Here is a 122,314-nt window from a genome sequence, read left to right as displayed (position 1 = left end):
AAGGATATTTACTGCAGCATTATTTTAATAATAAATGGCTGTAATGAACTTGTTATTCATCCATTGGCATCTGGTTAAAAAAACATAAGGGCATCAACTACATAAATGCAACCGTTAAAGATCATAGAGAAGAAGTTCTTCATGTGCTGGTGGGACAGTCTGTGTTGTAAACTGAGTGAAAAAAGCCAGGGACAGAAATGTGTGGAGTATGGCACTGAGTATAAAGGGAAAAGGCTATGGGTGCCTATACTTACATGTTTGCATAAGCATTAAGTGTATGTGTGTGTGTGTTTAAAATCTGGAAAATAGTAAAAAATTCAGTCGCAGTCAACTCTTTGGGACCCCATGGACTGTAGCCCCCCAGTCCCATGGACAGGGCCCCTGTCCGTGGGATTTCCCGGCAAGAATCCTGGAGTGGGTTGCCATTTTTTCCTCCAGGGGATCTTCCTGACTCAGGAATCCAACCTGGCTCTCCAGCCTCTCCTGCACTGGCAGGCGGATTCTTTACCACTGAGCAACTGGGGAAGTCAAAAAGCTAATGACAGAGGTTGCCTTTTTTTCAGAAAATTATTCAAGGGCTGGGTGACTTGTAAACAATTTTTTAAAATTCGTTGTGAACGTTGTACTTAAAAAGCTCACTTCTATAATGCATGAATCCATTTTTGCTAACTTTTACCCCGTGTGGCGCTGACAGGCTAAAAATATGCCCTAACCTCTGCTTTGAAGGCAAGGGGTGGGGGTGGGAAGGAGGACCTTTTATTTCCTCGGGCAGTGAAGCCAATAAAACGTGTGAATAGATCCAGCCCAACCTCGTGCTCTGTGACTCGGGGGCGGGCTCCTCCCTCTCCCAGCCCCATCCCCAGCTGCGCCCTCGGATTCTGCCATCTGGCGGCTGGAGTCCCGGCTTCCTCCTTAGAGGGCAGCAGCGGAGCGTCTCGGGGACGCATGCGCCCCAATTTGCGCCCGGGGAATTAAAGAGCGAGAAGAAAAGCCCCAACGAAACCCGCGCCCCAAACAAAACCCAAGTGGAGGAAAGCGCGCGGCTCCGCAGCTCCGGGGCAGCGGAGGCGCCTCCCGCCTCGCTCGCGTCCCCGGCCGCGGCGGGATGCGCACGGACCGACCCGCGACGCCCCGGCCGCCACTGTGCCCGCACCTGGACGCCGGTCGGGTGGCCGCGCCCCAGTCGCGCTCGCTCGCCGCCGCGGCTCCCCCAGAGTGGCCCGGCGCCGGCGGGGCACCTCGCTCTCCATGGGGCTGAGGGACTGGCTGAGGACCGCGTGCTGCTGCTGCCCTTGCAAGTGCCTGGAGGAGCCCGCCGTGCCGGAGAAGGAGCCTCTGGTCAGGTGGGTGCCGCGCACGTCCCGGCCGTAATCTGGGGCTCCCTGGCCGCCGCCGGGCATCACGGACTCGGGGTTCCCGTGTGCTCCTCTGAGCTGGGGAGGTGCGCTTGTTTTAAGCTCACACGGAGGCACAGACTAAGCCCCTTGGTTCCTTAAAGAAGATCCTGGTCCTTGGGGGTTGTTCCTTGGGTAAAGTTTTTGCCAGAATGCACAAATTCTTGGAGGCGCCTGGGACCCAAGAAGATGTGTGTGGGAAACGGCAAGAGCTCGGGTGCAGTTCCCCGGGCAGAGAACTACCGGAGAGAAGTTTGCACAGGGGTCCTATTAAATACAACTGTGATTGTCTGTTTCATAGGCATATTTCAGTGAAATGGGCGACTGTGAATTTCTTTCACCCAGGAAAAAAGTTACTCAATTTTATTAGGAAGAGAAGACATTTACAGTGACGGAGAGCAAGGAAATATTTTTTACATTAAAAAAAGTACATATTTTTCTCAGGGGACACTGGAACGTTGATTCATGACAGATTAAGCTATTAAGTGTGAGGAAATTAATGCAAGTTAGCAATGCGCTAAGGGCCTTTGTGAAGGGACCATACAACACGGCTTTGTTCAGGGCTGTGATTGTAAGCAATTATTTTATATCTTGACTGCTGAAATCAAGGTTTCATTTCGGCATGACTTGGGGGTAGGTAGGTTAGAAACAAAATATTTGAAATGAAATTAGGAAATAGTAGGTGAGGCAAAATTCCAGGGTTTCGTAGGCAAAAACATGGAAGCCAGTGTTTCTTATGAAATATGCAACTAATATGATAAAGCTTTCACAACTTTTTAAAAACACGATTTACCTTTTCTTACTCTGTCAAGTCCAAACACTCCCCATGACTTTTGAGATCTTACATAACCCCTTCCCTCCTGTCCACTCCTGTTTTCCGGTATATTACACGCTGTGCACTCTTTGATTTAATCAGACAGGCATCCTTACTGCTCTAGGAACAATCTAAGCTTCTTATTCCCTCCAAGCTTGTTCAAAGTGGTGACCTTTATTTTTCCTGCCTGTTCTTAAATGCTAGTTTTCAAGTCCCCCTCAGTCAGTCGGTCTTTGATTTTTTCGTCCTTATTCATCTTTCTCGCCTATGACTTAGGGTTTAGAACTTGCTATCTGCTCCTCATGGTTTAGTGAGCACATATATACATAAACATGTATGTCCTGTTTGCTTTCTGTGTATAATATACACACCATACACAATGTTTTTGTTTGCTCCTGCAATGGTGTTCCCACTTCGATTATTAGATTGTTGTGGGTAGGGAGAAACCCAGTAATCTACCCCTAGTCTTAAAATAGTGGATCAGTTCAGTTCCGTCGCTCAGTCGTGTCCGACTCTTTGCGACCCCATGAATCGCAGCACGCCAGGCCTCCCTGTCCATCACCAACTCCCGGAGTTCACTCAGACTCGCAGTCTGGAATTTCAGGCTTGGATTATACCCTCAATTTGTCAATATTCATAATAACTTGAAATAACAGCCTTCAGCTTGGTCTCATTCTCAGAGCCTTGGGTCTTTCCAATATTCTGTTGGGAATTGCTATTTAAGATAATAGTTTTGGTTGTCTTAAAAAATCTCAACCCTCTCCTGCCTTGGTTTACATTGTAAGTCAGAGAATTTTCAAGTGATTTTAAGGCTTTAGAGTCAGTTGAGGCAGAATAGCATGGTTCTCATGAGCCAGATTGCCTGGGGTTAAATTCCAGCCTGGGTGACCTGGCACAAGTTATGAAACTTTTTGTGCTTTAATTTCCTCATATGTAAAACGGGAATGATAATAGTATGTACCTCAGAAGGATGCAGTGTATAGATACCTGCATGTTCTTTCCTGCCCAAATCATTAGAAGGTCTAGATTGAAATCTTTTTTAAATGTGAAATTCAGTGCTTTTTAGTACATTCACAAAGCTGTGCAGTCATCAACACTCTTAACTCCGGACATTTTTCATCACTCCAAAAAGAAGCACTATACTCATTGGCAGTCACTTGCTGCCCTCCCCTCCCTGCCCACTCCCTGCCATCCCCCAGGCCCACAGTCAACCACGAATCTACTTTTTGTCTTTAGAGATTTACTTCTTCTGGACATTTTGTGTAAACGGAATCCTTCAATGTGTGGCCTTTTGCATCTGACTTCTTTCACTTAGCATAATGTTTTCAAGTTTCATCTGTGTTGTAGGTTTATCAGCACTTAACTCTTTTTATTGTTGGATAATATTCCAGTGCATAGATGTTTTACATTTTATTTATCAATTGATAGATATTTGGGTGATTCCCACTTTTTGGCTTTTAAAATAATGCTTCTGTGAACATTAGTGTACACATTTTTGTGTGGACGTATGTTTTTGATTCTCTTGGGTATACACCTAGAAGTGGAATTGCTAGGTCACATAGTAAATTTTACATTTTAACTTTCTGAGCTGCTGCCAGGCTGTTTTCCAAAGTGACTGGTTTGAAATCTTGACGTGGTGAAGTCATATGGCCAGATGGTCTTAATTTTTATTTTATTAAGAACTTCATTCTTCATGTCATTTTTTTTTCATTTATAAAAAAAAGATTTTGTACAGACATTGCCTGCCCTCAGCTGAATCCTTTATTCCATCATAAAACAGTGGTTATCAGGCTTTATGTCATACCCCAAGGCAATAGTGCTGGAAGAGGTATGGTCGAAAGGAAGACATTCGTCACTTGTGTGCGTGGTCACCTGCAGTCCTTTCCCAAAACGGACCAGGGAACCTCATTAGTTCAGCAAAACTAGTTTTTAATCTCAGCTCCTATGCCAATCTGACATTGCCGCTTGTGGTTTTTAAGAAATATTTATTGATTTATTTGGCTGCGTTGAGTCTTAGTTGGGGCACACAGACTTGGAAGTTGTGGCAATGCATGGGTTTTGCTGCCCCGCAGCATGTGGGATTCCAGTTCCCTGACCAGGAACCCAACTGGTGTCCCCCACATTACAAGGCAAATTTTTAACCACTGGACCACCAGGAAAGTCCCTGTGTTTTTGATCTTGCTTTGTTTGCGTTTTCTGGAATTTTGGACCTAAAGGGAATGGCTGTCAGTTGTCTGGCTTGCATCTATATTTTTCTCTGTCCCATGAGTTCTTTCTTTGCCCTTTCTCTTGAAGTATGCTGGGGCCTCCCCTGACTATAAATTCATCCCCATGTTGCTGTTTTCTTTAGCTGGCATCCTCTGCTTTCCCTTGTGTTGGGCGCAGATGTCTTTAAAGTGCAGTCAATTGTACCCCCACCTCCTCCTTCACCTCCCACTCATCATGAGATCTGGTTCCTTCCCCTGCATGACTACATGAGAACTCTTCTCTTGAAAGTTACAAGAGAAAGAAATCTGCTGTTCTTTTCTCGGTGTACATGGAGTGCCCCTGTGCTGACCATCCAGGCCTGATTTCCTATTTCCTCCTTCTCTGGCCTCTGATTTCTCATTCTCTCGTCTCTGTGCCTGTGATCCATCTAATCCTGCTGGTTTCCCTTCTGGTGTTGCTGTCAATGGCATAATTGTTAGCTAGACATCTTTTTGTTTGCTCTACTGTGGAACATTCTGCTTGGTTTTTAAGGTCCATTTCAGTTGCCGCCTATATGATGAAGTCTTAGAAAGTCTCCCCAGACAGTTATGGTGTCTCTTTTTTTTCTGTTTACCCCTCAAGTCCCTTACTGCACTCTCCCTGGTATTATTTCACTTGTAAGGTGGGGGCTGTGACCCCTGTCAGACTGTAGATTTTAATCTAGATTGGGGGGGATGAATCTTACTACTTTAGCATCCCCTGTTGTGTCCAGCACAGTCCTCCACGTGGAGTCAGAACTGAATAAATACTTTTTGATTAATAAAAATTATAATAGCTGTTAATTTATGAATTTCTTCCTATGTGTAATTTTAAAAAATATATTTGGAACAAAATGTTATAAAGGATAACAGAACAGATACCCACATACCAGCACCCACCTTAAAAAAAAATTAACAGTAGAGTGGAACCCCCCTGTGTATCCATCCATGACTGCATTGTCCTTGTCCTGCATAAGTAACCTCTACACCAAATCTGTATTTAGCATTCTTAAGCTTATATAAATGGCGCATACTATACTGTGCTATTGTATAAGGTTTTTTACATGCATTCTGTCATTTGTTGCTATGGGAAAGATTACAAGCCATGCATTCTATCCTCTGTCACTGTGGGAAAGATTGAAGGCAGAAGGAGAAGGGGGTGGCAGAAGATGAGATGGTTAGATAGCATCACTGACTCAGTGGACGTTAATTTGAGCAAACTCCAGTTTTTTTCAGTAGTCATCTGTGGATGTGAGAGTTGGACCACAAAGAAAGCTGAACACTGAAGAATTGATGCTTTTGAACTATGGTGCTAGAGAAGACTCTTGAGAGTCCATTGAATAGCAAAGGAGATCAAACCAGGATCTAAAAATTGAAATCAACCCTGAATATTCATTGGAAGTCCTGATGCTGAAGCGGAAGCTCCAATACTTTGGCCACCTGATGTGGAGAGCTGACTCATTGGAAAAGACCCTGATGCTGAAAGATTGAGGGCAGGAGGAGAAGGGGGCGACAGAGGGTGGGATGGTTGGATGGCATCATCGACTCAACGGACATGAGTTTGAGCAACCTCTGGGAGATAGTGGACAGGGAAGCCTGGCGTGCTGCAGTTAATTAGTTAAATGAGGTCCCAAAGAGTCAGACACGACTTAGCCACTGAACAGCAATAGTGACCAGATAAAATAGGTGTTATTTATTCCTCATTTTATAGGGAAGGAACTCAGGGCTTAGAGTGTTTAAATAATTAGTTCACAGTCACAACTGGTAAGTTGGAGAGTCAGAATTTGAATCCATGTCTGTTTGACTTCAGAGTTTATTCCTTGCATTGCAGAAAATTTAGAAAGCTACCAAACAGTTTCCAAATTGAACTGATGGTGTTTATATCCTAGACACTGGTAGATGTCACTAGCTTTAGCTCCTGCCCATGGTGACTCTTTGCTCCTTTTCCTTTCTTCTTTGTCCTTCCTTAGTTTAATTCTTCTGCCTGGATGCAGGGGCAACCTCACCTTGAGAGCCAAGCCCAGGGGGAGTTAAGAAACCTGAGTCCTTGTCCCAACTATTAGTTGTCTGTGGGACTTTGGGGAAGTCTTGTAACTTCCTTGAATCTTAGTTTCTTCTTCTGTCCAGGGAAGGCATCTGACTTTAAGGTGCAGCCTTGAAGCGCTGTTCCAGGCTTGATGCAGACTGTCTTCTTTCTGTGGCCTTATGTCAGCTGAAATTCTGTTTGACATGGAATACAGGGGCATCAAGGTTGTGTGTAGTCCTGGGAAGGAGCCTGAAGGCCTACAATGTGTGAATCATGACTGTGATCCAGCTGCCAAGGTCGGCTTCACCAGCAAATATGTGAGTAGGCATTTCTAACACAGGAAGCTTAGAACAAGTCTAGGCTTGGAGAAATGATCCATGGCCGGATGTGGGCTTGACACCAGGCTTCTGTGATAAAAAAGCCAAAGGTTTTATTCAGTCTCACTATTTCCTCACCTTCATCCCAGGTTTAGGAATGAATCATGGAATGTTCATCTTGTCCATCATCTATGTAAATTTTGAAGTTCTGAAAGCCATTCTTCTCCGCACTGTTTTTCTCAAGTAGAGTAAGTAATGATCACAGTGACAACAAAATATCCATATGTGCTGAGGACAGGACGATGATGCAAATGGATCATTTTGGAATGGCTGGATCATTATTTATTTGTCTGTAAAATAGCGAATGACGTTTTGACCCAAGATTTCATGTTGCTAATTAAAAGAAACAGTGGGGTACCTGTTATTAGGTTCCAGGACTGCTGTGACAAGTTGCCACAAACTTGATAGCTGTATATTAAGGCATATATGTAGAATCTAGAAAAATGGAACAGATGAATCTATTTGCAGAGTAGGAATAGAGACGTATACGTAGTAAGGAGATGTGTGGACACAGTGGGAAAAGGGGAGGGTGGCATCGTTTGGGAGATTGGGGATGACATATATACACTGCCATGTGTAAAGTAGACAGCTAGTGGGAACTGTTGTATAGCACAGGGAGCTCAGCTTGTTGCTCTGTGATGACCTAGGGGGTGGGATAGGGAGAGTGTGGGAGAGCGGTCCAAGAGGGAGGGGTTTTATGTATACTTATAGCTGATGGCAGATGGTGACTGCAGCCATGAAATTAAAAGACGTTTGCTCCTTGGAAGCTATGACCAACCTAGACAGCATATTAAAAAGCAGAGACATTACTTTGCCGACAAAGATCTGTCTAGTCAAAGCTATGGTTTTTCCAGTAGTCATGTGTGGACGTGAGAGTTGGACTATAAAGAAAGCCGAGCACCGAAGAATCAATGCTTTTTAACTGTGGTGTTAGAGAAGACTATTGAGAGTTCCTTGGACTGCAAGATCAAACCAGTCAATCCTAAAGGAAATCAATCCTGAATAGTCATTGGAAGGACTGATGCTGAAGCTGAAACTCCAGTACTTTGGCCACCTGATGCGAAGAACTGACTCATTGGAAAAGACCCTCATGCTGAGAAGGATTGAAGGCAGGAGGAGAACGGGTTGACAGAGGATGAGATGGTTGGATGGCATCACTCACTGGTTGACCATGAGTTTGAGCAAGCTCCGGGAGATAGTGAAGGACAGAGAAGTCTGGCATGCTGCAGTCTGTGGGGTTGTGAAGAGTCGGACACAACTGAGCGACTGAACAACAACAGTACATATTTGTTTTACAACCAGTAATAGGCCCTGCACTCTGTTCTTTGGTGTCTTTTTTTTTGGAAAATAATTTTGGTGAGACTGTATATATCTAAAGAACCCCTGTACTGCCTGGAAAGGAGTTAAGAGTTTGCTGTATTGCCTCTCATTATTTTTTTCTTAACTTTTAAAATCTTGTGTTTGTATATCAAAGACTGAAAATATACAAGCACATATACAGTGTAAAACACAACTAGAGGGATTTCCATGGTGGTCCAGTGGTTAAGACTGCCTTCCAATGCGCGGGGTACAGGTTCAGGCCCTAGTTGGGGAGCCAAGATCCCACATGCCTGGTGGCCAAAAACCAAACACATAAAAAAGAAGCAATATTGAAACAAATTCAATAACAACTTTAAAAAATGGTCCACATTAAAACACACACACACACACACACACACACACACACACACACAAACTTTAAAAAAAAAAAAACTACGAGATGGATACTCCTATAATCACCACCCAAGGCAAGAGATAGCTGTGGGCAACCCCACCCCCCACCCCTGATTATATCTAGACTTTTGTGATAGTCATTTCCTTGCTTTTCTTGATAGCTTTTCCGCCTATGTATGCACCTTAAAAATGGACTTTAGTTTGCCTGCTTTTAAACTTTACATACGTAGAGTCAAACTGTGTGTGTGCTTGACTTTGTGAGCTCGGCCCCAGCTGGGGCATGCAGTGGTTCTCACTGCTTGATGGTGTATTCCCACTGATTGGCCCATTCTTCTGTTAGTGGATTTTATAGTGTATTCCCTTTGGTTCACCCATTCTTCTGTTGGTGGACTTTTGGGTGGTTTCCAGTTTGGGGCTATTATACACGGTATAGATTTTAAAGTCAGCACAAGGGGGCAAATTGTTCATTCTTCAGTCACATTGGCCTCCTCCTGGGTCCTCAGATACACTCTTAGCGCCCTCCCTGCCTAGCGTGTTCTTTCTTCACTTACTTGGGAAACTCCCTTCCTCAATTCAGGTCTCTATTTAAAGTTCTTTTATCAGAAAGATCTTCCCTGACCACACTCTTTCAAACAGTACTTTTCACCCTCACTCTGGCCCTTATTCCTTCAGAGGCTGATCACCACCAGACATGAATATATATGCTTACTGTCTCCTTCGTCTGGAAGACTCTGAGCCCCACCTTCATGAATTTAAACAGCTCAAAGATGTTAAGAGCTTGTCTGTGAGTCTGGAGAGTGGGATTCCAGCCTCGTTTCTGCCATTCAGAGTCCTCTGATGTTGGGAAGTCAACATTCATTCATTCAGCAAATTGAGCATCCATTAAGTGTCAGGTCCTGTTCTAAGCACTCCACATACATCATTGAGCAAAAGAGATACAGATTGTATCCTCAGGGGGCTTTTATTATGGTTTTAGGGGAGCACAACAAACAGTAAACATAGTATTGATAAATAAATCAGAAGGTAAACAAATACAGTCATCCCTAAGTATCTGCAGGGAGTTGATTCCAAAAACCACCATCTGCTCTGCACCTCCCCCAACCCAGGGATGTAGACCCCGTAAATCGAGTCGGGGCAGGAGAGCATGCATGCAGTTTTAAATAGATTGGTCAGAGTAAGCCTCATTGAAGAAGGGATATTTAAACAGTGATATGAAGGAGGGGAGGGAGCGAGGCATGTGGATATAGGGGTGGGGGTGGGGAGGGAGCACGATCATAGGTAGAAGGATCAGCCAGTGCAAGGGCCTGGAAATGGCCGCGTGACTGGTGGGTTCAGGGAACAGCAGAGAGACCAGAGTGGCTGGCATGTCATGTGGGGATTATAGACCACGGTGTGACCTGGGCTTATATTCTATGTCAGATGGAAGCCCCTGGAGGGTTGTGAGGGAGGGGTGACAGGAATCGATTGACATATTGAAAAGATCACTTTAATTGTGTTAAGAAGAGAATTGGTAGAGACAGTGGTTGAAAAAGGTGAAAGTGAAAGAAAGCGTTAGACGATCAGTCGTGTCCGACCAACTCTTCGCAAGCCCACGGACTGTAGCCCTCCAGACTTCTCTTGTCCATGGGATTTCCCAGGCAAGAATACTGGAGTGGGTAGCCATTCCCTTCTCCATGGGATCTTCCAAACCTGGAAAAAGGTAGATCAGTGGAAAAAAAAAATTGCAGGAATTCTTCTTTGACCTGAGGAGTGGTACTGCTAGAGATGGGCATTTGTTTAATGTACGGTCAGTAGGATTTTCTGTTGGATTAGATGTTGGGAGTGAGAGAGCCAAGGATGACTTGAAGGGTTTGGCCTGAGGAAGGATAGGTTTCCCATCTTCTAGGTGGGGAGACTGTTGGTGGGGAGGTTTGGAGGGAAGGTCAGCGGCTTGGTGCACCATGTTGAACTTGAGCTGTGAACCAGGCATCCTCATGGAGAAGGGAAGAAGGCAGGCCGTGCAGGAGTCTGGGACTTGAGAACGTGGTCTGAGCTGGGGATTCAGTTACAGGTTTGAGAATCTTCCTCAAGAAGATGGCATTTAAAGCCGTGAGACGAGGAGTTAGTTAGTGTAAACAAGGCAGAGACCAAGGGCTGAGTCTAATCTTCCCGAGCCCCAGTGTTTCCTCATCTGGCAGAAAAATCAGGCTTCCCCTGCCTTCTTCACAGACTTCTTGTCAGAACCATCTTCAGGCTTTTAAAGCAGTGAATGAAACCCGTGATGATGTGAGACTCTGTTTCAGCCTTGGGATGGGAAGGCATGAAGGGTGAGAGCATGTCAGGGAGCAAGAGGGGCCCAGAAAAGCACCCGGAGTTTTCTTCTTACATATTGAGAAGGTAGATACCTCTGCTGTTGAAGGATGTCATGAGACCAAGTGTTTAAACACTGAGAAAAGCGCCAGAATCCTTGGGACGATGTTTAGACTTGGGGTTCAATCATGTTCAAACATTGGATTAATACTGATGTTTCTAAGCCTGGAGTCTCCCTTAGCCCTATTGGTACTGGAAGAAAAGAATCCCGAGAGGATTGGCCTCACACCCTCGGTGGGGTTGGGGATGGAAGCTGAAACTTTGCTCATCTTACCTTCTGGGAGAAAAAACAGCCTTTGCTTCGCTTCGTGTGTAACTTCAGAGTCACCTCTCAGATGCCCTAAGTTCATAAAATATTTATCATCAGCAGATGGCGGCCAGGGGCAAAACGGGCTCTCTCACTTTCTTCAGAACCTTTAGAGATCATTTCACAGGGGAGGGAGGGAGGGAGAATGAAGCTCCGATCCAGTGCCCTCTTCTCCCTGCCGTCTGTCGTCCTGGGCTCTCTCCCAGACCCCAGGGCCTTCGCACGGAGTTCTCTTTACACAAAGATCCCACAGTGCTTTGCAGGCTTGCGTGCACAGAGGTTTCCCGAGCTGCTGCTTTAGTTCGCTTTAGGTTTTTCTTCACTCTGGACTCTCCACACTAAGGGTTCAAAGTTTTAAAACAAAGCAGATACTGCCTTGCCTGGGTGATGGAGCAGGATGAAAGGAATGGGGAGCAGGGATCTTGGGAACCAGGCTGGTCTGACAGGTCCTTCTCTATGAGTTCAAGCCCTCGTTCACTTTTACCTTGATTGGTGTTTTCGTGAAATTATTAACTTAATGATTTATTTAGTGGTGTGCTCCCACCTCTCTAGGCCTTCAAAGAAACCAGGTTTGTAACTTGAATAGATAAGAAGAAGGTGGTGGGAGTGAGGTCCAAGTGAGGAGGCAGCCAAGTGGAGTAGGGGGCTGCTCTGCAGAGGAGAACAACTGCCCAGATCCCGAGCTTGAGAGCATCACTCGGATGAGAGTCATTGCTCACCCTGGGGCAGAAGCCCTTGGTTCTCTCCCTTGTTTTATATTGTCCCCTGGGGAGAGGATCAGTGACTAGGCAGGCAGAGTCTGAGACTCTGGGGTTGTCAGGGGAGCACTGCTCCTAATTAGGGGTTGCTGGAGAGGCACTGCCTGTCTGGAGACATCCAAGCAGGCCAGTGTTGACCTTCCTACACAGCTGCCTTCGGGATTTTAGGTTAAGGATGGGTGGTACTGTTAGATGTTGGCTGGAGTCGTATGTGTGTGTCTGTGTGTATGTGTATGTGCTTGTGGGGTGGGGAGAAGAGAGAGAAGACAGAGAAATATTGATTAACTGATGGTGAGAGGGTAGGACTGACTGGCCAAGGGGCTTCCCTGGTGGCTCGGTGGTAAAGAATCCACCTGCCAATACAGGAGATGCGGATTTGATCCCTGAGTTGGGAAGATTCCCTGGAGAATAAAATGGCAGCCTGCTCCAGTATTCTTGTCTGGGAAATCCCATGGACAGAGGAGCCTGGCAGGCTATAGTCCATGGGGTTGCAAAGAGAAGAGCATGACTTAGCTACTAAACAACAATGAGAGACTGGCCAAGAAGGCACTTGTCATAATCTTCTCAAAACAAGCCAGGAAATTGTGGCTTACGAAGCCAAAAGTGGCCAGATTATTCAAGGTCAGATGCTGTTTATCACCTTCCCAGGTGGCATAGTGGTAAAGAATCTGCCTGCCAGAGCAGACACAAGAGACTCAAGTTCGATCCCTGGATCAGGAAGATCCCCTGGAGAAGGGATGGCAACCCCCTCCAGTATTCTTATCTGGAAATTTCCATTTGACAAAGGAGCCCTGTGGGCTAGAGTCCATGGGGTCGCAGAGAGTCTGATACAATTGAGCGATTAAGCACACACTCATTCAAGTGGATTCTGGCTAATGTCTAAACCTCCTGCATTAGGGAACTTGTAATGAGTTATGTCTGGGATTTCCTTTAGTACACTGAGGTAACAGCTCTGTAACTTTTAAAAGTACTTGTAAAGCAGCTTCTCTGTGCCCGCCCTCACCAGGTGATGTGGGTTGTGAAGAAATACTGAGTACATCCCGGTGACTCAGATGGTGAAGAATCTGCCTGCAATGTAGGAGACCCAGGTTTGATCTCTGGGTTGGGAAGATCCCCTGGAGAAGGAAATGGCAACCTGCTCCAGTATTCTTGCCTGGGAAATCCCATGGACAGATAGCCTGGCGGGCTACAGTCCATAGTTCGCAAAGAGTTGGACACGACCCAGCAACAAACACTTTCACTTTTCATCCCTACCTTAGAGGAGTGGAACCTATCAACTTGTTGAGACAAGCAAATGAAACAGATTTGGGGAAAAATGAAAGACTGAGTTTCTGGAATGTAACTCAGGTTTCAGGATCTGAGAGGGATGTGTACTGCCCTGGTGAAAACTGTGCCCCCGGGGTTTGGATGCCTTGAGGAGAAGTCCCAGGGGAATTTGCTTCCCAGGGAAGTCGGGAACCACTTCATACCTGGAGTCAGTATCTGAGCCCCTATGTTTGAGGACCCATCCCATCACAGCACTTGGACGCACTCTATGAACTCTATGACTGTGGGTGCTTAGAGATGTCCCATCAAGGACTTTGTGCTGGAGGGTGGGGACCATCCTGTCCCGGGAGAAGTCAAACAACTGTGGAGTCTCGTCCGCATCTGCCAAGTGGGATAGCGTCACTGTCACCTGCCCCCCTGAGACCTCAGATGGTTGTACAGAGGGAGGGATAGAGTGTGGAGGGCCTGGGGTAAAGCGCTGTGTGGTTTTACTGGCCACAAAATTGTTTGGGCATAAAGATGTTGGAGTTCATGCTCTTCACGCTCTGACACTGTCCGGTGCCGCCTGCTCTGGAGAATTCCTCTTTGTCCAGCGTTCTCGCTCCCTGGGCTCTCCTGCTCTCTGTAGTCTCCTTTTCCATTCCTCTGAGGTCCTTCTTCATTCCCTCCCTTTCCTTCCTCCTTGTTCCCAGATGCTTCCTCTGCTCCCCTGGCTTCTGCGGTGATGGAAATGCATGAGTGTTTATCCCACATCTAGGTTTCCTGCCCTGTCCTTGGTCCTAAGCCCAGATCCTGAGTGCTCTTTGCGTGTCCTGCAGGTATGCAGGTCAGCTGTGGCTCCTCCCATCATCCGTAAAGGCATCACCCTCATGTGGTCAGCACTGACTCCCCTCCTCCCACCTCCGTGTCACCCATCTGGGGTCAATAGGGCAGCCATGACTGAGTCTCTGATGCTGCAGGAACCCATGCTTGCTGTTCCTTCCTCTTGTTCCTCAAGCCCGCGCCCTCCTTCACTAGTGCCCCAACCAGTATCTCAAAATGTTTCGAATTAAACGTGGACTGATTTAGCAATAGAATACCACCTTTCCTATGCCCCAAAGGAATCTTCTCTGTAACTCTCACGAATTACAGATTGAACCAGCTGTTGTGGTTGTGCTTGGTTTATGAGCATCTTCCTCTCTCTGCCGAGCAGCCCTGCTCATCTCCTGCCCCACCGCTCCCCCACAGTGGCCCCGAGGCCCCCGACACTAGGAACTCGAAGACCACGGCAGGAAAGCCACACCTACCCTCTTGTGACCGTTGATTGTGACAGCCTCCTAAGCCCTGTTCCTTCTTTATCGAGAGTTGTTGCTGTAAAACTCAGACCTGACAAGGCTCAAAATCGCTTCGATAACTTGTCACCGTTCCCAGAACAAAAGTTGAACTCCAGCAGACCCCAAATGTCCTTTTCTTTCTGTCTGTCCATTTCCCTCCTTGGGAGCCTGTGTGGTCAGCCCTGCGTGAACACTTGGGAGTTCCCCCACCCTGCGGACACTTTGAGTTTCCATACGCTGTAGGTGGTGTTCCCTCTGTCAGGAACACCATTCCCTTTGCTTCTCTTCCTGGAGAAAGGCTGTACTCCTCAGGTCTGGGTTAGTATTTACTCCATGTAACCTGTCTTCAACTTCCTTCTCATCACACATAATGTGTCTCTCTTTCTTTGTTCCTACAACTTTCTGTTTGCACTTAAAATTCACTTGCCTCCTTGCATTATAGTCACACCAGCAACAGGGGCAATGCCCTGTTTATTTGTGAGTTTCTAGAGCATCCAGCCCAGTAGCAGTTTACGGTTGTTAAATAAATGAATGAATGAATGAGATAGACATGCTTGGTAAAGCTCACATGGGCACCAAGGCATCATTTGCCTCCCTATTTGTTGGCTCATCATTCTTAAAAGGAGTGAGTAGTGGGTCTCTCTGTTCAGCTTTTGCAGTGTCAGGCAGCTAAGGGAAAACAGGGCATTTCTGACAATCTTGTGGCTGATGTGTGTCTGACTCCCTGAAAGTCGCTCCTTCTCCATAGTTCTGATCACTCTATCCAGTCTCAGCCCCTGCACTTCTGAACTGGAGAGACTTCAAGAGCACTTTTCAATATCCGTTCAGGTAGCTGGCCTCCTGTAGACCTTGGCTCCAAGCTCCCATCCCCTCTCTGTCCCAGTTTTCATGAGCCGGCCGTGGTTGGCTCTCCCAAGCCTGACCCAGACCTCATCACTCAAGTGCTGGAGTCCGTCCCTAGCTGGGAGAGTTCCTGTGCTGAACACCAGTTTGGAGACCCAAACTTTGCTTCCTGTTGCAACATCTCCTTAGTGCCAACTTCTGAATATTTCATGTTGGTTTAAGCCTTAACATTACCTTCAGCCCAGTTGTCGGTTACTCTTATCCTTCCTTCCCAGATGCTGTCTGCTTATCAGGCGCCCACTGTCTGTCCTCCTTTGCCATTTCCTCCCATCACACCTGCAGATGTGCTGGCCACCCTGTGGCTGTGGGGCACTGTAGCTCTGCCTCAGACGAGGGCATCACTCACCGTGCAGGTGAAAAGCCAGAGAGCTTTTAACCTCTCCTGCTCCTGGATTATGTGGGTAATACCTATCCTGTCTCACCTGAGTTGCTTCAGTTCCATCTTAATGAATCCCACAGGTCCACTCTTCACCCCTCTGAAGCATTCTCCACACTGTAGCCAGAAAGATCTTTTTTTTTTTTTTTAATTGTGGTAAAAGTCACATAATATAAAGCATACTATGTTAACCATGGTCTTCCCTGATAGCTCAGTTAAAGAATCTGCCTGCAATGCATGAGACCCCGGTTCGATTCCTGGGTCAGAAAGATCTGCTGGAGAAGGGATAGGCTACCCACTCCAGTATTCTTGGGCTTCCCTTGTGGCTCAGCTGGTAAAGAATCTGCCTGCAATGCGGGAGACCTGGGTTTGATCCCTGGGTTGGAAAGATCCCCTGGAGAAGAGACAGGCTACCCACTCCAGTATTCTTGCCTGGAGAATTCCATGGGCTGTACAGTCCATGGGGTTGCAATGAGTTGGACACGACCAAACGACTTTCACTTTCATGTTAAAGTGAAGTCGCTCAGTCGTGTCCAACTCTTTGCGACCCCATGGACTGTAGCCTATCAGGCTCCTCTGTCCATGGGATTTTCCAGGCAAGAGTGCTGGAGTGGATTGCCATTTCCTTCTTCACGGGATCTTCCCGACCCAGGAATCGAACCCGGGTCTCCCACATTGCAGGCAGACGCTTTACCATCTGAGCCATCAGGGAAGCCGTGTTAACTATATCTAACTGTACAGTTCAGTGGCTCTAAGCACATTCACATTGTTGTACAACTCTCACCATCATCCACCTCTCGGATTTTTCACCTTCCTAAACTGAAACTCTATCCCTATTAAACACTAAGACTCCCTTCCCGCTCCCCACCTCCTCCCACTCCTGGCTCTTCTCATCTACCAATGACTTTCTTTTATTAAAAAAAAATAATTATTATTTGGCTGCGCTGGGTCTCAGTTGCAGCATCTGAGATCTAGTTCCCTGACCAGGGATAGAACCTGAATCCCCTGAATTGAGAGTTGGGATCCTTAGCCAGTGGACCACCAGGGAAGTCCCCAGTGTACTTTCTGACTCGATGAACTTGAGTATTCTTTGTTGTTGTCATTGTTCAGTCGCTGAGTTGTGTCCGACTGTTTTCAACCCCATCGACTGCAGCATGCCAGGCTTCTCTGACCTCCACTGTCTCCCAGAGTTTGCTCAAATTCATGTCCTTTGAGTTGGTGATGCTGTCTAACCATCTCATCGTCTGCCACCTCCTTTTCCTTTTGCCTTTAGTCTTTCCCAGCATCAGGGTCTTTTCCAATGAGTCAGCTCTCCACATAAGGTGGTTAAAGTACTGGAGCTTTAGCTTCAGCATCAGTCCTTCCAGTGAATATTCAGGATTGGTTTCCTTTAGGATTGACTGGTTTGATCTCCTTGCAGTCCAAGGGACTCGGAAGAGTCTTTTCCAACACCACAGTTCAAAAGCATCAATTCTTTGGTGCTCAGCTCTTTTTATGGTCCAACTCTCACATCCGTACATGACTACTGGAAAGACCATAGCTTTAACTATACTGACCTTTGTTGGCAAAGTAATATCTCTGCTTTTTAATATATTGTCTAGGTTTGTCATAGCTTTTCTTCCAAGGAGCAAGTGTCTTTTAATTTCATGGCTGCAGTTACCGTCCGCAGTGATGGAGCCCAAGAAAAGAAAATCTGTCACTGTTTCCACTTTTTCCCCTGTATTTGCCATGGAGTGATGGGATCAGATGCCATGTTCTTAGTTTTTTTGTGTGTAAGTTAGAAAAATCTTTAAAGGTGTAATGTTGTTCATGTCACATTGCAGTCCTGCTTTAAAGCCCTTCTGCATCTTACCTACCTCCTAGGAATAAAGACCACATTTCTAAAGAATGTTAGAAAACACGGCCTACAGAGCCAAGAGTATCTGGCCCCAGCTGTCTCCTCAGCTTCTCTTTCAATCACGAGCCAACAGCCCCCTTTTACTACCTTGGCCCTGCTTCAGTCTACCCCAGGGCCTTTGAACATGCCATTTCCTTTGTTTGGAACTCTGTTTCTTGTCTTTCAGCTTAAAACCCATTTAAATCCCTTTTTCACAACGCCTACCTAATGCCTACCCCCACTGCCTCTAACAGCTCCCTGAATTCCCCCTTTATAGCAGTTACCACTGTTTTTAATTATACTGTCATGTGATCATTCATTACTCTCTGTCCCTCCCTAGACTCCAAGGTCCAAGGATAGGGACCACGTCTGTGTTGTTCACAATTTTATAAGCCCTGTGAGTAACGTGGAGTCAGGGACTTGTACATATTATTAGCATCAGATTAAGGGGATGACCCCAGCATGACCTGACCTGACCAGTCCCACAGAAGTTAACCAGGTCTTTGTACAAGCATGTCCTAGGTATGACACTCTGCCACTCAGCTCCTCGTAAACATAGATACGGCCTCATCAAGGGTAAATCATGACACAGGTGTCAGCATGTGGCTCCTAAAATCCTTACTCAACATCCAGTACTGCTTATTGAAAGTATTCAGATGTGCATGTTTATTCCTTAATTTTCTTGTTGTAAGGAATTTGATAGATAATATTAATACATACCATTGTACTTTGAATTCACTCTTATTTCCTTGAATTCAGAACCAGTAAAAATTTCATCTCTTTGTATGAATTGTTTGCTCCTTTTAATCACATGAGAATTGTATTCCTCATTGGAATTCCTTTTTTTTTTTTTTTTGTCTTATCTGCCAGGGTATTCATGATAAATTTCATGTTTAACATGGTAAAATTACCTCTGCCAGGTATCCTATTTTAGTTGTCCTCTGTTGTTTTAAAAGTGACTTTTAATTGTTCTGTTGTGTTATGCTTCATTATTAAAATCAGTGCAGATTCTTTTGCTTGGAATATATGTTTATATGTTGTGTGTGCATGCTAACTTGCTTTAGTCGTGTCTGACTCTTTGCGACCCTGTGGACTGCAGCCCACCAGGCTCCTCTGTCCATGGGATTTTCCAGGCAAGAATACTGGAGTGGGTTGCCGTGCCCTCCTCCAGGGGATCTTCCTGATCCAGGGATCAAACCCCTATCTCTTAGCCTCCTGCATTGGCTGGCAAGTTCTTTATCATTAGCGCCATTGTGCTCTAGAGCCTGTGCTCCACAACAGGTGAACCCTGCCACCACAACTATTACATGTTACTGAGAGAGTTCAGTTCAGTTCAGTTCAGTCACTCAGTCGTGTCCGACTCTTTGCCATCCCATGGACTGCAGCACACCAGGCTTCCCTGTCCATCACCAACTCCCGGAGCTTGCTCAGACTCATGTCCATTGAGTCGGTGATGCCATCCAACCACCTCATCCTCTCTCGTCCCTTTCTCCTCCAGCCTTCAATTTTTCCCTGCATCAGGGTCCTTTCCAATGAGTCAGTTCTCCACATCAGGCAGCCAAAGTATTGGAGCTTCAGCTTCAGCATCAATCCTTCCATTGAATATTCAGGACTGATTTCCTTTAGGATTGACTGGTTTGAGAGTCTAAGGGACTCTCAAGAGTCTTCTCCAACACCACAGTTCAAAAGCATCAATTCTTCAGCGCTCAGCTTTCTTACTGGTCCAACTCTCGCATCCATACATGACTACTGGAAAAACCATAGCTTTGATTAGACAGACCTTTGTTGGCAAAGTAGTGTCTCTGCTTTTTAATATGCTGTCTAGGTTGGTTATACCTTTTCTTCCAAGGAGCAAGCATTAAGGAGAGTTAACAGGCAGGTTGATAAGAAGTCCAAGCCTAAGGCCCCTTTAAGGAAGAGATAAACGTTTTTTCTTTTTCACATTCTTTTGCCTTAGACAAGTAGGCCTCATAGGCAGCAGTATCTCTTGTTCAAGGACCTGCCTTTTTTTGAGCTTTGGATGTATGTTATGGGAGAAAATCTGGGTAAAAACTTTCACAGCCTTGAGCTCTGAGTTAACCTGTTTCTTCTGGCTAATCTCATGCTGATGTCATCCTAGGACGTATGTAATGTGAAACAGTCTGGACAAAATTCTCACAGCCTTCAGGTATTTTTTTTCTGTTCTCAGCAGCTGGCAGAAAAGTATATAATGCCCTGCTAAACTAGTGAGGTGGGTACTCTTTCTACCCACTTCTGATGTCTATGTCAGAAGCTTTCTTTGTCCTGTCACTTTAAATAAAATTGTGCATACAAAGCTCTGAGTGACTGAGACCTGTCTTTGGTCCCAGGGTTAAATCTTCTCCTTTGGAGACCACGAATCCAGTGGCACTGTTCACCGTAAACTATCATTACATTATGTAATACGTAATGTATTTTAATCTATGTGTTACTTACATGTGGCATATATATATATTTAGTTGATTATTTTGGGTCTTTGTTGCTGCACAGCTTTTCTCTAGTTGTGGAAGTCAGGGGCTGCTCTCCAGTTGCGGTGTGCGGCTCCTCTTGTTGCAGAGCATAGGCTCCATAGTTGTGGCTCTTGGGCTTAGTTGCTTTGTGACATGTGTATCCTCCCAGACCAGAGACTGAACTCATGTCTCCTGCATTGACAGGTGGATTCTTTACACTGAGCCACCAGGGAAGCCTGATGTATGTATTACATGTAATATGTATTACAAAGCCCTTATTCCCCCTTTTCTTATCCCGTAGTGGTAGCAATCCATATTCTTCGTTCGGAGCCACGCTGGCCAGGGATGATGAAAAGAATTTGTGGAGCATGCCTCACGATGTGTCCCACACAGAGGCAGACGACGACAGGATCCTGTACAACCTGATTGTCGTTCGTAATCAGCAGGCCAAAGATTCAGAGGTAAGCAGCTTTTGAGATCTTGCTATGTGCAGATGGTAATGCACAGCAAAAGAGAGCAATGACAGAGAAGAACAGCTTGAAGTAGAGAAAAGAATGAAGCATGATATGTGTGAAACGAAGGACAGGTCTTTTAGCATCTAGTCACGAATTATAGCTGGTCTTGGTATACGTGCTTAATACACAGATAAGACTGATTTCTAATTGTTGCTTTAATGATATAAATTACAACTGTATGGAAAAAGCAAGGCAGTGCTGTTCAGATCATGAAGATACTTTATGGTCTTAAATAGCTTAACCAGTCCATGTCTAATCTTTGGCCAGCCGCAGTTCAACATTCAAATTGAAGGTTGGAGGGTACTTTGCATTATCCCCAGTTTTGAATTAATGGAGCCTGAATTTTTTTTTTTTTCTGTTTTATCTTCTTGAATTGTGCTTATTGATCAAATAGTATATCTGGTGTATTTGAGATGATTTGTGTAATAAGGCTTGAAATCACTCTTAATGGACTTTTAATCAAAGTTATTGATACAGGAACACTATTGATACAGGAACACTAGACTATTGAAAAGGAGATGACTTCATAAATTAAGAGAAAACAGCAAAAGGGATCATATTTTATTTTCTCTTTTTTTTCAAAAGTAGTATTATGTACTATAACAATACAGTATAATGTTATATTATAGGTGTTTTTTTTCATATAATACAGCCTGAGTTTTCTAACCTCTGTGTTCAACTGTTAGTTCTGAGTAGATACCTATATTAGATATGACTTTGTGTGTTCCTTTGTATTTTATAGTAATTGAGAAGAATAGGGAGATTTAAAACGTCAGGCTCTTGTTTTGAAGTAAAGTACCAGAGCGTGTGTGTATGGGGCAGTTATGGCAAGGGAGGTCTGTTTCTTATGTAGGTTTCTTTATATTTTTGATTATTGTTTTTTCTCCAAAACATGCTGTAGCAGGATATGATAACTTTTTTTTTTTTGGCCACATGGCTTGTAGGATCTCAGCTCCCCAGCCCAGAGATCAGTCTCCTACCCCCTGCAGTGGAAGTGAGGAGTTGTAACCACTGGACTGCCAGGGAAGTCCCAGTAACTTTTAGAAGAGCCACGTGTCCCAGTCCTTTTATTCTGGCGTGACCTGGAGTACCTTACGGGGATGGAGGTAGACATAGAAGTGAGGAATTACAATTGCCTCTGGTTCTTAAGACCTTGGGGAAGGGCCGGCTGAAGAGTCCCCCAGTGGCTTTGATGAACATCCTTTATTGGCTGTGGGGTCTTGCTGAGGACCACTTCTACAAAATATTGGTCACAGGGCTTAAGTCAAAGACTAGGGGAAGGAAATGGCAACCCAGTCTGGTATTCTTGCCTGGAAAATCCCATAGACAGAGGAACAGGCGGGCTACAGACCATGGAGTCACAAAAGAGTTGGACATGTCTTAGCAACTAAACCACCACCACCAGCATCCTACTAGTGGCCGTGCACCTGCTACCCCGGCTTCCCTTATCCCCACTGCAATCCCCTCCTCCACTGGTAACGTTCGAAAGACATCGTACAGGCTGCTTAGGCCAGGAACAGCCATCCTGGCTGCCGCTCCTGAGCATATGGACGGGAATGCATGCATGACCTAGTTTTTCCTTTAATGGGAAGAGATAGTCCTTACCCTACTGTATTGGGCTGACCAGCTAGGGTTTCTGCTGGTGAGAATGGAACCAGTTCTTTTTTCCCTTTTCTTTCCACACTCTTCAAAGCTGTGACTGTAATAGGGAAATGAAACATATAGTACTCCTCTCTCTCTCCCCCACAGGGTCTCATGCCAACTAGGAGAGGGGCTTGAAGGGTGTTTGCACTGGGCCTGGCAGCTCTCAGAGGAGCTCCAGCTTCTCTGCCCTGTTTACCTTTGCTATTGAATCAGTGGAGGAGGCAATGTGAGCTGCAAATCGCTCTGAAGAAGCACAGCTTCCAAAGAGGCCGTTGTGTCATTCTTTGCTGCTCTTGGGCCGTGTGAAGGGCCTTCCAGAAGGCTTGCCTAAGAAGTAAAGTCAAGTTTAACTCTAGAGAAAGAAACCCTGCAACCAGGACAGGCCATCAGGTCAACAACATGAAGATGTGATGATGATGATGAAATGGTGTGAAATGTCTATTCATAGTGCTTCCTTCTTTTTAGGTGTAAAATATGTATACAAATATATTCCCTGGTGGCTCAGATGGTAAAGAGTTTGCCGGGAGTGCAGGAGACATGGGTTCAATCCCTTCATCAGGAAAATCCCCTGGAGAAGGGAATGGCTATACACTCCAGTATTCTTGCCTGGAGAATTCCATGGACAGAGGAACCTGGCAGGCTATAGCTCATGGGATTACAAATAGTCAAACATGACTGAAGTGACTAACACACTATATCTATGTGTACACATAAATATATACACATATATACACATAAAGTGAAAGTCGCTCAGTCGTGGCCGACTCTTTGTGACCCCATGGACTATAGAGTCCATGGAATTCTCCAAGCCAGAATACTGGAGTGGGTAGCCTTTCCCTTCTCCAGGGGATCTTCCCAATCTAGGGATCAAACCCAGGTCTCCTGCATTGCAGGTGGATTCTTTATCAGCTGAGTCACCAGGGAAGCCCTACACATATAAAGGTGTTTATAAAGTATGTATTTTAAGGTATATGGGCTTCCCTGGTGGCTCAGTGGTAAAGAATTTGCCTGAAATGCAGGAGACCTGGGTTCGATCCCTGCGTCGGGAAGATCCCCGGGAGGAGGGCATGGCAACCCACTCTAGTACTGTCATCTAGAGAATCCCATGGACAGAGGAGCCTGGAAGGCTGCAGTCCATAGGGTCGCATGGAGTCGGACACAACTGAAGTGACTAAGCGGCAGCAGGATCTGTACATACATACATAATATATGAAAAAGAAAGTGGAAGTGGTAGTTGTCCTGTCGTGTCCAACTCTTTGCGACCCGTGGACTGTAGCCCGCCAGGTTCTTCTGTCCATGAAATTCTCCAGGCAAGAATATATATACATGTGGTTAAAAAAAGTTTATTTTCTACCAAAAGTATGATATGCATATAAAAGGATTGTTGTTCAGTTGCTAAGTCGTGTCTGACTCTTTGCAACCCTGTGAACTGCAGCACGCCAGGCTTTCCTGTCCTTCACTATCTCCCTGAATTTGCTCAAACTCACGTCCACTGAGTCAGTGATGCCATCCAACCATCTCATCCTCTGTTGCCCCCTTCTCTTCTTACCCTCAATCTTTCCCAGCATCATTCTCCACACAGATTGGATCATATATTACATATCATTCTGTACTTTGTTTTTTTTCCCATTTAATAATATATTTTGGACATATTTCCATTTCACCATGTGTAGATTTCCCTTATTGTTTTGAGGGGCTCTCTGTTCTCTCATTGATTTCCCATCATTTATTCAGACAGTCCCTGTTGTTGTTTAGGTTGATTCAGGTTTTTTGTTGTTAGCAACAGAAGCAATGCCTCAGTGGGTATCCATATATACTTGTATGATCTTTAGTTGCTTTTTCAGGTATAGAATTACTGGATCAGAGAGTACACGTGTATTTAAATTGTAGGAATTGTCTTAGTGCTTCCTTTGTGGAAGAACCTAGGAAAAACACTTTAAGGTGCAGAACTGACTAGCACTGGAAATTCACACAGTGTTTAAGAGGAGCAGCTGCTGATCTCTAGATAGCTGTTTGCCTTGCTGAGACTGTGGATCTGGAAGTGCCAGAACTCTGGATTTTTAAGAGAAACTAAAACCCTAAATTTACATATAAAATGTACAGATTATTAAATGATAGCTCAGATTAAACATGTGTCAGCTAAACAAAATATGTTTATGGGCTATGTACTTAATGTTTACGATACAGACTGCTGCTGCCGAGTCGCTTCAGTCATATGACTCTGTGCAACCCCATAGACAGCCCACCAGGCTCCTCTATCCCTGGGATTGTCCAGGCAAGAACACTGGATTGGGTTGCCATTTCCTTCTCCAATGCATGCATACATGCATGCTAAGTCGCTTCAGTCGTGTCCGACTCTGTGTGACCCCATGGACAGCAGCCCACCAGGCTCCTCTGTCCACGGGATTCTCCAGACAAGAATATAGACTACTGCTATTCAATATTATTGTTACTTTGTTCAATAGGATTGAAAAATGAACTAACTGTGAATTTAGAAGGCAGAAGTAGAAAGCTGGTGGTAGGTGTACCTGTTGCTTATTTTCTTTTTCATGCAGGATATAATTGGCACAAATTTTAATAAAATAGAGCATTTTAGTTTTTTGAGAGAAAAACAAATTCCACCTACTAAGGAATAAGGAACCCTAGATATTTTTGCATGAGGACGATTTAGAAACTCAAGCAAGGCATTAAGGAAAATTGAACATTATGTTTTTCCTTGAGCAGCAATAGCGTGAAAAACCTAGGAACGTCTGTACTTGGAATTCTCTGAAAATTGAAGAGTAATTTCAAAACAGTGTATGTATCACCGACATTCCCTTACTGAATCTGGAGCTGGTGGGAGAAGGTCTTATGAGTATAGTTAAGGCTAAATTTGCAGTGTTGTCCCAAAGTGGAAAAAAAATCAGAGAAGATGATATATAGGAGGGCAAATAATGAAACATGGCCTGAATTTAAAGTTACTTGCAGTGTCAGAAAATAAAATAGTAACATTAGTTAATTCTAACACAATCCACTTTCATTTACGCAAACCTTCAAAAGCTTGAATACAGCAGAAGAACTGACACATTTATAGACCGCCAAGTAGTGGAAAAATTTTGCTCTTGTCTTTAATTTTGGAAAATATTTTATGCTTAACTAAGAAACAATAGGGACTTCCCTGGCGGTCCAGTGTGCTTTGAATGGAAGGGGCATGTGTTCAATCCCTGGTTGGGGAACTAACTAACACCCCACATTCCAAACCACCAAAAAATTTTTTTAAATAGTAAACAACCACAAAATCATGTCAATAAATCATTGTCCTTATGTTCATTCTCATTAACCTAGCTGTATACTTCATATAACACTCTGTATTCTAGGGGGCCTAATAATGGTTAATGAAATATCACTGCACCTTATTTATTTGTTTTCTATAAATAATTCTAATCATACTGACCCACCCTGCCCTCTAAGATAATAATGAAAACCGTGCCAAGCACTGTTGAGCTGCTTGACATACATTAAGTCCTCTACACAACAGCTGTGAGGTGGATGCCATTGTTACTTCTTTTTGAATCACCTTGTTCAAGGCCACACCGTTGAAATGTGGAGCCAGGATCTGAATCTGGACTTTGTGAATCTAGAGATGCAAAATGTAATGAGCACCATGATTGAAGTTGTAAGAGAGGACTAGATATTGTCTGTGATTCCAGGAAGATTTCAGAATGCGCGGGCGGAATCTATCCAGAGTCTATTTCTGTGACTTTTTGAAACCAGTGATGTGAAAAGCAGTCTCACATCAGTGGGATGAGAACTGTGTGTGGTTTGGGGATTGTGACCGAAGTTCATAAAGTGGTCCCTGTCAAAATCCACCTTTCCCACATTATGGATCTACACGCTGGTTAAGACTGGTTAAGTACAGCTGGTTAAGACTCCAACCAAGTGTTTCGGTTTTATTAGTTCCAAGATTCTTCATCTTGTTTAGTGTTCTCTTGTTATTTGGTGCCTCTTTCGATGGTTCAGTAATAGATCTTTTAGGAGTCTGTGCATGGCTTTAAGATTTTTACTCTGTTCAAAAATACTTACATTTTTTATTAAGAATGTGAGTGCTGAAAATCAAACCGTTGTCATAAACAACGATTAAGGACTATTTTGGTTCAAAATAGGTAATGTTTATTTGGCACAATCGGTGATAGAAGTGCTAGGCTTGTTTTTAAATCTATCAAATAATTACGCACTCGGAAACACACCTCGTTCTGATGATGAGCTTCTATCACTGAGTGAAGTAGTGTTTATGCGCTGGCAGGAGCCACGTGAACACCAGATGCTATGTGGCTCAAGGAATCCCGTGAAAACTTGAAAATCTCCCTCTGCTGAGCCCCAGGGAATGGGCTGTATGTTACTGTTTTTCAGAACTTTACAGGCAAAAACATAAAATGTTCCTGTTTACAATTTGTTTGTTCTTCCTGTGTGTCAGGACTCCCTGCTGGCAGAGTGTTGCCAGGCATTGTAAACAGTTCCTATAAAATGTTTAAAAGAGCGACAGATGTTCCCAGGGGTTTGTGTGCAACGTCTGGATTATACGCTCAGCCTGTCATATCCCTGGTACTGAAAGAAAGGACAAAAGAGAGTTAAGTGGAATATCTGGTCAGAGGATGTGAGGAGGTGGAGAGAGGGTTGAGTTGATTGGGTACCAGCCACATCACTTGGAAGCGCTTGGAGCGGGGATGTTCTGGTTGGGCTCTGCATGACTCCCTCCAAGTCTTCACGTGCTGGGTGGGGCTTGCTCTGGTCGGGCCCTCTGACTTCTCTGCACGTGGGTGAACACTGGCTACAGTTGGCGATAGGACTGTAAGTTTTAAGTCAAGCAGTCAAGGAGCAAAATAACAGTGGAAAATGGAAGCGATTCTCTAGATAATTCTGGGCTTCTCAAAAGGCCTCTTTGTTTAGGATGCAGATGATCCAGATGGTTTAATGTAACCATTCTTTTTTTTTTTAACTTTTTATTTTGTATTAGGGTACAGCCGATTAATGAACAATGCTGGTAGTTTCAGGTGAACACTGAAGGGACTCAGCCACACATATGCATATCCATTCTCCCCCAAACGCCCCTCCCATCCAGGCATGCAAGCATTCTTTATTTGACTTTGCTAGTGACTGTTTGGGTTAGAGGGGGAGAGAATAAAAACACTCATTAGGATCTGAGAATCAAGCCATCTTACCCTCTGTGTTCTACGTAATAATATTTATGGGGGTTCATGCTGGGTGCTGAGCAGAAGCGCCCTTCTTAATGTGTGTGCTCCAGACAAAAACTCAAGCCTCACAGTAACCCTATGAAGAAGGGGTTTTGACACATAAGATCAGAGACTTTGACCATCTGTCCAAGGCATTGAGAGTGGGACAATTGGGATGGTAGTTCAGTCTGTGTGTATGACCTGGAAATCTCTATGAACAGAAACACTTGCTGCCATCTCTCTCTTGAGCTTAGAAAGAGCTTCAGTGGAATCTTTTTGGTCAAAGACAAAGTGAATGGGTGTTAATCAAATGGGTGTTGAAGTGAAGGGAAGTGAAGTCGCTCAGTTGTGTCCGACTCTTTGCGACCCCACGGACTGTAGCCTACCAGGCTCCTCCGTCCATGGGATTTTCCAGGCAAGAGTACTGGAGTGGGCTGCCATTTCCTTCTCCAGGGCATCTTCCCAACCCAGGGATCAAACCCAGGTCTCCTGCATTGCAGACAGATGCTTTACCATCTGAGCCAGTAGGGAAGCCAAATGGGTGTTGACTTCCTGCCAAAGTAGCTGCCCTGGGCTGTGTATTTGTCAGCTGTTTTTCACCCTGCACCAGCTGAATCACAGAGTGGATGATGTTGGTATTTGTTTAGTATCAGCCTCTCTGGTGGCTCAGGCAGTAAACAATTTGCCTGTGGTGTATCAGACCTGGGTTTGATCCCTAGGTCAGGAAGATCTCCTGGAGAAGGGAATGGCAACCCACTCCAGTATTCTTGCCTGGAGAATCCCATGGACAGAGGAGCCTCGTGGACTACAGTCTGTGGGGTCACAAAGAGTTGGCCACGACTGAGAGACTAACAAAACAGCAAACCTCTGTTGTGCAGTGCACGCGACAGCCTCCAGGTGCTGCCGCCTGGGAACTTTTAACACCTCGGGCACCATTCTGGGTACAAAAGATCTGTTGGGCTCCACCAAAGACATTGTCTGTCTGTCTGTAATGTTCTTTTCTATTCTTTGCCCACCCCTGACTTAAAAAATCTAAGCGTTTTGGATATTAGCATTAAGGTCTTACGTGTTTCTTAGCAAGTAGGTAGCACATCAAAACTCTATGTAAGCCAACAAAGTTGAGACAGAAAATTAAGCAGGCAAAGGGAAAATCATTAGATATTCAGTAGGATGTGAGGTGGTGAAAAGCATGCGTTTTGGAATTAGACAGTTGGGGATGAGAGGCATACCTCTGCCATGTCCTGAGATGACACTGAATAGTCAGTTATTTGACCTCAGGGAGTTCTTACTGTTTATTGTCCAATTTGGGACACGATCGCAAGGTCTTAAACTAAGAGGACAGGGGGAGGATTTCTCTGGTGGTCCAGTGGTTAAGACTCTGCTTCCAGTGTAGGAACGGAGGGTCGATCCCAGGTCGGGAAACTTAAGATCCAGCATGCTGCATGCTGTGGCCAAAAAATTTTTAAAAAGAAGAAGAAGAAAGAAGTTTCCTAATATTGAATATGTATAGGCATGTGTGCTCAGTCATGTCTGACTCTTTGTGACCCCACAGAATATAGCCCACCAGGCTCCTCAGTTCAGTTCAGTTCAGTCCAGTCGCTCAGTCGTGTCCAACTCTTTGCAGCCCCATGAATCGCAGCACGCCAGGCCTCCCTGTCCATTACCAACTCCCGGAGTTCACCCAGACTCACGTCCATCGAGTCAGTGATGCCATCCAGCCATCTCATCCTCTGTCGTCCCCTTCTCCTCTTGCCCCCAATCCCTCCCAGAGTCTTTTCCAATGAGTCAACTCTTTGCATGAGGTGGCCAAAGTACTGGAGTTTCAGCTTTAGCATCATTCCTTCCAAAGAAATCCCAGGGCTGATCTCCTTCAGAATGGACTGGTTGGATCTCCTTGCAGTCCAAGGGACTCTCTCAAGAGTCTTCTCCAACACCACAGTTCAAAAGCATCAATTCTTTGGCGCTCAGCTTTCCTCACAGTCCAACTCTCACATCCATACATGACCACAGGAAAAACCATAGCCTTTACTAGACGAACCTTTGTTGGTAAAGTAATGTCTCTGCTTTTGAATATGCTATCTAGGTTGGTCATAACTTTCCTTCCAAGGAGTAAGTGTCTTTTAATTTCATGGCTGCAGTCACCATCTGCAGTGATTTTGGAGCCCCAAAGATAAAGTCTGACACTGTTTCCACTGTTTCCCCATCTGTTTCCCATGAAGTGATGGGACCGGATGCCATGATCTTCGTTTTCTGAATGTTGAGCTTTAAGCCAGCCTTTTCACTCTCCACTTTCACTTTCATCAAGAGGCTTTTGAGTTCCTCTTCACTTTCTGCCATAAGGGTGGTGTCATCTGCATATCTGAGGTTATTGATATTTCTCCCGGCAATCTTGATTCCAGCTTGTGCTTCTTCCAGTCCAGCATTTCTCATGATGTACTCTGCATATAAGTTAAATAAACAGGGTGACAATATACAGCCTTGACGTACTCCTTTTCCTATTTGGAACCAGTCTGTTGTTCCATGTCCAGTTCTAACTGTTGCTTCCTGACCTGCATACAGATTTCTCAAGAGGCAGGTCAGGTGGTCTGGTATTCCCATTTCTTTCAGAATTTTCCACAGTTTATTGTGATACAATTTTCCAGGCAAGAATACTGAAGTGGGTTGCCATTTCCTACTCCAGGGGATCTTCCCAACCCAGGGATCGAACCCGTGTCTCTTGAGTCTCCTACATTAGCAGGTGGATTCTTTACCACTGAGCCAAGTATGCCAGGCCAAAGATAGAAATTGAAACTGCTCTAGATAAACTGGGATGTATGATCACTTTTTAGAAAAATTGTGGTAAAATATAAATAACATAAAATTTGCCATTTTAACCATATTTAAATGTCAGTTCAGTGGCAACTAAGTACGTTCACATTTTTGGGCAGCCATCATCACCATCCACCCCCAGGACTTTTCATCTTCCCAAAGTAGAACTGTATAACCCTTACACGATAACTCCCTCCTACCCTTTCACAGCCCCTGAAACCCACCTTTTTACTTTCTGTCTCTATGAATGAGACTATACTAGGTACCTCGTATTAAGGGAATCATACAATATTTGTCTTTTGTGACTGGCTGACTTCACTTCGCCTAAGATCCTCAAAGTTCATCCATGTTGTAGCATGTGTTAGAATTTCCTTCCTTTTTAAAACTGAATAACATTCTATTGTGTGTATAGAATACACATGGACTGTAGCCTACCACACCCCTCCATCCATGGGATTTTCCAGGCAAGAGTACTGGAGTGGGTTGCCATTTCCTTCTCCAGAGGATCTTCCTGACCCAGGGATCGAACCCAGGTCTCCTGCATTGTAGGCAGACGCTTTACCATCTGAGCCACCGCGGAAGTCCTATTGTATGTATAAACCACATTTTGTTTATGCATTCTTCTGTCAGCAGGCATTTGGGTTGCTTCCAACTCTTGGCCAATGTGAGTAATGCTGCTATGAATGTGGGTATACAAATATTTGTTTGAGTCCCTGATTTAAATTCTTTTGGGTGCAAACCCAGAAGTGGAGTAATTGGATCATACCATAATTCTGTGTTTAATTTTTGAGGAATCACCATACTCTTTCACAGCGTCTGTACCATTTTATTTTCTCAATAGCAAAGCATGAGAGTTCTAATTTATCCACAGCCTCACCAACACTTGTTAGTAAGACCACCTTTCTTAACCTCCATACTGGTCAGTGAAACAGCTGATGACTTCAGATTGATCAGTTTTCACATCCAGATAGAGACAGTTGCAGCTGTGGACCATTCGCCACCACTGAATATTAGCATTAGGGTTATAAACCCAGAAGAAACTGATGTCTTAGCAGAGCCTCCTTCTGAGCCACTTGTCCACGGAAGATAAATAGAGGATGAGAAGACTGGGAGAGCTCTTTGTATGTGAATTTAGTTCTGGTTTTTTCCTAAGCATCCACATGCTAACGTGTAATGGCCAGGCCCTCTTTCTATTCCTGTTCCTTAGATTGTCCTTACTGGCCTCCTTTCCTTGGAGCTCCAGAAAGGTAGTAGATAATACACCTTGGGAGTACTGACAGGTCAGTGACAGAGAAGATGGACAATGCCTTGGGGACCTCCAGGAAGATGCAGTGCCTGGAGGAGAAGGGCAGGGAGCTGTCCATCTCTTTCCATTACTAGAACTTCACTGTCGCAGTAACTACTGGCTGCATTTTTGGATTTCCTAAGTTACCGTGCTTGTGCTGGTGAATTTCCAGAAGGCAGACCACATGTTTATTGGTGCTCATGTGCAGGATCATTTGATGATAAGAGCTGTATCTCTCCATTAGTTTTTCTACAACTTGCATAAAGCAATTAGGCCTGAGAAGAAACAGAAACCATAAAGCTGCCTCAGTTCGCTTCAGTTCAGTTCAGTCGCTCAGTTGTGTCCAACTCTTTGTGACCGCATGGACCGCAGCACTCCAGGCTTCCCTTTCCATCACCATTTCCCAGAGCTTACTCAAACTTACGTTCATCGAGTCAGTGATGCCATCCAACCATCTCATCCTCTGTCATCCCCTTCTCTTCCCTTCTTCAATCTTTTCCAGCATCAGGGTCTTTTCCCGTGAGTCAGTTCTTCGCATCAGGTGGCCAAAGTATTGGAGTTTCAGCTTCAGCATCAGTCCTTCCAATGAATATTCAGGACTGATTTCCTTTAGGATGGACTGGTTGGATCTCCTTGCAGTCCAAGGGACTCTCAAGAGTCTTCTCCAACACCACAGTTTAAAAGCATCAGTTCTTTGGCACTCAGCTTTCTTTATGGTCCAACTCTCACATCCATACGTGACTCCTAGAAAAACCATAGCTTTGACTAGACATACCTTTGTTGGCAAAATAATGTCTCTGCTTTTTAATATGCTGTCTAGGTTGATCATAGCTTTTCTTCCAAGGGGGAAGCATCTTTTAATTTCATAGCTGCAGTCACCATCTGCAGTGATTTTGGAGTCCAAGAAAATAGTCTCTCACTGTTTCCATTGTTTCCCCATCTATTTGCATGAAGTGATGGGACCAGATGCCAAGATCTTAGTTTTCCGAATGTTGAGCTTTAAGCCAACTTTTTCACTCTCCTCTTTCACTTTCATCAAGAGGCTCTTTAGTTCTTCTTCACTTTCTGCCATAAGGGTGGTGTCATCTGCATATCTGAGGTTATTGATATTTCTCCCGGCAATCTTGATTCCAGCTTGTGCTTCACCCAGCCTGGCATTTCGCATGATGTACTCTGCATATAAGTTAAATGAGCAGGGTGACAATATACAGCCTTGACGTACTCCTTTCCCGATTTGGAACCAGTCTGTTGTTCCATGTCCAGTTCTAGCTGTTGCTTCTTGACCTGCATACAGATTTTTCAGGAGGCAGGTGAGGTAGTCTGGTATTCCTGTCTCTTGAAGAATTTTCCACAGTTTGTTGTGATCCAAGTGCCTCAAGTTGTATTTTTTTAAGTTATAGTTAACTAGTTATAAATTTGAAACATGAGGGATTATCAGCAAATTAAGCCTTCAGTGAACTACTTCTGTGATGACTTTGGTTTTTCCTTGAACAAGTGAGATCATCAGAAATACCTGCCTGTGTAGAGTCAGGGAGACTCCTCCACAGAATACCTGGATTTTCACAGCAGTTTTTTGATATAAATGAGTTATTTAAAAAAAGTGAGAGAGGCTTCCCTGGTGGTTCAGTGGTTAAGACTCTGAGCTCCCAGTGCATGGGGCCCCGGGTTCAGTCCCTGGTCAGGGAACTAGATCCCACATGTTACAACTAAAGATCCTGCATGCCACAACTAAGACCCTGTTCAGCCAAAAAAAAAAAAAAAAGAATGTGAGAGAGAGACCCTAAGAGGTTTTCTCTTCCTGATAGCATCCAGAAATGGGCTTGTGACTCAGGGTTCGACGCCCTTCCCTCTGGGGAGGAGAAGCAGAGCTACAGGATCTGAGGATTTAGGGCAGATAGCTATATGATTGTCTCTGTTCTATATTTTAAATGGGAGCAAAAATAATCATGTGGTAAAATAAGTCTATGGCCCTAGAACTTTATACAGAAGATTGTAAAACACTTTCCAGCTTATTTCCCTCTTCAAAAAATACCAGTGTGTCTAATTTTTCAAGGTATCTGCTATTTAGGGTTTGTTTGAACAAAATTCTGCCTAATGTGTCTAACCTATTTATTAGTTAATTTTATTAAAAACAATGTGTCTAATGTTCAGTTAGGCAAGCTTGATTTCAAATGAGTACTTTCAGTTCTTCATATCCCCGAGAATCAAGTATTTTCTAGTCTTGATGTTTATTTAGTGTTAACAATGCAGAAAACTCCTTTATGCTCTTCCTGCATCTCCTTCCTCTCAACTCAGTATAAGGACAAACTGATTTCTATTTGCCATGCAGTTAGAATTTCTGCTTTCATCAAAGTAAGGACCCACTTTCAATTTCACAACTGTTCTTAGGTCAACATGTTGGGCATGTATGCCAGGGGACCTGGTTGTTTGCTCATGCAAATCTCACAGGCTTATGATACCCTGGGTGTGTCACTTCCGCCCCAGATCTAGTAATCAGCTTTGCAGGTCTTGCACTTGATTTTCTCAGGGCACACAGAGCTGTTTCAACTTAGGGGGCATATTATTCAGAGAAACAGAAGCAGGAGGATGTGTGTGTGTGTATCTATATCTCTATATCTGTATATTTACCCCTATATCTATCTCTCTCTACTTTTCTATCTTATCTGTCTCTATCATTCTATTATATTTGCCTATCTATTTACATTTTTTTGTTTAAAGGAAATGGTTCACACAATTGTGGAGACTTGGTGAGTCAGCATCTGATGGGGGAGGCTGGAGATTTAGGGGTAGTTGAAATTCAAGTTCAAAGGCAGAATTCCTTCCTGCAGAGAGGAGGGTAATCTTTGTTTTAATCACTACCTTCAAGTGATTAGGTAGGGCCCACCCACATTGAGCTTCCTTCCTTAGCTGATAAAGAATGCGGCTGCAATGTGGGAGGCCTGGGTTCGATCCCTGGGTTGGGAAGATCCCCTGGAGAAGGGAAAGGCTACCCACTCCAGTAGATTCTGGCCTGGAGAATTCCATGAACTGTATAGTCCATGTGGTTGCAAAGAGTCAGACATGACTGAGTGACTTTGACTTCACCCACATTATAGAGAGTAATCTGCTTTACTCCCAGTGTGATAATTTAAATATTAATCTCTTACACAAAATACCTTCAGAGAAACATCCAGAATATTTGACCAAATATCTGGGCACTGTGACTCAGCCAACTTGACACATAGATGAACCATCATAGAGGATTTTACTAACACTAACCAAATTTGCAAGAGACTGCCATGTAAACCCGAATGTATGTAACCATTTGATGGGCCATAAAGTTGACTAATCTGTCCAGCCTCTCCCATATAATGAAATATGTAAAGGAAACTAGTGACCATACTGGAAGGTGCCTGGGGAAGAGGGATCAGAGATCAGCGGCACTGACATCAGTGGAGTACTTGCTGTGCACCCAGTGCTGCTCTCAGTACATGACATTGTGCTTGAGCTCGGTCGCTAAGTCATGTCTGACTCTTCAACTCTGTGGACTGCAGCCTGACAGGCTCCTCCGTCCATAGGATTTCCCAGGCAAGAATACTGGAGTGCGTTGCCATTTTCTTCTCCAGGCCAAGCCAAGTTGCTCAGTCGTGCCCAACTGTTTGCGATCCCATGGACTGTAGCCTACCAGGCTCCTCCGTCCATGGAATTTTCCAGGCAAGAGTACTGGAGTGGGTTGCCATTTCCTTCTTCAGGGGTACTTCCTGGACCTGGGATTGAACCTCCTGTGTCTCTTTACAACTGAGTCTCCAGGGAAGCCATCCATATACCGTGTTGACAGCTGTTGTCCTCCAGATGTGATAACCTAGAACTTTCACCCCCGGTATAAAGTTATTCCTCTGATTTGGTTAGGACACCTGGCCCCTTGATGGTGGTGGATAGAGGTTTCTGAACATCACCTCCAGGTGACTTGTAGCTTCAGGAACTGGACATAAGCAGGGATTTGGGAGGGCAGGCAATAGGATATGGAATCAAGGGAGATCCAGAATAATGTAATATTAGATGAATCTAGGCTGCCATCTATGGGGTCACACAGAGTTGGACATGACTGAAGTGACTTAGCAGCAGCAGCAGACTGAGAGCAGGGGCTGTTTGTTTAGTCACTAAGTCGTGTCCGAGTCTTTGCGACCTGACAGATTGTAGCCCTCTAGGCTTCTCTGTCCATGGGATTCTCCAGGCAGGAATACTGGAGTGGATTGCCATTTCCTTCTCCAGAGAGCAAGGGAGATATTTCAGATATTTTAAACTGAAGAGGCTAGGCAGATACCCAACAGAGCCAGCAGATTAGTAATGGAAGGTAAGATCTATAGACATTTCAGTTCCAGGGAAATAATCTATGTAGATTTATTGCAGATATGATTTAATGCATTGCCAAGGCTCGGCAAGTCCTCCCTATCCCATTTTCTCCCATGGAACCCCTTGACTCTTTTCTCAGTCCAATAGTGATGTCATGCGTGTTGCCTATGGACAGCTACACTTCTAAAATTGAAGACACATTCATTTTCTTAATTTGTTATTTAATATATAAAGCTGGACTGAGAGCATAGAAATTGAGGAGGCTGTTGAGCTTTGAGGAATCTCTGCCTAAATAGACTGTGGCAGCCTTCAGCAAAGTATGTTTTCCTCTTGGCAGAAAGGAGAGAGCCCAGGGGAAGTGGTGGCCTCTGAGTGGTATCCCTTGTGATCAAAATAGCTCCTTGCTTCCTCATCAGTCCTTTTGGCCCCATTCATTGGCTTGAAATTCTTTTAAGGTGGAGTAGCCTAAGTATCAAATCCAAGTTACATCAACTCACGGGGCAGTTCTGCTGTTGGCAGTCCATCCTATACATATTCTTTTACCGTTAAACAAAGATACGTGTTCTTTGCAGTAGTATTTTGAAAAGTAAACATCTGAAATAAAAATCTTTGATGGTTAAAAAATAATGAGGTTTAAAAAAAAAAAGAAAGCAGTGCTTGTGATGAGCCAGTCTGAAGCCTGAGGCAAAAAGAAAGGTCAGTTATACTGTTTGTATTGAAAAATGTTATTATTTGTTCACTGTGTATTTTTTATGTTATTTTAAAAAAATATTGCATTAAAATATTTGTCTTGAGAAAAATAATGAGGTAGGATTTACAGATCCTGGCTTGGAAAGATAGTTATGATCTATTGCTAAGTGGGTATGTATAATGTGTAGAAAAATGTCCCATTTGTATAAAAGTGTATGTATGCTAATATATAACTAACAATTTCTTTGTAGGAAGGTCACCTATGAACTTTTTTTAAGCCTTGGTGACCTCTGGGGAGTAGAAGTGGGTGGAAAAAAGGATACATTCTCTTTGAATTCCGCGATCTTCTGTACTGTCTGACAGCAGTGCATACGTTTGTGTTGCTTCTGTATACTGCTGCTGCTGCTGCTGCTGCTAAGTCTCTTCAGTCGTGTCCGACTCTGTGCGACCCCATAGACGGCAGCCCACCGACTCCCCCATCCCTGGGATTCTCCAGGCAAGAACACTGGAGTGGGTTGCCATTTCCTTCTCCATCTGTATACGTCTACTTGGTATAAAATAATTATTTCACAGCACATTTTGTGGAGGCTATTTCCCTGGGTCTTTCTAATCTGTCTTGTTTTGGTGTGGGTATGTTTGAAGAAAGGGGAAGAAGTGGGAAGAAGGAGAGAGACAGGAAGGGAGAGACAAGAGATTAGAAGAGAAAATGAGAGAGACCTTAGGAGGAACTGGAGCACGCTTTGAGGAATCCTGCCAAAATGGACTGAAGGGCAGAATGTGCATGAAGCAGTCAGTTGGTATTTATCTTTTTAACATTCTAAGATTCATCTGATAAAGCAGGCTCTTTCTCTGGAGCTTACCTCCCCTCCAACCGCCTGTGAATTCACATGGTAATTAACAGAGCTGTGGTTGTCTGCTGCCTCCCCACCCCCACCTTCTCCACTACCCCTCCCCCACCACTTCTTTTGATTGGTCTTGGTGTCTTAGAGTAACAGAAAACGGCTCTTAATTGCACAGAGCCTGCCAGAGCCCTGGATACTGGTGCGCTGGGACTGCAGGGTGTGAATGTGCTCAGCTGGGGAATCTCGGAAGGCTTACGGGGAGTCCTCTGTAAGAACAGCTTTCTGGTTTTGAGTGGATGCAGGGAGTGGGAGCTGGCAGGGAGGCGGGGTGGATGGCAGCACCCGCCCGGTTCTGTTGGGGGCCCAGATCTGTCGTTTCTCCGCCCTAAAATCCCCAGAGTGTTCTGAAAGGAGATCATATTTTTCTTGAAATGAAACCAACCTTCCATTTAGGTATTCAGTCCCTGGGTAGCTGTTTTTACATCATAATTAGACCATGTGATCATGCTGTCCCCGAAACCCTGGAGGGAGCTGTGCCCTTTGATGGGTTTGCAATACAAGAGGCAGGTCAGGTGGCTTATGAATGAATACAAACTGGGTCTGCCCTCTTGAAATAATCCTTCTGTTTAATTAGAAATGAGGTGAGGTAAAGTCACTCCCAAGCTTGTTTACCACATTGCTGTTGTCATTATTAAATAACTTGGAGCCTAGACCTAGAGATTATCATACTAAGTGAAGGAAGACATACAGAGAAAGACAAATACCATATGATACTACTCATATGTGGAATCTAATTTTTAAAAAAGATACAAATGAACTCATTTACAAAACAGAAGCAGATTTATAAATGTTGAAAAAAAACTTAACGGGTACCAAAGAGGAAATGTTGAGGGAAGTGTGGATAAATCAGGAGTTTGGGATGCACACACCAGTACTGCTATATATAAGGTAGATGACCAAAGGGCCCTACTGAATAGCACAGGGAACTCTCCCCAGTATTATCTGATAACCTATGTGAGAAAAGAATCTAAAAAGTGATGACTATTTGCATAAGTGTAACTGAATCACTTTACAGTACACCTGAAACTAACAAAACATTGTAAATCAGTTATACTCCAACAACATTAAAATCTTTTTTGAAAATTAAATGTGTGTGTGTGTGTTAGTTGCTCAGTCGTGTCTGACTCTGTGTGACCCCATGGACTGTGGCCCACAAGGCTCTTCTGTCCATGGGATTCTCCAGGCAAGAGTACTGGAGTGGATCAGTCAGTTCAGTTGCTCAGTCGTGTCCAACTCTTTGTGACCCCATGGACTGCAGCATGACAGGCCTCCGTGTCCATCACCAACTCCCAGAGTTTAATCAAACTCATGTCCATTGAGTCCGTGATGCCATCCAGCCATCTCATCCTCTGTCGTCCCCTTCTCCTTCTGCTCCCAATCCCTCCCAGCATCAGGGTCTTTTCCAATGAGTCAGCTCTTCGCATGAGGTGGCCAAAGTACTGGAGTTTCAGCTTCAGATCAGTCCTTCCAAAGAACACCCAGGACTGATCTTTAGGATGGAGTGGTTGTATCTCCTTGCAGTCCAAGGCACTCTCAAGAGTCTTCTCCAACACTGTAGTTCAAAAGCATCAATTCTTCAGTGCTCAGCTTTCTTTAGAGTCCACCTCTCACATCCATGCATGACTACTGGAAAAACCATAGCCTTGACTAGATGGACCTTTGTTGGCAAAGTAATGTCCCTGCTTTTTAATATGCTATTTCTCACTTCCACTGTATAATCATTAGGGATTTGATTTAAGGCATAACTGGAGTGGGTAGGTAAGCATAAACAAAGATTTAAAAAGAAAAATCCACTGAAACTTGCTCCGAGTTATTATTATTATTATTATTATTAAGTAAACATAGACAAAACCTTAAAAAAGTAAATAACTTGTAACTAGTTTCAGTGGACCTGAGTCAAGTTTACCTGGTTCCTTCTCCGATGGATGTGGTTTGCGGTAGGAGGCCACACGGCAATGAGCAGTGTGTGTTTGGGCCCCACGTCATCTGTCCTGGCTGTGGATCCAAGAACCAGAAGATCCTGTGCTCCTGCCGCTTCCCCAGGCCCTGATGCTGGGCAGTCATCAGGGAGGGGCCAGGCAGGAGGAAGGGCTCACAGACCCACCAGGATACTTTTTGTTTCATTGTGCAGTTGAATGCACCTCAGTCTCTCGGAGTTTAGTTTTTACTCTTACTTGTTTTTGCCAGCCTTGGCGAGTTTACCAGGAAGTTTTGAAACCATGTACAAGTGGTCGAAATAAAATGTCCCTGTGGTTGAGTTTGTTGTTAAACACAGGACATGCTTCAGGGACACGAGCTTTTATCTGTTGACTCTTTGCCAGCAGTCACTTAAAGCTTGGTGGACTCCGAGGAGAGCTATGGATGGGAGTGTCCACAGCTTGTAAGAAGAGAGAGACCCTCAGACCAGGGACTGGTCAGGGTGTCTGCTCTTCCAGCCCAGCCTTGGCAATGTGCGAAAATAAGTTTTAAAATGCCCTCTTGTCATCTTACACTGCATAGACTATCATCTGTCTAAAGTCAGTGTGGTTTCTGTATTTTTTCCTTCTGGGAAATGACTGTAGGCCATGCTCTTCAGCCATCATCCATTTGCCTCTAGGCAGAAGCCTGGAGGGAAGGGTGATGGGGTGTGAGGAAAAAGGTGATGTGCAAACAGGAGACTGCTTGAAGTAAGACTGAGCTACCCAGGGATGTATTTGTCACTCCCAAGATGGGCAACCTTCGAGTGCAGAACTATTCTCCCTGCCTTTCTGGGACCCCATTGACTTCTCGACCCCCTGCCCCCTGCCCCCGCCAGGATTCTTCTCATGGTGCCCTCTGGCCATGCCCCTTTTGTTGGCTCCTCACCACGCCTGGGCCCCCTACCCCCAGTTATCCCATCACTAACATTTTTTTCCTCCCATCTTTCCACCCAATTCAACATCCTTTTACTCTCTGTAGGCTCAGCTCAACTGGAAATTTAAAAAGAAACAAGTATTAGGTCAAAGCTAGAGGAATTCAGTGAAGAGTATGAATGACTTGAAGGAGGAAATGTGTGACCCTGAACTCATCATCACTGGTGAAATGTGAGAAAGAGCGGAGGTTTTCTGAGCAGAGAGGTCCCTCAGTGTGGTGGTTTCTTGCTGGGCGTCCAGATGTATTCATGCCTGTTGTCCCTGTGGTTTTTGGTCCTGATGGGGTTGGAGCAACCTCATCACCTTGGAAACACTGCCAGACGCATGCCATGTGAGATTCCTGGGGTAGGGACAGAATCTTGTCTGAGGTCCCTGAGGATGGAGGTCAGGGCACTGGATGAGCCAGTCTGCCTCTTATCCCAAAGGATTTTGTGGGGCCTAAGGGCTGAATTGTTGAAAGGAGTGGACTTTGGCATAGACTGGCAGTCAGCATCAAGCACAGCAAGCACCAGCCTTGAGCTGCATAAGAATGTGGACAGTGAGCTGGGGGTGCCTGGGTATGCTAGCCATCTGACTGAGGTCAGGTAAGGCAGGGACATTTGAACACCATCTCCCTTCGAGCTGGCAGATCTTCTGCTGATGTGGAAACACTGGCTGCCGTTCACACCACTCACTCTGCCTGTTCTTCTGCCCTAGTTTGGAAAGGTCTTTCCCTCCTCTCTGGTTTCTCCTGCTCCTGGCTCTTCTTCCAGCCATGGAAAGCAGAGGGCAGGGCTTTGTAATGTGTCCCAGCAGGGAAACAAGCAGAACCTGATTTTTTTTGTCCATCCTTCTCTGCATTTTGCTTGCTCATATTTTCACCCTTGTCTAGGCTTGCATTTAAAGTGAACGTCTCGGCCGATGCGGGCTTAGATTTAGTCACTGAGAGGAACTGGCTCAAGCCCACATGTATCTAGGTTTTTCATTGCTGAGTGTTTTTGAACTCTCAGCATTTTCATTGATGCTTCAGTTCTCACCTTCGTATTTTGATCCATGACATGCTGTTTATCTTTTACCTGCTTTAAAGTGACATTTAGGGGATAGAAAGCATCTTCAAACATATTTGGGCTTCCCTGGTGGCTCAGACAGGAAAGAGTCTGCCTGTAATGCAAGAGACCCAGGTTGGATCCCTGGGTGGGGAAGATTCCCTGAAGAAGGGAATGGCAACCCACTCCAGTATTCTTGCCTGGAGAATTCCACGGACAGAGAAGCCTGGCAGACTACAGTCCACGGGGTCGCTGTGAGTCAGACACGACTGAATGACTAACACTTTGAACATAAGCACTAGAAGTGTTTCAGAGGGACCATTCTCTGTTGGGTGGAGAGTAGTTACTATTGCTGCTTCTCTTTTTTCACTGCAGTGACTTATTTTCTTCCTTTCTTCCTTTCTTTTTTAAAAGTGTTTATTTATTTGACTGCACCTGGTCTTTGTTGCCTCATGCATGACCTTTGATCTCTGTTGAGGCACATGACATCTTTAACTGTGGGGTGTGAGCTCTCAGCTGTGGTATGTGGGACTAGTCCCCTGACCAGGGATTGAACTCAGGCCTCTGGAACTGGGCGTGTGGAGTCTTAGCCACTGGATCACCAGGGACGTCTGGCTCTGTCTGTCACCTTTTCAACCTATCGTGGCCGTGTACAGTGTGCTTCTGGCACATGTCACCTTCCTTGCAAGCTCATCAGTCATGTTGGATTAGGGCTCACTTTAATGACTTCATTTTAACTTGATCACTTTTGTAGAGACACTGTTTCCCAATAAAGTCACACTCTGAGGCACTGGGGGTTAGGACTTGGCATACAAATTTTGTGGGGACCAGAAATAGTTACTTTGTTTGGTCATCAGATGTAGACCCTGTGGTTATAGCAGGGTTTAAAGAGCCTGCCCTCAGGGAGCTTACATTCTATTAAAAGGACACTGACAACAAATAATGCAGGTTTTGCTTGTTCCTTAGAAGGAAAGCTATGACAGACCTAGATAGTGTATTAAAAAGCAGAGACATCACTTTGGCTGCAGAGGCCCGTATAGTCAAAGCTATGGTCTTTCCATTAGTCATGTATGGATGTGAGAGTTGGACCATAAAGAAAGCTGAACACCAAATAGTCGATGCTTTTGAATTGTGGTGTTGGAGAAGATTCTTGAGAGTCTCTTGGAAAGCAAGGAGATCAAACCAGTCAATCCTAAAGATTAAAATTAACCCTGAATATTCATTGGAAGGACTGATGCTAAAGCTGAAACTCCAATATTTTGGCCACCTGATGCAAAGAGCTGACTTATTGGAAAAGACCCTGATGCAGGGAAAGATTGAAGGCAGGAGGAGAAGGGAGCAACAGAGAATGAAGACGGTTGGATGGCATCACTGACTTATTAGACATGAGTTTGAGCAAACTCCAGGAGATAGTGAAGGACAGGGAAGCTGGCGTGCTGCAGTCCATGGGGTCACAAAGAGTTGGACAGAACTTAGTGACTGAGCAACAACACAAGGTTATGTAGCGGTGGAAAAATTTTCCTTTCTTCCCTTCTTTGGCTGGACTGATAATTAAATTGATATAAGACAGATTAACAGGAGAAAAATAAATTTAATTATGTATATATGAGATTCCCATAAAGATACGAAGACTCAAAGGGCAACCACATAATTGAAGTTTATGTAACATCCTGAATGAAGAAAAGGGGTGTAGAAGTCTGGGGGTTCAAAGTTGGAGGAAAGCCATTCATGGGAAGGCAGAGGAGATGTTTGAAAAACAAGTTTCCCTGTTATGCAGATACGTTTCCTAGATAAAAAATAATTATGGGTACAGGCCACCTTTCCAATATAAATTTAGGTGGTTGACTTTTCTTAAATCTGATGGGTTTTGATTGCCTTTACCCTCAAATATTGGGTTGGCCAAAAAGTTCATTCAAATTTTCCTGGAACATCTTATGGAAAAACCTGAATGAACTTGTTGGCCAACCCAGTAATCCTTATGCCAAAGAGATATGTTTTAGGGTAACAAAACCTTCTCCCCTTTCAGTTGTGATAAGCATTTGGAAGAAAAATAAGATAATATGAGGGAACAGAAAGTGACTTTGGGCTCAGTGCAGAGACCTGATTGGGCTGGGAACTGAGACTTGTAAAGGGCATTCCAGGCAGAGGGACAGCACGTGCAGAGGCTCAGGGCAGCAATGAGCACGGTGTGCCGGGACAGCAAGGAGGCCAGCGTGGCTGCAGCAGAGGGAGCCAGGGGAGGGTCTGTGCTGCATGACCCTGAGCAGACTGGCAAGGACCAGACCCCTCAGGCCTGATAGGCACTGTGAGGGTTTAGAATTCTAAGAGGGGTAGGGAGTGCTTTTGAATTAATCAAATAGGAAATGCTACTTTGTTCCTTTGCAAGATCTGTTCTTCTCTGGCCCCAGTTACTTCTACTCTGGGCAACTTGCACTCCCTGGGAGTCCCGAGCAGGCCTGGCCTTGCACTGTGCCTCTCCTCCGCATTGCGAGATACATCTCCACGGGAATCCTGATCTCTGCACACACCCTGAGCAGAGACACTGTCTGCCCTTTGTCTGGACTGTCTTGTCAGGGTGTTTTACAGTGAACAGCCTTGGGAGGTAGAGCCAGGTCTCCTTCTGGAGCAAAGGGCGGGTGGGTCTTTCCCATTATAAAAGGTCAGGTTCCCTGAGTTTAGGGTTCCTTTCCTGTAATGTAGCCTACTGCACGTGTAGGCATCATTTAGCTCTCTTCTCATTACTGGGTGGGATTTGGCCTGAAGAATGCTGATCTGCTCCTGCTGGAGTCTTTGTTTCTGACCCTGGAGTCTTGTGTCTTTTTCCAACACTCATGAAACTGTGGCAGAAGACCATGTTAGTTTCTAAGCTTGTGAGTCAAATCTCAGATGCTTGACAATTCTCAACACCCTTAAAATAGTTCTCATGTTGGCATCTTGACTGAAAGTTTGACCATGGGTCAATGCTTTGGTGTATATGTGTGGTTTTTAAACTTTTTTTCTGTTATTTTTGGAACTCTTCACACTTCCCTCTTCCATGAAACCTACCAGAAAACAGATCTAATTGAAACTGCCCTGGTCTGAGGAAAGGCAAGAACTTAGAGGGCGAGGTGAGGACATGGTCTCAGAAGTTTCTCTGCTTAATTGCCTGTGAACCATGGAGCACTGACGCGGCTTTTAACGTAAGAAATGTTAAGTGCTGTCATCCTGGGTACCTGCATTTTAAGGATTCAGGCCTCCTTTGAGTGAGATGTGTGCACTGTGGAAATGGGGGTGGGAGTGTTTCTGAGAGTAAGTCAGGTGGACTGGATTCCTCCATGCCACGTGTCTCTCTCCACAGTCTAGGCAAGCTGTGGTCCACGGGCCAAATTCCAGTTTTATTGGAACACAGACACTCCCACTTGTTTATATGTGTTTTCTGGATGCTTTGGTGCTTCAGTGACAAAGATGAGTAATTGTGATGGAGACCTTGTGTTCTGTCAGTTCAGTTCAGTTCAGTCGCTCAGTTGTGTCCGACTTTTCCAATGAGTCAGCTCTTCGCGTCTGGTGGCCAGAGTATTGGCGTTTCAGCTTCAGCATCAGTCCTTCCAATGAATATTCAGGACTGATTTCCTTTAGGACTGACTGCTTTGATCTCCTTGCAGTCCAAGGGACTCTCAAAAGCCTTTTCCAACACCCCAGTTCAGAAGCATCAGTTCTTTGGCACTCGGCTGTCTCTGTGGTCCAACTCTGACATCCATACATGACTACTCGAAAAACCATTAAATACGTCTTGTAAACATATGAAATATGTTTTGTCAAATATGTGTGTGAAATATGAAAAGCCATTAAATGTGTCTTGTAAACCCTAAAATATTTAGTATCTGGCTTGATGCCATCCAAGCTTTGCTTGTGGTTTGGTGCTCAGCAGAAGCTCCGATACTTTGGCCACCTGATCCAAAGAGCCAACTCATTGGAAAAGACCCTGATGCTGGGAAAGATTGAAGGCCAAAGGAGAAGAGGGAAGAAGAGGATGAGATGGTTAGATAGCATCACTGACTCAATGAACATGAATTTGAGCCAACTCTGGGAAATAGTGAAGGAGAGGGAAGCCTGGCATGCTGCAGTCATGGTGTCCCAGAGTAGGAAACGACTTAGCAACCAAACAACAGCAACATACTTGGCTCAAATGCTTGTGTGGCAGATATAGTTTTTCAAACAACAAGGACACATAATCAACCCCCCTTGAGGAGGGCTCCCCACATCCACTGCTTGATGATACTTTGGAAGAAGACATCCTCTCTGGAACCTGAGAGACCCTTTGAGCCTTTTCATTTATGGGTGCAAAACAGCTGTCAATTCCTGATGCTTTTTTCTTTTGAAAAATGCCTAGAAATTATGTATCATGTTAGATTAGTCAACATTTTAAAAAACAACCTAGCATTTCTAAACATGTTAATTTTACCATGGATGAGTGCCACTGTTTTAACAATCTGAGAATTTTAAATGCAGAGGGATTGTTTTAGGGGCTTTGTTTGAATTAATTAAAGCCCGCCATGTTAATAAGGAAACAGGCAGGTGACTGACAAGGCAGAGGTCTGGAAAACTGGAAATGGTTGCCGAATTTAGGATTCATGAAGGCAGCTTCCTAATTGGCTTGACAAAGGGTCATCCATGTGTTTATGACAGCCAGTGAAGACTGAAGTAATTATAAACCATGTGTTAACCAGTGTGTTTCTGGGCAATTACAGGACTGCTTCCACTTAAACCATTATTTTGCCTTGAGGCGGAGGCATTACATCACGCTAGGGGCTTTGTCAGAGTCACCTCCAAACACTTGAATGGGGGAGCGTCATCTTTGGGTTCTGCTGAAGATGGTAGAGGAGTAAAACATGGACAGCAGGCGAGATACTGGAGTTGTAAGGAAAAATATTTTACAAGGCTTGACTCTAAATAATAACTTCCGATTGTTATAGGAACCCTGTCGTCATTGACAGCTTGACAGAGCAAGCATTTTGTGCCTCTTTTGAAAGGGTCTCTGTGACTCCGCGGTGTGCCTGTGTTGGAGATGTTCTTCGAGTGATTGGGCAGTGGTTCAGTTTACAGGTCCGTGTCTTCAAAAAGACATACATAGATCACTTAGAGCAGGTCTGGAGTAGACAATGAAAATACAGAAAAATTAGAAAGTAGGAGTCAAGTGAGGGAGAGGTGGGGTGAACGCAGATTGTTAAATCAGATTCACACGGATCATAGATTTTATCCAGCGTCAAACTTCCCCTGAGAACTCAGTTGGTAAAGAATCTGCCTGTGACGCATGAGACCTAGGTTCAATCTCTGGGTCAGGAAGATCCCCTGGAGAAAGGAATGGCTACCCACTCTAGTATTCTTGCCTGGGAAATCCTATAGACAGAGGAGCCTGGCAGGCTACAGTTCATGGGGTCGCAAAGAGTCGGACACGACTGAGCGACTAAACCACCACCTCTTCCAGGCTTTACTAGCACTTTCAGTGACACAGACAATTGAGAGGCTTGGGAGAAGAAGAGAGAAGTCTGGCACACTGAGAATGTCTCCCAGGGCCCCCTGCACCCCACAGGACATGTACCCCTGACTCAGAATACTAGATGAGGTTCATGGGGTTACCTCACACAGTGCAAAGCATTTAAATTATGAAAGAGCTCTGGTGTATGCCCCCTCATTATTCTGTAGAATATGTGACACTCTCCAGGGACTATACCCCAAAGATATTTGATGTCTTGAGTCCAAGTCATCCTATGGCCAGAGACATCCTATGGCCAGAATACCTAAGGGTATTCTATAGTCAAACCTTCTTCCTAGCAAATACTGTTAGTCTAGTTACCTGGAGGTTCACTTGATAAGAAAATCAGATAGATTTACCTGGCTTCTTGGGCTTCCCAGGTGGTGTTCATGGTAAAGAATCCACCTTCCAATGCAGCGAGTTCAGTCCCTGGGTTGGGAAGATCCCCTGGAGGAGGGCATGGCAACCCACTCCAGTCTTCTTGCCTGGAGAATCCCCATGGACAGAGGAGCCTGGCATGCTACAGTCCATGATATCAATTCAGTAGTGTCCGACTCTTTGTGACCCCATGGACTGTAGCCCGTCAGGCTCCTCTGTCCATGGGATTCTCCAGGTAAGAATGTTGGAGTGGGTAGCCATTCCCTTCTCCAGGGGATCTTCCTGACCCTGGGTTCGAACCCGTGTCTTCTGTGGCTTGTGAACTGCAGGCAGAATCTTTACTCCTGAGCACCTGGGGAAGCCCATAGGGTTACGTAGAGTCGGAAATGACTGAAGCAACATAGCATGAATGCACACACCTGCCTTCTTTCCTTTTTTGGGGAGGCTTACCCACGCCTACCCTCAACACACACACATACACACATAGCCAGTAAATGGACCACAGGCCAGCTATTTAACTCCTGAAGGTATAAAAAAGTGGAATTATTCAGGGTTAGGCAGAAATAAAAGCAATTTGGCAGCTTTCAAATAAAGGAAGGACAATTATAATTTGGGTTCCTGGTAATAAAGTATGGAAAAAGAGTAATTACAGAAAGGGTTATCACTATAAACAATTATTTTCGTTAAAAAAAGTAGAAAATGGTCAGATTTGGGGGGTTGTTAGTTTTTCAAAGCAAATGACAGCTTCCTCCTTTCTCTCCTTCCTCCTCTCTGCTATCTGTCTGCCTGGCTCTGCTGAGTTTTGCATGTACCGGCCACCCCCTTCCGGGTTATCATATTGTCCTTGCTCCTTCCCCTTTTTCTTCCTTCTCTTTGAAGCTGGCAGAGATCCTGAATTCAGAGTAAATGCCCACAGAAGCAACAGTGTTTTCAGCTAAATATTGTAACATGCACAGGAACTTGCAGACTTATTGACAGGCTTTTCACTTCAGCATCAGGTGACCTAAGGTCTGTGCATTGAATCCAGAACACGGTAAATACTTTTAAAAATAAATTCGACTTACAGTAATACCCATAGCTAGATTTTTCTATTTTTGAAGCAGTTAGATACTTGGTTAGGTTAATAAAGGAAATCATTAAAAATAACAAAAATCAATAAAAATAATTCTTGGGGATATTAAAGTTTTAAAGTTTCTATTCTGAATATAAAAGAAGTACATGATCATTATGGAAAATTTGGAACATATAGGGAAAAAAATCATCTACACATAATCTTATCCTTAGATTAAACACTATTATACTACTTTATTGCATTTTTCTTTTGCTTTTTTTGAGACAAAATATACATATATATAGATATGCACAGACATGTATGTAGTTATTTCCTCTGTCCATGGAATTCTCCAGGCAAGAATATTTTCCATTCCTTTCTCCAGAAGGGAGAATATATATATGTATTATGTATATACACTATACATAATATTACATATATACATAATATTATATATAGTGTATATATTATGTATATAGACTATACATACATATATATATGTATGTATTATATATAATGCATATATACTTGTATATTATGTGTGTGTATATATGTATATAATGTATATATACTAATGTGAATATATATACTTGTTTCAAAAATATGTTATGGTAAATATATATAGTCTGCTTTAACTAACACTGGTCACTAATGTATCATTTAAGTCTTTTTTCATCCATCATCTTTTAATTAGTGCTTTAAAGCACATTATTTGCATTGACCTTTTTTGCATTTGAGATTATTTCCTTAGGCTAGATTCTTCAAACTGTAATTCATAGATTAAAGATTTTATCCATTTTTATATACTCTGATATATACTGCCAAATAGTTTTCACTATCTGTGAAAAAAATAAAGTAACACCAGTTTCATAACTCTCAATACAAAAGAGCGCCTTTCACCACATCCTTCCCAGCACTGGATGTTCTCATTTTCTTTTATTTTTAATAGATAATTTGGCTAATTGTAAGGGTTCATAAGGGTTGCTTAGTTGATCAGTTGTGTCCGACTCTTTGCAATCCCATGGACTTTAGCCCACCAGGCTCCTCTGTCCATGGGATTCTCCAGGCAAGAATACTGGAATGGGTTGCCATTCCCTTCTCCAGGGAATCTTCCCAACCCAGAGCTTGAACCTGGGTCTCTTGCATTGCAGGCAGATTCTTTACCATCTGAGCCACTAGGGAAGCCCTTATACAATTTGGCTAGACAACAACAAGACAAAATTTATTGTTTCATTGAGAATTCTTGAAGGGTAGATAATTATTTCCTAATTGATCCTTTCATGAATTATCTATCCATGGCTTCTGCCCATGGGGTCACAAAGAGTCAGACACAACCGAGTGACTAAACAACCATACTTGTATCAAATGCTTTTTCCACTATGTTACTTGTCTTTTTAATATTATTTTTTCTCCGTGACTAAGTTTCAGGTTTTTATGTAGTCAAATTATATATTTTTCTGTTGCCTTGGAGGTCTTTCAAAGTAGTATGACATTTGCCCAGGTATAGGAATCAGTTCAATGAGATTATGGTACAAAAGCATTTTTAGACAGTGAAAGACACGCTACCAATGATAGGGGCAGTGACTTCTCCCCCGACTGTCACCTGGAAAGAACCTGCAGTTCTTACGGACCCACATAGAAATGTTTTCTGATAAGGTCTGGATAAAGAGGTGTCCTTTTGCAAACTGCCACTCTTCAGCATGTATTTACATTTATGGCATCTTTCCATTTGGGTGAGCCTCACTGGAGGTGCTGACTCGCCAGGCATGGTCAGCAGCTGCCATATTGCACAGCCCAGGGCTAGAGGCTGAGGTTGGGTGGCTGACCTTTGCGATGCCCTCTAGACTCTGCACGAAGACAATCCATGGTTACATCCAGACTTGCTAGGTAATTTGAAGATGCTGCCTTCCTTGAAGGTACACAGTTAAGGTAATTGGCTGTTTCTGTCTTGCCAGAAATTCAAGCCCCTCTTTCCACTCCATGCACAGGAATTGACTTATTATCCTATGCCTTTAGTGACAACAACTAATTGTCTCTTTCTTGCTGTGGCCTGAGCAGCAGATCCGAGAATGGGTTCCAGTGAGTTATAGTGTCACAGGAAAACACCGAGGCCCAGTTCTTTGCACTGGCTGTGTTGGCCACATTGCCTCCTGAGTGGGGCCCTTCTACCATTGCTAAAATTGTGTGTAGGCTGGAACCACGCAAATTCGACAGGACTGACTTGAAATCTCTTTGCTTAACGGCCCCATCCGTGGCTTTGCTGGCATCCATCCACAGCCGAAGCTGCAAGTTATCCCTCGGCTTAATCTGGTTAAAACCAGAAAAAGAATTAGGTCAGTGGCCACTGGCTGCAAGGCAGTCTGTTTCCAGAACTCCGGCCGAACTGCGGAATATAAATCAGCAGGGAGAGTTGGCAAAGCATTACTTGGTACTTGCATTTGACTTGTTCTGGGTCCGACTTCTAGCCCTGGTTCTAGGTCTTAACACAAGAGCTCGCAGAGGGCAGTGGATCTACATTAGCAACCAGGGGTAGTGGTGGTTCAGTAGCTCAGTTGTGTCTGACTCTTGGCGACCACACAGACTGCGGTACACCAGGCTCTCCTGTCTTTCACCGTCTCCTGGAGTTTGCTCAGACTCATGTCCATTGAGTCGGTGATGCCACCCAACCATCTCAGGATGTACTTTTCCATGGTGCCTCAGGCAGGAACTGCAGAATGCTGTTTGGGGTTTGAGGCTCTGCCTGGTAGGTCGGGTCAAACTGCCCAATCTGCCAGACCTTGGGCAAGTTTCACTTTATTGTCTTTTAAGTATTAGAGCAGAGGTCCCCAACCTTTTTGGCACCAGGGACCGATTTCGTGGGAGACAGTTTTTCCAAAGACCAGGGATCGGGGGATGGTTTGGGGACGATTCAAGTGCATTACATTTATTGTGCACTTATTTCTAATCTAATGCCACCTCTGATCTGACAGGAGGTACTACTTTGCAGCCTGGAGCCTGGGGACTCCTGTTAACTAGAGCATCTGGGGTGGGGGTCTCAGAGCCTAGCAGTTTGTGCAGCAAGCTTACCCAACTAAGGCCCAGCTTTCTCTGGGATTCAGAGAGAAGGCAAGTAGATGGCTCTGGAAGGTCAGGAGGAAGGAGTTGTTCAGTCGCTCAGTCATGTCTGACTCTTTGCGACCCCATGGACTGCAGCACGCTAAGCTCCCCTGTCCTCCTTCACTATCTCCCAGAGTTTGCTCAGAGATGGAAACCTGTAAGTCAGAAGCTTGTTCCCCTTTTTTTTTTAATGTGAGCTTTATTTTTTTTAAAGATTATTTTGATGCGGACCATTTTAAAAGTTTAAATTTTATTGAATTTGTTAAAGTATTGCTTCTGTTCAACTTTTGTTTGTTTGTTTGTTTTGGCCACAAGGCATGTGGGAGTCTTAGCTCCCTGACCAGGGATGGAACCTGCACACCCTGCCTTGGAAAGTGAGGTCTTAACTATTGAAATGACAGGGAAGTCCCCAGAGGCTTGTTCTTATCTCCCTGGATTGGTGGGTCTGAGGAGATTAGGGGAGAGAGAACCTCATCAGAGTTTGACCTTCCAAACTGAAAAGGCTCGTTTCCATAGGCCTTAGTTACCGACCCATAGGTCTTGTGTGGAGCGGACGTTCCAGAGTAGCGAGATGTCTGGGCTGAAGCAGTAATGAAACTACACACTTCAGACTGGGACCCGATCCCAGGCTCACCTCACCTGGGACTTGAGCCCAAGTCTTCTAACTTCTCTCCTTTGGAAGGGGCTGGAATTCAGCCGCACGTGAGATGGACTTGAACCCACAATCTCTGGCTTAGAAGGGGACTCGAACCCACAGTCTCCCAGTTGAAACAGTCTGGGACTTCCCTGGTGGTCCAGGGTTAAGACTCCATGCTCCCAATGCAGGGGATCTGGGTTTGATCCCTGGTCAGGGAACTAGATTCGGCAACTAAGAGTTGGCTAAAGATCCTGCAGGCTGGAAACTAAGACCCGATGCAGCCAAATAAATATTAAAAAAAGAAAGAAAGGAAACCCCACGTCTTAGCACAGAAGGAATTCAGCAAGAGGCCAAGTGATAAGCAAGAAGTAGATTTATTATTAATGATATAGAATGCTTGTGAAAGACACAAATGGGCAGGCAGGAGGGCTCTGCCCTGAGAGCTAAGTGGGAAAGCAGGTTCATTCAAGGAGGGATATGCTCCACAGACAGAGTGTGGGCTGTTTCAGAAGTTAAGAGGCCACGAGGTGTGAGGTTGGTTATTCTTTATGGGCTGGGTAATTTCATAGGCTAATGAGTGGGGGGATTATCCCAATTATTTTAGGTCAGGGGCAGAGATTTCCAGGAATCGGGCCAGTGCCCACTTTGATGGTTGGCTTTGGAACTGTCATGGTGCTGGTGGGTGTGTCATTTAGCATATGCTAATGTATTATAATAAGCATATGATGAGGCTCAAGGTCTACTGGAAGTTAAATCTTTTGCCATCTTGGGCCTGTTAGGTTCTAACCAGTTCATGTTGCATCCTGAACAACTATGTCATTCTTTTTTTAAAAAATAATTTTATTTATTTATTTTGGCTGTTGTGGGTCTTCGTCACCGCAAGGGCTTTTCTCTAGTTGTGGTGAGGGGAGAGCTAGCCATTCTTCATTGAGGTGGGCGGGCTTCTCATTGCAGTGGCTTCTCTTGTGGTGGGGCACGGGCTCTAGGGCATGCCAGCTTCAATAGTTGCGACACACGGACTCCATAGCTGCAGTTCCCGGGCTCTAGAGCGCAGGCTCAATAGATGTGGCACACAGCTTAGTTGTTTTGAGGAATGTGGGATCTTCCCAGAACAGGAATCAAACCTGTGTCTCCTGCATTGGCAGGAGGATTCTTTATCACTGAGCCACCAGGGAAGCCCCACTACGTCATTCATTTAAAGTTTGTGTCCTATCCCCTTTTCTCCTGCCTCGATCAGGCCAAGCCTTGTTGGGAGCTGTTGGAGGGCCCTCCAAATTCTGGAGCCTCCAAGGACTGAGCACCAGGGCCCCAGGCACTGGCTCCTCCTTGGCCTCTGCTCCCTACTGCCACCTCCTGCAGTGTTCATCTGGTCTGCGGTTTCTCCTCTATCACACCGACTTTCTCATCTGATCTTGGGCTGAGGTGGAAGCAGAAGCTGATGAGTGGAGCGGCAATCTAGGAACAGTGAAATACAGTCTTGTCTTTGCTGCTCACACACCGTGGGGTGGAGGGTGGAGAGAATGGGCTTTTATAGTCCCCACAGAGGGTGCCTCTCTTGGGTGGGTGGCCTTGACTCTGTCCAGACCAAGCTCTGAGCTTCTTCTGCATAATCTCCTCTTTCCTCCTCTCCCCACCGGGACCCGGTTGCTGGGCAGTGAGGGGGGTGTGGTCCAGGGTGTGGAGAGCAGGGCAGGGCCTGTCTGTCCTCTGGATCCTAGTGGCCCTGCCAGAGCCGCTTCAGCAGTGAAAGTCCCTGCATTATGTTCCCTTTCTTTCTCTGTGTCCCAGTTTCCACATTGGTGACAGGGAAGGGCCATGGAGTGAGCTAAATTTGGGCCTAATTGGTGCAGCTTAGGATACTGGGAGAAGCCTGGGTTAAGGAGTCAAAGAGACTTGGGTTGAAATTTTAGGTTCCCTACTTAACAGCTGTGAGGTCGCAGCTGAGTTGTTTAACCTCCCAGGGTCTCACTTAACACACTTCTAGAAAAGGATCCACAAACCCAGCTCATCAGATTTTCTAATGAAAACAAGGACACATGTGGAGTGCTCAGGACAGGGCCTGCCTCACCGTCTAGCCTCAATATCTATTGTTATTTAAAGAGACTTATGTGAAAAGTACTTTTCAAATGTCAGCTGCTTGATCAGCACACAGCAGGAGAGGTGAATGGGTTATTTTGTTTTATTTCATCTGTCTTGAATTTATTCTGCTTCCCCAAAATATGGGGATCAAAATACCTTGATTATATAAAACTCCCTTGTTGAGAATCCACATGGAGTAGAACTCATGTGGCTTTTTCTGATAAAATTTAGTGCTGCTTTCCAGATTCAAAGCAGGCACTCAGTCATCAGCAGAAGGTGGCCTTTCTGTGAATTGTCATTTTCATTTGGGTTCAGCCAGCCCACTGGGCGCCTGCTGTGTACAGAGGACTGTGTACGGCATGGATGAATTCAGACTCTTGTAACCTCAAAGCCCACAGTCTAGAAGTGAAAGAGATGTTACAAGTGCTTGGATGACAACGTGTGTGCTCAGTTGCATCAAACTCTTGGTGACCCCATGGACTGTAGCCCACCAGACTCCTCTGTCCATGGAATTCTCTGGGCAACGATACTAGAGTGGATTACCATTTCCTTGTCTAGGAGATCTTCCTGATTCAGGGATTGAACTCATGTCTCTTGTGTCTCCTGCATTGACAGGCAGATTCTTTACTGCTGACCCACCTGGGAAACCCCTATATGACAATATCTTGACAGTAAATAACTCTACAGCAGTTCCCATAAAGGGGCTGAGGAATTTCAAAAGAAGCAGCAGTTCCTTTGAGCTGTAAGAAAAGCAAAGCCTTCTCAAGGTGGCGGCATTTGGCTGTGCCTGGAAGTTCAGTTCAGTTCAGTTGCTCAGTTGTGTCTGACTCTTTGCGACCCCATGAACCTCAGCACGCCAGGCCTCCCTATCCATCACCATCTCCCGGAGTCCACCCAAACCCATGTCCATTGAGTTGGTGATGCCATCCAACCATCTCATCCTCTGTCGTTGCCTTTTCCTCCTGCCCTCAATCTTTCCCAGCATCAGGGACTTTTCCAGTGAGTCAGCTCTTCGCATCAGGTGGCCAAAGTATTGGAGTTTCAGCTTCAACATCACTCCTTCCAATGAACATCCAGGACTGATCTCCTTTAGGATGAACTGGTTAGATCTCCTTGCAGTCCAAGGGACTCTCAAGAGTCTTCTCCAACACCACAGTTCAAAAGCATCAATTCTTTGGTGCTCAGCTTTCTTAATACTCCCAACTCTCACATCCACACACAACCAATGGAAAAACCATAGCCTTGACTAGACGGACCTTTGTTGACAAAGTAATGTCTCTGCTTTTTAATATGCTGTCTATGTTGGTCATAACTTTCCTTCCAAGGAGTAAGCGTCTTTTAATTTCACGGCTGCAGTCACCATCTGCAGTGATTTTGGAGCCCAGAAAAATAACATCAGCCACTGTTTACACTGTTTCCCCATCTATTTGCCATGAAGTGATGGGACCGGATGCCATGATCTTCATTTTCTGAATGTTGAGCTTTAAGCCAACTTTTTCACTCTCCTCTTTCACTTTCATCAAGAGGCTTTTTAGTTCCTCTTCACTTTCTGCCATAAGGGTGGTGTCATATGCATATCTGAGGTTATTGATATTTCTCCCGGCAGTCTTGATTCCAGCTTGTGCTTCCTGCAGCCCAGCATTTCTCGTGATGTACTCTGCATATAAGTTAAATAAGCAGGGTGACAATATACAGCCTTGATATACTCCTTTTCCTATTTGGAACCAGTCTGTTGTTCCATCTCCAGTTCTAACTGTTACTTCCTGACCTGTATACAGGTTTCTCAAGAGGCAGGTCAGGTGGTCTGGTATTCCCATCTCTTTCAGAATTTTCCACAGTTTATTGTGATCCACACAGTCAAAGGCTTTGGCATAGTCAAGAAAGCAGAAATAGATGTTTTTCTGGAACTCTCTTGCTTTTTCAATGATCCAGTGGATGTTGGCAATTTGATCTCTGGTTCCTCTGCCTTTTCTAAAACCAGCTTGAACATCTGGAAGTTCACGGTTTACGTATTGCCGAAGCCTGGCTTGGAGAATTTTGAGTGTCACTTTACTAGCGTGTGAGATGAGTGCAATTGTGAGGTAGTTTGAGCATTCTTTGGCATTGCCTTTCTTTGGGATTGGAATGAAAACTGACCTTTTCCATTCCTTTGACTACTGCTGAGTTTTTCCAAATTTGCTGGCATATTGAGTGCAGCACTTTCACAGCATCATCCTGGAAGACAGGGTAGGATTTAGATGACAGTAGAATGTGGTCAGAGGCAGACAGGGTCAAGATGGAGAGCCTGTCTGGGACTGACACTGCTTTTTCAGTAAGTGGTACCCACTGGAGTTCTCTGTGAGAGAAATGACCCAGTCTGACCTTTAGGAAGATAGCTGGTTGGGAGGAGACTGGAGTAGTTAGCTTCTGGAAGCAGAGGGACCTTTACTGGAGCTGTTTAGGCCAATGAAGGCTGAGACAGTGGTGATAGATATGAGAGGAATCTTGTGACAGAGGCAGAAGGACCAGGACTGGGTGACTGATTTGGATGCATTGAGAAGGTGGGCTGGAAGGGAAGTGAGCGGTAGATGGCCACGTTGGGAGTGTCAGAGGGCCTGTGCTGGCTTGGTGGAGGCCGGTGGGGAGTCAGACTGGGCTCTGTCCAGTGGCCGGGTCAGCCACCCGTCCATGTGGAGGCATCTGACAGAAAGGGGACAATAGAAACCTGGACCTGGGGCTTGGGTTCAGGGCCCCAGAAGGAGGCCTGGGAGTCACCGGCCGAGAAGTAGTGACAGCAGAGGTGGGGCGTTACAGGAAATCATCCAGGTAGGTGGAAGGGGAAAGACCCGACACAGAGCCTTGGGAGAGGACCACACAAGAAGAGGCAGAGGAGGAAGAAGACCTGCAGAGGGAGGGAGGAGAGTGAGGAAGTGGAGCCGGAGGAGGCACTTTAGAGGCAGGGAGTCTGAACCTCTGACCTCCTGCTGGCTGACTCCAGGCAAGAACCAGACCTTTCTACTGCCGTATGGGGGTCTAATGTCCACCCTACCCCACCAGGTGTCCTGAAGGGCACTTAGTAGATGCTTATTGCTTCTTTCCCGTAGAGACCTGGGGAGGCATGGGAAGAAGTAGGGTGGGGGGCACATCAGCATCCTATGCTTTAGGAAAGGACACTCCTGTTGGGTTACTCCTGAGCTGAGGAGGTGGGGGACGGACCTTGGTACTTGCCGTGGGTAGCAGGTCTGAAAAGCTGATAGCCAGGCGCTGATGAGTAAGGGGATGAGGAGGAAGAGAGAAGGTTCTGGAAGCTCCCTTTGAAACCACGTAGCCGAGAAGGGAGGGTGGAGAACCACGTGGCATTAGAGGAAGCAGGGTAAAGGGAAGGGCGTCTTGGTAGTGCGTCACTGAAACCCTCTGACCTCTCAGGAAGAGGGAGCTAGTTCCTGGCAGAAATCCATTTCTTGGATTTGGCATCTGGGGTTGAAGCGTTCGGGTGTTTGTTCAGAGATGCCATCCCATGCACTCTGGAAGGAAGAAGTCTGTCACGTGAGCCAGGGAAACTGTGGTTGGTCTTGTGAGCCCATTGGGGCCCCGGCCGGGTTTCTGAATTAGATGTCCTGTGACCCAGTCATCTTGAAAGCCTGGGAGGAGAGGGCTGCTGGCTTTCCAGGGACTTTTCCAAGGGAAGGGAGACAGTGTGACCTGTCTCCTTCTGAAATGAGTGATGGGGCTTCAAGGGAAGAGCAAAGGAAGTATCCAGTAGGTAGATGAGTCTAAGAACCTTGGGGCCTTTCTCAGTTTCGAAGCCTAGTTTCAGGAAAGTGTGGGCAGTTTCTCAGCTGTCTCTGCCTTGCAGACAAGCACAGCCCGATCCCAGACATTGACCTTTTCTCCTCTGTCCTCGGAATCTCAGACCTTGGCTTCTGCCACCCCTCACTGCCCACCCCATCTGCATCTTGAAGGGAGTGGTTTTGCCTTTGTCTCACTCCTCAGAGGTGACAGTAGCCAGGTGGACAGGAGGGTGTGGGAGAGGGGTAGTTGAGGGGGTTGAGGTCCCTCCACCTGCTCTGAGGAGGGGAGACGGAACGGAAGTCCCCAAAGGAAGGACTCCCAGGGAGTCAGCCCTTGAGAAGGATGTTCTTGCGTGGCTGCATTCTTGCCTAAAGCCTGGTGATACTTTGCTTTTAGAAAAGTTCTTTTTTCTTCCATGATTTTAATTGTGTTTCCTCTGTTCCTCCTTCAGGTTGACCTCTGTTCTAATCATCTGCTCTTTTGTCTTTAACTGCCTTCTTACCTTGCTCATGCACCAACTCCTCCCCACACCCCCCACCTCCCAGCACTTTCCTGTTTGAAGAGACAGGGTGGACAGTGGCTATGCATGTTGGCCCTACAACCAGACTGCCTGGGTCAGAAATCTCAGCTCCTTATCTACTAGTGTGTACACCTGGGCAAGTACTTCATCTCCCTGAGCCTCAGTTTCCTCATTTTTCAAATGTTATAATAATATCCATCTCATTGAGACTTCCCTGGTAGCCCAGTAGCTAAAGCCTTGCGTTCCCAATGCAGGGGGCCAGGGTTTCGATCCCTGGTCCAGGAACTAAATCCCAGACACTGCAACTAAGAGTTTGCGTGCCACAGCTAAAGATCCTGCTGCAAATAAGATCCAAATAAATAAATAAAAATATTTTAGAAAATCCATCTCATACATGTCATATTATGAGAATTAACTAAATAAATACATATAAAGAGCTTAGAGTAGTACCTGAGAAGTTATAGGTACTCTGTCAATATTATCTATCTATATCTGTCTACTGTCTGTCTGACTCCCCTTTTTTTGTAAATGCCTTCAAATCCTTTTCTAATTTTTCCAGGTGACACAGAAGGAATATATTATGTTGAAAGTGCCTACAGAAGTTATATTTCTAGAAATGATAAATTATATAGTGTATTTTCACCGTGCTGTGTGCTTAGTCGTTCAGTCGTGTCTGACTCTTGGCGACCCCGTGGATTGTAGCCCACCAGGCTCCTCTGTCCATGGGGATCCTCGAGGCAAGAATACTGGAGTGGGTTGCCGTGCTTGCCTCTAGGGATCTCCCAAACCCAGGGATTGAACCCAGGTCTCTTGCATTGTAGGTGGATTCTTTACTGTCTGAGCCACCAGGGAAGCCCCTAAAGTACAGCAGCTATCACATGGAGCTCCAGTGATGGAGAGCCCATTCTCTTAGAAAACCTTCATCCTGGGTGGAAAGTCCCATCTAATATCGATCTTTCTGTGGCTTCCACTAACACGAACAAGTCTTACTGGAACAAGGAATAAATAAAGTTATTAGTTCTTGTTATTAGGAGCAAATAAAAATGCACCCAACTCTTAGGTTGAAAAAAGTCAACATAGCCAAAGGACCAGATGCAGGGACGTGTCTTTTGCATGAACTGCTGCTAATAAATTTCAACTTGTAGATTTTATATTATAGGCCTTATTTGTTACAGGTTTCAAGCCTTGATTCTTACATTCCCTGTGTTAGTCATCTCTGCTACTTTTGTGAACTTTGACCCCATACAGTACCTGATGAAAATGATGGCTAAGCTCAGAAACCAAGCCCTTTCCTGTGTCACTAAAAACCTTCCTCCAAGCTGACATCAACAGCTTTGAATGCTCTTCAGTAGCTTGAAGACTACCTTAGTCTGTGTTACCCACTTCACATTTCTCTGTGAAAAGCAAGCATGAGAGAATCCGTTAGAGGCTTGTTAAAATGCAGATATTCCTCCACCCCCATATATCACATGTCTTTCTTACTTATCTACCTGCAGAATGAAAGAAAATGAAATGGGAGAAGCAGTCAATATATATATTTTTTAAATATCTTTTGGAAACTCCATTTTGAATAGAAAGTAGCATAAGATGATACGAATTGGTGAAAATTGAAAGGAAAGAGATAGCAGTGACAATATTCAAAGAATTCATTTTATCAAAAAGCTATCACTTTCAAGTAAAAGTATTTGACTACTCTGCACCTTGTAGTTCCTTGAGTTAGATGTTTAATATTAGCAATATAATGTTGTTATAGCTACAGTCGTATGGAGTCTCCTTTTAATGTGGATGTTGAGTTGAAGTGGGAATTCCCATAGGGATATACACAGTGTATGATACATGTTGGTACTTGGGGCAATATAGCTCTTCCATCTTTCTCTGTCTCTCATTGCAAGGGAGGAGGACAAGTGGGGACACAGAGTCTCACTAGCATTTGCACAGATCACGATCTGTTCCCTGGGGCTGGCACATTGCAGCCCCCAGTGAAATCTGGGTTCCAGTAGCAAAAAAGAAAGACATAATACAGACCCTGGGGTAACTGATCTGTCTGCCACAAGCAGATGCTTGATGTTCGCTTCTCCAAGACCTGTTTTCCTCTTTGCTCATCAATCTATCAAGTTTGTCCCAAATTTCCTTTGGAGAGAACAGTTACATTCTCAGTTCTAAGAGTGGACACTGATTCAGTTCAGTTCAGTCATTCAGTCGTGTCCGACTCTTTGTGACCCCATGGACTGCAGCATGCCAGGCTTCCCTGTTCTTCACCAGTTCCCAGAGCTTGCTCAAACTCAGTCCACTGAGTCGGTGATGCCATCCAACCATCTCATCCTCTGTCATTCCCTTCTCCTCCCACCTTCAATCTTTCCCAGCATCAGGGTCCTTTCCAATGGGTCAGTTCTTTGCATCAGGAGGCCAAACTATTGCAGTTTCAGCTTCAGCATCAGTCCTTCCAATGAATATTCAGTACTGATTTTGACGGGTTTGGTCTCCTTGCTGTCCAAGGGACTCTCAAGAGTCTCTAGCACCACAGCTCAAACAGGACACTGATTGGTTTAAGCTAATAAACTCAACCCTGGCTGGATATTAGAACCAATAAGGGACTATTTTAAAATATCTGTGTGGGACCTATCTGTCAGAGCAACAAAATCAGAATCCTTTGAAGGGGTGCTTGGCTTGAAATCCAATAAATAAGCCAATCAGCATATCCCCCTGGCTCAAGGATGGGCACGTAACCCAACTCAAGCCAAGCAGATGCAGCAAGTTTTCATTTTATGCCCTCTGTTCTCTTTGAATTTTTATTTCTTTGTGATTATATTAATTATATATTAGTTATATTTGTATAGTTAAAAGTAAATTAATCTCTTTTGAAGTTGCTCCTAAAAGTATAAGATGATTTTAAAGTATATGTCATCTATTGTTAGAGTACATTTCTTCAAATGTACAAATCTCCATTTTAGGAAGAAGTAAGAAGTATATTTTAACTGTGCCATGTATCTACAACCTCACAGTAACACAGAATAGGTGTGAATAAAATGTTTAATTTTATGTCTGAGAAAATGACCCCTGGAGCTTAAATCAGAGCTCAAGGTCAAGACCAGCTCATGGGATGGAGAAGCCGCAGGAGAGCTGGCTCCTGACTGTGGAAGCCGATTGCTCTTTGTTCTGCTGTTCATGTTTGACCTCAGCCTTCTTATCTAGCAGCTCTAATCTGATCTGGCCAACAACTAGAGAGGAGAAAATCCTCAAGGATTCAGCTAAGTATCTTCAGTTGCTCTTTTTCAATCAGATGTTTTTCGGTTTGACTTGGTTCCCAGATACCTTATGAAATTAAATTTGCATGATTTCTTTGATTACACCTCTGCTAATGTACTCATTGTTCAACTTGGAGGCCACAGTGACACAATGACCACCTTGCATTACTTCAGAAATTATGAGTAAACAAAGATTGTTTTAGAAGATAAGAGTGTTAACTTTTGATGTCTAGTAGATTTGAGTGTCAAGTCATTTGTGAAGAATATTTGACTTGTTATTTTCAAGTTATTTGTCTGAAGAAAATTGCTGCAATTTTTAAAATGTAGAAGGACATCATAAAACTTGTTTTTCTCTAATACTAAGGAATAAATGAGTTAGTTTCTTTAGTTGTGGGTAAGATTTTGTTCATCATCGTTTCTTATTTGCTACATTTAGATTCTGTTCTTTGGGATCATATGCTAAGAAAAAATTCAAATCCTCTCTTATCATCATTTATTTTTTCAAAAGCCAATTCTTTGTTAAAACTCTGCCCAAGCTACTTCTGGTTTTAGAGCTTTACATTTTGCACAAAGCTTTCAGGATGCTTTCATATATGGTTATCCATGACTATTGTGTCAAAAGAAGAAATGTGGATTTATGAAATGCTGAGTTTCATTCTGTTAATCTTAATAGGCACTTATCACATGCATCCATACTCGGCAGATTTTAAAACGTTGCATCGTTGCTTCTCCTTTGACAGTTTATCAGAGGAACGGACAGTAAAATGCAATGAGATTGTGTAGCATTGTTAGTGTTTAGGAATAGCAAAATAACCAACATATGGACAGCAAGAAAAGATTTAAAAAACCTGAAGCCTAGATTACCCAATGATGAATGGGTGTCTGAAAAAGATTTGGCTACACTTAGTTCAGGACAGAAGTTCTGACCATCAGCCCAAGGAGCTAAAGGAAAATTAGCAGACTTTTCATCGCAAGGTAGTGAAGCCACCTAGTGGTTTGTTAGATAATTTAAGGTTATGTGAATGTATAAAGTGTCTTGCGAATTGATTGAGCGGGTCTCTATCAAGCATGAATAGGACTTTGATCATTTATCATTTAGTCCGGCAAGGAGGGTCAGTTTCATTGAGAAGAAGCACAGCGGTGCTCTGTGTAATCTTTTATATATTTATAATCTTTTTTAAAATCAGAAAGGAGTTAAGTTAACTTATATGAAACTACTGTGAGAGAGCACAAACTAGAAGAGGGAAAAAAAAAAAAGATGTAAAAAGTAGTAAAAACTTCTGTTAATTCAAAAATGTTTTCGAGATTCTGTACATTTTCCATGATAGGACTCTACGTTTTCAGGAAAGCATGGAAACCGATCAGTTATAAAAATTCAGTGTTCAGAACAGTGAAATAATTTTTGGGAAAAGCAAAATCCTACCTGATGTGAAGAACAGAGAAATGTTTCTTCTGAAGGTCCTCACCGATGAGATCCTGCCTCATGCCATGTATAATGTCCTCAGTCCTTGTAATAGAAATCAATCCTGAGTCTTGGAATATTGTTTCGTAGCTGTGGCTGCACTGCTTTGGAGGAGAATGTGCACCAAGCTCTATTTTCAGGGCTTGCCTGAAAGCATTTGATCCTCATAATAAGCCCGAGAGGAAGCCAATATTATTATCCCATACTGCAGATTAGGCCAGTGACATGCTGTCACTTTATGAACCTGCCCAAAGTTAAGCTCTTAATGAGTAATGGAACTGGAATTCAACCCCTTTGTGCCCTTTTCCAAGATGCTGTGTATACTGAATGGCACATCCAGTAAAAATGGCAGTGCTCTACTGAATACTTAGACAGTCTGTAGGGCATTGGATAGGAGTGCTTTAACATGGTGCTGAGGACATGGTGAGGATTGCGCATTTCTGAGATGACCCAGTTTACGTTGCCCTCCAGGGTCACAGGCTTTACCCTGACTCCAGTCACTGCACACTCATGCATGTGCATGTGCATACACACCTTTGGTCAGAAACAGAGGACCAGGCAAAAGTACTCAGATTCACCACTTCCTGACTGATAAACAACAGCTGAAATGCATGAACTTTTAAAAACAGTTCTATTTTATTGGAGTACAGTTGATGTACAATGTTGTGTTAATTTCTGGTGTACAGCAAAGCAGTTCATTCATTTTATATATATATATATATACACACACACATTCTTTTTCACATTCGTTTCTATTATGGTTTATCACAAAATATTGAATATAGTTCCCTGTGCTATACAGTGAGACCTTGTTCATCCATTCTGTATATACCAGTTTGCATCTGCTAACCCCAAACTCCTGATCCACCCCTTCCCACCCCCTCCCCTTGGCAACCACCAGTCTCCTCTCTATGTCCACAGTTTGGTTTCTGTTTCATAGATAGGTTCATCTGTGCCATACTTTAGGTTCCACATGTAAGTGATACGAAAGAGTGTTTGTCTGTCTTTCTGACTTACTTCACTTCATGTGATAATACTTAGGTCCATCCATGTTGCTGCAGATGGCATTATTTCATTCTCTTTTGTGGCTGAGTAGTATTCTGTTGAGAAGGAAATGGCAGCCCACTCCAGTGTTCTTGCCTGGAGAATCCCAGGGACGGGGGAGCCTGGTGGGCTGCCGTCTCTGGGGTCGCACAGAGTCGGACACGACTGCAGCGACTTAGCAGCAGCAGCAGTATTCTGTTGTGTATATGTACCACATCATCTTTATCCCTTCCTCTGTCCATGGCCATTTAGTTTGCTTCCATGTTTTGGCTATTGAGAATAGTGCTGCTCTGTATATAGGGGTGCGTGTATCTTTTTGAATTATAGTTTTGTGAAACCCATGACCTTCTGATAGCTTTGTACCTTCAGATACAAGATTTAAAATGCAATCATAACCAAATATGCTCTATTTTACTAGTTTTTCCTTCTTAGAGTGGTATCTATAAATGTTTGGGAATGGCAGCTAAATTGATTTCTCTTAACCAGTCATGAAAGTTGATTAGGGATGAGCAAGGCAAGCCTGGCATCACTGAAACATTTTCAGTTAGAGGAGTCAAAATACCATATAATCTGAGTCTCAAATTGAGCGTTTAGAATGATGCTCTTTTAAGCTGTACTTCAGCACAGAAAAGGTATACTCTATAAAACGATTTTTTCATGTAGATAAGGCTCCTTGAAAACATATTTCCATGGTGTTTAAAAGAAATCCGTAGCTCAGTAAAGATTCTGCTGCTGCTGCTGCTAAGTCACTTCAGTTGTGTCCGACTCTGTGCAACCCCATAGACGGTAGCCCACCAGGCTCTCCCATCCCTGGGATTCTCAAGGCAAGAACACTGGAGTGGGTTGCCATTTCCTTCTCTGCAGTAAAGATTCTTACGTTCCTGGAAGATTTAAGTTCTGTTTGAGGAGCTGAAGCTCAATACTTTGGCCACCTGATGTGCAGAGCTGGTTCATTAGAAAAGACCCTGATGCTGGGAAAGATTGATGGCAGCAGAAGGGGATGACAGAGGATGAGATGGTTGGTTGGCACCACCGACTCAATGGACATGAGTTTGAGCAAGCTCGGGAGATGGTGAAGGACAGGGATGCCTGGCATCCATGGGGTTGCAAAGAGTCAGACATGACTGAGTGACTGAACAACAACAAAGATGACCTACTACCCATAAGGTTGAAGTATTCAAAAAGATAACCTTTTAATAGTTCTGCTGAGTGCCTGAAAATTTATCCTGTCTTGGGAATACAAATGAAAGAGAGCAATGCTGAAATACGGTAAAGGAAACATTGGCTGGAAATCAAGAAACTTGGGATTCCCAACTCCACTGTATTCTGATAACAAAGGAAGATACAAATTCTTTGGGTCTCATTTTTTCTCAGAAACTTCTGAGTCAGACCTGGATTCAAATACCAAGTCCAGTACCTATTAGCTGGATGATACTGTATTAGCTAGGTAAACTTTCTGGGCGTCAGTTTATTTATCTATAAAAAGTCTTTAGTAATACTGTGTGCAGGTATTTTATATATAAAAGTTTTTTTATACCTTTAATCTTTATAACATCCTTAAATGGAATATTCACTGTTGTTATCCCCACTTTATAGGTGCTATCACTGTAGTTGGGAAATTAGATAATGTGAAGAGGTTAATTAGGATAGTTTCTGAGATATGTTACATCACCTGGTACATAGCTGATATCCCAGACATGGAGGTGATGTATTCCTGCTGACTTCATCTCACCCAGCTCCTTCTCTTCTTTTAGGATATGCCTTGAAGATTAGTGAAGAGGAGAACTGCATGCATTAACAACTTAACTTTGGGAATTAGATAGAGATTTAGACCAAAGTGTAAAAATAAAACTGAAGTTTAATTTTTCCTACAGGAGTGGCAAAAACTCAATTATGATATCTACACCCTGCGACAGATTCGAAGGGAAGTGAGAAGTAGATGGAAACATATTTTAGAAGATTTAGGTGAGTCTAAAAGTGATTATAAAATGGCAAAAATAACTAGTTGTGGTTATTCCTCTCTACCTTCTCCAGCCTGGTTTTTATAAAAGGAATGTCAGTAACTGATGATTAAGGCTACTGTGTACTAATTGTTTTCCCAATACCATCCTCTCTGTATCCTCCAGCATAAACATCTGATGTTTCTCTTATCATCAGCCGTTGTCTTGAGGACATATTTTGCCATGTGTTACCCCATCTGTCTTCAGTATCAAGTAGGACAGGGCAGTGAAATCATAACGGGATATTCGTTCAATCAAGATCACTGAATTTGGGGGCATTGTACATTGATTGATTTAAATGGAATGATTGGCCAATTACTCATAGCTTTATAAGATAGAGCAGATTAGGAGAAATGTTATTTGTAAGAGAGACCGCAAATACCTGTGGTATTAGAGTAGCTATTTGGTATTGATTTTTCTTAATTCTGCCAGGCTTGTAATTCAGTAAATATGGCCCTCACATTATAAAGAAGCTTGTTTTCATGTTCAGAAAAAATGGATTTATCAATTTTGAAGTCCTCAGTCCTTCTCCTTTGAAACAGAACATTACACCTTGGCATTATAACTTTGCAAATGTGGGTACCAAGTTGCTATCCCCTGTTGCTTATATTATGCTTGTATTAAATCTATGAGTCTTTTAGACCTTTGTATAAGTAATTTAGCCAGCCAACGATATTGCCCTGGGGGAGGGAACCTGGGCTTGGAGGAGTCTGGACCTGAAGATGACCATTTTGCAGGTTGAGGGGACAAGTAGGAATTCTGGGGACAGGGGAGGGGGTGAAGAGTAGGAAATGGGAGGAGGGTTTCCAAACTGATAAAGTGGGTGGCAGGCAGTCAGTGGGTGAGTAGCAGAGGCTTAACTTGGAGGGAAAAGTTGACAAAGAAAATTTGATACGAAGAAACCGCAAAAGCATTTTAATTAAAGACCCGACCAACCTCACTGAGCTGCAGGGCAGCAAAGGGAGCGGTGCTTTGGGCTTCAGCTTTCTCGTATTTGCTCCACAGCTGTCGCCGGTCCCCTCATCCCTTGCAGGCTGTTGTCTCCTTGTGACTGCTTCACGTGAGGGTTTAATTTCTTTACACAGGTTTTCAAAGAGAAGCAGACTCTTTGTTGTCAGTGACAAAACTGAGCACCATCAGTGATTCTAAAAACACAAGGAAAGCTCGGGAAATACTGTTGAGACTGGCTGAAGAGACCAGTATTTTCCCTACCAGTTGGGAGCTCTCGGAGAGGTATCTCTTTGTTATGGTAAGTGTCCATCTGCTTATTTTTTAGTAATTTTTTAAAATTAATTTTTATTAGAGTATAGATGCTTTTGTCCTTTTGGAGGGTGTCTCAGATGGTAAAGAATCCGCCTGCAATCCAGAAGATTTCAGAGACCAGATTCTATCCTTGGGTTGGGAAGATCCCCTGGAGAAGGGAATGGCAACCCACTCCAGTATTCTTGCCTGGAGAATCCCATGGGCAGAGGAGCTTGTCAGGCTATAGTCCATAGGGTTGCACAGAGTCAGACACGACTGAAGCAACTTATCTCACATAGCTGCTTTAAAATGTTGTGTTGGTAGAACACTGAGTAGAGTTTCCGGCGCTATACAGTAGGTTCCTATTAGTTAGTCTATTTTATGAATAGTGTCACTAGTGTGTGTACGTCAATCTCAGCCTGCCAGTTCATCCCACTCACTCCCCTCTCCCTCTCACTGGTGCCCATACACTTGCTTTCTATATCTTTGTCTCTATTTCTGTTTCTCAAATAAGACCATCTGTACCATTTTTATAGATTCCACATATATGCATTCATATGTAATATTTGTTTCTCTCTTTCTGACTTACTTCCCTCTGAGTGACAGTTTCTAGGTCCATCCACATCTCTGCAAATGATCCAATTTTGTTCTTTTTTATGGCTGAGTAATATTCCGTTGTATAGATGTACTGCATCTTCTTTATCCATTCCTCTATTGATGGACATTTGGGTTCCCAATTTTGCTTTAAATTTTTGCTTCTCTGTTAGTCCATGTACTTATTCATCATTCTGACCCCATGAACTTCACCGTGGTATGAGGTGTGGGAGATGGTGCTGGCATCTTATGCCTTGGTGTTCAGTAGCCAGCACATCATCATCACTTGGAGGGCTTTAAAAATTCAGGTTTTTGGAATACACTTAGACCAGTTGAGACTTGGGTTGTAGTTCAAGAATCTGTGTTTTTCAGCCAATTTTGTTGGGTAGTCAGTTTTTTTAGCCATTTTTAGGTCAAAGAGATGTGAGAAATTGGGTATACAGCCTAAGATTGAAAAATGATTTGAAAGGACTCAAAGAGCAGGGGAATGTTTTCTGGAGAATGTAAGTCATTAAGGAGTGTCTCTAAATTTGTTGAGAAAAATTTAATAAATGTTCTACTCACTCATCGTTATTTCTAGATGGATGTGATTTTTAGATGAATTTTTGCCACAGACATGGCTTTGTTTCCATTTTGACAACAGTTTTGTTTTTAATTTTTTGGCAGGACCGTCTCATTGCACTTGATGCTGCGGAAGAGTTCTTTAAAATTGCCAGTCGAACTTACCCCAAGAAGGCTGGGGTCCCATGCCTGGCAGATGGCCAGAAAGAACTGCACTACTTTCCTTTGCCAAGTCCCTAAAGGAGAAGCTACGAGGCAGAATGGGAATTCTTCCGCTGGACCTCAACAGCCAACCAAAGTTGGGCAAATGAGTGCAAACGAGAATGAGCAAGGAGAGAGCTAGCTAAGAGAAAAAGGATTTTGAATCCTACTAAAACCTAAGAGTTTGGATAGCTGGTCATCATGAAACTCTATGAAATGTTGAAGTTGCATTGAAACATCGTGGTGATCTTGCATCAGAGAGTTGGTCAGTGGGCTGTTTTATCATGGCTGATTAGATTCTGTTGCCCCCATTTTGGTTTTGGTTGTATAATGAGCTCTGACCACTGATCCTATTGGGAGAATGGGATATTCCAGTTAATAAGATTCCTGGAGCCATCATTGAGCCTAAATATGGATTACCAATTTTTAAATAACTGTTATATAATATAGGCTAACACCAAAACACTACCAGGCATGATGTGACCTTCCTTGATTTTGGAGCACCTACAGAACCTTGGAGGTGTTTAGAGCATCAATTGGAGAATATCCAGAAGTTTAGGTGTACCAAATAATAGAAATATCTAGGAGTGCTGCTCAGGAGGGAGTCCTAAGTAGAATGATCCCAAGCAGAACTCCATGTAAAAAGCTCTGTCTTCAGTTGTGGTACAGGCATCTCAAATTCTTAACGTTATTGAGATCTGGTTATGTCATTTTTGCATAGTGTCCAGCTCTGGGCCACAAGCCCCTGCCTGATATTTTATCAGGCATATTTTACCTTCACTGTCTTCTCTTCTCTTTAGCCTGTTTCCAGCTTATTGACTGAAAGTTACACCTGCCCAGAGTCCTCTCGTGCATATTTGCAACTCTGTAGGCCGTGCTGCATTGAAGAAAGTCATTGCTGGACTTTCTTCCATCCTGAAGATGATTTTCAGAATGGAGCATTTCTGTCAATACAGTTTGCCACAGGTTGAGTAGCTCAGCTTCAAAAGTTATAGCCCCTTAAGCAAGGAGCTTGTCATGAAATCAGGGTTCATTGTATTGAAAAGAGCTTTTCAGGTTTATCAGTAGACTGCTGAAAATAATTGCAGTATTCTTACTTTTACAGATTTTGCTTTTCTGACTTCAGGTTTAAAAGTAACTTGTATGTAGTCTGTGCAGGGGATTGTGACTTGAAGATTTCCCTACCCCAACTAACTCTTTTGGTAGTGAATACTTTGTTTAAAATATTTGTCAGAGGAGATCCATGTTATCCATTTATGAGTACATTGCAGACCAATTAACTGACATGTTTCAGGAAAATTTTTTGTAGTTGAATAAGTAAACAAAAAGTTTTATTTTTTAAAATAAATAATACATTTTTATTTTGTTTTGTTTAGTTCTTAATACCTCTCTCATGTTGTTTAAAATTAGCCTGCAGATATTTTCTCTCACTTCTGTAGGCTCTTGCAAGATAAACATACAGTGAGACAGACAAACAAAACCAAAAAGAAACAGTAAATTAACAAAATACATTTGAAGATCATACTGTTTTCATCCTTGTCCATGGAATTTGTGTTTTGTCTTTGCCTTTTTTGATGTCAAAATAGAGGACATTGTTTGCATCTATAGAGAATAAGTTGTAACGATAGTCTTTATTTTTGGTAATGAATAAGTAAGGTTAAAACTGTCTCTATGATTATAAAAACTCATGGAATTATCCAGGAAACTTTCATTGCAAAGAATTAAAAAGTTTCTATATTTACTTTTCAGTTGAATGTGTGTTATATTTCCGAGAATAAAGAGGAAACAGATATTCTTTCCTTAATCCCTTTAAATTAAAGGTAAAGAGGCTGAGAGAGATGGGCTTAAGGACCTCTGGTTGTTCTAAAGCCAGTCAAGGGGCCAGTCTGAGCTCAAGTCCATTGAGAAGTATGTGAGAGGGGCTTGAGGGTGACGGGAGTGATCACTTCAGAAGTCACAGGGTGCTCAGCAGGAACAGGATCCAGGGGTTCGTGTGTATATGCAGGGCAGTTTCAGGTGACGGATGGAAAATTTTATATTAATAGTTATTTATTTTATCATGTACCAAGGAAGCAAGGGGGTGGGGACTTCCTGGGGGCTCAGTGATAAAGAATCTGCCTTCAATGCAGGAGACCTGGGTTCGATCCCTGGGTTGGGAAGATCCCCTGGAGGAGGGCATGGCAACCCACTCTAGTACTCTTGCCTGGAGAATCCCATGGACAGAAGAGCCTGACAGGCTGCACCCCATACGGTTGCAGAGTTGGGCATGCCTGAACTGACTAAGCAGCAGCAGCAGCAAGGGGGTGGTGGGCTGTAATTTAGCAGATAGAACACGAGATTTCCTATTCCATGAATATAATTACAACCAACAATAAAAAGTATTTGTGTTTCCTTAAAGGGGTCCCCAGGAAGGCAGAGTGGACACACTGACCAAAGTGATAAAGAATGCTTTGGTGAGGAGTCACTAACATCACTGAAAGTTTGGTGTATCCCTGTAGGGCAGGGGCTGTTCCAGAAATGCACTCACTGGTAGCAATGGGGATGGAAGAAGAGGTGCTCAGTGGCAAGGCTTCACCGTCAGAAGCCAAGTGGCACAATTATAATGAGTGACCAGATCTGAAGAGTACCTGTAGAGAGATTTGGAGATGGTTGATGAAACATGGCCTCTCTAGGGGCAAAATAGATGGGCAGCCAATAAGAATACTCCTCACACTTTACCATCAAAAGATCTCAAGGACAAGGCTTCCCTGGTGATCAAGTGGTTAAGAATCCAGCTTGCAGTGCAAAGGACACCAGTTTGATCCCCAGTCCCGGAAGATCCCCACATGCCATGGGACAGTTGAGCCTGAGAGCCATAACTACTGAAGGTCATGCACCCTGGAGCCCGAGCTCCACAACAAGAGAAGCCACTGCAGTGAGAATCCTCATGCTACCAGCTAGGGAGTAGCCTCTGCTCACCGCGACTAGATAAAGCCCTTGCATAGCAACGAAGACCCAGCACAGCCAAAAATGTATGAATATTAAGAAAAAGATTTTTAAAAAAATCTCAAGGATGGATGATCAAGAGATAAGTAGGGCACAGACACAGCCAGTTTAATAAAAACTTATGATCTCTTGCTAGCTTTCCAGACTTTGATATTTTCCAGACCCAGAAACTACAGACTGAAGGAAAGACTGGATCCCTAAGAAGGAAAACTTTGAAACACCACTGCAAGGGGTCATGGCGATGCTTCCTCTATTCCTCCCTCAAAAGGAGGTTATTTACTGGGATAACTACACTAGAGAAAGGAGTCTACACAGACACACTCCAGACAGAGGACACTAGGTCCAAGTGGACATAGATACCCAGGGACAAGAGTATCATTACGGTGTGCTGTTTAGAGTGGGGCACATGGAATGCAGATAATAAATGGAGTCCTACCCCACATCTAACTCACAGTCAGTTAGGTGAGTTCATGGGTCTACCCAGTGGTCATCTCCCCAGTTCCACATTAAATTCCGGGATGGAACATACTCTGGACTTGGCAGAACCAAGATTTGTTTTTTGGCTGATGGGTTAAAAACCAACCTACTGAGAAAGCTAAGTAGAAGACTCTGAAACTGCTTCACTCCTTGGCCAAGATAGTAAACCCAAATTAACATTGGATTCCAGAAAGACAACAGAGATTAGCACCCTTAAAGACCTAAAGGATGCAGGAGTGTCGGTCCTAATTATAATTCTGTTCAATTCACCACTCTGACCCTGAAACTAGATGGATATTGGAGAATGAAAGTGAATTATTGAAAATTCAACTAATTAGAAGCCTTAATTGCAGCTGCTGAGCTAGATGTGGGATCTTGGTGAGAGTAAATTAACAAGTCTCAGCTACAATGTGGGTATTGATCTGACAAATGCATTCTCTCCATACCCATCAGAAAGGAAGGTCAGAAACTGCATTCACTTGAGACGGACAACAGTACACGTTTTGGTATTGCTCCAGAGCTAAGACTCTCCTACCCTTTGTTATTATAAAAAGGATCTGGACCCTCTGGATTCTGCAGAGTATCACTTCAATTAATATATGGTAACATTAGATAAATGGTAAAATTAGATAAATTGGCAACATTAGATGTGATAAATGCAAAGAGGAAAATGCACCAGAGGCCTTGAAGAAAGACAGTTCAGAGGATGAGAGAGAAATTCTACAAAGTCTCAGGAGCCTGTCAATTCATTGCAGTTCTTAGGGGTCCAGTGGTCTGCGGTGAGCTGAAACATCCCCTCAAAAGGAAGGTTGAGTTACTTCATTGTACACCTCTAAGGTGCCACCAGAATGCTAGATGGCCATCTCTATGTTGCCACCTGGAACTACCACTCATCCCATTTAACTGGATGATGTGAAAAGCTGCCAGCTCTGAATGAGGTCCAGGGCAGGAAAGGGCTCCCAAGCAGGTCCAAGGCTGTGGCCAAGTGGCCTGACACTTGTAGCTTAGGACCCTACAGACCCGTTGGTATTGAAAGTTGGTGATAAAAAACGATGCCATGTGGAATTTATGGACAGTTCAATAGGAAAATGACAATACAGACTCTAAGAGTCCTGGAGTAAGGCTATGCCATTTTCAAGGGATGATTACACATTACTTGAAAAACTGCTCATCATGAATTGGGTTTTTGTCAGACCCATGAAAGTGTAAGGTCAAATCTAACAGCAATCTATTTTTTCTGTTTTTCAATATAAGCTATTCAATTTTAGAATAGTTTTAGATTTACAGAAAAGTTGCAAAGGTAGTACAGAGCATCCCCATATGCTTCATGTCAAGTTTTTATTATTAACATAGTATAGTACCTGGGGCTTCTGTGGTGACAGACAGTAAAGAATCCACCTGCAATGCAGAAAACACAGAAGACGCAGGTTTGATCCCTGGGTCAGGAAGATCTGAAGTAGGGAATGGCAGCCCACTCCAATATTCTTGTCTGGAGAATCCAATGGACAGAGGAGCCTGGCAAGCTACAGTCCATGGGGTCTCAAAGAGTCAGGCATGAATAACCAACTAACAATAACAATAGTACCTAAGAATGGTACATTTGTTATATCTAATGAACCATTATCAGTGCATCATTAACTAAAGTCCAAGTTTACTCAGATACCTTAGTTTTTACCTAATGTCTCTTTCTCTTTCAGGATCCCATCCAGGACGTGGTATTGCATTTGAAAGGAAGTGAAAGTGTTAGTCGCTCAGTCGTGTGCAACTCTTTGAGATCCCATGGACTTAGCAAGCCAGTTTCCTCTGTCCATGGGATTTCCTAGGCAAGAATATTGGAGTGGATAGCCATTTCCTTCTCCAGGGAATCTTCCCAAACCAGGGATCGAACCTTGGTCTGCTGCACGGCAGGCAGATTCTTCACCGTCTGAGCCACCAGGGAAGCCTGGGATAGTTTCTCAGACCTTCCTTGCTTTTGGTGATCTTGATGGTTTTGAGAAGTGCTGTTCATGCGTTGGAGAAGGAAATGGCAACCCACTCCAGTGTTCTTGCCTGGAGAATCCCAGGGACGGGGGAGCCTGTTGGGCTGCCGTCTATGGGGTCGCACAGAGTCGGACACGACTGAAGTGACTTAGCAGCAGTAGCAACAGTTCAGGAATCTAGGAGAGGAGAGATGATAAGTATTGGTGTGGTTTTGAGACCAACTGTGGCAATGGGGCTGTAAGTCATCCAATTAGCCTTTCTTCAGGAAAAGAAATACACCAGATTCCAGGAGGAGCCTCTCCCAGGACGTGCCATGAAAAGCAAGCACTTCAGGCAGCATGAAGATGCTGTAATCTGCCCGCTTTGGGACAGAAATATCCATCCCCTCTGCTGCTGGCAGTGTCTGAGATCTGGTGTCTGAGATCTCAGCCAGGTTTCTCTGTAGGAATTGCCATCAACCAGTGAGAGCTGCCTTGTCCAAGGTTGTCCCCCCATTCGGGCCATCCTGCCTCTACGGATGAGTTAGCTGGTGCAGGGGTGGGAAGGGTTATCCTAGCTCTGGAGCTCCCCAATAGATTGACGGAGACTTTTGTTGCGACAACATCTCAGTAGCAGTTTTGCCAACCCTGCTGTACGTGTTTGCTTGCAAACTTCTTGCAGGCCAATCTCCATTTCAGAATCTTTTTCTCAGGAAACCACATCCTGACAGTATCTGAGTCAACAATACAATATGCAAGTCTGCAATTGTAGCTAACACATTCATAGTGATTCTATGTTAATTTTAGTGGAATTATACTGGAGCATTTATCTATTGAAACACATACTACTTCATTATGAGTCATTAAAAGTCTATGTTAATTTTAGTGGAATTATACTGGAGCATTTATCTATTGAAACACATACTACTTCATTATGAGTCATTAAAATGTATTAAACAGGTATCTATCCTTGGTATTAAGGCATTGTTTTTTAAAAGGTTAATTAGGTAGTTATTAGTAAATTCACTTAACATAAATGGTTAAATTATTTATTTATTTGGGCTGTGCTGAGTCTTCGTTGCTGCGCCTGGGATTTTCTCTAGTTGCACTGTGGGGGCTTCTCATTGCAGTGGTTCTCTTGTGGAGCACCGGCTCTAGGCGCATGGACTCAGTAGTTGCCGCTCTCAGGCTTAGAGCAGGGGCTCAGTAGTGTTGCATGGGCTTAGCTGCATGTGGGATCTTCCCAGACTAGGGATGTAACCAGTGTGTCCTGCATTGCAAGGTGGATGGATTCTTAACCACTGGACCACCAGGGAAGCCCAGTTGAATCATTTTTAAAGATCATCATAAAAGTTAACTTTTCTTTACCTAAGACATTAAAGTCAGTAACTTCTGGAAAAGGACTGCATTGACAGCCTCAGAAACTAGTTTATGTGATTTCTTACACAGAAAATCTGTTTAAATTGCATTGAAAGGAGCATACTCATAATTTCTAAATCATTACTGTGTATAGAGTGAAAATGGCCAGCCACTTTGAACTTTCTTTTACAATGTTTCAAAGACTGTTATTATTAGCTTGCAGAGTATTATTCTATATTTTTCTTTTGACAGGAAACAACTGGACATATGGGATTTCAATTTTCAATTTCCTTATCAGATGTGTTTAGAACCCTGTATGGTTTTCTTGTAGTTTTAACCTGATTTTCATCGTTTAATCATTTAGTAAGTAAATAAGGTTTATCTAATTTTGCTACTTATCTCTATTCTAAGTATTTAGTGATGTTAAATTAGAAAGAGCAGTCTTTTGTACATATGTATTTGTACATATTAATATATTTCTGTGTTATATATTACAAAAAACAAAAATAAAATTGTGAGATTTATAAGAGCTAAATAAAGCACAGACATATAGTACTATATGTACATATAGATCAGTACTCTTTCAAAAACCAACAGCAGTAGTTTTTAGGTAGCAATTTACTTTAAAAAATTCTTCCACGTTAATAGTGTGAAATGTGTAAGTAAACTTTTTATCATATATCCTAGAGATATGTATTAAGCATTTGAAGTATCCTAATCAGGAAACTACTTTCCAATAGGGTTGTTTACTCATTTCAATCATCTTTATCAAAATTTACACCAGAAAGTTCATCAAGTTGCATAAAGAGTGTTAGGTATGATTTTTCCATTTAAAAACTGATTTTCCACTTATGAATTATGAAACCACTCAAGTGGTTAGCTAGAAAGACTGACTGACCTCTATCCTCTTAGCAGGATGAAGACATAGATACACATACACACTGCTGACAGTGTGTATAAAGTAGACAGCTGATGAGAGCAGACTGTGCAGCACAGGGAACTCTACCTAATGTGGTGTCCTGTTAAATGGGAGGGAAGTCCAAAAGGGGGGGGACGTATGTGTACACATGGCTGATTCATTTTGTTGTGTGGTAGCAGCTATCATGACATTGTAAAGCAACTATACTGCAATTAAAATTAATTAATAATAGTGAAAAAAGAATCCATTATAACCAACAGTGCTGAGGAGTAGAGCACCTTTTTGTCCTTTGTCTGTCTACTTCAAAATCTTCACACCAAGTTGTTCCACTTTGTTACTGGAATATTGTTGTGTCTGCCTAAGAACAAAACTTTCACTCAAGTGTCTTTCAAATGTTTATTTCAGTATTGCGGGTGTTAAGAAAAAAGGGAGACTTCTTTGGGATTACAGGAAGCTGATCATAATTCCTGGTTAATGAGTGTTGTATCTTTAGAAGAGTTTGGGCTAAGATCTGCTTTCACTCAGTTGACCTACAGCCTTAATTTTCTTGTAATTGCTGGAGATTATTGATATTTACTCAAAGACTGGACATCTGCTGAAAGGTTACAGTGATTTAACTCAACTTCTACTGTCTTTTAAAAATATAAAAGTAATAGTACAATACTTTTTATATAAAAAATATAAAGGTAAATAGTAAAAAACAAAACCATGATACTCAAAATTCTAATATGACTATTCAAACCATTTTGGGAGGGTTCACGTAAAAAAAAAAAAGATTTATTTATTTTATTTTTTGACTGTGGTGGGTCTCTGCTGCAAGCTGGGGTTACTCTTCACTGTGGTGTGCAGGCGTCTCATCGTGGTGGCTTCTCTTGCTCGGAGCAGTCTCAGGTTCTTGGGTTTCAATGTACATGGGCTCAGTAGTTGTGGGGCTAGGGCTTAGTTGCTCTGAGACGTGTGGGATTTTCCTGGACTAGGGATCAAACCAGTGTCCCTTGCATTGCAAGGCAGATCCCCAACCATTGGACCGCCAGGGAAGCCCTGGTTCCTTTTTTATGGGCATATTTGAAATTTGTATATACTTATTTTCTGTCCTGATTATTAAATTTAGGTCAAGGGTAATGAGCGCAAATGCTTCCAAGGGTAACTGTGTAGGAACTGTGGGTCAAGGAGAGTTATGTGTTCCTAACCCTAAAGCAGCGCTTCCCTGGTGGCTCAGACACTGAAGAATCTGCCTGCAATGCAGGAGACCTGGGTTCAATCCCTGGGTCAGGGAGTGGCAATCCACTCCAGTATTCTTGCCTGAAGAATTCCATGAACAGAGGAGCCTGGTGGGCTACAGTCCATGGGGTCACAAAGAGTCACACACAACTAAGTGATTTTCACTTTTCACTTTACTCTAAAGAAAATACTTACAGTCTCTAGTCTCCTAAGACAGCCCACATACACTCTGTAGAGTGTTTCTCTCTAAAAAAATTCACTTCTTACCTAAAAATAAAAAGGAACAGCTACTACTTAGCTTCAAATGATTGTTGTCATTGAATAAGGGCTCAGTTCTGTTTGTAATTCTGATTTTTTGGCAAGATCCAAATAAGCATGATTTTAATGTAAATTTTATCCATCTTAAAATATGGTTACTAAGTTTAAAATTTAAAAACATCATGTAAGCCAAAGATATATATGTGTGTGTGTGTGTGTGTGTGTATACACACACACACACACACATATATATATATATATGAATGGACAGCTTACCACATTTCACAGATCATAAATATTTTCCATTACTAAGTACCTTCTGAAAGCATCATTTTTATAAAGCTGCATATTGAGTAGATGTAAGCAATTTTACTGTTCATGGGGTTCTCAAGGCAAGAATACTGAAGTGGTTTACCATTCCCTTCTTCAGTGGACCACATTCTGTCAGACCTCTCCACCATGACCCGTCCATCTTGGGTGGCCCCACATGGCATGGCTTAGTTTCATTGAGTTAGACAAGGCTGTGGTCCATGTGATCAGATTGGCTAGTTGTCTGTGATTGTGGTTTCAGTCTGTCTGCCCTCTGATGCCCGCTCTCAGCGCCTACCATCTTACTTGGGTTTCTCTTACCTTGGACGTGGGGTATCTCTTCATGGCTGCTCCAGCAAAGCACAGCTGCTCCTCCTGATTCTCCAAGCCAGGCTTCAGGAATACATGAACCATGAACTTCCAGATGTTCAAGCTGGTTTTAGAAAAGGCAGAGGAACCAGAGATCAAGTTGCCAACATAAAAGCAAGAGAGTTCCAGAAAAACACCTTTTCTGCTTTATTGACTATGCCAAAGCTTTTGACTGTGTGGATCACAATAAACTGTGGACAATGCTGAAAGAGATGGGAATACCAGACCACCTGACCTGCTTCTTGAGAAACCTGTATGCAGGTCAGGAAGCAACAGTTAGAACTGGACATGGAACAACAGACTGGTTCCAAATAGGAAAAGGAGTATGTCAAGGCTGTATATTGTCACCCTGTTTATTTAACTTCTATGCAGAGTACATCATGAGAAACGCTGGGCTGGAAGAAGCACAAGCTGGAATCAAGATTGCCGGGAGAAATATCAATAACCTCAGATATGCATATGACACCACCCTTATGGCAGAAAGTGAAGAACTAAACAGCCTCTTGATGAAAGTGAAAGAGGAGAGTGAAAAAGTTGGCTTAAAGCTCAACATTCAGAAAACGAAGATCATGGCATCTGGTCCCATCTTTTCACGACAAATAGATGGGGAAACAGTGGAAACAGTTGCTGACTTTATTTTTTTGGGCTCCCAAATCACTGCAGATGGTGACTGCAGCCATGAAATTAAAAGACTTGCTCATTGGAAGGAAAGTTATGACCAACCTAGACAGCATATTAAAAAACACAGACATTGCTTTGTCAACAAAGGTCCGTCTAGTCAAGGCTGTGGTTTTTCCAGTGGTTGTGTGTGGATGTGAGAGTTGGACTGTGAAGAAAGCTGAGCGCCGAAGAATTGATGCTTTTGAACTGTGGTGTTGGAGAAGACTCTTGAGAGTCCCTTGGACTGCAAGGAGATCCAACCAGTTCATTCTAAATGAGATCAATCCTGGGTGTTCATTGGAAGGAGTGATGTTGAAGCTGAAACTTCAATTCTTTGGCTACCTCTTGTGAAGAGCTGACTCTTTGGAAAAGACCCTGATGCTGGGAAAGATTGAGGGCGGGAGGAGAAGGGGATGACAGAGGATGAAATGGTTGGATGGCATCACTGACTCAATGAACATGAGTTTGGGTGAACTCCGGGAGTTGGTGATGGATAGAGAGGCCTGGCATGCTGTGGTTCATGGGGTTGCAGAGTCAGACACTGACTAAAGCAATTTTACAATCTTTCATCTATTTTTGGATATGTAGTGGTTTTTTGCAATTTTTCTCTACAATAAATGTCTTCATATGCATTGCTTTCTCCTGTGTTCTTAGTGGAATTACAGAATTAGAACAGGAATCCCTAAATTCTATTTTATATACATCATTAAATATTTTCCAAAAAGTTTGTACCAATTTATGCTTTTTCCAGCAATGATGTATGAAAATATAGTTTCAGCATATCATCATCATTCAGGAATGTACCAAGAAAAAAATGGCAAAGAAAAATAACGGTACCTCCTTGTTGATTTAATTTGCATGTCTGTTTGTTAGAGTGAGCATTATTCCATATGCTTCTTTACCACTTTTATTTCTTTTGTGATTGGTCTATTTGCTTCTGTTGCCCTTTGTCTACAGGGTGAACTCCTATTTTGAAATTGTAACAATGTCAAGCTATAAAGCAAGGTATAAATAAACATCAACACCTGGCTCATGTTTAAAACATCTGTTTTATGGGGCTTTTCTTTTCTCTCCTTGTTGTCAGCTTTCATTCTGGGCGTTTTCACTGTCTCACATGGCAGCATCCGTAACAGTGGCAAAATGAATTGAAAGGCATCTTTAAATCGGCTTTGATATTGGCTGTGTCTCTTTCTTGTGTGGGATATAAATCTCAAGGATTAAGATGGCTGAAGTTTGACACCTATATTTTGTGATTGGTTTCTGAATTATCAGTTATGAATAGTTTTGAGTTTATAAATGCAGGTTTTAATACTGTGTTATTAGGCATTAGACTAACTCTTGGTTTTGAGAGTCCATACTCAAAATTTCAGAGTTCAGAAGGGTCTTAAAAGTTGTCCATTCCAAACTGCTCATTTTGTTGATGTGAAATTGAGTCCAGATCGCTTCTCCAAAACCACACAACTGGCCAGAACAGCACCACCGTCTACTACTTAGGCCTCTGACCCCTGGTTTAATTTCCTTTCCATTTCACCACGCCGCCTTCCTCTTCTATTGTTGTTGGTGTTGCTACAGTTTGCAATATAATTTGATCCTGATATATCTGAATTCAACTAATGAATGACTGCATTTCTGTATGCTCACGTCAGCAATCCATTACAGAAAGTAATTATTTCGCTCTTTCAAGCCTGTTGAAAAATTTTCACAGAGTCATGGAAAACCTTTATAAATATTGGTTTTATTACTCTTTTATTCCAAGAGATTATGCAGGTAAGAGTAGGAGTCAAGAAGTAAGAAAAATTAAATCTCCAAATGCTTGCTTTACTAATCACAGAAGCACTAAACTGCCGCCTAGATATTTTATTAGAGGTAACTCTATTGGCATCATTATGGCAGAGATTCAAATTCAATCTGGGGGCAAAACACTGAACTCGTAATTTCTATCCAAAGGCATTTGATGCTAATAAAATACACACAAAAAAGGAATTGCCAGCATTGTTCTAGAAGCTGAACGTTTACTTTGGGTATTGAGAATATCCCTGTGTGTGGAAGAGTCTGCAACTTTCTTTGTGGCAGCCAAGGAGGTGGCCTATAGGGTCTTGCCTCTCAAATGTAGCAGGGATCTCAGATTAGGCCTAAACTAGTACTTTCCAAACTTGGGGGTCTTGTTAAGTACAAAGGTGGTTGAATTCCACTCATGATAGTGTGATTCTGTAGGATTAGCTTGGAGACTGGGAATATTATTTAATATACTTTTAACTTTAGAATAGTTTTATTTATTTATTTTTAATATTTATTTTTGACTGTGTTGGGTGTTCACTGCCATAAGGGCTTTTCTCTAGTTGCACCGAGTGGGGGCCACTCTCCAGTTGCAGTATGCGGGTTTCTCATTGCAGTGGCTTCGGCTCTAGGCCATGTGGGTTTCAGCAGTTGTGGCACACAGGCTCTAGCAGGCTCAGTAGATGTGGTGGACGGGCTTAGGTGCTTCGTAGCTTGTGGGATCTTCATGGATCGGGGATCGAACCTGTGTCTCCTACATTGGCAGGCAGATTCTTTACCACTGAGCCACCAGGGAAGCCCTAGAATAATTTTAGATTTATTGGAAAATTGTAAAGATAGTACAGAAAGTTTTCATGTACCCAACTCCCATTTTTGCTATTTTATTAACATCTGACACATGGTACATTTATCACATCCAGTGAACTAATACTGATACATTATTATCTACTAAAGTCCATACTTTATTCATATTTCCCCCCTTTTTTTAATCCAATTCCCCAACTGTGAGTTACAGAGACCCCTACACAGAAAGTCTTATTTGTATTATGCAACAAAAAAGTCTGGGGTGGGGCGGTCCATGGATCAACTGAGTCGTCTATAGCTTACTTCCAGCTCTTCATCCTAACTCTGACTTTCATCCTCATGGCTCCAAGAGGGCTGCTACCTCAAGAGTTAGTGTCTACATCCAGGGAAGCAGAAGGCACAAGAGCAAAGGAACAAAGGGCGTGTTATCTGTACCTGTTACTCTAAAAGAGTCCTGCTTATAAAATGGGATTGTCCAGAACTGGGTCATCGGGCCAGCCATGAATACAGGGGAATCTGAGAAGGTGAGTAATTTTAACTGGGCACCTTGAAAAAAACTATAATTCTGTGAGTGAGCAAGAAGGGGAGTGTGGCTGGTAGGTGGGCAGTCAGCAGTACCTGCTTCCCAGAGCTGCCACCAACAATGTATTTATATTCTGCAAATTGTTCATACCCTTTCTTTCCATTCTTCCATAGCAAAGTGATTTTCTGAAAAATGCAAAGAGGTTCATGTCCTCTCCTGCTTAAAGCAACATCCTTTGGAAAAAGTTCAAACTCCTAAACATGTCCTTGAGGTTCTGCGGTTTTGGACCTTGCTTGCTTTTCAGCTTCACTCTGCAAGCTGGCTACAGTGGCCTCTTTCTAATGGCAGAGACTCCTTTGCTGTCTCTTCCCTCTTAGCCTGAGCATCTAGTGTTCTTTCTTTGGAAAGAACACTTTAAAATTCAGAGATGAATTTTAAAGTGTTCTTTAAATACTCTCCAGCTCCCTGCAGGCATCTCCCTCTCAGCTTGTTACTGCTCCTAACTTCCATTCATTCTTTAGATCTTTAGATCTTCATGTTTCAGTTCAATCCAAGTTCATCAACACAACCTTCCCTGACCTTAGAGATTAACTTAGACCCCACTGTAAATGTCCTCTTAGGATAACATGCACTTTTTCTTCATGGTTCTTAGCCCAGTCATCATCTTGGATTTGGCTATGTGATTATTAAATCAATTGTTGCCTACTCCATAAAATGCTAGCCCCACAACGCTGGTGGGCACCACATCTGTCTTGACTCATTGATATGTTCCTTGTGCCTAGTAGGATGGCTGGCATATGGAAGATATTAAGTTAATGTCAGTGGAGAGAATGAAGGAGGGAAGCTTGCATTCTGAGGGATGAGAGTCGGGAGGCAGAGTTTGCTTCAAGAACAAAGGGTTAATGATGGAGGAGAGGCAGTCTGAGCCTCACTAGGTTTGCCACTGCCATTTGCCTTCTCCTTCCTCACTCTGGCCTCATCTCTGAAGGTTAAAGCGAGAAGATGCAAAAAATAGAGAAAAAGCTACACAAGCTATTTTCTGTGTCCCCCATGGGACACTGGGAGATGTCTGCAGTGTTGGTACCAGTGGCATCGATGGCTCATAAGCATGAGCTCTGTGTGCAAGGTCGGTGCCTTCTACAGCAATGGTCATAGTCTTAGCGTGTTGGCTGTGGCTTTGCAGAGGCAGAAGGGGTGGGAGGGAGCTGTAATTTCACCACAAAGATTGGTGATACCCTAGGTGGTCAAAGGGACAACCACATCTTAAGGGTTAAGATTATTTTAAGGGTTAAGGGTTATTTTACCTAATTTATCTATTCTTTGCGAATTGCCTTTCCAAATATTTTATTTTTCTTGGAAATGGTTCCACTGTTAGTTAAAAAAATATTGAAAATCACTGGCCTTGTCACAAGAAAAAATACTTTTTCTATTTCTTTAATGTTGTATCTATATGAGATGTGCACTAAACCTATGGTGGTAATCATTTCATAAGGTATGTAAGTCAATCATTATGTTGTACACCTTAAACTTATGCAGTGCTGGATGTCAATTATATTTCAAAAAATGTGGAAAAAGAGGAAAACCACTGCATGCATAGATAAAAAATAACCCCTTATTTATAGAATGCAATAGGTTAAATGAGTCCCCTCAGAATTTGCTATTTATTGAGAAGTTCAAGATGTCAAGAAAAAGTTAATGGAAAACCAAGATTATTTCCCAAAGTTAAATGAGATCCATTCCATTTACTCCAAGACAAGTCTGTTAAGCAATGGCCCTGGGCTCTTAGCCCTGGGACTCTCTCATCATCCTGTCTTTGAATACAAACAGAGAAGGCTGAGGCAGAAGGGATGAACCAACGCCTCAGCTCCAGGTGTGCGCCAAGGCTTCCAGGTGCTGGGTGTCTCTGGAATTAGGACAACCTGCCCGCTTTCCCTGTGAACGTCTGTAGAAACAGCACGGTAAATACTCAGGTGAGTGCCTCTGGATGGTCTTGGTTGGTTGGTTAAAAGTAACAAATTTGCATCTTACAGTAACTTGCAGATCCTCCAGTCGCTATTCAAAGGCTTTGCTGGAAGAATCTGGTTGAACACTAGATGCCGCTGTTGACTCACTCTGTTGTCTGTTAACGTCGGGTTTTACTCTGGTCTCTGCCAGGAGATGCAATTAAAGAAAAAGAAATAAGCCTGAGTAAATATGCAAAGTTCTGTTAATTTTCTTCTCTTTTAATGACTGATTTAAAGGGTTTTTTTTCTCTTAATAAATTCCAGAGGTGGTCTTTTTCTACAGAACATTTGACAATTGGCAGAAAATGGAGAGACGTAGATGCATGAATGTCAATTAGCTCACACTTGGGGTTTGTAAATAAGATCATTTTTGTATCAGTTTCTTTCTTTTAAGAGTTAATTTTACTTCTTTATTTCCAATTTGGATGCCTGTATAATTTCTTCCTGTGTGATTGATCTGACTAGGAATCCCATAATATATGGGATATGGGAATAATATGTTGAATAGTAACGGTGAGAGTAGGCATCTTTGCTCTGTTCCTGATCTTAGGAGAAAAGTTTTCAGATGTTCACAGTTGAATATGATGTTTGCTATAGGCTTTTTATACACGTCTTTTAAATCATGTTGAGACACATGCATGTAAGCTCAGTTGCATCTCACTCTTTTCATGCCATGGTCTTATAGGCTCCTCTGTTCATAGGATTTTCCAGGCAAGAGTACTGGAGTGGGTTGCCACTTCCTTCTCCAGGAGATCTTCCTGACCCAGGGATTGAACCCTGGGTTCAAACCTGGATTGAACCCAGGTCTCCCGCACTGTAGGCAGATGCTTTACCATCTGAGCCACCGGGGAAGTAATTTAGCAAACTGAGCACTAAAGGTACATGGGCCTCTTAAGACCAGCTTTGAATTCTCTATGATCTGTTGATGGATGGTAAAGAGGTGTCTCTCTCAAAGGCAGATCACTAAAAGTTGTTTGGAAACATAGAACATTGCACATAATATTGGAGAGCGCTTGCTTCATATTAATGCTCAGAATTCCCTCATTCTTCAGCACAAATATGACTCCGAGACAGCTCCAGCTCTGTACTTTCAGAACAATGTGCTCAGAACATTTATCATATTGCATTGGAATATTTGTTTGCATAACTTGCTCCCAGAAGAGAATTCCTCTAGGATAGCATCTGGTCATTTTTGTGCTTCTGTGACCCAAATTTTTAACAGTGCCTGGCTCACAATGGTGTTTTCCAACCCTGACTCCGTGTCAGAATGTCTTCAGAGTTATATAGAGCTCTCTAAAGCTCCCTGCATACCTCTCGAGTCAGAATCTTGAGACAGTGTGAAACAGTATGGTTCCGCATAGTTTGGCATGGTGGAGGGATAAAAAACAGGGACATGGGCAGTCGTGGATCTGAATCTTCCAGGACATCTACCTAACTACTTCTGGTCCTCCATCGTTGGTTCTTTGCCTCTCATTTAATTGAAGTATGGACACCCTTTCTCATCCTTAAACAATTGATGCTGCTTCAAAACTCTATCCTTTTTCTGCAAAAGTAAGAACTTTGGAAGAATATGCATGAGTTGCTAGCATCTTTGAGTCATAACTTGGGAACAGAGACTCATTGACTCTGAGATATTCAATATTAGAAAAGCATCCAACCTCTGCATGGAGAACCACACCCAGAAGAAAAGTGCTTCTTTAATCCATATTATATTAACACCAAACAGAAGAAATGTATAAGATTCTCTTTAGAATTATGTGAGGGAAATCCCAAAATGTTGAATCCAAACCAGGATAGTAAGTGGGGAAATTAATTGTGCCAATATTATACCCAACATTATGAATTTCAGTTCTGCAAAATGTTACTGATAATCCTTTTGTTTTGTATGCTTTTGTTATTGTTTTAGTTCAGTAAATATTTAAAAAAATCATTGTAAGATTTTTTAGTTTCACAGGCATCCAATAATCCTGATTTTCCCATTAAATTTTTATTTTGCTGGTGATGTTTTCAGGAACTTTCAGGAGCACTCTTTCTCAGTGTCCTTTGCTGGATCCCTTTCCAATAAACCTCAAAATGTAGGGATTTCTATGGGCTTTCAGTCACTCCTTCATTACGAACAAATGTTCAATTAATTATAAATATACTACAAAGAAAACATTAAACTTAGTCTCTAAGAGGGAAGAGAAGACAAACAAAGTAACTACAAATGACAATAAGACTGTGAAACTGAACACGGGTAAGGAAACATGGAAGCAGGCGAGACTGTTCTCTGTAAGTTAATCAGCAACATCTCCGAGCAAGGACATTTGAGACCTGAAGGATGAGTGGCGGCCAGCCATGCAAAGATTTGAAGGACAACTGGTCCCGTCAGAGGAAATAGCAAGAGTAGAGTCCTGAAGTTAATAAAGGGTTTGGTATAATTGAAGGACATAGGGGAAGACAAGCTAGAAAAATAATGCACTTTTTGTTATGATTGCATTTTTTTCTGAATACTGAACTTAAAAACTTATTTGGACAAGAATCTATGTATCTATGCTGCTGCTGCTAAGTCACTTCAGTCGTGTCCAACTCTGTGCAACCCCGTAGACGGCAGCCCACCAGGCTCCCCCATCCCTGGAGCATCCCCATCCCCATCCATTCTCCAGGCAAGAACACTGGAGTGGATTGCCATTTCCTTCTCCAATGCATGAAAGTGAAAAGTGAAAGTGAAGGCGCTCAGTCATGTCCAACTCTTAGAAACCCCATGGACTACAGCCTACCAGGCTCCTCCATAGATTTTATGTAAAATCAAAGGAGATAATTTAAGCAGTTTTATATGCTCACCTTTTCAGTAATGAAAGTTTTAAATATTAAAATGTCATGTTTCTGAGAGAGCATTGCTGACTAACCAATACTTGAATCGTTACCAAAAAAGTGATATATCCCATTGGTACAGCCATTGTAGAATACATACTGGCCACAATCTTTTCTCAAGGACACAGAAATATATCCAACAAGTATCACCCAATTAAAGAGGAAGATTCTCTTTTCTCTGTTAGTTGTGCAATCCTGCATAGGAGGATTCTTGAAATTTGGTCTTGACTTAATTTTTAAAATTGAAATACAGTTGACTCACAATGTTGTGTTAAGGACACAATGTTGTTGTTAAGGCGGACACAAGAGCCACCCGCATTGTGACCTCAGCATCTCACTGCTTGTGCGGAAGTGTGTCCAGAGCATCCTAAGGGATGGAGTGCTGAGACCACGTGTAGGTGGATGTTGTGTCCCAGTAATAGGGAAGTCGCTGAAGGAGTCTGCAGGAGGGACAGCCACAATCTGATTTCCACTCTAAGACAATCACTCTGGCAATTTGTAGGGAATGGATTGGAGGATGGCAAGAATGGAAGCAAGATCATTTGAAAGCAAGGAGACTGATGATTTGGATTAGAGTGGAGGTTGTAAGGATGGGGATAAATGGGCCAAATTTAAAATATAATTTAGAGATAATATAACGAACAATAATTCATGATGGACTTGGATTTTGGAAATGGTACAGGAAAAGGAGATGTCCAGGATTACTCATAGCTTTCTGGCTATGCACGAGTGTGCTGCCATTTCTGAGATAAGGAAGACTGGAGGAAGGCGCTAGCTCAGTTCTCATGGAGCACCAGAAGTTTTTTTCCCTCAATAATTAAATAGATCATTTTGTTTTGAAGTGCATATAGAATATTGTTTTTTGGTAATAGCTTTATTGAGACGTAATTCACATACCATGCAATCCACCCGTTGAAAGTGTATAATTCAATGGTTTTTCTTAATAGTATATCCACAGACTTGTGCAACTATCACTATAATCATTTTAGGATATTCTCTTTCCTCCGTAGGAAAACCTGTTCCCTTTAGCAGTCACTCCCTCCTAGTTCTTCACATCAGAACCTCCTCTCCCACCCCAAACACTGTGCATGTGTGCTTAATCATGTCCAACTCTAGCCTGGCAGGCTCCTCTGTGCATAGGATTCTCCAGGTAAGGATACTGGAGTGGGTTGCCATTTCCTCCTTTAGGCGATCTTCCCAACACGGGGATCAAACCCACATCTCCTGTGTCTCCTGCAATGGCAGACAGAATCTTTACCACTGATTCTTTACCAATTTGGCAACCACTAATGTAGTTTCTGTCTCTATAGATTTATGCATCTGGGACATTTGGTGTAAGTAGAGTAATTTAATATGTAGCCTTTGTATCTGACTTTTTTCACTTAGGATAATGTTTTCAAGGTTCATTCATGTTGTAAAGTGTACCAGTATTTCACTCCTTTTTATTGTTGACTAAGATTCTAAGAGAGTTCCAGAAAAACATCTATTTCTGCTTTATTGACTATGGCAAAGCCTTTGACTGTGTGGATCACAATAAACTGTGGAAAATTCTGAAAGAGATGGGAATATCAGACCACCTGACCTGCCTCTTGAGAAATCTGTATGCAGGTCAGGAAGCAACAGTTAGAACTGGACATGGAACAACAGACTGGTTCCAAATAGGAAAAGGAGTACGTCAAGGCTGTATATTGTCACCCTGCTTATTTAACTTATATGCAGAGTACATCATGAGAAACGCTGGACTGGAAGAAGCACAAGCTGGAATCCAGATTACCGGGAGAAATATCAATAACCTCAGATATGCAGATGACACCACCCTTATGGCAGAAAGGGAAGAGGAACTAAAAAGCCTCTTGATGAAAGTGAAAGAGGAGAGTGAAAAAGTTGGCTTAAAGCTCAACATTCAGAAAACGAAGATTATGGCATCCAGTCCCATAACTTCATGGGAAATAGAAGGGGAAACAGTGGAAACAGTTGCTGACTTTATTTTTTGGGGCTTCAAAATCACTGCAGATGGTGACTGCAGCCATGAAATTAAAAGACGCTTACTCCTTGGAAGGAAAGTTATGACCAACCTAGATAGCATATTCAAAAGCGGAGACATCACTTTGCCAACAAAGGTTCGTCTAGTCAAGGCTATGGTTTTTCCTGTGGTCATGTATGGATGTGAGAGTTGGACTGTGAAGAAAGCCGAGTGCTGAAGAATTGATGCTTTTGAACTGTGGTGTTGGAGAAGACTCTTGAGAGTCCCTTGGGCTGCAAGGAGATCCAGCCAGTCCATTCTGAAGGACATCAGCCCTGGGATTTCTTTAGGAATGATGCTAAAGCTGAAACTCCAGTACTTTGGGCCACCTCATGGGAAGAGTTGACTCATTGGAAAAGACTCTGATGCTGGGAGGGACTGGGGGCAGGAGGAGAAGGGGACGACAGAGGATGAGATGACTGGATGGCATCACTGACTCAATGGACGTGAGTCTGAGTGAACTCTGGGAGTTGGTGATGGACAGGGAGGCCTGGCATGCTGCGATTCATGGGGTCGCAAAGAGTCGGACACGACTGAGTGATTGAACTGATTGAACTGAACTGAAGATTCTACTGTATCAATATACTATATAGTATTTAACCATTCATCAACTGTTGGGCACTTGGATCATTTCTACTTTTTGATGACTATGAATAATTCTGCTATAAATATTTGCATACAAGTTTTAGTGTGGGTATCCATGAGTTTTGTTTAAATTTATGAAATCTGCAGTGTTCCCAGACTGCAGAAGTCCAGTTGCTGCCATGGTCTGTGCTTTCTTCCTCTAGCCTTTTGACCTTCATCATTGTACTAAGGAGACTCCATTCCCCAGTAAACCAACCAACCTGAGTCCTCAGAACTGCCACCTCTCAGGACTCTTTCTATTCTTTATCCTGGCTTCTAAAGTTGGGGGGAAGTAGTATCTTACAGTGAGTCAGCTGGTGAGAATTCCATGTAGGAGATGGCTCATGTTTTTGTTACTTTTATGGGTGACATCCTGGAGGAAGGTGTGCAGCCCAGTGTGTATCCTGAGAGTCAGGATATGTCGGCGAGGCAGTCCTGGGTCGAATCCCAACAAAGTGCTCAACTTTCTGATCCTCTTCTCTAAATGGCACCATCCAGATATATTTAGCTCACTGAGTGGTTCTTAGGAGTAAATAAGATTAATGCTGAGCACCATCCTGGCATGCTTTACAATGTGGTGTTAGTTTCTGCTGTACAGCAAGTGTATCAGCTATATGTATGCATATATCCAGGGCTTCCCAGGTGGCTCAGTGGTAAAGAATGTGCCTGCCAATTCAGGAGATTAGAGTTTGATCCCTGAGTTGGGAAGCTCCCCTGGAGAGGAAAATGGCATCCCACTGCAGTGTGCTTGCCTGAAAAATCCCATGGACAGAGGAGACTGGCAGGCTACAGTTCATGGGGTCTTGAAGAGTCAGACATGACTTAGCGACTAAACAGCAGCAACAGCATACATGTATCTCCTGCCTCTTGGACCTCTCTCCCACCCCATCCCCATCCCACCCAACCCTCCATCCCACCCATCTAGGTCACCACAGAGCACCGAGGTGAGCTTTCTGTGCTATACAGCAGGTTCCCATGATGATTTTACACATGGAAGCATGTATATATTGATCTCAATCTCCTAATTCATCCCACCCTCCTCTGCCCTCATCGTGTGTCCACACATCCATTTTCTACATCTGTGTCTCTATTCCTGTCCTGCAGGTACATTCATCTGTACCATCTCTCTAGTTTCCATATATATGCATTAATATATGACATTTGTTTTTCTTTGTGACTTTACTTCACTCTCTCTGACAGACTACAGGTCCATTTGCATCTCTACGAATGACCCAGTTTTGTTCCTTTTTAATGGCCAAGTAATATTCCTTTGTCTATATGTACAACATCTTCTTAACCCATTCATCTATTGATGAGCATATAGGTTGCTTCCATGTCCTGGCTATTGAAGATAATGCTACAATTTTATTATTCTTATGCAGTCACCTCTTTGTGGGCTACTGGTAATATAATATGAATTTTCCCTCTGTTCTGTCTGGCTATTACCAAATCTGCTTAATATCGCTTTCTGCATCAATAATGAAAGGATAGTAATACATATCTCATAAGTTATTATAAAGATGAAATAAGAATGGTAAAGGACTGGGCATAAAATATGGCATTCAATAAATGACAGCTATGGCCATTTTTTTTTTTTTGATATACATGTGGGTACATGTTTTAAGCACCTTCTATGAACCGTGTCCTAGTCCTGGAAATACAGCAGTGGGTGGAATCAAGTCCATATCCGTGTGGAATCTACATCATCGTCACTATTACTACTACTGCAAATCTGGTCTGGGTTGCTGTGTACAAAGGGAAAGGAGAGTGAGGTATGTCTTAGGCGATGGACCATATTTCTACTTTACCTGGAAAAGTGGGCTCATGGCTTTTCATCTTTTCTGCTTCATAGCAGCAGACAAACAAAAACCTCTGAAGACCTCGAGCTGCTATGATCAGAGCCTGTGGACTCTCCCTGGGCTTTCCCTTCTGTCCTGGTGTGGGTCCTCTGGAGTCCAGGTTGCCTGCTCACAGACCACAGGGTTGAGCTCTGCTCTGTTTGTGCGGTTTTAAGTCAGATTGCCTGCGAATCTTGAAATTGTTATTGATGTTCTCAACTGTTTCCTAATGTGGCAGCGACTGTGATTTGTGCTTTAATATTTTTTCAAAGCCCATTTGCTCTGTAACTGCAGCTCTTAAGTGCTCAGGTGGATTCCCCGAGTGGCAGTTCCTAATGGACGTTGGATGTGTCACCAGACGATGGCAGCAGAGACACACCATGCAGGTCCCTGCCAAGGGACCCGGACCTCTTAGGCAGGCCTTCTCAGCCTGGCCCGGTAACAAAACTGAATTTCTTGCTGCTCTTGTTGTTCTTGTTTTTTTCCATGTAAGCATCACAGATAATCCCACAAACAGGACCTTGTAAAGGATCCATTTGGAAAAGTGAACAAGATTACTTGTGGACAGGATCTTCCGCCCCTTCACAGCTGCTCTGTAAATTGTTGCTGGTGGACCTATGGGAGTAGGATAAACGCGATTAACGAGAAACAAAGAGATGTTTCTTATCTCACTGGGGTTTTTCATAGTGTGTTTTAAGCACATTCAAAGGTTTGTTAACAATGGAGACCATTATATGTTCTGTGACTCACAGGGTTTCCCAGATAGCTCAGATGGTAATGAATCTCCCAGGGGATCTGGGTTTGATCCCTGGGTTGGGCAAATCCCTTGAAGAAGGGAATGGCAACCCACTCCAGTATTCTTGCCTGGAGAATTCCATGGACAGAGAAGCCTGGTGGGCTACAGCCTGTGGGGTTGCAAAGAGTCGGACATGACTGAAGCGACTAACACACACATATATACATACATACATGACCCACAGGAGGAGGATAGATGTGAAAGCTGATTTTGATTACAGGTATTGAGATGCTTGCCCAGGTTGGATGGTTTTTGTCATCTCTACAAGGGTTTTTGGAGCAGAGCCCTCTGGCTCTTGCAGGAAAGAACAGCCTCGCTAGTTCCTACAGCTTCTCTTCCTTGAGAAAATGTCTGTTTATGTCACACAATTCGCTGCCTGGCCCTGGATGCCTTGTGTGCATTTCCTAGACAGTTTGATGTGAGAGAGGGCAATCTGCAGGCATTTTGAAATCCATGGCACAGGGATATTTTCCAGCTTCAGCTCCACCATAAGCCAAAAAGAGGTCTTAAAAACAGAATAACACACACTGCAATGTTTGTTTTTTTTTTTAATTTTATTTTTAAACTTTACAATATTGTATTAAACTTTACAATATTGTATTTAAACTTTACAATATTGTACAATATTTGCCAAATATCAAAATGGGTCCGCCACAGGTATACATGTGTTCCCCATCCTGAACCCTCCTCCCTCCTCCCTCCCCATACCATCCCTCTGGGTCGTCCCAGTGCACCAGCCCCAAGCATTCAGTATCATGCATCGAACCTGGACTGGCAATTCGTTTCATACATGATATTATACATGTTTCAATGCCATTCTCCCAAATCTTCCCACCCTCTCCCTCTCCCACAGAGTCCATAAGACTGTTCTATACATCAGTGTCTCTTTTGCTGTCTCGTACACAGGGTAATTGTTACCATCTTTGTAAATTCCATATATATGCGTTAGTATACTGTATTGGTGTTTTTCTTTCTGGCTTACTTCACTCTGTACAATAGGCTCCAGTTTCACCCACCTCATTAGAACTGATTCAAATGTATTCTTTTTAATGGCTGAGTAATACTCCGTTGTGTATATGTACCACAGCTTTCTTATCCATTCATCTGCTGATGGACATCTAGGTTGCTTCCATGTCCTGGCTATTATAAACAGTGCTGCGATGAACATTGGGGTACACGTGTCTCTTTCAAGTCTGGTTTCCTCAGTGTGTATGCCCAGCAGTGGGATTGCTGGATCATAAGGCAGTTCTATTTCCAGTTTTTTAAGGAATCTCCACACTGTTCTCCATAGTGGCTGTACTAGTTTGCATTCCCACCAACAGTGTAAGAGGGTTCCCTTTTCTCCACACCCTCTCCAGCATTTATTGCTTATAGACTTTTGGATCACAGCCATTCTGACTGGCATGAAATGGTACCTCATAGTGGTTTTGATTTGCATTTCTCTGATAATGAGTGATGTTGAGCATCTTTTCATGTGTTTGTTAGCCATCTGTATGTCTTCTTTGGAGAAATGTCTATTTAGTTCTTTGGCCCATTTTTTGATTGGGTCATTTATTTTTCTGGAGTTGAGCTGTAGGAGTTGCTTGTATATTTTTGAGATTAGTTGTTTGTCAGTTGCTTCATTTGCTATTATTTTCTCCCATTCTGAAGGCTGTCTTTTCACCTTGCTAATAGTTTCCTTTGATGTGCAGAAGCTTTTAAGTTTAATTAGGTCCCATTTGTTTATTTTTGCTTTTATTTCCAATATTCTGGGAGGTGGGTCATAGAGGATCCTGCTGTGATGTATGTCAGAGAGTGTTTTGCCTATGTTCTCCTCTAGGAGTTTTATAGTTTCTGGTCTTAGGTTTAGATCTTTAATCCATTTTGAGTTTATTTTTGTGTATGGTGTTAGAAAGTGTTCTAGTTTCATTCTTTTACAAGTGGTTGACCAGATTTCCCAGCACCACTTGTTAAAGATTGTCTTTAATCCATTGTATATTCTTGCCTCCTTTGTCAAAGATAAGGTGTCCATATGTGCATGGATTTATCTCTGGGCTTTCTATTTTGTTCCATTGATCTATATTTCTGTCTTTGTGCCAGTACCATACTGTCTTGATAACTGTGGCTTTGTAATAGAGCCTGAAGTCAGATAGGTTGATTCCTCCAGTTCCATTCTTCTTTCTCAAGATAGCTTTGGCTATTCGAGGTTTTTTGTATTTCCATACAAATTGACACACTGCAATGTTGAAGAAGAATGTTGGGGGTGCAAAGGGGTGCCGTGGAGAACACATGGTTCTGCTGCAGTAAAGCATTGCTCAGGGTAAAATGAAAATGTGGGACTTACTCAAAATTATTAAGAATTTCAAGATGGGCAGCAGGGTGCGTGTGTGTTCAGTTGAGCTTTGCTGCTGCTGCTAAGTCGCTTCAGTCGTGTCCAACTCTGTGCGACCCCAGAGATGGCAGCCCACCAGGCTCCCCCGTCCCTGGGGTTCTCCAGGCAAGAGCACTGGAGTGGGTGCCATTGCCTTCTTTAGTTGTGTCTGATTCTTTGCGACCCCATGGACTGCAGCCCATCAGGCTCATTTGTCCATGGGATTCTCCAGGCAAGAATTTTGGAGTGGGTTGCCATTTCCTCCTCCAGGGGATCTTCCTGACCCAGGGATCGAACCCACATCACTTATGTCTCCTGCATTGGCAGGCGGGTTCTTTACTTCTAGTGTCACCTGAGAAGCCCTGGCAGCAGCATTGGATTCTAACAAGTATAGTGGCTCTTCTGAGTGTGGGGGTCTGTGCATCTTCACATGGGTGAAGTGTGTGTGTGTGTGTGTGTGTGAGAGAGAGAGAGAGAGAGAGAGAGGAAGTGGGAGAGAAGCTTTTTAAAAATTCTATTTTCACTGCTTAGTCTTTTTAAGGCAAAATTCTAAACCTCATCACTATTGACACATGGACTGGATCATTCTTGACTGTGGGGGCCACCCTGGACGTTAAAGGGTGCTTAGCTGCATCCTCTTTGTTGTCTACCCTCTAGATGCCAAAGCACCTCCTGTCCCCCTGTTTTGACAATCCAAAATATCTTGAGACATTGCCAAGGGTTTCTTTTGGGGAGGCAAGATCACCCCCATTGAGAATCACTGCTTTAAGATAAGGTTTTACAACTCACCCAAAGAGAGCTTAATGGCTTGTCTTTCTTCTTTTTTCTGGTCTTTCCTTTCATTTCCTTTCTTCCTATCTAAGCATGAAGGAAACTATGAACTGTGCTTTTTGGCTTGTTGCTGGTGGGTGCAGAATACTAAACTTTCACTCCAGGCTAATCCAGCGTAGAGACTCCTGCAGAGCTGAAGGCACACCCTGGTTCTGTAGATGTGCGATTTGTCCTGGTCGCCTTGGGTGGATATACATTTCAGAATCTGTTCTCTGAATCCTGAAAATGTATCCTTTAATCTTCGACTCAGAAAGCCCCTTGACTCTGGGAGGAGACACCAAAGGCCTTCTCTGTGACAGGCAGGGAGAGGGCTGTTTGGATTGCTAATTTGTTTTCACTCCCTGGTCTGTTTTCCCTTCATGCTCTCTTTCCACTTTAGACCTTGAGTATGAATAATTCCGCATAGCCTGAGGGGAGAAGCAGGAGGCCGGCTAGTAGTGGTGTTTGTACTGTAACAAAATAAAAAGTTTAAAAGCCCTGTGAAGCCTGAGACCTTGGAAAGGGAGGGAGGTTTAGAATGTACTCTAAAACGGACTCATAAAACATGACAAACTCTGGAAGCCTCTTGGAGGTCCGCAGAATATATTGCCCACTTACTTTAGGAGGGGATCCCCAACCAGAACTGCCAGCCGCTCCCGCCGCCCCCAAATGTGGAGTCTCAATGCAGAGTGTCCCTGTCACTCACAGGCCCTGTGAGATAGCTTTCTTAACCCTGTATTTCACAAACTGTCATCCTGAAAGGCAAGCTAAGCAGTGACATTGTTTGGATTGTTAGTCAGTTCAGTTACTCAGTTGTGTCCGACTCTTTGCGACCCCATGGACTGCAGCACGCCAGGCTTCCCTGTCCATCACCAACTCCTGGAGCTTGCTCAAACTCATGGCCATCGAGTTGGTGATGTCATTCAACTGTCTCATCCTCTGTCATCCCCTTCTCCTTCTGCCTTCAATCTTTCCCAGCATCACAGTCCTTTCCAATGAGTCAGTTCTTCACATTGGGTGGCCAAAGTATTGGAGTTTCAGCTTCAGCATCAGTCCTTCCAATGAATATTCAGGACTGATGTTCTTTAGGATGGACTGGTTGGATCTCCTTGCAGTCCAAGGAACTCTAAAGAGTCTTCTCCAATACCACAGTTGAAAAGCATCAATTCTTTGGAGCTCAGCTTTCTTTACAGTCCAACTTTCACATCCATACATGACTGCTGGTAAAACCATAGCTTTGACTAGATGGACCTTTGTTGGCAAAGTAATGTCTTTACTTTTTAATGTGCTGTCTAGATTGGTCATAGTTTTTCTTCCAAGGAGCAAGCGTCTTCAAATTTCATAGCTGCAGTCACCATCTGCAGTGATTTTGGAGCCCCCAAAAATAGTCTGTCACTGTTTCCACTGTTTCCCCATCTATTTGCCATGAAGTGATGGGACCAGATGCCATGATCTTAGTTTTCTGAATGTTGAGTTTTAAGCCAATTTTTTCACTCTCCTTTTTCACTTTCATCAAGAGGCTGTTTAGTTCTTTGATCTCTGCCATACGTGTGGGGTCATCTGCATATCTGAGGTTATTGATATTTCTCTCAGCAATCTTGATTCCAGCTTATGCTTCATCCAATGTGGCATTTCACGTGATGTACTCTGCATATAAGTTAAATAAGTAGGGTGACAATATACAGCCTTGATGTACTCCTTTCCCAATTTGGAACCAGACTGATGTTCCATGTTCAGTTCTAACTGTTGCTTCTTGACCTGCATATAGATTTCACAGGAGGCAAGTCAGGTGGTCTGGCATTCCCATCTCTTTAAGAATTTTCCACAGTTTGTTGTGATCCACGCAGTCAATAGTAGTCAATAAAGCAGAAGTAGTCAATAAAGCAGAAGTAGTCAATAAAGCGTAGTCGATAAAGTAGAAGTAGATATTTTTCTGGAACTCTCTTGCTTTTTCGATGATCCAAAGGATGTTGGCAATTTGATTTCTGGTTCCTATGCTTTTTCTAAATCCAGCTTGAACATCTGGAAGTTCACAGTTCACATACTGTTGAAGCCTGGCTTGGAGGATTTTGAGCATTGTGAGAAGAGTGCAATTGTGTGGTAGTTTGAGCATTCTTTGGCATTGCCTTTCTTTGAGATTGTAATGAAAACTGACCTTTTCCAGTCCTGTGGCCACTGCTGAGTTTTCCCAATTTGCTGGCATTTTGAGTGCAATACTTTAAAAACATCATCTTTTAGGATTTGAAATAGCTCAACTGGAATTCCATCACCTCCTCTAGCTTTGTTCGTAGTGATGCTTCAAATGTCAAAGGCTAACAGAGTTTTGACAAGAAAATGCACTGGTCATAGCAAACACCGTCTTCCAACAACACAAGAGAAGACTCTACACGTGGACATCACCAGATAGTCAATACCGAATTCAGATTGATTATATTCTTTGCAGCCAAAGGTGGAGAAGCTCTTTGTCAGCAAAAACAAGACCAGGAGCTGACTGTGGCTTAGATCATGAACTCCTTATTGCCAATGGACTTAAATTGAAAAAAGTGGGGAAAACCACTAGAACATTCAGGTATGACCTAAATCAAATCCCTTACAATTTTACAGTGGAAGTGACAAATAGATTCAAGGGATTAGATCTGATAGACAGAGTGCCTGAAAAACTATGGATGGAAGTTCATGACATTGTACAGGAGGCAGTGACCAAGACCATCCCCAGGAAAAACAAATGCAAAAAGGCAAAATGGTCTGAGGAGTCCTTACAAATAGCTGAGAAGAGAAGCAAAAGGCAAAGGAGAAAAGTAAAGCTATACCCATTTGAATGCAGAGTTCCAAAGAATAGCAAGGAGAGATAAGAAAGACTTCCTCAGTGATCAATGCAAAGAAATAGAGGAAAGCAATAGAATGGGAAAGACTAGAGATCTCTTCAAGGAAATTAGAGATACTAAGGGAACATTTCATAAAAAGATGGGCACAATAAAAGGATTGTTAGTAGTAACTTGATAATTAGCCATCAGAAGTACCTGATCTCTACTGTCCTGTGTTCAGATTGGTTCTGGTCTGAGATTGTCTGTCGTCTCATGTTAGTCACTCAGTCGTGTTTGACTCTTTGCAACTCTATGAGCTGTTATTCAGCAGCCTTTCTAGGCAAGAATACTGGAGTGGGTTGCTGTTCCCTTCTCTAGGGGATCTTCCTGACTTAGGGATTGAAACCACGTCTCCTGCATTGTGGGCAGATTCTTTACCAGTCTGAGCCAGAAGGGAAGCCTGAAATTGTTGGGTTTATTCAAATCTTTGTCGAAGAAGTCAAGAACCTTAGGCTTGACTACTCTGCTGAGCCTTTGGTTGTGTGATTTTGCCACAGGCTGGACATTGTCTTTAAGATAGAGACCCTAAAAGTGTGCAGGTTTCTTAGTGGCTGCATGTCTCTATTGTGTTAAGACTCTGTTCACGTGGAGGTGATTCTCTCAAAATTGGGACCCCTTTGAGATCTGTGAACTTCTAGTAGATAGGACAATCCTGCCATCCAGCAAACACTCAGTGTTTCACAGAACTGGTTAACATCCATGAAAGAAACAGAATGAAAGAGTAGAGTGGAGCCACAGAAACCTTCTTCATTAATGGGAAGACTAATTAGCAACAGATCTTTCTTCCCCACTTTTTAAATTGTGGTCTAGTTGATTTGCAGTGTTGTGTTAGCTTCAGGTGTTGAGGAAAATGATTCAGTATATGCATATGGTGCGGATGGTGACTGCAGCCATGAAATTAAGAGATGATTGCTCCTTGAAAGAAGAGCTATAACCAACCTACACAGCATATTAAAAAGCAGAGACATTACTGTGCTGACAAAGGTCCATATAGTCAAAGCTATGGTATCTCTAGTAGTCATGTATGGATGTGAGAGTTGGACCATAAAGAAGGCTGAACACCGAAGAATTGATGCTTTTGAACTGTGGTGCTGGAGAAGACTCGAGAGTCCCTTGGACTGCAAGGAGATCAAACCAGTCAATGCTAAAGGAGATCAATCCTGAGTATTCATTGGAAGGACTGACGCTGAAGCTCCAATACTTTGGCCACCTGTTGCGAAGAACTGACTTGTTAGAAAAGATCCTGATGCTGGGAAAGATCGAAGGCGGGAGGAGAAGGGCATGACAGAGAATGAGATGGTTGGTTGGCATCACTGACTCAATGGACATGAGTTTGAGTAAGCTCCAGGAGTTGGTGGAAGCACAGCGTGCCAGGGAAGCCTGGCATGCTGCAGTCCATGGGGCTGCAAAGATTTGGACACAACTGAGCAACTGAACTGAACTGATATGTTTGTTTCAGATTCTTTTCCCTTATGAGTTATTAGAGCAACATACCTTTTTAACAGGAAAAGAAAGGTAATACAGAGTAATACAGTGGAGTTTTAGGCCCTTCCTTCCCACCCTCTTTCTTGGAGGGAATTTCTAAAAATTGGAATTAGTATAATCCACTGGAGTTTAGGTCTCATTAACACTAGCAATAGGAAAGTTCGTTTTTTCTGTAGCTGTCATATGCTGAGGAAACTGAAGCATCAGAATATTCTTCTCTCCTGCCTTCAATGGAACTGACTGGCTGGGAGCCCATTTTGGGGGTAAATGACTACAAATAAGGAGAAGTCTTTAGGGATGAGGGTGGCAGAGAACAAGCATAGAGACCAGAGTCGGGGGGTGGCCATTGCTGCCTCCCTGAGGTGAGCTCCATAGATTATCACTCAATGAGAAAAGGAAAGGAAAGTTTTGTACTGTCCTCTGGATTCCTCCTGTTAAAGAATAATTTTCAAAATAGAATATCATCATGAACCTCAGATACAAAATGAACATGAGTTAGTGATGTTATTTAAATCATTAATGAATGAGTGCATGAGTAAGATATTACAACTGATTCAAAGGAAGATTCAAAGACCAGGAAATAATGCAGCAATAAATTTACAAGTAGATGCAAAAGGAGCTCATTCCTCAGAAGGAAAGAACAACCAATTGTATTTTCAGGGAACAAAATTCATTTGAATGTCTATGGACAAGAATCCTTTGCATTACCATCTATTATCCACAACTTACAAAATAGCTCAAAATTAAAGACAGCCTCATGGCTCAGAAAGTAAAGAATCCGCCTGCAATGCAGGAGATACAGGAAACTCAGGCTCAACCCCTGGGTTGGGAAGATCCCCTGGAGGAAGAAATGGCAACCTACTTACTCCAGTATTCTTACCTGAAAAATCCCGTGGCCGGTGGAGCCTGGTGGGCTACAGTCCAAAGGGTTGTTTGGCACCGTTACAATGTCTTTTACAATTTTTTCCTACACCTATATATATTTGATTATCTAAAGTGATATTTTGTTTTGGAAAATAGACTATACTTTCAGGAAAAGAAGCTGCTGAGTAGCTTCCTCTTTGGACAACTCCAACAAGTCAGGATGAAACGTCCACGTAGAGCCTTAAGGATGAGTGGGAAAGAATGAAGAGAGGCCATTGTTGAACCACAGGTGTGCGTGGCATACTGCCTCAGAGAAAAGAGTTACAGCTAGGCTTTAGACTAAGTGTTATTACTCTGGATGTCATCTTATCTAGCCTCTGCCTCACCTTGAGCTCATCCTGTGGGGACATGAAAGCCATGAGAGACTGTGATTTAGAGCTCCCTCCAGAGCAGGAAAGCATAGCATCGCCCCTCACAGTCCTATTTGTGCTCATGTGGGGTTGCTTCTTTGCTAGGTCTTAGGGGACAAAGGGGGCTTCCCAGGGGGCACAGTGGTAAAGAATCTGCTTGCCAATGCAGGAGACGCAAGAGATGCAGGTTTGATCCCTGATTGGGGAATATCCCCTGGAGTAGGAAATCGCAACCCACTCCAGTATTCTTGCCTGGAAAATTCCATGGACAGACGAGCCTGGCAGGCTACAGTCCATGGGGTCACAAAGAGTCAGACATGACTGTGGCTGAGCACACACATAAGGGGAAGGAATGTCATTAGAACCATCCTTAATGTAATTTGGAGGGTGGGAAGGACTTGGACATGCGGAGGGAGCACCATCTAAGGTAAAAGGAGCATTCTGGGAGGAGGACCATAAAATTCTCGAATGATTTTCAGAGGCCATGTGTTTTTCCTTTTTATCAGAGCATCCTCACAAAGATAAGGAGAAAAAAAATTAAAACATCTGAAAAGTCTGTTCTGACCAGTTTTTGTTGATCTTGTAGCTCAGACCAAAAGAGGGCATTTGAAGTTGAGTGGTAAAAATAAGAAAGAAATGTATGCTTTTTAAAAGATGGAGACGTAGATATGGATGCGGGAAAGCGATGTGACTGAAGCAGGCTGGTATTTCTGAGTCATGGGATCATGAACCTCTAGTTGTGGGGTTAAAAGGTGATCCTTGAGAATTTACCTGTTTATGAGGAATTTACTACATGCCATTGTTTTGAATCATAAAGCTTTGACTGCTTATTCGTTTCTCCTCTTCCTTCAATAGGCAAACACTGGAGAGCTTTTATTCTCTTCTTGCACTTGAATTTTTCAAAGTCCATTATGAATAATATAGTATCAATATTTCACTTAACTCCAGGTCTCAGCACCACAGAACTTGAACAAGTCAGTTGGAATAAAAGGGAAGAAGAGACACAAACCCTCTTTTAAAAATCATTAAAACTCTTTTAACACAAAGTGTGGTTAAATTATATCTGTGCAATGGAGAGAGTTTAAAAGCCAGACATAGTTTATGGTTATAACAAGTTTTCATAATTGTAGCTTCAATTCAGAATAACTAGGATTTTTGGATTGGCTTGGAATCTTCCTCTGGCTGTTAATGTAAAATATGAAAATGAAACTGTAGGCTTGGACTCTTTTCTGAGTAAACATACAAAGAAAAATATGTCTGTGAAACTTGAGAGCATTTGAGCGGTTTTGTTTTCTTATGTGGATAGTTAGGACAACAAAAAAGTGAAACCAGAAATGGAGAACTACTTTTTACTGCACATCTCAAAAAGAAGTTGGCTCTGAAGCATTCACTTCAATATAGTTTGTCAGTGAATTAATAGAACCTAACATCACTGATTCTCAGCTGAATTAAATAAATAACCCAGTCAAGCCCATGGTAGCTATAACATATCTAGTTTAGATCTCCCAAGTTACTAAGAGAGTGATTACCAAATCAGGGAAAAGGGCAGAGTTTGACACATATAGTGATTTATAAGCCCCTGTTCATGGAAAAATCTGGCTAAAATCAATTCAGGTTTGACTTGCATTGTGTTCTCTTTCATATTGCACGAGGGCTCAGGAATAGTCAGTAGATCAGGTGTGTAAAGACATAATTCACATCGTGTGCCTGCGAGTATTTCTCCTCCCATAGGTGTGTTTGGACGGCACATAACAAGATTGAGGAGGGCATATGAGGTGGTCTCTTTTCTTGATTGATGCCAGAAGCTCTGGTGAAGAAGCAACAGTGGGTGGTTAAAAGCATCTTAGCATGCTAAGATTGCTTGGTGCCCAGAGAAAATGTGTTACCGTTTCTGAGACCTATGCATTTGGATTTACCATACCTACAGGGAAGTTGGAAAGAAAGACTAGTGAGAAAGACAGAGACACTGAGAAACCTCTCAATTCCTCAGTGTTCACTCACTCACAGGTTACCTGGCCTTGGCCAGGCCCTCAGCTGCTGTTGGTTCTCAAGTCGATTGCTCCTTGCAAGAGATTAAGGGCTGAACTGTTCCCCGGTGGGGTGGAAATATCAATTCTGGCTTTAACGGATAACACTTTAAGGCTGGAATATCCCTGGACAGCTGTTCTGGAAGAGCTGAAGTGTCAATCCACTGCTGCTATTCTTATTATTAAAAATTTATTTCCACTTGACAACAGTGGCTGCTGTAAACTTGCCTCTCCGATCACTCCCGTGACGAGGACCGGAACTACCTGAGGTCCCAGGATGTCTGCTGATGGCTGTCTTCTGGTGCCTCCTGGGTGGTTCAGGGGGTCCTGGTCTCCGGAATTCCCCCTTCTTTCCTGGGGTGTGAGGTTGATTGCTGAGAAGATGTTGTATTAGGGGGACCCTGAGGGAGGATAGCAAAGTTATTCTGAGCCAGAAACGGAAGGTCTGGACTTGTCCTGGTGCCATAAACTTGCGATTGAGTGTCGGGAATAGAGAGAGCTTGAAGACATAGCTGAAATGATGGAGTGATACTGACTTGAGCCTTATTGACCTTAAGATGCCTCCTTCTACCTGCTATAAAGACAGGTTGGCCTATGGCTGGTAGGTGTTATTGCTTACATCCTGAGAACCAGAACCTGTAAGACAGAAATGTGTTTCATGGAACAGTGAGATTGTCTCTAGAAACATCTCTCAAGTATAGCCGATGATCATTGTTATGACCAAAGTGACATGAATGTGAACTAGTGAGATTGGCTTTTGCCTCTGGATTAAGTAATTTTTGCCTTCTTATAGTAACACTTCATCGAAAAGTTCTATAAACAGTGAAGCTCAAAACCAATGGGAGGCAACAGGAAATTCTCTTTCATCTTAGATTCGTGGCTGGCGCACCTCAACTCAGAGCTGGCCCAAGCATGCCTTTCAAATTTTACAGCAACTCTTCACACGTAACTGCAAATGTTTAAATTACAGCCATTCTTAACACCAAATTGGAGATTAAAAAAGTCATGTTAACTCAAGCTTTAAAAAACTTTTTAAAACAATTCTTTTCGCTTAAAAAAAAAAACTTTAATGCTGGCACAAAGAAATATTTTAAGTCACCACATAAAAATGTAGAAGGAAAGAAAGTTTCCTCCCACTCCAGGTCTCCAGTTCCTGATTCCTCTCTCCAAGGACAAGCACTAACAGAATATTCTGGTATAAGCTGCCAGAGACAGTCTTTTCAAGTCCAAATGTGTGTGTGGGTTTACAGTTTTTTCAAATGCAGCTCTGTGTGTGTGTCTTACCTTCACAATCATTAGCACCTTATACACGTGTTCTGCATATTCCTTTTTTGCACATCTTATCTTGGAGATCATTTCATATGATATTAAGCTGCCTCATTTTTTAAATGCTGCAATATTACAGCATACCTTTCTGTGTGAAAAGATATGAGTAAACCTGTGGAATTAGTTTTAAACGAGTAGAACTGCTAGGTCAAAGAATATATGCATTTTTTATTTTAACATATAGATTAATACATTTTTTCCCCCTGAAAATGTGTTAGTAATTTACACTCACGCCAGCAATGCACCGGAGTGTTTTGCCCTCTATATTCCTGCTAACACAGTTACCTCAAGTTTTTAACAGAATTTAAAATTTGAAATTTCTTCTTTTCATCGCTCCTCCATCTGTGGAAAGTGGGGCTTCTATGGCTCAGGCAGTAAACAATCTGCCTGCAATACAGGAGACCCAGGTTCAATCCCTGAGTTGGAAAGATCCCCTGGAGGAGGAGGAAATGACTACCCACTCCAGTATTCTTGCCTGGAGAATTCCATGGACAGAGGAGCCTGGTGGGCTACAGTCCATAGGGTTGCAGAGTCGGATGTGGCTGAGCAACTAACACTTTCAATTTCACATGTAACCTTAGCCAATTTGCAAAAAATTTTTTTGTTTCCTAAATAACATCACTCTTCTTCTGTTCTCTGATGTTATGGGAGCTTTGGTATTTGGAGAGCAAGTGCATTTGATTTTGTTTTGTAAAAGTGGTTTGAATTCTAGTTCTTGTTTAATTCTGATTTGATTGCCTGCATGTCCTGCGCCCACTACTGGAAGCAAGAGGACATAATTCTTACTTCGAGGTAGCTTGACTAGTTTAACAATTAAAAGGGAAACAAAAGACCTGGAAAAATATTTAGTAAGCTGCTTTAAATAATTTGAGGATAAGAGTGTATATCTGGATATATCGCCTCTTGGCACACAGATCAGCATATGCTTGTCTGGCTGAAATCTAGATGGAATCAGAACATGGTAAAAATAAAGGAAAAGACCAGCAGTGAATTGAAACTGTCTTTCTGGTGGGCAATTTTAAGGGAGAGAGTAGCAGGTAGGAATCGAACAATGTGGTTTTTTTAGGAATCTGACTGCAATAGAAAAGGAAATGGAGGAGTCAGTGGAAAGGAGGAAACATGAGCTACAGGGAAGACAGGTCCTGCAGGAGCCCGGCGAGGTTGGACTTCTAAGCATGGATGGAAAAGAGAGAGAACCCTTCCTACAGAGAGGAGAGTAAGTACCTCGTGATGTTGGTTGAGGTAGCTCAGAGCAGAGGGAAGAGGAGCTGAAGTTCTCTATTTAACACAGAGTGTGTGGGACTTGGAGAAGACCTGGAAGTATGTCCTGGCTCAGCCACTGCAAGGTCTGTTTCCCCCACCTGCCTGGGTTTTCCTGCTTGTGCAATGGGGACATTCTGCTTATCTTAAAACTTTGGGGATCAAATGAGGGAGTGCATGCGGAGACATCTAACACAGCACCGGAAGCAGAATCCCTTGTAAATAAAGGTGGATTGAATCTAAAGCCTGAAGGTTTTGGGGACGGGATGCTCTCTAGGGCCATAGCCTGGGAATATAAACCACAGTAGCAAAAAGGGGGTGTGAAAAAATGAGTGATATTGGGTGATATGAAGGAGAGTTCACATTTTAAAAAGATTTTTTTAATTGAAGTATAGTTGATTTGCAATGTTAAGTTCTGCTGTACAGCAAAGTGACTCAGTATACACATTCTTCTGTAAAATATTCTTTTCCATTATGATTTATCCCAGGAGATTGGCTATAGTTCCCTGTGCTATACGGAAGGACCTTGTTGTTTATCCATTCTGTATGTAAATTACAGTTTGCATCTCCTAGCCCCAAACTCCGCCTCCATCCCTGTCCCACTTCCCCTCTTCCCTCCCACTTAGTAACCACAGTCTATTCTCTATGTCTGTGGGTCTATTTCTGTTTCATAGATACTAGGTTCATCTGTGCCATGTTTTAGATTCCCCATGTAAGTGCTGTATCATAAGGTATTCGTCTTTCTCTTTCTGATTTGCTTCACTTAGTATGACAATCTCTAGCTGCATCCATGTTCCTGCAGTATCTCATTCTTTTTAATGGCTGAGTAGTATTCCACTGTATCTATATAAAGACAGACCCGTTTTTTAAAAAAATTATTTGGCTGTGCCAGGTCTTAGTTGTAGCATGTGGGATCTAGTTTGCTGACCAGGGATTGAATCTGGGACCCCTATACTGGGATCATGGGGTTTTAGCCACTGGACACCACTGGAGAACTTCCTGGACAGGTCACATTTTTGAAGCCAATTTTAAAAATCCAGTTTTAATTTATCTCAGCAATAAAGGGACAATTGAAGAAGAAATCCCATGCAGTTAAATGAACAGAGTTATTAATGGTCAACCAGGACCATTAAAAAAATGATCTGTTCTCATGGCAGTGGAGGAGGTTGAGGACAGTTCTTTGCAGGACCTGACTGAATGCAGGACAGAGCTGCATCAGACAGGCAGTACCCTGTACACGGATCTCTTTCAGGAGAGAATGTAAGCTTGCACTCTTGGTCCATTTTCCATTTGTACCACCGTCCTTTGAGACGTTATCAAACCATGAAGGCCCTTTGTTATTAAATAAAATGCTGTGAAGGGCTGTGCCTGGGATATCAGTGTGTTGGTATAGCTGCAGCACATTTTGAATCATTTTTTAAATAAGCTCTGGTACGATCCAGATTGTTTCAGTAAGAGAATTGCTGTCTTTGCATGTTGGGAGGCTCCGGTTTGACAGATGGACTCACAGGGACAAGCCAGGTGGAATTTAGGAGATGTTTCCTGTGTGTATCTTGCCTCTCATTCACGGTGATCAGTTATCAGGTGAAGCTCTCTGTTATACAGAGACGTGCTCCCCATAGTGAGAATGGACACAGGACTCAAATCCTTTGATACTGAAGGGTTGTTGCAATTAGGTAGGAGACCCCCCTGGACCCCTCCAAAGGCATCCGTAATGTCAAGTTTCATTGATTCATCGCATATAACTGTTCCTGCCAAGATATCAAAACACCCAATTAGCATCACCTTCCTTATCTCACTTCGTATGGATCATGAGGAAGAGCAGAAGGAACAGAGATGAGACCCCGTCTACTCTTGCAGGTTGCATCTAGGAAACACATTCCGCCCAGGATGAGGACACCAGGAATTTTTAAGTTGTAGGAGCTCCCAAAGAAGGAAAAACTGAAGTTCCCTCACTGAAGTTTATACTCATATCCATCTTTCCAGATGGCCACAGCTCCAACCTGGCTGAAAATGTGAGAATGCAACCTTCTTCAGCCCTGCCTGCTACCTTCAAAAAAATGTCACGGCCGTTGATTGAGGGTAATGACGCCCAGCTGCAGTGTCTCCCTCATCACCAGCTCTTGTGGGGGAAATGGGACTATAAACTGGACCCTGCTTGAGGCAATGAGGGAAGAAAATGTCTGGGTCCTCGCCTGACACCTGGACCTCACCATGGTGCAAAGTGAAACTCATCAACTCAGGTGGCCAAGAAAAGCAGATGTTGAGCATGGTGAAATGTAAAGTGTGGGGGAAGTGGCTTTATGTACCTTTGGCTGAGATGCTCGTATTTGGATGTTATACACAGGAAGTCATCAGGTAGTGGGATAATATAAACAGACCTTACTTCATGAAGTAATTTATTTTGGATCCGCAGCAGCAGCAACAGCCTCTACAGCACAAAGGAAACGTAAGGATCTACTTTTTTATTCGAAAGATTTTTCAACCAGCAGGGGCTGCTTGTACTGAAAAAGTAGGGGCACCATTTCCTTAATTTTAAACATTTCTTCATCATTAGAGGGGATGATGTTGACTTGCGGCCATAATGTTTCCCAAAGCATTTGCAGTGGCATGATTTCTTCAGTCTCTACAACCACCAGTGAGAGAAGTAGGAATTCCTATCTAAGGTCCCCATGGGGGGATGCTGAGGCTTACACTGGTCAGGAAGTTTGCTCAGGGCTGCAAAGCAAGTAAGGAGTGAAAAGGGAATTGAAATCAAGTCTTCTCTGAATCCAGAATTCTTTTACACTCAGCTGGTATTTCTCCAAGTGTTGATGTAAAATTGAGTGGTCTATGAGATGATTTGAGACAGTATATGAATTAAAATGAAAACTTTTTAATAGCTTAAAATTTTTGTATTAAAAAAGGATATAGCAGAATAGCATAGGAGTTAACTTAAACTCAGGTGAAACTCAAGTTCTAGAGCCCTTCTCCCTGGACTCCAATCCCAGTCCTACTAACTACTGTGATTTCCTGCTCATCAGTCTAAGCCTCAATTTCCTCATCTGTAAAATGGGAGTAATAGTAGCTTCTACCTCAGAGGGTTGTTGTGAAGATTCAATAAGCTAATATTGATAAAGTATTTAGAGAGGGACTTGATATACAGTGAGAAATCTTCAAGTGTTAGTTAGGGAAATAATAAAAATAGTACATTAAACTCATGACTGCATGAATCTTTTGAATTTGGAGAAGGTAAGGAAGAATATATGTTTTAAAAGGATAGATGATAATTTTGGAATACGATATTAATAGGTAACTAATAGAACAGATAGCAATCTGTATCTGAGGGTTCTGTATCCACAGATTCAACCAACCTCAGATCAAAGTATCTGGGAGCTCTTTGAGGAAAACACGGTTTCTGCTGTGGTGGAACGCTGGGCCACCCACTCCTGCTCCTGACTCACCGCTGTTCGCTCTTGCAGAAGAACGAGTTGGTCAGGAAACCAGAGCATCCATGGCCATTAAAGACAAGAGCAAGACTCCCGTGGAGCCAGAGGTGGCCATTCACCAGATTAGATCACCATCACCAGCTGCGACGTGAAATCTCTGGAGAAGGTATGTGCTAACCTGATCAGAGGCGCAAAGGAAAGGGATCTCCAAGTGAAAGGACCTGTTCCGATGCCTACCAAGACTGAGAATAACTACAAGGAAAACTCTGTGTGGTGAAGGTTCTAAGACTTGGTATCGATTCCAGGTGAGGATCCACAAGTGACTCATGGGCCTGCACAGTCCTTCTGAGATTGTCAAGCAGATCACTTTCATCAATACTGAGCCAGGAGGAGGTGGAAGTCACCATTGCTGATGCCTAAATCAACCTTTTTAATAAGTTGAGTATCAGCTGTTATCTCTCTCTCTCTCTCTCTCTGGGAAAACATTCCAGAAAGTTCCCCAAAGTAAAACTCAAATTTGTTGTGTACTTGCAACTGTTTACTTAGCATTTGCATTTATTATTACATGTGAAATAAATACAAATACAATAAATACATTGTGTTTATTAAATGTGAAAGTGAAAGTGCTAGTCACTCAGTCATGTCCGACTCTTTTCGACCCCGTGGACTGACTGTAGCCCATCAGGCTCCTCTGTCCATTGGATTCTTCAGACAAGAATACTGAAGTTGGTTGCCATTCCCTTTTCCAGGGGATTTTCTTGACCCAGGGATGGAGCCTGGGTCTCCAGTGTTGCAGGCAAATTCTTTACCGTCTGGGCCAAAGTGATCCATATGTATAAATATCTGGGAAAAAATTCCAGAAAGTTGCCCAAAGCAAAACTTGAATTTACTGTGTACTTACAACTGTTTACATAGCATTTACATTGTATTTACTAGAACTATTTAAATAACATTTATATTGTGTTAGGTATTATAAGTAATCTAGAGCTGATTTAAAGTACAGTGGAGATTATATGCGAATACTATGTCATTTTATATAAGAAACTTGAGCATCCATGGATTTTGGTATGTGCCCGGGGGTCCAGAAACCAATCCCCTGTGACTACTGAAAGAGATCTGTGTGAAGAAAACGTGTGGCACTTGTGAAGCACCAGTGTCTACCAGGAAGGACAGTGTGACAATGAAGAAGTCTGAGCCCAATAGGTGGGCTGCACAGGTGGGCTGCCTCTGGTTGACTTTCTGAAGGGAAAGGTGGTGATGGAGACTCAGCCTGTATTAAGACACATGCTAGTTTTCTACATCGTTTTGTCCTCTCACCTTTTCTAAATAGGTCATCAGGCAATGTTCCTTAGACTCAGAGAGCAGGCATGAAAACTTGCTTTAATAAGAAATACCCTTCTGTCACCCAACCTGACAGGAGAGGAAAGCTGCAGTGGTTTCTCGCCCTGTTTGTTTGAGTCAGAGGGGCAGAGGCAGGAAGATGGAAGCCAGACCTGACGCCGGGTGTCAGGTAAGGGACATGGGGATGCTGGGGCCAGGGGAGGAATTATCAGTTCCAAACCCAGACACCATGACTGTGAAAAGGAGACAGAGGAGAAATGCTTTCAAGTGAGTCATGCTGCTTCGGTTACTTCATTGAAATGGAGGGGTCACAGGTCTGTTGATTCGTTCATTCCTGTCCTCTGAGTGGCAGGAGAAAGAAATGGACCTGGCGTGTGTGTTGTGTCTCCTCTAGGGACAGGTTTACCGTAATGGACCTCTCCCTGGACTGAGGTTTTTGCTCTGCCCGAAGGACACCAGGGGGAGCATCTTGGGCTCCTTTGCCTGAGTTTTCACTTCCTGCTCCTTAGTGAGCTGCTCCAACAACTCACCCACCCAGAGTGACTCTCCTGAGACTTGTGCTCTCTGATAACAACCTGCCTCCAAGTCACTAAGAAACACAATGGCCTGAAACCTCAGAGGGAGGGAAGCCCAGTAAGGCGCTTCTACCTTTCTCATCCTCGATGACAAAGGCTCCTTATGCTCTGGTTCTGTCTCTTTGGACCAGCAGGACATTGGATGTTTCAGGCTCTCATGCGGTCTTTTTTATTTTTTCAAACTGCATGTATATATACATACACACACACACACACACACACACACACACACACACACACACGGCTGCACCGGCTCTTGGTTGTGACATGCAGGATCTTCGATCTTTGTTGTCACATGCAGGATCTTTAGCTGCGCCGTGTAAACTCTTAGTTGCAGGATGTGGGATCTACTTCCCTGATCAGAAATAGAAACTGGGCCCCCTGCATTGGGAGCGTGGAGTCGTAGCCACGGGATGACCAGGGAAGTCCCTCATGAGGTCATTTTAGAAATCTGGCACTTAAGAGAGGGCCTGAGAGTCAGGTCACACTAGACCACCTGGTTCAGACAGGCTCATTTTTGTCTGGTTCCTCTGGGGTAACCAGAGTTGATCACAGTAGAAAGTTACGCTGATCAACTGAGGCAAAATGTTAGCTTACTGGAAGGATTACTGCTGTCTAAAAGAAGAAAAAAATGGAATAATCATGTTTTGGAAAAGAGAGAAACTCAAACAGATACCCAAATATACAGTAATAGAAGCATTTTTTTTTTTTTTTTTTTGAGAGCTTATTGTGTTCCAGCCCTTATTAAGCCCCAGGTATGTACTAATTCATCTGACCCTCCCTACAATGCTGTAAGGTGGGTACTGTTATTATTGTTTGGGTGAAAGTTTTCAGAAAACCAACTTCCCTCACAATGTGACAATCTGACCTTTGCTTAACTGCCACTCTGAAGACCAGATACAGTGATTTGTGTCAAGCCTAATGCCAGGCAGCATCACTTCAGGTAAAAATGACCCCTGATTGGTAAATGGCCCCCAGACTGGGAGAACTGTGTGTACCTGTTAGGAAGCTCTCGTTTTGGGTTTCTCTGAATTCTCACAACTGGCATGTCTCTCTGTGGAGACTTGTAAGCTATGCCTAAGGAATTGTTACAGAAACTACTAGCTTCCAAAGGGGAGGTCATGATATTTTCAAGCCAGAGAAATTCCTGCCTGGAGTAGTTGTTGGCTCCTTGTACTTGGAACTCTCTGTGTGGATTATTGTCAGGGCTTCTGGGCTGAAGAAAAACATCTGATATGGTTCTGAGTAAACCGATGCAAACTATAGAGCCTATGGCTGTCTTGTGAGTTTGAATCTATATTTTCACTATGGGCATTGCATATTGCTTTTATATAGAAGAGGAAACTGAGGCGGTGAGGAGTTAAATAACTCTAAACCAAAGACACATGGATAATAAGCGGTAGATCCTTGTTTGATCCAGGGCACGTGATGCCACTTGGTCTCTTAAACAACTGGCCAGTCTCTACAGGGTACAGACTTCTGGAGGAATTTGCTCCAATTATTTCCAGTCTTGGGTCAGTGCAAGTGGGGAGAACCTGGACAGCCAAACTGGACCATCAGCTCATCTCTTGGTCATGGTGCCACAGAGAAGCCCTTGCCTTGATTGCCCATCCCTGAGGAAAATCAAAAGAAAGAGAATGGATGCCAACTGGACAAAAATAATGAATGTCCATAGTTCTTGAGTCAGATAGGGCTCCAAGGATGGCTACATAATGGGCATTAATCTCATTAGATATTTTCTGCTGTTGTTGTTGCTACTGTTGAACACTTGTGTCACTCAAGGGAACCTCTATTTGGTAGTTTTTACAACATCCCCTGCCCGATTTTGTAAAGCATTCAATGATTCATTCATTTATTCATGCACTCATTTATTCTCATATTTTTTCTCATTTATTCATAATTCATTTACTCACTCACTCAGTGAACACATTTAGAGAACCCTGGGGATGCAAGGATGCAGCAGTGGGGTTTGGTGATGTTCGGCAGAGAAGGTATCTCTGGGCAAACTACTCAGTAGCTAAAGTTTGTCGGAGGCTGAGGACAAGAGGTCTAGTGATGAGGGACAGTTAGAGACCAGTGGGAGAGGATGGAGGCTGGTCGAGGGGAAAGTCTGAGGACAGCCAGAGCACTGGGCATGGACGCAGTCTGCCTGGGTCGGGACAAGGCCCTGGAGCCCACCAGGGGGTGCAGCAGGTGGGAGCGGGAGACAGACCAGGGATAACAGGGTGGGGCGGTGTTTGGAAGCAGGTGAGGAGGGGGCAGGCGGGGTTGTTAGAGGAGAAGAGAGAAGAGTTGGTGTGTTCGCTGAAGCATTTGCTGAGGACGTGCCCACAGGAAGTTCTTCACTCGAAAGTATACCTGGTGCAGCCATTGTGGAGACCATGATGGAGGTTTCTCAGAAAAGTAAAGCTAAAACTACCATGCACATGTGTGTGCTAAGTCGCTTCAGTCGTGTCCGACTCTTCGTGACCCATGCACTCTAGCCTGCCAGGCTCCTCTGTCCACGGGATTATCCAGGTTAGTATACTGGAGAGGATTGCCATGCCCTCCTCCAGGGGATCTTCCCGACTCAGGGATCGAACCTGCATCTCTTACATCTCCTTCATTAGCAAGTGTGTTCTTTACCACTAGTGCCACCTGGGAAGTCCAGAGCTACCATATGACCCAGTAATTCCACTCCTGGGTATATACCCCCCGCCAAAAAAACCCCCAAAACATTAATTCCAAAAGATCTACACACCCAAGTGTTCATAGCAGTATGATTTATAATTACCAAGATATGGGAGCACCCTAAGTATCAGTCAACAGATGAATGAATAAGGAAGATGTGGTACATATTACACAATGGAATACTCAGCCCTAAGAGGAATGAAACATTACCTCTTGCAGCAAAATGGAGGGTATTAACCTTAGTGAAATAAGTCAGACAGAGAAAGGCAAATAAGATACCATTTACATATGGAGTCTAAGAAAATACAACAAACTAGTGAATATAACAGAAATGAAGTAGACTCAGATATGGAGAACCAACTGGTAGTTACCAGTGGGGGGGGGGGTGGGCGGCAATAAAGGGTTGGGGGAGGTAAAAACTATTGCATGTAAAATAGGCTCAAAGATATATTGTACAACATGAGGAATACACCCAATATAATAGCTATAGCTAGAAAATAACCTCTCAAAATTGTATAAAAAGTTAAAGACAAAAAAAACTACACCTGGATCTGTAGTGTTGCCTAATAATGAGAGCTCAAGGCTTCTTGGGTGGTCGTGTCTGGTGGGTCAGGCCTTTGCTCTGGGGGCTGGGGCTCGGGCTGGGGTCTCTCACGTGGCCCATCTCTGGATCACTCCTTTCCCACTGCTCCAGGCCCTCCTCCACTTTGCTGTGCGTTCTCTCTGGGCTTTGCCTCCTGGTCACCTCACACTTTGGAATCTTTTCCTTCTTCACGCTTCACATAATGCCTCAGGGCATGGCTGCTTGCCTGGTTAGCTAAATTAAGAACTGAGTTCAGAGAATGAGGTTGGTGTCAGCGACTGAAGGTTTTACCTGTTTTAGGGAATATATTTATATTTACCCAGTCTTTGGGAAGTCAGTGCGGGAACATTAGACTGGTGGCATTTCTGCTGGTTGATGGGGAGAAATATTTTGAAGCAGAAAGAGCTTTGGCCAGACCTCAAACCCTGCCAAAAATCTGGCTGAGGAAGGCCTTCCATAAATAAAAACTGGCCCCAAATTATGCATATTACTTTGTGAAGTAATAAACTCCTTGTCACTGAATGTATAGAGGAGAGTGCTTACCTGTTAAAGTTTTGTCCCAGAGGCTCCATTTAGAATGGACAAGATCAGTGGCATCCTTTTAAAAATGAATATTTCTGTGGGGCCTTGAAACAAAAAAGAAAACAAAAACAAAAAAACACACTGTATTGTAATTCATAGTCTGTCTCCATTTCCCCTGCCTTTTAAGGAAGAAGGATTCATACTTATTGCACTAGTGTCTGGGCTTTCCTGTATAGTGCAAGGGGGGAAAAACCCCAAGTGCCAGCCAGTGGAGCTGGAGACTAAGCTGAGATACAGAGTGCTGAACTGAGCCGCATGAGCGAGGGGAGAGGTGGGTGAACCATGCAGGCTGCGTGTCGTGGAAAGTTTTTGGCCTGGCTTTGGGACTAGGAAGGCCAGTAAGATTTCAGAAAGCAGCTGCTATCTGTGTTGAGAATGTTGAGGATATTGAACATGGCAGAGATAAGGAATAATGGATTTTAAAGGCATCTTGGTGTTCGTTAAGAATGCACTTTGCCCCTTGGCTTTTTCTTTAGAGGCTGAGTAAAGATTTTGGATTCTTTGGATTATATATATTTTTTTGATGGACAGTAGTTTCTTTGAACACGACTCCATGCTGAGGCTGGACCACAAGGCAGGCTGGCATTTACAGGGGAGAAGTCAGATAGAAAACAGGTAAAATAGTGATCGGCCTTCGATGAAGCCAAAACAGGCAGCCCAGAGCACCCCTCGGCTTCATCCTTGTCCCCTGAGATACCTGCTCTGACCCCTGGGCCTCTGTGGAGCCCAGTTTGAAATCCCCCTTTGACTCCACCTCATAGTCGCCTCCAGTTCTGGAAGTCATTGTGCAATGCCAGCCTTGCCTCCTTCTCAGTCACAGACACTGACCACAGGGAAATGCAGACTCCTTCTGGTTGCATGTCTGAGTTGCCACACTTTGGAAAAGGTGCCTTCAGCACGGAGGCTCTGGGCCGCGGGGTGTGGCTTTGTGAATGGGGCCCGCTGTGGTTCTGTGGAGCCCAGGTAGCCCAGCCCCGTCCCCCGCCTGGCCCCGGGGCAGACGTCTAGTTCCACGCCACAGCCAGCCCCTGGAGGAGGCTGCTTCTATGACCCACATTTTCCTGTTGCCTCCAGACACGACTTCTCATAAATTGCTTTGCTATATCCCGTTGGAACAAGACTTGAGGGCTTAAACCAGTTTGTTCAGCAGATCTGGGTGTCCTGCAAACAAGGGATCATTTAAGATAGACTGGGAGTAGCCCCGCTCCTGGGCAGGCCGACTGGCAGAGGACACAGTGGGCTGCCTTCTGGGGTAGAATTGTTTGAGGAGTGGATAGGGACAGGGTTCGTTGAGGCTTAAGACACACAGAAGAATCCCAGGTGTGCAGCTCCATCTGAGAGGTGAGACGCTGGTTCCTGGGATGATGTGGCTCCGGGGTCCCCCAGTGGATGAGATTTGTATTTTCCATGCTACCCACCAGAGCAGGCTGGAGCCGCCTCTCACTGAGAATTTCCATACGGTCATGGCACTTCTGTCTACTTTTATCCTCCCATATAGAACCCCTAAAAAAAGAGACTTGTGGTGGATTTTTTTAAATTACAGAAGTAATACAGACTTGTTCCATTAATCCTCATACTCACTACCTCCACCCTAATATTTACTTATTTTGACACCTTTGTAAAATTCAGAAATACGTGAGTTTAAAAGCAGTCCTTCTGTGGAATATTATATGACATCCCTTATATGTGGAACCTAAAAAGAAATGATACAAATGAACTTAAAAAACAGAAATAGACTTACAGACTTGAGAACAAGCTTATGGTTGGGGGAGGGGGGAGGGATAGTTAGGGGGTTTGGGATGGACAGGTACACACTGCTGTATTTAAAATGGATAACCCACATGGACCTACTCTACAGCACAGGGAACTCTGTTCAGTGTTATGTGGCAGCCTGGATGGGAATGGGTTTTGGGGGAGAATGGATCCATGCATCACTTGAAACTGTCACAACATTGTTTGTTAATCAGCTATGAAAAGAAAGTGAAAGGGAAAGTTGCTCAGCCGTGTCCAGCTCTTTGTGTCCCCATGGATTATACAGTTCATGGAATTCTCCAGGTCAGAATGCTGGAGTGGGTAGCCTTTCCCTTCCCCAGTACAAAATAAAAAGTTAAAAATAAAAAAGTCAGCCCCTAAGCTTCTCCTGGGAGCTCTTGTCTCAGGGACAACTGTTGTTAATGATTGAGTGTATGCTCTTCCAGAGTTTTTTCCAGGACAGGCTGCCTTCTATCTCAGAAGAAGGGAGGATCCTAAGTGCTCAGGCTACCGTTTTAGATTTTAGGAGACAAGTAGGATCTGAATGATTGGGGCTGACGAAGGCCTGGTAAGATGCACTGGCCAAACCCAGTCCCTTGTTCTGAGCCAATGACTTTTCCAGCAGCCCTGCTCTTGTCTCATGGGCTCCATTTGCCCATATATATTGTTTTTAATGCAGTTTTAATTGTCCAGACCACAGTGGATTTATTTACTTTATGGCAGGTGGTGATGGACTTGCTAGTGGTGTCCAGGACTGCTGCAGGGCCCTCGGTGAGCAGACAGCAGCTCCCCAGGGCTTCCTGACCAAGAGCTGCTTGAGTTTCTGAACACCTTGAAGGTTTTCTTAATGAACTGAGTGCAGTGGTGGAGGAGAGCATATGGGGTGTAAGTCCACTGGGGAAGTATGTTTTTATTCCTGTAGAGATTTCCAGGGGTCTTAGGGAGGAGGTGTGTTAGTTTGCTACCACTCAGACCAAACTTTAAGACTAACTGTTAGGTAATGTCTTGTCAGTTTAAAGGTCTTTGTTCTAGAAGTTCTGTGGGGATGGGGAGCTCTGTATTAGTAAACATGGGCACCCATGCAGTCCTAAAAGAAATCAACCCTCAATATTTATTGAAAACACTGATGCTGAAGCTAAAGCTCCAATACTTTGGCCACCTGATGCAAGAACCAACTCACTGGAAAAGACCCTGATGCTGGGAAAGATTGACAGCAGGAGGTGAAAGGGGTGACTGAGGATGAGAAGCTTGGATGGCATCACTGACTGAGTGGACATGAGTTTGAGCAAACCCTGGAAGACAGTGAAAGAAAAGGAAGCCACAAAGAGTCAGACACAACTTAGTGACTGAGCAGTAGCAAGAAAGTGTGTGCAGTGCCCAGCACAGGGTGGTCATCCCTGCTCCTTCGGCTCTCCAGTTTACAGCTGTGCTTTTAAGATTACTTATTATCCATTGGGACCCCCTGGACTGTGCTAGGCTTCTCTCTCCATGAAATTCTCCAGGCAAGAATAGTGTAGTGGGGAGCCAATCCATTCTTCAGAGGATCTTCCCAACTCAAGGATCGAACCTGGGACTCCTGCATTGCAGGCAGATTCTTTACAATCTGACCCACCAGGGAAGCCCCATCAATAACACACAACTATTATTATTATTAGCAACCTAAATTATATCATTACAGTTGACACTTAAACAACACCAAGGTTGGGTCACCAACACTACACACAGTCAAAGATCCATGTATAATTTGTAGTCACCCCTTCATGTCCAAGGTTCCATATCTATAGATTCATCCAACCATAGATGGTGTTCAGTTCAGTTCAGTCGCTCAGTCGTGTCTGACTCTTTGCGACCCCATGAACTGCAGCATGCCAGGCCTCCCTGTGCATCACCGACTCCCGAAGTCTACCCAAACCCATGTCCATTGATTTGGTGATACCATCCAGCCATCTCATCCTCTGTCGCCCCCCTCTCCTCCTGCCCTCAATCTTTCCCAGCATCGGGGTCTTTTCAAATGAGTCAGCTCTTCGTATCAGGTGGCCAAAGTATTGGAGTTTCAGCTTCAACATTAGTCCTTCCAAAGAACAACCAGGGCTGATCTCCTTTAGAATGGACTGGTTGGATCTCCTTGCAGTCCAAGGGACTCTCAAGAGTTTTCTCCAACACCACAGTTCAAAAGCATCAGTTCTTCTGCGCTCAGCCTTCTTCACAGTCCAACCCTCACATCCATACACCACAGATGGTGTGGTACTATAGTATTTACTATTAAGTAAAATCTGTGTATATGTAAACCCACACAGTTCAAACCTGTGCTTTTCACCGGTCAACTGTAATTCAGTGATAAAGAATTGTCCTGATGATGCAAGAGACGCAGGAGATAGGGGTTCTATCCCTGAGTTTGGAAGATTCCCTGGAAGAGGAAATGGCAACCTGCTCCAGCATTCTTGCCTGAAAAATCCTATCAGCAGAGAGCCTGGTTGGCTATAGTCTGTGGATTTGCAAAGAGTTGGACACAACTGAGCACACATGCATATTATTAGATTATTAGTATTAACTGCAAACATACCTCCTGTGTGTCAGGCACACTTGGCATACACTGATGGACAAAAGAAATATTCCTGCCTTCATAAAGCTTATGGGCTTCCCTGGTGGCTCAGTCAGTAAAGAGTCCACCTGAAAATACAGGAGACTGACTGCAATGTAGGAGACCTGGGTTCGATCCCTTGGTTGGGAAGATCCCCTGAAGAAGGAAATGGCAACCCATCCCAATATTCTTTCCCAGGAAACCCCATGGGCCTGGTAGGCTACTTTCCATTGGGTCTACAAGAATTGAACACAACTTAGTGACTAAACTACATAAAGCTCACAACCATTGGGAAAAGAAAGATGTGAACAATATACAAAATGTGCAAGTAGATTTTGCTGTGTTTTGAATACTGGTAAATGTTATGGCAGAAAGGAAAGAAAAATTGGGAGTGTGGGCAAGGGGTGAGGAACAGGTGTGGTTTTCAGTAAGATTGCTCTGGGTAGACCCCATGAGAAGATAAGATTTGAGTCAAGTCTTAAAAAAGATATGGTAATTAGAGAAATTCTTCAGTTCAGTTCAGTTCAGTTCAGTCGCTCAGTCGTGTCCAACTCTTTGGGACACCATGAATTGCAGCACGCCAGGCCTCCCTGTCCATCACCAACTCCCGGAGTTCACTCAAACTCACATCCATCAAGTTGGTGATGCCATCCAGCCACCTCATCCTCTGTCGTCCCCTTCTCCTTCTGCCCCCAATCCCTCCCAGCATCAGAGTCTTTTCCAATGAGTCAACTCTTCACATGAGGTGGCCAAAGTACAGGAGTTTCAGCTTTAGCATCATTCCTTCTTAGGGAGTAAGAAAATTTGGCCATAGTCCTTGAATAAGGACTTACGTTCTCAGTGCTTCCCTTTCCTGCACCAAGCCAAATGTATTTATGTCACTCTTAATAATTTTAGGAAGCCAAAAGTAAATTCTTCATCAGGAAACATTTGGGGGGCGGGGCAGAAATGGGAAGGCTCCAGAGTAGATGGTGAGAGTGGGCTCTTTCTGAAAGAAGAAATGACCAGAGGTCAACAATGACAGAGCCGTGCCTGGCTGGATAGAATGGTGGGGATGCTGAGTGCCATGCACGGCCATGGAGTGAGACTGGAACAGCATAGCTCTGAGTTCTGGGGTCTGAGAATACTAACTCACTGATGTGACTGGGGACCATCTCTCCCCTCCCCCATCCCTGGACATTCCCTCCTTAAATCCCATTATGGGGAATACAGATGGTCCTCGACTTATGATAGTTGCACGTTTTCTATTTTATAGTGGTGTAAAAGAACTTCTCATTCGGTAGAGACCAGATTTCAAATTTTGAGTTTTGACATTTTCCAGGGTTAGCCACCTTGGCTATGTGGTACCACCAGTGTGGTACCACCTTGTGATGCTGAGCAGGGTAGCTGCTGCAGCTACCAGTCAGCTCCCAATCAGCCCTGTGATCATCAGGGTAAACAACCAATACACTTACAACCATCCTGCATCCATTCAGGCATTTTGGTTTTCACTTTAAGTACAGTATTCAATAAATTACATGAGATATTCAGCACTTTATTATAAAGTTGGCTTTTTGTTCAATGATTCTGTCCAACCGTAGGCAAGTGTAACTCTTCTGAGCATGCTTAAGCTAGGCTAGGCTAAGCTCGGAGAAGGCAATGGCTCCTCACTCCAGTACTCTTGCCTGGAAAATCCCACGGATGGAGGAGCCTGGTGGGCTACAGTCCATGGGGTTGCACAGAGTTGGACACGACTGAGTGACTTCACTTTCACTTTTCACTTTCATGCACTGGAGAAGGAAATGGCAACCCACTCCAGTGTTCTTGCCTGGAGAATCCCAGGGACGGCGGAGCCTGGTGGGCTGCCGTCTATGAGGTCACACAGAGTCGGACACGACTGAAGCGACTTAGCAGCAGCAGCAGCAGCAGCAGCAGGCTAAACTAGGAGGTTTGGTAGGTTAGGTGTATTGAAGGTGCTTTCAACTTATGATCTTTTCCATTTATGAAGGGTTTATCTGACACGAACCCATTGTAAGTCAAAGAAGATCTGTACATTATTTTGGTTTCCTCTTTTAAATCATACACAGAGCCAAGAGGAGTAACACAGTAAACTAAATCAACATCGTATTAGCGATTTATCAGTTTTTGCTCTCTGCACGAAGAAACTAGGAATATAGGACTTTGAGAAAAGGGAGAAGGAGAGGTGGGAAAGGATTTGGGGAAAGGGGAGGTCCAGGCACTGCAGCGAACCAAGCAGACCTGTCTGAGTCTACCCTGCTCAGTTATATCCACTTTCCAATGGAGAACTGGAGGAAAGTTGCTTCACCGACACAGATGGGTTCCTGATTGAAATAGAGTTGACATTTGAAGAACAAGGGTTTGGATTGCTTGGGTCCACTTATACATGGATTTTTTCCCACAAATATGTACCACAGTATGTACAATTCTCAGGTTGTTTGAAGCCACTGATGCAGACAGGGGATATGGAGGAAGCAAGTGTAGAGATGACTGTAAGTTCAGACTTTTGACTTTGCGAAGGAGCAGCACATCAACTCCTGCACTGTTTAAGGGTCAACTGTATAAGGCAGTTTTTGAAAAGTCAAGAAAAGCCTGCTGATTGAGAACTGATGAGGAGAGAGTGCCTTCTTTTAAATCCCTGAGCTAAGGAGAAAAATACCCTCTCTTCTTCTGGTTTCTTGCTGAGTTAAAAGTTGGATCCCTATAGTCTCTACAAGTAGAGATCTTGACCCAGAGTTTTCCACAGGATTCTGCATCCTGAGGATAAGTAATTTTGGGGGGCTGATTATTCTGT

At 43.4% G+C, this 122,314-nt stretch overlaps 1 protein-coding gene and 1 pseudogene across 1 annotated transcript; both read left to right on the top strand.

The window, feature by feature from the left end:
- The first annotated feature begins 838 nt into the window (after positions 1–838).
- MREG (melanoregulin) lies at positions 839–70,602 on the top strand. Its single transcript, XM_027566905.1, has 5 exons — positions 839–1,343; positions 20,467–20,626; positions 66,137–66,227; positions 67,348–67,511; positions 68,765–70,602. The coding sequence occupies exons 1-5, from the start codon at positions 1,249–1,251 to the stop codon at positions 68,897–68,899; spliced, it is 645 nt and encodes a 214-aa protein (XP_027422706.1). The 5' UTR covers positions 839–1,248; the 3' UTR covers positions 68,900–70,602.
- Positions 70,603–109,504: 38,902 nt separating this feature from the next.
- On the top strand, positions 109,505–109,872 carry LOC113881099 (annotated as a pseudogene).
- The last annotated feature ends 12,442 nt before the right edge of the window (positions 109,873–122,314 follow it).

The sequence above is a fragment of the Bos indicus x Bos taurus genome, chromosome 2, assembly GCF_003369695.1.
Source record: "Bos indicus x Bos taurus breed Angus x Brahman F1 hybrid chromosome 2, Bos_hybrid_MaternalHap_v2.0, whole genome shotgun sequence".
Taxonomy (NCBI): Eukaryota; Metazoa; Chordata; class Mammalia; order Artiodactyla; family Bovidae; genus Bos; species Bos indicus x Bos taurus.
This window is presented reverse-complemented; position numbering and strand designations above follow the sequence as displayed.

Coding starts and splice junctions, on each gene's coding strand:
- MREG (XM_027566905.1), top strand. CDS start 1,249: ATGGGGCTGAGGGACTGGCTGAGGACCGCGTGCTGCTGCTGCCCTTGC. Junction 20,627..66,136: donor AGCAGGCCAAAGATTCAGAG/GTAAGCAGCTTT, acceptor TTTTTCCTACAG/GAGTGGCAAAAACTCAATTA. Junction 67,512..68,764: donor AGAGGTATCTCTTTGTTATG/GTAAGTGTCCAT, acceptor ATTTTTTGGCAG/GACCGTCTCATTGCACTTGA.